Here is a 142,639-nt window from a genome sequence, read left to right as displayed (position 1 = left end):
TTTCTCATTGCTCGAAAAGGAGAAAGAAGAAGCAGAACGAGGGAGGAGAAAGATGGCAAAGACAAGCTTTTCCGATACGCATTTACATGTGCGAGTTCACCTGCCACAATATTCACTATAGATAGTTTGGCCAATGTACTGAAAAGATTGGGAGGCGAAAAATGATCGATTAACGGAAAATATTTTCCGGTCGACAAAAAACACCCTCTAAAACTAAGGAAAATGATTTCCTCATTTTGAAAAGAGGAAATCATTTTCCACAATTTTCATTCATCCTCTCTTTCAACTATTTTTTCTTTTTAATTATTTTTTTGCTTTCTTTTCATTTTTTATTTATTTTTTCAAAATTCGAAAATTTTATTTTTTATTTTTCGGATAAAATTTATTTTTTTCCTTTTTTTGTATTTTTTTGTTTATTTTTTTTAGTATTCCTTCTTCTTCTTCGCCCAATCCCAAAAAATATATTTTCTTGGAATTGTCTATATTGCCGACCTTGTGCGAGGCCAGGTGTTGCCTACGGCCGATCGCCGTTTGTCGTCATGTCCAGTGACCGGCAGAAAATTATAATTGAAAAAAGAGAAAAAACATAAAAAAGAAAAGACGAAGGAGAAAAAAGGAAAAAAAGATAAATAATTAAAAATTAAAAATTTTGATTTTAAAAAATAAAAAATGAAAAAGATGGAAAAACAATAAATTATTAAATAAAATGCATGGAGGAAAATTAAATCCAATTTCCCATATCAAACAACGGAAAATATTTTCCTGGTCTTTTTCATATTTCAACCAAATATCGGAAAATATAGTCATTTTCTTGGAAATTGACTTCCCGAAAAACATTTTCTAGAAACGACTCATTTTCCACGAAAAATATATTTTCTTGGAATTGTCTATCTTAATGTGATATATATATGTATATATATTTACGAAAATCATTTCAAAGTAGAGTGGTTTAGTTCTCATTTGTTTGATGATTTAGTAGAGTGATTTCATTTTTACCAGAAGGAGATGTCATTTTTCCCTATCTAATCTTATTGTTTTTCAATCCTTTGTTTCCGTAAACCAATTAATTTTTTTACGTCCAAATACTGGAAGTTGAAAAACGATTTCCGGGAAACAGTTTTTTTCCCCAAACCGATTGCGAAACATTGGCCGAAAAGAAGAAGAAGAAGAAGAGGAGATTGTGAAACATTCTCGTCGTTTTTGTCTTTAGGGGTGAAAAATTCATGGTCTCTCCCCCCTTTTTTTTTTTTTACATTGAAAAATAGTTGTAGTTGTGGTAAATGTGGAAAAGTTGATTTTATTAAGGTTTCGCCTATGTTCAAAGATACTCGTCCGAAGTTTCCGTTTTGTGCTTTCATTAAAAAAATTTCTGTCGAGACATCAAGAACCTTGTTATGTAACCCTTATCCTATTTTCACCAAGAATATCGATTCCTATTACGAACCATTCAATTTCAAGAAGAAATGAAAGTAAAAAGTAGGCGACGAACAAAACTTGAATAAAAGCATATTCGTGCAATGTACGAGGATTGTACGAGGATAAACACAACACGATCCAACGAAATATCGACTCGGCCAAGCACTGAGGACTGACTTCTCTTCGACTTTATTTGCATTGTCCTAAGTTTCTTCATTCTTGTACAAGTCCCCATTGTAGAAAAAAGGAAGGTGGCAAGCAATCTACCAAAACATCAAACGAACTCCGAGTTGTCTCAAAGATAGAATGCCAAGCTACAATAGAGTGATTCCCATTTTAAGCTCCGAGTTCACCTCCCTGGAACCACCGCCTTTGTGTCTCGGTTCGCTTCCGGAGTCTGCCGGCAAAGCTCCGGCGTTTATTAAATTAAGATAGACAATTCTAATATTATCACAATTATAGTGGGACATGCTTCGCTAGCTTCATGTCAAAATCAACTATGTTGTTCTACCATGTCGGTTGCGGTACACGCATATTAAATAAAAGTTCAAATGAAGTGTGAAAATTAGTATATGCACGGCCAGGATTGAAGTGAATCCAAATATGCTCGATTTAGCGTTATGATTAAAGCTGTATTCTTATATGTAGTAGCCAGCGACATCATCTAAATGTCGTGTCAAAGATCGCTAAGCAGAAAAATACTTTCAGCTATAGATTAGATTATTACATATGGGGAGAGAATGCATGAAGAAGTAAAAAGTAGAAGAAACAAGCTTGAAAATGGGAATAGGTGAATGTGAGAGTGGCATTAAAAGACTGCTCTCCCTTATGTACGAAAAACAAAACGGTCAGCCATCCCCTTTTAATGATACAAATTTGAGTAAATTGACGAGAAAATAACACAAACGATTCCTGCACTTTACCAAACATGCAATGTCGTTAATGAACTTTTAATTTGTTTAATGTGGTCTCTAAATTATAGGCAAATGTTTAATGTAATCCTTTTGTTTTGCTCAAACGTTAAATCAGACGTTATGTAATGGTGTGCATTATCATATGTTGAGTTGGATTTTAAAACGATGAGTTAATTTGTCGTTTCTCTATCTACTTTTAGAAAAGGTAAAAAATAGGGTGTTAGCATGTTCATCGTTTTCTCATGACATGGATTATTCTATTTTGATTTGAGATTGGGCAATCAATGTGTAACTTTTTTTTGTTGTCCATTGTGCAAACTTAACGGATCGAAAGCCACACTAGCATATTCCATTAACTTGAATTATCGAAAGGATGACATTGAGCATTTTCATATAATTTAGAAACTTTGAACATTTACTAATAGTAAAGGGAGCACATTGAACAAATTAAATATCTAAGGAAAACATTGCATATTGTTCAAGAACCATTTGTGTCATTTTCCCTTAATTAATTACTTAGTTAGAGACAAAGCTAAGGGCTCTTTTGGCTGCGAAAATGGCTAAAAATACTTGGAAAAATTTTCAAAAAAGGGCACGAAATGTCCTCATTTTCTCAAATAAGGGTATAAAGTGGATATCGTTTCAAATAAGGGCTTGAAATGCCTTCATTATCTTAAATAAAGGCTTGAAGTCGCCATGACTATTTCAAATAAGGGCCTCACCTCGCCGGCCAACCGGTTAAATCTTCCGACCGGTTAAGGGTATTTCTGTCAATATAATTTCAACTTAATTTTTAATTAAATTAAGTTAAAAACTAAAAAAAGGGTATACGAGGTGGGAGGGCAATGGCAACCCCGCGGGTGAGGGTCGCCTAGCCCGGATCTGGCAAGGGCCACCCTCGCGGCGAGGGCCTAGGGGAGGCAAGGTCATCCCTCGCGGGCCTTGCCTAACCCTATTGCAACAACGGTGGTAGGCCATTATCGGAGGTCGGGCATCGGCCAAAAAGAAAGAAAAAACAAAAACAAAAAAAAAAAAAAAGAAGGAAATTTCTTAAAAAAAGATAAAAGACTAAAATGCCCTTAGGTCGGGTTCTTATTTGAGACTATATGGTCTGTTTCGGTCTTTATTCGAAATAATGTCAACTTGAGGCCCTTATTTGAGACAATGAAGGCACTCCAGGCCTTTGTTTGAAACGGTATCTACTTCATGCCCTAATTTGAAAAAATGAGAGTACTTTGAGTCTTTATTTGGAATTTTCCCAAATACTTGTATCAAAATATAAAACTGGTTTATTATGCGATACAACAACTCTCATCTATGCTTCAATGCAGCTAGATCACCACAATGCTCGACTAACATTTTGTTGCGTTACTTGAGAAAAATAATTTCATGAATCGAACTTAGCATCTCTATTGCTACTCGTTTGTGTCTAGAAATCGACAACACTTCTGTGTTTTAGGGAAGAAGAATGAGGAGAAGGAGAAGATGACAAAGATGTTATACTTCTCTACCCACCATCGCCGTGCTTTCCATCTGCTAAGAACGCAGAACTTGTCTTTCCGACAGAATAAAGAATGATCGAAGAAGCCCATTGTAAATCCACGAGATCCAGTGTCCCACCTGCTTCTCGGCCCAGAAAACCCTTCAATCCCCAGAGCAAATCGTGGATGGGGATAATCACTATAAAGTTAGATAGATAGAACTAAATGGTCAATTGCAATTAAAAGTTATTACTCGCTAACAGTGAAAAAAAAAAAACCAGAAGGGTGAAAATATAAAATTTCAATCCGTTTTTTTCATTCCTTGCCGTCTCGGGCTCGAATCCTTTGCTACAAGAGTATTGGGATCCTCCTGTCTGCAACCCAATAAAAGGCATTTTCCTATATTGGGTGCGCCGCGTGGATAAGAATCTTCAAAATCTAAACGCAAAATAAATTGGGTTGATACAGAAATTACAAATCCAGATTGATCGATTATACAAAGATCGGCACAGAATTGACACATGAAATACGGTACCGTTCTTTGGGGCCAATAGTACATGATCATCAAAGTTGCCGGCTGTATGGATTAAGTGCATGCTTATTTGGCGAAGACCCCAATCGAAGAGGAGGCGTTAATTTCGTGACAGTTCCTCGTTGACCAACGTATACCTAATGAGGGGGCGGGAGATAGAAGGCAGTTAGATCACCTTTCCTTGGACTTAATTAGGTGATGCTTCTTCCACTTCACAACAAAAGTTTTGAGGGGTTGAGGAACCACCCAATCTTAGTATTAAAACAAACGGCCCATCGATTTATTACATTCTTAATTGGTTGGCCGAACATAAAAAATCAGAAAAGAAGCAGAAGAAGAAGAAGAAGAATTGGTCTTGTTAGTTATGGTTGGGAAAGAAATTCCGGTAAACTTGTTGGAGGAACTGTGCCTAACTTCAAACGATCCATATCAAGACAAAGACATAATGAATTTTTGGACCTCGTCCGAGGTTTGGCTCGTGTTTTACTTAGTTTATGAGATTAGTGGAGTATAGCTCTTATGAACATGGGGTTTATATACTTGATGTGATCTCGCTCGGTACAGGGAAAAAAAAAATGTAAGGAAAATTGCGAATTTCAAGGTTTCCCGCGATGGAATAGGACGATCGGATGAGAAGTTAAGACGAACATATACGGCTTAACATCACATTAAAATAAAGTATTTAGAAGAAATTTCATGAGCGCTTCACTAAATTATCATGCCAAGTAGCCTCGATCTGCTGTTACAAGCATGGCAAAATCATATCTTTCCTCCATTCAAATTATCCTTCACCAACAACATCATCCTTCGAGAAAAGGGTTTTGTTAGTAAAGCATCTTTAGAACACCAATCAAGTTAATTTAAAATTACAAATAACGCTTTTCCGGAGATTGTTAAATTGAAAAAGTACCCGTTTTTTTTTTTTTTTGTGGGGGTGGGGGGAGTTAATTTACTTCGACGGAAAATTTCACATTCTAAAAGTACATTTAATAAGACTTAACAAGCGACCTACGGCGCTCCTTAAAATTTTCCTCCAAAAAATGTTTTGACATAGATAGATGTCACATATCACAAAACTCCTCTTTGGAAATTTGTGCTTTTTATATCTTTTTTTCTTTCTAGAAGGTAAGGATGATTGACAACGTCGTCGTCGTTTTACCCTAAACAAGAAGAATTTAATCCTAATAAGCAATGTTATTTGAGAACGTGTATTAGGGTCAATTAAGTAGATGTCTTGCCACTACCAACTTAGCATATTTAGCTAATCTCTGTCTTGTCTCTCTCAAATTATGTTTTCTTCCCTGTCTATAGATAAAAGAGAAAATGACGCGCACGTGTATATTTATATGTATATGTGTATATATAGATATAGATGAGCTTAGGTAATATGGACTATAAGGTCCATGCTAACTAAGTAGGGTGGAGTCATAGCTAACCAAACCAAAAATATTTTGCATATTTCATTCATGATAACCGAAAAAACTAAGATGCAAAATGATAATACCGATGGAATATTACAATGACTTGCTCAGTAACGAATCATTGCTTCGTTCGTATCAAATAAAAGTTTGTGCAGTTCAAGCAAAAGCCAACATGGGCTTTGCCTTTCGTTTCAAATTGCAATATTTAGGCCATATTTGGTTCAGCATTGCAAATGAGCATTGGGGCTCTAAAGTCCCTTGGCCAAATGCAAATGGTGTTTGGTTCATTTTTTGACTCACTTTGGGAAGATGCAATTACATCTCAAATGCTCTCCAAAGTCCCTTAGCCCAAATTACCTTCAGAGGTAATTTGGGCTAAGGGACTTTGGCGAAATGCAACTAATTTTTTTATTATTTTAATTTTTTCACCTTTGCTTGCCGCGGCTGCGGCCGCATGTTGCCGCGGCTAGTCGCCGATTGCCGGTCGCTGCCGGTCGCTGCCTGCCGCCGCCTTTTTTTCAAAAAGAAAAAATATTTTACAAAGTTCATTTTTCACCAAATAATATTTTCGTCAAAGTTGCTTTTTAAATGTGTTTTTAAAATACACTTTAGCAAACACTATTTGCATTTTGAAAAAGGCCTTTAACCCAAAGGTATTTGCATTTTCTCAAAGTCCCTTGGTCAAATGCTGAGCCAAACAGGGCCTTACTGTAGGAGGATCAAATATCTCGACTCGATTTATTTCTATGAATATGAATAAATTTAAATGTAACGTTTAATTGTGTTATATTTTGGAAGATGGAAGTAATCTTTTACTTTTATTGTGAACAAGAGATGTTGTGATTTAAGTGCATAATTTATTGCAGTTAAAATGCGTGATTAGCACTTTATGTTACTATTTGTGTTCAAGACGGGCGATTAATCAATCAATTTTTTTTATTTTCAGGAAAAGCAAAAGGAGAAAAAAAGGAGAAGAAAGGAAGATTGCAATTCGCAAAGTTTGGTCGAGAAGTCAACATCAGAGTTCAAGTCGAGTCCCACAAGCGTATCAACGAGACATTGATTGAGCCTATGCTCGAACGGATCATAAACCTATTTTTTGAACTCGCGTATCGCGGGTTAATTCAATAAATAGATCATAAATATATTTAAACATAATATTTGTGTTAAATAAGTCATAAATGGATTAATAACTTATTTAGACTCAACCTATCTTTATGATTCTCTCTTCATTCTCTTTCGTCCTCACTCGATCTCGTGCTCATTCCGTACTCTCTCTTTAGTTGGGATGTGAGTTTTGCTATACTACTTTAAATATGAAAGTATTTTAGGAATAAGGGTGAATTGGATATGGCCTACCTTAAAATAGATTTATTTGGGTCGAACAATTTTCAATCCAATTAACCCACCCTGTGATAGGTTTACTCTCTCCTCAATTGACCAATGTAATGTGGAGCTATAATAAACGATCACAAAGTTTCTAGCATCTTGCTTTTGTGGTCAGGCCGTTTGTTTTTTCCCACGAGAGACATTTCTACAAATGAATATCTCGGGAATTATGAAAAAGTTCGAAAGCAACTAGGAAGACAATAGTGATAACATATGCTCGTTTACGTTTGTCATGATGACAAGATCGATAGTATTCGGAGAAGGGTATTCATAGCTACATTCTGATTCGGGATGATCGGTCATTTTCATCGATACGAACATGATAAAATCTCCAGAATATCGTACTAATTGAATAATCATAAGCCCTCATGTTAGGTGTTTGGCTCCCCAAGCAAACTCAACTTTCAATACGGCATAACATTTAACCACCCGCCGGATTCGTTGTTGTCACAATTTCGATCTCAAAATATTTCAATTACGTCGGTAGATTAATTACCCATTAATTTCGTAACAACGGTCCGAATCGCCATCTTTTTTTCCAGGGACAGATTCGTCATTTCCCCCTCCAGAATCGCAAACGGAAACGCCAACGACGCTCAAACAACTGAAAACACAGAAAAGAGAGAGAGAGGAGAGAAGGAGAGAAGGGAGTCATTTTCTGACTGCACACAGCGAAGGACTGGCCTCCCCACGTTATATTTTGCTTTTGGGTGACTACTGAGGGGCAATGTTGGCTTTCTCGTCAAGAGTGTGATGCGGTCTCTCTCTTCTCCAACAAAATTCTTACCAGAAAGCAGAGAAAATCAGCAGAGAACAGAGGGAGCTTGTGAAGATGGCGGTGGGTGCTTCTAGTCACACCTAAGTCGCCTAACTCTCTTTCTTTTTCTTTTTGTTGGGTTGTCTCTGCTCATCCCATGTCACGCATTTTTCGCTCTCAATTTATTGCGGTATGATCGACCTGCTGCGACCTCCGCCCCCTACAAAACTCCTCCATTTTCCTTGACGTTACGCCTTCGTATTCTCTCTCTCGACTGAACTAGGGAGGAGACGCACGGTCGCCCGTCGCAGCTGCAGCGGCTCAGAAAGAGGCAGCGCCCCCGAGAATGACGGCTCCGAAAGCCGACGAGCTTCAGCCTCACCCCGTGAAAATCCAGCTTCCGGGCGTTGATTTTTGCCTCAACAGCGCTCCTCGTTGGCGTGAGTTCATACTATCCCCTCTACCTTCGCGGGTTGGTCATGCCATTAGCCTTGTTGTCGCGCGCTTCGTTTTGCGCTTTTGAATCGCTGGATGGACGGACTTTGAGTGCTTTGTTTCTCTCGTTCTCTCTTGCTCTGTTTGATAATTTTAGCAAGATATGTTCTTTGATGTTTCTTTCGTCCTTTGTAGAAGTTTTCTTTTGTCTGTATGATGTTGTTAGTTCAGTAGGATGCCTTCGGTATTTGGGGCTCCAGCGGGCTCTCACGTTTTTCATGGTCTTTCACTGAACTTGTTAATGACACTGTGCCTGCATTTGATTTTTCTCCCATTTTCGCTTGTAGTCTGCTAATGTCAGAGACCCAAACTTTCGTTTTCATTGATGGGGAAGGACTCGGGGTGTTCCCCTTGCCTAGAAAATGCGACAGTTGAAAAAAAGGAAAAAAAAAGAAAAAAAAAAGCAAGGGATGAAGAAAGGACATGGGAGAACAACAAACCCCATCGTGTTTGCTTTTTGATTTCTTGGGTCACAAGACTCTGCTTGAAAAGTATGCTTTCCGGGATAGAAGTTCTCATGAAAATGCTGCCGTATTTCTGATGAGCTTCTGTTTTGTTCTTCGTTATATGTGAACCTATACATGTTTATATTTTGTACCAAATTTCCACTGGAAAGTGCTTATTTTCTTTTCCTTAGCAAGTGGCCATCTCAAGTTTGTCTTATGGTAGCTAAAATTGTTTTCGATTACTGCAGCTGAAGCTGTATTGCTGGGATTTCAACATTATTTAGTAATGCTCGGCACTATTGTCATTATTGCGACAATACTTGTTCCTTTAATGGGTGGAGGGAATGTAAGAATTCAACTCAGTGTCATGCATGTATTCTGTTACTTCTCATTCCCCTTTTTCTCTTTCTAAGATTATTCTTGCCTTCGATGATGACAGTCCGAGAAGGCTCAAATGATAAATACCATGCTCTTTGTTGCTGGTACAAACACCCTCCAACAGATTTGGTTTGGCTCTCGGCTTCCAGTTGTCATAGGGAGCTCATCAGCGTATCTTATCCCGGCTATCTCTATTGCCGTGTCTAACGGAAACTCAAATTACATGGACCCACATGAGGTTGGCTCACCTGTTCCATTATTTCCTTTATGAGTCTTGTAAATTATACCCATGGCTGCAAAGTAGAATAGGTGGTAAAGGTTACCAGGCTAAGAACAAAAGGATGATACATTCTATAAGCAAATGTCACAGATTCTTCTTCCATTATTAACCAAAAATGAAAGTTTCAGTTAATTTAAGTGGGTCAGTATATTCTGTTGTCTTCTCTTTATTCCTTCACATTCTCTCCTTATTTAAGTCAACCAAATTCTACATAAAACCTTGATTTGTGTTATTTGTCCTGTGTTGTTACCATGAACAAAGTAGAGGTTCAAAAAGTCAATGCAGCGTATGCAAGGTGCACTTATTATTGCGTCGTTCTTCCAATTGGTGATTGGTTTTCTCGGCTTCTGGAGAATTTTCACGAGGTATTGCAGTGCTGAAATATTTTCCATTTTTGAGATCTTGGTTAGTTTTTCTACGGCAAAGCTAAGTTGATCTATTTGCAGGTTTCTAAGCCCTCTCTCAGTGGTTCCTTTTGTGACTCTCACTGGTCTAGGCCTTTTTTCTCGTGGCTTCCCAGAGGCAAGAATGTTTGCACCCCTGTTTTGCTCATGTCCAACTTTAACAGCTTGTGTCTCAGATGGGCATAGAATTTAATCTTCTCAAAGTCAGATCTATTGTTAGCTCTCTGCTGGAACCAAACTTAGTGCATTGGTCTTGTCATAGAGCAAGTTTTGATCATAAGCAGAAGCTGAATGGAATTATGGAACTTTTGCTTTGTCCTTAACTCAGTGGGTGGGAGACCTGATCATGATACGTGCTTCTTGTTCAAGTTTCAAATGACTTGTTGCAGACGGCTATGCCTGCAAATTAAATGGACAAACTAATGACAATCTGTCGTGGTGCAGAGAAACTGATCTCTTTCCGGGTTAGCTGTGGAAAAGGATATGTCCGCATATGTCTATTGCACTCGCACTCAGTTTCACTAACAGTTAAACTAGATGTTCCTGCACTGAACATGATGCAGGCAGAAAGAAAAAAAGATAGTACCTTCTCATGATCACTAGGCCATATTACTAGCATTATGGTGTAGGTTGTGAATTATATGGCCGTGGTACTGTACATTTATGTATTTAGTCATCTGAAGAAAGTCCTACTATTTGTTGATGATTGCAGCTGGCAAAATGTGTTGAAATTGGACTCCCAGAGTTGATCTTACTGATTGTTATATCTCAGGTGAGCAATGTGCTGATGATTTCCTTAGTTTGTATCTTTTTTTATTTCTTCTTATAATAATAATAATAATAATAATAATAATAATAATAATAATAATAATTGGAGCTATTCTCCTTTTGGAAACAACGGTTTCAGGAGTAGACTCCTGAGCTACTCTCATCTTTGTATCCTATTTTTACTGTTCATGGCTGAGGGAAAATTTGTTTTGCAGTATGTTCCACACTTGATGTCATCCCGAAGAGCCATTTTTGATCGATGTGCGGTCCTGTTCTCAGTAGCGATTGTGTGGGCATTTGCAGCACTCTTAACCCTATCTGGTGCTTACAATGGGAGATCGATGAATACTCAAGTCAGCTGCCGTACAGATCGTTCTGGGCTTATTGGCGGTGCTGAATGGTGAAGTCATACAGAACTAATCGATTCATTTTGTATATTTTGTTTCACGAGCATGGAAGTGTGAAGTCATTACATATCTCTCTGGGCCAGTTATGTTGTTAGAATCCAATTGCCATGAGAGCTCCTTTCCAGTTTAAATGATACAGTCAATTATTCACACGAATATGGGGTATCATTTAATATTTTATGCACTATTGGGATTCTTGGCTTGCAGGATCAGGGTTCCATATCCATTTCAATGGGGAGGACCATCTTTTGACGCCGGTGATGCTTTTGCCATGATGGCTGCTTCATTGGTTGCTCTTATAGAGGTTCGGAATCTTAAAAGTTAGGAAGATTGTCATCCTTGCAGTTGTCAACTTTCTGATAACCATTCTTGTTGCAGTCAACAGGTACCTTTATTGCTGCATCGAGATATGCAAGTGCAACTCCAGTACCCCCCTCTGTGCTGAGTCGTGGAGTAGGGTGGCTGGTAATCACCTGACAATTGCCGTTCCTTAGTGTATACTTCCTGATATATTGTTGGAGCTCCTAAGAATTGGTAAAATCTTGGAACCCCAGGGCATAAGCACTCTGATGGATGGAGCTTTTGGGACGGCAACTGGACCCGCTGCATCAGTGTACGTGACCCACTATTATCCCTCTCTAAGTTCGTTTTTGTAAAACTGGTTAGATGGTATAGTTCTGATGTCCTGAGCTTCCTTGACCTATTTTCTGAAGTTGTACAAAAGCTCCCTTATGTCCATAGTCGATAAAGGAGAACTGAAAATTCAGTGAAGAAGTGCAAAAAGCTTGTCAAAAGCTTCTCTTAATTCCTTTAATGCGGCGTTACTGATTTCTTAACTCTTTACTCTGTAAAATAAGGTTTGAGAACTAAAATCGCGCCTCAGTTACAAGCAAGAGACCATGCAAGTCAAATCATCTCTTTATTGGTACCTTACAGTCTTTTGTTGTTTTCTCAGTGAAAATGCTGGTCTTCTGGGATTGACGAGAATCGGAAGTCGAAGAGTCATCGAAATATCAGCTGGCTTTATGCTGTTCTTTTCTATGTTAGGTGCAGTATTCCTTATTGCAATTAAAGACATGCCTTATCCTTCATCTTTGTGCCCGTGACGGTGTCTAATTTTGCATTGACAATGATACAGATAATAGCTTAGCATGATAGTTTCCCTTCTTGGTAAAGATCTTCGTGTCCCCTTATGGCAGGAAAATTTGGTGCTGTGCTTGCTTCTATACCATTACCCATCGTGGCGGCTTTGTACTGTGTGCTCTTTGCTTACGTGGGTATGTCTCTTTTCATCTCCCATTAAATTCTTGTAAAGAAGTTCTAGAAGAAATTTTGTTCATTATTGTCGTGTATTTACCTACAGCTCTTTGGGATTTCAGCATCAGAACATTGATAAAAGTATATGACTTCATGTAGCTCGCATCTAGTTTAGGATTTTGCAAGCAAATAAAGTTTCAAAGTTGAACCTGGCAAATAGAGGAGTATCTAATTGTAACTCAATGATGGTGATTTTTTGTAACTACTCGTGCTGCCTGCTGTGATCACAAAACCTCAGATACGCATCAACCAAATATTCATTTGGTTAAAATTAGAGCTTTCAGACACTAAGACACTTGTGCAAAGCTTGTGAGAAATGTATGAGGTCTTCAAAGTATATTCTAAGAAGAGGTCTGTCCGTGGAGTTTTCTAAAAGGAGTTTTTCTGTTATGATAACTGTGCTTTGAGCAGCTGCGGCGGGTCTCGGTTTCCTCCAGTTCTGCAACTTGAACAGCTTTAGGACGAAGTTTATTCTGGGTTTCTCTCTCTTCATGGGTCTGTCGGTGCCGCAATACTTTGACCAGTATCGGTTCACTTCTGGCCGTGGTCCTGTCCACACGGGCTCTACTTCGGTTTGTGCACGCTACTCTTGCTATGTCTTCCACCCCTAGTTCCTTGAATTTCCTTCTGCACTTCGTAATGTAAACAAGTTTCTTATGCCAAACATAACTATACACATCTCCTGTACCTTGCAGTTCAACAACATAATGCAAGTGATTTTCTCATCGGCGCCCACCGTGGCGTTAATTGTGGCTTATATATTGGACTGCACTCATAGTTGCGGACACAGCGCCGTAAGAATGGACTCTGGACGTCACTGGTGGGCAAAATTTACTGTTTTCAGCGCAGACATGAGAAGCGAAGAGTTTTACTCACTTCCCTACAACCTCAATAGGTTCTTCCCTTCCTTCTAATAACGGGGAGTTGGTATAATTTTGCATGTTATTAAGAGATTCAAATAACCTGATCTACTGCATTCGGTTACGGTCCCTATGCTTATTGTTCATTGTATATTCATGGCTTGACCACGGATGATGAAGTTGTAACTATGTTTTCGCATCCCAGAAACCTTGCTGCACGAGAAAAGGGAAAACTGAGAAGCAAATTAGAGGAGCACTTAATGACGCTTCAAAAGATGATTCCTTCTATCTATACTTGAGAGTTATCATTAGGAAAATTAGTCAACGCTGGACAAGAAGTCATCAAAATTCAAAGATCGTTAAATAGGATGGACAATCATTTCCGGTCATTATATATCTTGTCCTGTCCGGTTCTTCACTTATTATGGAGTTCGGTAGAATTGTGGGACTCAGATCCCATGATGTTTTTTCTAACCAGCCTCATTAGTAGTTTCCCAACTTAATCATGGCTGGTTGGGACTAGTATTGACCATCATAAATAGCTGCCATCGGGGAACAAACGCTAGGAAGACGAAGTTGCTTGGCTAACTCCTTCCTTATGCTGGAAATCATAGACTTTTTGACTCCTTAGACTGGAGGTGTCCTGTTTCATATTTGGTGGAACGTAACGATCCAAGATACAATTCGTACTTTGGCGGGTTCAGTGTGAAATGGCAAATCGATAGTTGTAGTGATCCCGTCCGACCCGCCTGGGTTAAACTCTTCTGAAAGAGAACTCAAGACATGTTGCGATTACGTCATGAGAATGATGTTAAAACCATCTTTTGAGAGTCCGAGGATACAATCCTCATCTTCCTTGTAATCTCCAAAGCTGAAAGAAGAAGTTGCGCGCCTAACTACCGACTAGTTATAAGCTAATGTGATTTTGATGAAGGCTACATAAGAGTAAAACGATTGTTGTATTGAAGTGACTTGTGCCTTCTCGCCCGAATCATTGTACGGTCAAGTTAATTGAGACTTGTTACATTTCGACGATCGCAACAATGCAATCCGTCGTACCGCAAGTGGTGAATTTAAATCGGTATTTTGGCGGGCCAAGTGCCCTTTAAGATTAGGAAAGATGTTGGCGCACGCCATGTGAGGCAAAGTCTAGGTCAATGTGGCATTAATTGGGATGTTTGAAGAGTTTTGGGACACTATTACCAGGAAAAGAAAAACAAAAGACAAAGTAATAAAAGCTGCGAGAAAGAGAGGGGGGGCTCGCTCATCCTAAAGCTCCATCTCCCTCCAATTTACATAAAACTCTCTGCGTCTTGAGCTACCAAGCAAGCCCGATTGACATCTTCATCGGTAATACGCTCAATCTCACTTGCTTTATACTGCAAAAGTAGAGAGAGAGAGAGAGAGAGAGAGAGAGTTCTCTGTAAGAAGAAGCAGACAAAAAACAGAGAACCTCTAGAAAGGAAAGAAAAAGCCCAAAAAGAAAAAATAAAGGGAAAGGGAAAACGCAACCTCACCTCAACTAAAGTAAAAGGAAGGGAGCTACAGCTATAGCAGCTCTCTTTGTGCGGTTGTGCCCCCTTCCCCTTCCCCTGCCTCCACCTCACCCAGGAAACCCCACCATGTCCGCCTCCACCACCTCCTCCTCCTCCTCCTCCGCGCCGCCTCCGCCGTGACCGCCAATGCCATCCCCCGCGCCGCCACAATGCCGCCTCCTTCGCCCCACAACCACCACTCCGCCTCCTCCAGCCTCCGCTGCGGCGAGGACGTCTCGGATGCTGACGCGAGGATCTCCGCTCCCTCCCCGGACCCATCCTCCTCCTCACCGCCCTCTCCCTACCATTCTCATCTACCCTCCGACGACGCTGCCGTCGTCGGCCTCATCGACTCGGAGACCCACCACATGCCCCGCCGCGACTACCTCCGGCGCTGCCGCGACCGCTCCATCGACGTCACCGCTCGCCAAGATTCCATCAACTGGATCTTGAGGGTACTCATAGATCATCAACGCATCTATCTCTTTGCGTCGGATTAGACTAATATCGGATGATGATGGTGGTGGTGGTGGATAATGGATGATTGTTATTGTGGTGTAGGTGCATGCACACTATCGCTTCCGACCAATCACCGCCTTCCTCTCCGTCAACTACTTGGACCGTTTCCTCTCCTTCCATTCTCTCCCCGTAAGCAACCACCTACAAGCTGCCCTCGCTCTTGACTTCCCCGAGAGGAAAACAAGTGCGCTGAGATTTTCCCGAGAAAAATGGCCCATGTACAATATAATGAACGAAAAAACTGATTTTGTTTTTTCCCTTTTGTTCTGAAAAAACAAAAAAGCAGAGGGAGGCAAATGGGTGGGCGTTTCAGCTGCTATCGGTGGCGTGCTTGTCGCTGGCGGCGAAAATGGAGGAACCGGACGTGCCGTTGCTGCTGGACCTCCAAGTGTTCGACCCGAAGTTCGTGTTCGAGCCCAGGACGGTGCAGAGGATGGAGCTCTGGGTCATGTCCAATCTCAATTGGAGACTCCGCTCCGTCACTCCTTTCGATTTCCTCCACTCTTTCGTTCCCAAACTACCTTCGCTTTCTTGTCCTCCTTCGTTGCGTCGGGTGTTGTCGGCTTCGTCGGATCTCATCGTCAGCACCACCCGGGGTAACGTTCTCGACCCGATCCGAACCCCTTTCATTGAATAAGCTTTAATCCCCCGATGAGAAATAATAACAACTTTTAGGGTTTTGTTCCCCTGCTTTGTATCGTATCCGGTGTGTCATTGCAGTGATCGACTTCTTGGGTTTCACGCCGTCGACGATAGCGGCGGCCGCCGTGCTCTGCGCCGCCGGCGAGGGCGGCGACGAGCCTCCGGTTTTTCACAGCAGTTTGGACAGGGTACGTGATTTTCTGCATCCCAAAGATGGAGTGTGTGATTTTTCGCAGGATATGTTCCGTTTTCTTCGCGAAGGGTATAATCGTAATTGACCGAGATAGTTTAGGGACATGGAAAAGTAAATCTTGTGCAATAAAATCCTATTTCTCTTTTCCGTGGATTTTTGTCTCTCTGTTTTTCTTTTTATTTATTATTAATTTCTTTTTGCGGGGGGGCGGGGGAGAGGACAGGAGATGGTGAGAAGCTGTCGCCAACTAATGGAGGAGTACCTGGTCGACACGTGTCCCTCTGCCACGGTCAAAGTTGCGGAGCCCGAGCCGCCTGCCGCGCCGCCCAGCCCAGTGGGAGTCCTCGACGCGGCTGCTTGCAAGAGCTGCGACACGCGCTCCGACAACAACCCCAGCGCCACCACCAGCCAAGCCGAGCCGCCGCCGCCGCCGCCTCTTCCGCCGCCGAACAAGCGGCTTCGATTCTCTGCCCCAGAATCATCAGATGTACAGGAACACTAGATATAATGACCACTGCCAGCCAGCACCAGTAGCACCACAACCCCTTCCCCTTCCCACGCTCCCTCCCCCCCTCTCTCTCTCTCTCTCTCTCTCTAATATCAAAATTTTTTCTTTTTGCCAGGGAGAAATCGCGAATTCTTAATAAATTCTTTTTCCTTTTCAGTAATTTGATTTTCTCATCATTAAGGGATTTAAAATAGACAGGTATTCAAGGCCTGGAGGGGGGAGGGGGAATTGTAGGAAGGAACAGAGAATTTTGTCGGCAACATTGACATTTATTGTTTTCCATCATTGTCACTCCTATAAAAATGTCTGAACATATATATTTCCATTTGACTTTAGCCAAATCTCAAAGTTTTTATTTGTATATACTTTGGTGTGTCGGCCAATGACAAAAAAAAAGTAAAAAAAGAAGAAGAAGAAGAAGAAAAAGAGGTGGAGATCGAATCAATGCACCAACAAATCATAATAATAATGTGTCAATTATTCGAAAAGAGCAATTGGATTATGATGGCCTTCTCTTCCGCTGCATGAAAAAGTAGCCCCACCCAAAAGTCAGTCATCATCATCATGAGGAGGACGGAGGAGGGCGACCCGATTGACGGAAATGCCCCCCCTTCGCGAGCGGCCCCTATGTCGTAGAGGCTAGAGTTTTGGAACGTTGACCGAGCCGCGGCAACACGTGTCCGACAGGGAAGGACGGTATTCTTGGCTGCGGTACTGTACGGGGCGTATGTTTGACAATCTCCTAAGTAGTTTGTCTCCGTCCGCTAACATAACGTAACACCACGGGGCGCCGAGCTTTCTTCCTTTTTTGTTTTTCTTCCTTTTCTTCCTCTCTCTCTCTGTTTGTCTCTGTTTGTCTCTGTTTCTTCTTCTTCTTCTTTTTCCCTTTACAAATCCTAATAAAGTTAATTTCCTTAATAAGCTTTGTAGTCAGATTAGCGTGGCGGATTAGTCCTAATGGACGAACACGCCCTTTGGGGAGGGGGCGGGGGATGATGACGTGGGAACGATGGGTCGACGCCACGTAGGAGGGGGAACTTTTGGAGGGAAAGACGGGGATTGGGTGGGGGGGGTGAAGATCAATCAGGACCATACAGCTGTAAAGAGAGGGGGTTGGGTTGTGGGGGAGTACGATCCTACTGGGGGCAAAGATTTGATTTGATGTGGGCACAACACCGGGACGTCAAATCACCTGGGAGATTGTACGGGAACAAATGCAGCCATGTAGCCAATAGCCAAGATTGGCGCCCCACCTTAACTACCAAATTTTATTTCTCCATTTATCAGATGCATTGCGCCCTTTAAGTTTATTTGCCTCTCCTAAATGGACATTCCATTGCTTTTTTTTTTTTTTAACCGTGGGTTGGGTTTTATGTTTATCCACGTTCGTATATTCCCTCTGCATTATATGCCATGGTGTGATGATCTAACGGTGAGGGTAAAGTTCGGTATGAGAACCCGATCCATGCTGTCGATCTCCCCATGTAATCACGGATTTGCCGTCCTATTACTAAAACTATACTTTGTTCTGATACTGATACGGGTATTTGGTTGGTTTTGATAATTAGCAAAAATGTTCACTTTGCGGAGAAGTGCGCCTTTACACTGGCTATGTGGGTCATGTTAGGATTTTGTGATGTTGAAGTGTAGGGTTAGTTTACACCATCTCGAGCCATAAGATCTTTGCCCTCCCCATTGGGCAACTCCATCTAGATTTCTCGATGGATTTACCCATTTGCTATCCACCAGACGCCTCTCTCTCTCTCTCTCTCTCTCTCTCTCTCCTTCCTATTCTTTATCTTTCCGCTTGGTGTAGCTGGATGTGTGGTTACGTCAAAGATCTCTCCTTTTATATAATCCACTTTGATAATGCACCCGAATATTTGGGGCAAGTACACACTTAAAGTTCCTCCACTTACTTAATCTACTCTCTCTCTCTCTCTCTCTCTGTGGCTTCTTCAACTTCAATGGAGGGAGGACCAAAGGAAAAGCTATGGCTGGGAATTCCTGAGAGAGAGAGAGAGAGTTAGAGAGAGTTTTGGTCAATGTGGGCGCCATTGCCAGGCTGTCTGGAAAGCAGAGCTGTGGGCCCTCCATTGCGGAATTTCCCACGCCGCAGGAACACCATACACGCACAACATACAAACACCAAATGAAATTTTGGAGTTAGAAACATCATTGCATCTGCAATCTGCAACTCCATAGTGTGCAGTCCCCCATAACAAATGTTACAGGTAGTAGAGTAGGCATATCCATCTATGGGAATCAGTGGCAAGAAGAGGGAGGGAGGGAGGGGGAAAAAAAGGAAATAGGAGGGGGAGGAGAAAAACAGGGGGGGGAACAATCAGTAAAGTTGGAGAGGGTTTGTGTGTGGTCTGTTACTGTTGTTTTGTTGCTGTGTTGTACCCCGTACGTGTGAGAATTGGACTGGACACACTTTGGGCCCACTGGGTGCAACCCAAATGGGCCCACAACACAGGCCTTTGCAGTGTTCTAGCTAGAGAGAGAGAGAGAGAGAGAGAGAGAGAAAGAGGTGGCCAATGTATGAGACAAGGGCAGCATTTAACAACACCTTTCACGAGCACCCACCCCAACCCCTTTCATATGCAACCAATCTTGCTTCCCTGCATGCTCTCCTGTCACCAACTTTGTCCTCTGATGAATCCCACATGACCCCTCATCAATGCTCTCTCTCTCTCTCCCTAATTTTCTCCCCTCTCAATAAAAAAGACAACTTTTTCGACTGGGTCTTTTTCCCCCTCTCCTTTCCAGTAGAAAAAAAGAAGGAAGAAAAATTGTGGGTCTCTCAGGTAAGTTTTGGTGGTGGTGGTGGTGGTGATTATATAAATATTGATCGCCCATCGCCGATCTCAGGAGTGTGGTGGAGGTTAATTGCTTCTGTCCCTCGTTTTTTACTTCCCTTGAAGTAAAGAAAAGACTTGACGCCAGACAGGCTTTTGGATCTGGGGCCTTTGTTCTGTCTCGCGTCGATCCTGCGTCCCATTCAATTCCAAGCAGCGAACTCGAACTCTCAGATTGCAGAGGACAGGAGGAGGAGAGAGAGCTTTGGCAGCTCAAACTGAGCGTTGGACCCCGAGTTTTGCAAGGCAACAAGAAAAAAGCACGACCCATCATCATTTACTTTGCCTGGTTCTCTTTTGACTAAGATGCCTAAGGAAATCTCACGTGAAGATACGTTTTACAAGAAGAAGAAGACAACAAAAGAATCAGTAAGCATCCCCTGCATTACTATCCCACCGTTAGCCACCTGAACCTGTCATTCATGTGATGCGAGTTGCATTCTTTTTTTTTATAAAAATTTAGCTTCAGAGCAAGTAGAGGCTGATTAGAATCCTTAGTAGCTGCTCGAGAGAATTACCAAAAAAGTCTTAAACCTATTACAAAGTCAGTCCTAAACCTTTTGAATTTGTGCAAATTCAATCTATTCGGTCAATTTTGGACAATCGGTGCCGACGTCGACTTTTTCTTGATAGTGTTTTAATAATTTTTCATAATTTTTTTTCTTTAATTTTTTCCTCAACCCTTAGAGACAGCGACCCTCGCATAGACCAGGCTAGGGCGTTACCGCCCCTAATAGTTGGAAAAAGAATACTAAACATTAAAAAAAAAAGAAAAAAAGTCATAAAAACTAAAAAAGAATTCATGTAAGTGCCATCCGGTTAAAATGGATGCAAAATATTTAGAACTGAAATTGGCAAAAGAAAATGCTTAAAAGTGAATGTATAGGTTTAAGACTTTTTTGATAATTTTTTCGTAGATGGTCTGAAATTCCACGAACCAACACGATCTGTTAATACATTAAGCTTTGGAAACGGTTCCCATGATTTCCAACGGTATGCTTGTGCACATAACCTTGTGATCACAAAGACAGATGGATTTTTTCTAAAGTCTTTTTTTTCCCCCTCGCCTTTTTGGCTTTTAAAGTTACGAGGAAAGGCTGGTTAATTTCTGTAAAAGAAATCCCACGCGAAGGGGGTGGTGAGGAAGCGAATCACTTGGGGGATCTCAAGAAAAGTCAATACGACCGAGAGAGAGAGAGAGAGAGAGAGAGAGAGAGAGATCTCAGATTAAGACCAGAAATTGACAAAGTTAAGAGTCGGTAGAAAAGCCTACAATAATTTGTTCTTTCCCTCCAGACTTGTGGCGGTTGGTCCGGGCTGCGTTCCCCAAAGTCTTGACCTAATTAGAGTCCGAGAAAGTATTGGAGATAGCATAAATTTCGATTCTTTGACATATCATGTGCTGCGCGTGAAGTGAAGATAGATCTTATTAGCTCACGGGGGCTTGACCGCTAGGGCCGGACATGTCGCGTACTCTGGCCAAACTCCACAGGCGGAGGAGACGGTTGGCTTGATCGGCATCTTCCTTCGGTTGCACCTCGATGAGCCTTGGGCTCAAGTGGTCGAGCCCTTGGAGAGCCTATTCTCAAGGTACACTGATTCTACCAGTTTATAAATTATGGAGAAGGGCATGGGACGTTAGGTCAGAAAAAATGATAACTAACAAAACTTCCCAAGTGGGATTTAAACCTACCATCAGTTAGTTAACAATCGACCGCTCTGCCACTGAGCTATTGAGGGACGAGGGATTTAAGTAAGCCGACTCTTGCTCTTTCGACCAATTTCTGGCTGAACAAAAATGGGTTCATTACTCTTTCTTTTTTACCTACATCGGGAGATAAGGTTACGAGAGCAAGTCCCTCGCTCTCCGACTGGAGAGCCTCGAGGATAAGGTGGCGGCGGTCAGCCATCCACTTTTGGGATTCATATTGATCAAGCGTCCTAGAATTCTTCAACTTCATGTTATGAACATTGGCAAGGCTCGCTAAGTTGGACCTCTTTAGCAATGGCCCAAGTTTCAATCTACTTCGGGCCTTCTTGTCCTCTGCTCCCGCGATTACTCTTGAATCGGACATGTCGCGACTCGCGCGTGAGAAAGCGGAGAATTATATATTTTTCGTTTCTGTCGGAGAAAATGGGAAGGCAGCGTGACGTGGCAGGTCCTCATGGTCGGTGCGTGGCTTGCTTTTTCTTCGGTGTCCGTACGACGGTACTTCCCACAACACGACAAAAGGTATCATCGAAGTGGGTCCCGACGGCAAATCCCCGCATGATGGCCGATGGACGGTCGTGATTTCTATTGTCTCTATCCACATGCATGTAATGCAAGTAGGTATCTCGTTCAGATATCACTGAGGAATAATAACTAGTTACTAATACGTCTAAAAATCACCATCCTCTCTTCAATTTTCCCGGCCATATCTAGTTCATAGACTTTTAGGTTGCGTTTGGTAGTCTGCATTTCTAGTTAGGATATGATTGAATAAGATATGATATAAAACTTAGAGATTTTGCGATATCCTATTTATTATTTGATGAATCACAATAATAAAGCCGGTTATGTTTATATCATGTCATATTTATTATTTGGTATTTATACATATCAATGTAAATGAACTCGAAAATACACAAATGAAGACTATAATAATCTATTTATAATTTACTTCCAATTCTAGTAAGAGAGAGAAAATATAATCACTCATATTTGCAACTAGGAAAAGTTTCACCTCTCTCGCTAGTTTCGTTAAATTTTAACATGAATCACGGAACTACGGAGGAGAATGAGTTTTGACTCTCTTTCTTTGTTTATAGACTTTTGATGTGAACCAGAAACTTATGAAGGGAAAAAAGTTTTTACTCTTTTGCCATTTTCATAGTGTTTTTATGTGAACTAAAAAACTACAAAAGGAATGGTGAAACTTTAACATGAGTCAGAGATACATAGGAGAATGAGATGTAGATTTCTTGGTTTCCTTTTTTTTTATTTATGGAAATTTCATTCACCCACATTCTTTGAGAATTAGAAAGATTGTTTTTAAGTTTGAATTTGTTCACTTAAAATATGGGTTCTTTACTTTATTTTTATTTACTTATTTTTTTTAATTTTTATATATCTTTTTCCATTATTTTTATTTCGTTACATCATTTCTTAATAAAAAATTTATTAAATAAAAAAATATACTATCATACCTAAAATATGTAATGATATAGATATGAAGTGTGTGTGTATGTATGCACAAAATATTTATTATAACATAGAAAGAAACTAAAATTTATAAAAACATATAGGAATAAATAAAAAAATTAATTTTCATGGTTCATTTTCTTTTTAACATTAGAACTCAAATATGATTCGTATTTAATTGTTATTTTAGTTTACTATATGAGAAGTTTGTCATTTTAGAAAAAATAGTTTTTACACCATAAACATAAGAAATCCTATTCACTTTTATCCCACCTCCCCATGAAATAATTTTATCCAGGCTATATCTCCCTTATATCCCATTTTATCCTGTCATAGGCGAGAGCCAAATATAGGATATGATATAATTTATCTTATCTTGATTTTTATCGTGGCTACCAAACGCAGCCTTAGAATTTGGGATTCATAATCATATAGCAGCAAAACTATTAAAACATTTACTGTATGATTTTTCGGTGTTTAATAACGCCCGCTCAAACTCTTAAGCAAGAAATTTTTGAATTTGATAATGATTGCTTAAAATATTTGGGACTTACCGTATAAAAAAACATGCTTTGCAAACCTCTTAGTTTTGATTTGATACCCTTGGTTTTCTTATTAACTAGAAAGAATTGAGCCCAATTTGAGGGTTTAAAATATGACTTATTGAAGTAAAGTCAGTCTAACGTTGAGACACTTAAATTACGATTATTCTCTTCAATGGAAGAGCTGTCCCATATTCGTCGTGGTGATAGTTCATCCAAAACCCTAAGACCCCGTAAATCCTAACCTATTCCCAATAGATTTGCGCGGACAAACACTAAGGATGGATTTGGTTGAGCATTCCTAAGTGGTTTCTAGCCCCCAAAGTCTTTTGGAAGAATGTTGAAGCATTTAGTTCAGCATTGGGCTAGCATTTGACAAATACCGATTTTAGAAAACCTGAAAGCCCAATGCTGTGTTGAAAGGGACTAGCATTGGGCTTTTAGCATTTGGCCAAATGTTAGGAGATTTTTTTTTTCCTTCCAAAACTAACATCATCAATTCTCTATATTTACGATCCCTTTTTACCATTAATCTTCTTCAAAGTTGAGAAGGCGAGATTTGGCCGGTGAGGAACCGGTGAAATGACGACGAGGGGCCGGCAAGGGGCCGGTTGACGAGCAAGGGTTGCTGTCCAAGCGAGCGCCGCTTGGGTCGGCACCTGGGCCACGCGACCTTAGGCGACCGTCTCCGGGGGACGCGCGACCGTCTCCCGGGTCGCTTGAATCCGGGCAATGGCGCCCGAGGTTGCGGGAACCAGGTGTTGTTGCCGTGTTCGTGCGAACCCGGGAGTCGCCCGAGGTCGCGCAACGATCTGCGAGGGCAGCCCGAGGTCGGGGGGCCTCAAACGATAGCCATTGGTGAGCCGGATCATATATATTTGTTTCATTTGCCAATCCGACAAACGGTAATTTTTTTAATTAAAAATTAAAGATTACATTCAAAGTCCCTTTATAATGTTGTTTTTATCAAATACCATTTAACCCAAAGCACATTTTCAAATGAGATTTTACCAAACACAATTAACATTTTTCTAAACCCCTTTAAATTGAAGGCATTTGCATTTCACTTGAGTGAATGGATACCATAGCAACAGAGAAAAGCTAGACACAATTAGCCCTAAGGAAAGAACATTCATCCTATCAGCCCAAACGACAACTATGGAACCATATCCGGCATTTTAAAACCATCCCCAAAATCATTTTTTTTTTTTTTCGGGGAGTGTGTGTTGACGCCTAAATTTTGGTCATCCTTTTTAGTCATTAACCTTTGCATAAAAATTAGGATTAACTTTAGTCCTTACAAAAAAATAATTAAATCATCTTGCATATAGTTTGCACTTAGTTCATTTTATTTTATTTTATTCTTATAGCATGCATGTAGTTGCATTCGATCGACGATGAACGAGATAAAACATATTGGACTAAGTGGGCGGAGAAAGGGGAAGCTTCGTTGAAAAAGGGGGACGAATGCGAAAAAGTTGAGGGAGCTTCATGGTATTATAGTGCAGAGAGAGGGAGTCGTCCAGGGAGGTACATGAGAGAAAACTAGAAAGAGAGAGTGCAAAAGTGGGAATCCACATTCAGTTCTGAAAAATAAGAATTTCTAGAGAGCACACACAGATTGAGAGAGTAGGACACACGGGTGAATACCCGAAGATAATGGAAGGAGAGAATTCAACTCTTCTCGCATGTTCATCCGTTGTCGCTACCTCGCGTCCCAAGACTTCCCCCCCTTGTCGGACCTTGATACCGCATCTTTACTATTGATGCCATTGACCTAACTTGGCGTTTCTACTGATCCGTTGCTGAATTAGGGACGCTCGACTGTCCAACAACGACTCTCGACACTACGTTGAGCGTCCCGAGGTCCCTCGCCTCGCAATCTTTCATCGATCTACGACGAAGCGTGAACCGGAGCCACGACGATCTATCTTTGGAGAAAGCCGCGAAGCTGCGGAACCTCGAGAACCACAGCCATCGCTATCGCTGAATTGAACGTGAGTCTCGCCACCGTGCAGCCTTCCACAGGAGATCGTGCCAACGAAGTTCGGCCGTTGTTCGGGGGAGGCTTCAATCCTGCGTAAGTTCCGGTGGCACTTAATAGAGTCATATGTTTGCCCAGTGTTGGTTGACCAACGAATCCCATAAATTGCTAATTTTTTGGTCAAAATTTCATGCTGCATCATAGCCTTTATTATTATTAAAGAATTCAGAAATAGTTGAAGCTGATCCCACCATGCGGAGCTTTTTCTAACGGCAATTTGGTGAGTCTCATCAAAAGAAGATCTGCAAAAAGCATTCAACGTTGCCACACCACCGAAGGTCCGGTCATGTGTTCATCCGAGCCCCGTAGCCGTTGACGAGCTCTAGTCATCCGCAAGCCTCCCATTGGCTCAAATTCGAATTCGAAAAAGAAAGTTTTTGCGGATAAGGTAAGATTTCTTATTCTAAAAGATCATAATATTTGCTTGCCTTTCTTTGAAATCATTGTCTATCACTCGTTATATACCTCAGATTTGATTAGTGATTTCTAATCCGCAACTTGCCACGAGCAAGGATTTGAATTCAACCTTTAACCGTAAGATTACGGATTAAAGATTGGATTCAGATATTTGCGAAATCTTTTCAAAAATTGGTTGAGATATCCACTTTCTTGATTGATTTGATTGGCATAATATCTTTAGAATGAATATGCTCTTGTGTGATATTTAAAATTCTAAAAGATATTGCATTGCATTTTAGATAAAAATTGCATTAAAATTATGTAGATATTTGTACGTTAATTTACTTTTTAGAATAGGTTAATGTAGATTCGCATTCTAGGATAGAACATGCATATTTGCATTGATTTTCATGTCTAAAATAATTTATCTTTAATATGTTAGGGATTAGGCAAACCTGAACCTTAAATATGAAAGATAATTATCTTTAGGCATATTTTTACTTAGGGTCATTCATTAATCCAAAAATACAGAAAAATAAAACAAGCTTGCCATGTCATTTGCATGCTAGGTTTAGATCATATAGAATTTGCATGTTTAGGTCTTCAATTAGTTCGTAAGCCATGTAGTCATTTTAATTAGACCGTAACATCATTTCTGCATTAGTTTCATTTAATTGCATGTCATCTAGGTTAGTCATGTAGTTAAATTAATTTCATATGCATGCTTAGGATTTCTCTGCATTTAATTTAATTCATTTGCATCTTAGATTAAATTCATGCATTGTATATAGGTTAGTCTTTATCCCATCAAAAAGCAAAAATTCAAAAGTGAGAACAATTTGTCTTGGCGTATGCTTCCCGCAATTACCTTGACTTCTGGATGTTCAATTAATTGATTGTGCAATCGCATGATAACCTTTGTTGGTGACTTAGGTTAAAATCAATTAATGTTGCCCGACAAAAATTTTTCATGAAATAAAATGGTACCGAAAGGGCGTTAGAGTAATCTAGCGTAATCAAGTCCCCGGACTTAGAATCTCCGGTTCGTAGAAGTAATTTAGTTCTCCCGCTAATTTACTTAGGTTTCTAATCGACCTACCAAAAATGATTAGTGGCGACTCTAATTCAAATATCTTTGCATGTTAAGTTGCGATTTGGTATGGACTTGGGAGAGTCCGAATTAGGTTAGTTGAATAATTAACCTAATAATCCATTAGCCTAGAAACCTGATTTTTAGGTCGCGACAGCTTGGCGACTCACTTGGGGACTACCTTGATTTTTTTTGGAAATAAAATTGATTGATTAATCACTTTAGTTTTCGGAAGAATTAAAAGGAACCTTAGTGGACTTAGGCCAATAATTTCATGGGAAAAACTGCATTTTTGTTTGGCAATTGGACTCCAGGTAAGTTCTTAACCTTGTGTTAGATGGTTTTGCAGATGGGAGATATAAGGGGTGGAGTGTGTGGCTAACCCCTTTGTTTTGCAGGATTGGAGTTTGGAATTTTTGTGATTATTTTTTGCAATTTTTGAAGCGGTGTTTGCATATTATTTGTTGTGCATGATTAATTGCTTTAGCACTACACCACACAATAACCCGTGGCCGGACCCGAGCCACTAGTTTTAGGATGGTATTGAGATTGGTTCTAGCGTTCACCGTGGGATCATGGTAGAAAGTTAGTCCAAATTCAATCCCGAATCTTTTTCCAAAAATGAGTTTCAAAAATTAGAACTCATGCCCGGTAGGATTACCGAAGCAAGAGTTATGATTTTTAACTCGAGAAGCCGAAGTGAAATGACCCGGCTAATCCTGGTTACATCGTAGGATTACGATTAATCTTGATTATGTGCGCGAGATTGTCGCCTTGCCGCAAGTCTTTTGCTTCAATTTGTCACCCTCTAGGATAGATAGAATAAGGTTAACTCACGAATCATGTGCATGTCCATGTGATTGTTTATCTTCCTATCCTACGGTAATGTATGCTCCCGAACTTTATCTTATCTTATGTTATTTTTTTTGGGTCGGTCCATGATACTTAGGTTTGTGGCACGTGATCTATAGACAATGGGGCATTCGGATCTCCGTTTTGTGTACGTTCCGAAGGCCGAGTTGAAGCAGATGTGGGGCCATTTGAACGCCGATGCACGGAATTACGTCCTTAGCCGTATGGGTAACATGTTACCACTTTTGGACATTGGATTACAGACTGGGGTTATGCAGGCACTTGCATATTTTTGGTGCCCGGATACCGCTACCTTTATTTTAGGTAAGCACGAGCTCACTCCGACTTTGGAAGAATATAGCATTGCCATTGGAAAACCTTTAGACAGTGATTTAATTCATCCTTGTGTGGGAATTGATCCAATTCTCTTTTTAGCTGAATTTTTGAAAGTTAGCGAGAATAAAATGAGAAAAATTTTGAAAGAAAAATGTCAAATGTGTCCTTTCTCATTTCTCATGGAGCGTTTTTATGAAAGCAATTCATATTTGCGAGGTAGGATTTTCATTCTAGCTTTCTTTGGGCTTGTGATTTTTCCACTTCAAAAGAATTTCATCAATCCATCCATGGCTTGGATAGTTAGGCAAGTTTGTAGTGGAATGAATTTCATTAATGCTATCCTAGCTGAAACTTTCATATCCCCGACTCGTTTCATAAAAAAGGAAGATAAGACATTCCATGCTTCACCCGAACTTTTGCAAATGTGGTTTTTCTCTCATTATGCTGAGTTTGGTTCTAAGATGATTATACCTCGAATAAGTGAAAATGAAAATCCAATTGCAAAATTTCAAGAACTGCAAAGAGATTTTAAAGGATTGTCTTATTCTCAATGGATTGATTTACTTAAAGATCCGAGTCCTAAGGTTTTCTTATGGCAAGCTATATGGTTCCGAGTCTCTGAGGCCCGTTTGTATCACGGTGAGCGAAAGCCCATACCCTTGTTGGGTGTTACAGGTGTGACGAGATATCATCCTCTTCGTGTGGTTCGACAATATGGGGTTTTACAGGACATTCCACCACCACTGGGCCCTGATGCTTTTCAAGTCCAATTCGTTGCAGCCGAAAAATATGCAACCGAGCTTAGACATATCGATCAAGTTTGGCTTGAGTCCGAAACTCGCCAACTATTGCTACCCGAAGCGGAGCTCGAGGGAAAGGAAAGGCTTTATCATGCTAGAACCCGGTATATCCAGCATCATTTCATACCGGCCCATATGCTCCCGAAGTTCCCATTGATGCCCGTGAAGCCCACTCGTGAAGCCGAGATCGAGGCCTATGAGAAGAACGCGCAAAAGGCTAAGAAGCAAATGGAGACCTTGGCTAAGGAAAATGCACGACTTCGGAAAGAATTGGAGGCCCGTTCGTCTATAGATCGTGTCCTCACAAAGACGAGAAAAATGACTTGATTGCCATGTTTAGGAGTCATTGTTTTGTTCTTAGTTAGTTTCATCTTAGTTGTAATTATGTTTCATGATTTTATGGGCTTTTCTTATAATAAAGGTTACTTGTTCGATTGATCTTCCGGTCTTCCTCAAATGTTATTGATTTATTTCATCATCATTTCGGCTTTAAGTTTGTAAATGTGACCTTTGTTTCAATCATTTTTTCGAATTGACATGAATTTTCTCGTGAGGATCGACGAAATTGGAAATTTCCCGATTTAGTCCTTTATTTCGTTTTGGGGTCTAGAAGTCGTCATGGATTGACCCACTATCCGTGTTTGGTATACTCATTGTAGTATTTATCTTTTCGGGTAATTTACTACGGATCCTCCACATTCTTATAACACTCGATCGGTGACAAAGAGAAGGATGGCCAATCAAGCCGAGATTGCAGCCTTGATCGATGAAAAGCTGAAAGAACACATGAATGCAATGAATGAACATGTTGTGGCTACCATGTCCAAGATGATGAATGATTTCATGGCCAAGCAGCAACAAGTCAATGTTGGCTCTCGGTCCGAGATTCCACCTCCAGCCCGCCAAGGTCGTCGCGCTGACAAGGCTCATGCAAGGGATACCGACCCAACTTTTCACTTGGATGATGATGTCATTTTGATCGATACTAGTATATCTCCAGCAGCCCATGTTCATCATCCACCCTTAACCGATGAGAATGTCAAGTTGCTGGCAAAGCTCGACCGCAGGTTGCGAGAAGTGGAGGGAACTCAAAGTATTCCACCCGTTGATCTGTCCATTTTTGCCCGAGTTCAAGTGCCTGAAAAATTCAAGATGCCAACTTTTGATAAGTATGATGGCACCTCAAACCCAATTCAACACATCGAGATGTACCAGGGGCACATGAGCGGATATGTGTCTAATGGACCTTTAATGATCCAAACCTTCCAGGCAAGCTTGAAGGATGCTGCAATGAGGTGGTACACTAACCACCGGATCAACCGAAAGGATTCATGGGAAGAGGTGGCGAATCTTTTCGTCAAGCATTTTAAGTTCAATCTCGATGTCACCATTACACGGGAAGATCTAGAGAGAGCTGAGCGTAAGAAAGGCGAAACTCTAAAGGAGTATGCTACTCGTTGGAGGAACATGGCGGGACAGATTATGCCCGAACCTTCGTAGCGAGATTTGATGAAGATATTTGTATCGACTCTTCCGCACGCAATCCGTTCACGCATGCCGATTACGGTAGTCCGAACGTTTAGTGAGCTCATTTCCATGGGAGAGGAAATTGAGTCCGGGCTCAAGAAGGGGTGGTACGGTGAGTCGGGTGCATCTAACAAGAGATTTTCCGGTAAGAAGGAGAAGGAGTCCGTCCCCAAAGTCAACATGACTTATGCACAAAAGGCACCAGCTCGGGCCTCGAAGTTGCAATTCACCACCCAGCAGCCGACCTCTTATGGGCAGCAAAGCCGGCAGAACCCACGCCGAGCCGCAAACCGCGCGCCTTACTCCACTCCCCGGGTCACTTTCCCAAGTCCCGGCTGTTTTACGAAAGAAGGGTCTGTTGTCCTCTGAGCCGCAGCGTCCCAATCCTCCGAAGTATCCTAGGTATGATCCCACGAAAAAGTGTGATTATCATTCCGGCGAAATGGGTCATTCGGTCGATGATTGTCTTGTACTCAAGCATCGCATCCAGGATCTACTTGAAACCGGGGCATTTGCATTTCAATCGGCTGGTAAACCCAATGTGCAGAGCAACCCACTACCAGATCATTCGATCGATATTTGAAGAGTCATCGATGGAGACGACGCCGGCCATTGATAGCAATCATTTTTTTTAGTCTTTTCATTTCCCCTACGTGGAAACCTTTATCGCTTTCTAGGATTTCCCTTTTTCATGTTGCACTTTAGGATTTGCATTTCAATAAGATGTAATTCGTTGATTTGATATCAATATAATTACGTAACTTTTTCATTAAAATTTGAAATCTTGGTGAAGTATCCCAAACCAATCCGATGACGATAACCAACGAATGAAAAATTTATCATCTATGGTAAGTACTGAGGGTTGGGCTTCTCAAGAATTTTCGTCCTAAGGTGTTAAAAAAAAAAAAAAAAAAAAAAAAAAACGTTTTTGAGAGAAAAATGGTCAAGATATGGTTTAACCCTATTTGTTTTACTGATCCATCTACTATATGTTCGGGGGCAAAAGGGAATATTTTAACTCTAACTATGCACAAGCCTGATCATCCCAGGACAGCCTATGAGATGAATGTCGAGCATTAAAGCAAGCTAGAAATCCCGGGCTAGTCCCAGTCCATTGGCCGCTTGCGGCAATCCATGATTTGTCCTCAACCGATCTTTTGATCGTGCTGTATTAGCCGACGGAAGGCGGGGCAAAACCAAGGCCACCGGACCTCAAAGGGAGTATCTCTACAGAGTTCGACAAATTCTGAAAATGACATTTTTTTTTTCTCGCAGGATCGGGAATAGAAGTGAAGCCTCCGTTAAAGGCCAAAAGTTAAACTTTCAATGTGGGCATAACCGGGAGGCAATTCCATATTATGGGTACTTGATAGAGCCTATCCCAACAAAAAATGGGGCAAATTGACGGGGCATATGACCGACCATGATGGTCCTCGCCGTTAAACAAGCCGGGGCATCGCGAAGTCTTCACTTGACTTGTTTCGTGCATGTTTCCGTTTATACTTGGGGCGATTCAGGAGCAAGCCACTTCTCGGCGTACTCACTAACTTGTTTGATTCATTTAGAAGTTTAGGGGCAATCCATGATCTCCCAATCCAAGAGGATTTTCTTACAAATTTGAATGTGCTTGCATAATTTGTTCAAATTAAGAAAATGCACAAGTTCTTCATGAAACATGACAAGCCGATCCAAATTACTACATTTTGCATACTTAAAAGATGCTCATATATTGCAAAATTCCATGCATGGTTTATTGAAAGAAAAGGTTTGATCAAGTGGTCTGTTTCGCTCTTGTGAAATGATCATATTAAATGAGAGACATCAGGACGACGAAAGGCAAGCCATTTCCATACACGTCCGGATTATTAATCCCCAGTGCGAGTTGAGTGAAAATTTCCGTGCTTACAAGGTAAAGGGTTATCTCGAGAAAAGTATGATGACCAAAGTGATGAGAGGCATTCATTTTTGCTATCTAAACACTACAAGTTATCCTTTGCTTAACCCATTTGAGCGGAGATTCATTTCTTATCCCCGTCAGGAACAACCCCACATTGGGGCAATATCTCAGAAATTCAAAAATGGTTAGAATTTTTCTTGCTTTCACTTGCATCAATCTTCAAGCATATTTACTGCATGCAAATTTTGTGTTAGCTTTAGTGCCTTAGATATGACGAAGAGCATTTCTTTCTATCTCCCTACACACTATACCCTTTTGCATACCCCATTTGAGCGGTAGATTCATTTCAACCCGATTGGTGATCATTCCCATGGTGAACAAATGAAATTAGCTCACGTTCAAAATGATTTGGGGCAAGTGAAAGAAGCTCGAAAAAAGTCAAAGAAATGGTGGAAAAGGACTCCATCAAGCAAAGTTCTCTCTCAAATAAAAATGAGAGAAGAGAAATTGAATTCTCTTGAAAAAAAATAAAAAAAAAAAAGAGAAGGAAGGAAAAGAGAGAAAATCCCTCTCGAAAAAAAAAAAATCAATCAAGGAGAGAGAGATCTAAAAAAAAAAAAAAATTTTTGATGTGCGAGATTGCTTCTCGGAAAGAAATCAGTTGAAAGGATCCCAAAAGGAGTTCACAAATTGCCAAAGCAAAAGTCCGTGATGGAGGCCTAATGGATGATCACCGATCTCCAGTTTCTTCCAATGATACCCTCTTGATAAAAATAAGCCATTCATTTCAAGCCTACCCAAACCTACGTTACAACCCCTACCGAAGTCTCTTCAGATTAGGGCACTTATGTTAACGTAGAGTTTTAAATGCTTATAAATGTTGCTCGAAGAAGTGCGAGCAAGATTTTTCTATCTCATTTTGCGGGGTTCTTGACTTGTAAACCCGAAGCAATGTGTGATATCAATTCTTTCAAAGCCGTGACTCCCATGAGTCCCCATTGTTAAAACTTTGACCAAACCCGCATTTCAGTCCTTCAAAAGACCTCTCGGATTGGTCGGGTCATACCGATTTCAAGAATATCCGGACCCTCGTCAAGTGCGATGAAGAGAGGTCGAGTGATTCTTTTACCCGCATCAAGGGTCAGGTCAAAAGCCTTTCATTGAAGTGAGTGGAAAGTCCTTTCTGATTGAAGGTCCCTCATTTAATGTGATCAAATTGTCAAAAGGACGAAACTGTTTTTCTTATTGATAAATTCCCCAGAGAAGCTTGGTAATACGCATGCATTCATAAGTTCTGTTTTCTTTGCATGTGCGTGTGTGTTGTTTTAACCCTGTCTCGGGTAAAAACAAATGCAAGGCAATTAGCTCTGTCATTTTTTACAGCAAATGAAGAATTCGGGTAAGTCTCCTAAATTATTCTTCATTATTTCACTTTTTTGTGTCTACCCGGTGGAACAGGTAGCACAATCAATTTCATGTTCGCCCAGTGGAATAGGCGACATAATCTCTCTCATATGTTCACCCAGTGGAATAGGTGACATATTTCTTGTGTCTACCCGGTGGAACAGGTAGCACAATCCACTTCGTGTTCGCCCAGTGGAATAGGCGACATGATCCCTCTTGTATGTTCACCCAGTGGAAAAGGTGACATATCTCGTTGTGTCCGCCCGATGGAATAGGCAGCACAACCAACCTCATGTTCACCCAGTGGAATAGGTGGCATGGTCTTTTTCGTGATTGCCCAGTGGTATAGGCAACACGTTTCTCATTTCTTCAAATGGTTTTTTAAATCACATCATGCGCCGTTTCGAATCTGGCGGAAATTACAGATAACAGACAGGCAACCATGTACCTTGAGAACCTTACTTCCAGTAGAATAGAAGTTCGAAGATCAAGGGAATTCAAGCATTATGAAGCTTCCCCTCACTTGGGCGCTTTTTGTATGCGATCCGTATGTAAGACTCTTTTACCGCTCCGCATGAAGTAAGAAGCCTTAGCATACGTTCCTTATTGCTTGCATCTTGCATATCATGCATCACTGCATTTGAAAATTGGGATAAAAATCCCGCAAAAAAAAAAAAAAAAAAAAATCACTCATCATTTGCATTGTCAAAATTTAGGCTCAATTTTGTCTTTGAGCGAAACCTCTACGAGCTTCCACTCAAAGAGGGGCAGCTGTTGACGCCTAAATTTTGGTCATCCTTTTTAGTCATTAACCTTTGCATAAAAATTAGGATTAACTTTAGTCCTTACAAAAAAATAATTAAATCATCTTGCATATAGTTTGCACTTAGTTCATTTTATTTTATTTTATTCTTATAGCATGCATGTAGTTGCATTCGATCGACGATGAACGAGATAAAACATATTGGACTAAGTGGGCGGAGAAAGGGGAAGCTTCGTTGAAAAAGGGGGACGAATGCAGAAAAGTTGAGGGAGCTTCATGGTATTATAGTGCAGAGAGAGGGAGTCGTCCAGGGAGGTACATGAGAGAAAACTAGAAAGAGAGAGTGCAAAAGTGGGAATCCACATTCAGTTCCGAAAAATAAGAATTTCTAGAGAGCACACACAGATTGAGAGAGTAGGACACACGGGTGAATACCCGAAGATAATGGAAGGAGAGAATTCAACTCTTCTCGCATGTTCATCCGTTGTCGCTACCTCGCGTCCCAAAGACTTCCCCCCTTGTCGGACCTTGATACCGCATCTTTACTATTGATGCCATTGACCTAACTTGGCGTTTCTACTGATCCGTTGCTGAATTAGGGACGCTCGACTGTCCAACAACGACTCTCGACACTACGTTGAGCGTCCCGAGGTCCCTCGCCTCGCAATCTTTCATCGATCTACGACGAAGCGTGAACTGGAGCCACGACGATCTATCTTTGGAGAAAGCCGCGAAGCTGCGGAACCTCGAGAACCACAGCCATCGCTATCGCTGAATTGAACGTGAGTCTCGCCACCGTGCGCTCTTCCACGGGAGATCGTGCCAACGAAGTTCGGCCGTTGTTCGGGGGAGGCTTCAATCTCGCGTAAGTTCCGGTGGCACTTAATAGAGTCATATGTTTGCCCAGTGTTGGTTGACCAACGAATCCCATAAATTGCTAATTTTTTGGTCAAAATTTCATGCTGCATCATAGCCTTTATTATTATTAAAGAATTCAGAAATAGTTGAAGCTGATCCCACCATGCGGAGCTTTTTCTAACGGCAATTTGGTGAGTCTCATCAAAAGAAGATCTGCAAAAAGCATTCAACGTTGCCACACCACCGAAGGTCCGGTCATGTGTTCATCCGAGCCCTGTAGCCGTTGACGAGCTCTAGTCATCCGCAAGCCTCCCATTGGCTCAAATTCGAATTCGAAAAAGAAAGTTTTTGCGGATAAGGTAAGATTTCTTATTCTAAAAGATCATAATATTTGCTTGCCTTTCTTTGAAATCATTGTCTATCACTCGTTATATACCTCAGATTTGATTAGTGATTTCTAATCCGCAACTTGCCACGAGCAAGGATTTGAATTCAACCTTTAACCGTAAGATTACGGATTAAAGATTGGATTCAGATATTTGCGAAATCTTTTCAAAAATTGGTTGAGATATCCACTTTCTTGATTGATTTGATTGGCATAATATCTTTAGAATGAATATGCTCTTGTGTGATATTTAAAATTCTAAAAGATATTGCATTGCATTTTAGATAAAAATTGCATTAAAATTATGTAGATATTTGTACGTTAATTTACTTTTTAGAATAGGTTAATGTAGATTCGCATTCTAGGATAGAACATGCATATTTGCATTGATTTTCATGTCTAAAATAATTTATCTTTAATATGTTAGGGATTAGGCAAACTCTGAACCTTAAATATGAAAGATAATTATCTTTAGGCATATTTTTACTTAGGGTCATTCATTAATCCAAAAATACAGAAAAATAAAACAAGCTTGCCATGTCATTTGCATGCTAGGTTTAGATCATATAGAATTTGCATGTTTAGGTCTTCAATTAGTTCGTAAGCCATGTAGTCATTTTAATTAGACCGTAACATCATTTCTGCATTAGTTTCATTTAATTGCATGTCATCTAGGTTAGTCATGTAGTTAAATTAATTTCATATGCATGCTTAGGATTTCTCTGCATTTAATTTAATTCATTTGCATCTTAGATTAAATTCATGCATTGTATATAGGTTAGTCTTTATCCCATCAAAAAGCAAAAATTCAAAAGTGAGAACAATTTGTCTTGGCGTATGCTTCCCGCAATTACCTTGACTTCGGATGTTCAATTAATTGATTGTGCAATCGCATGATAACCTTTGTTGGTGACTTAGGTTAAAATCAATTAATGTTGCCCGACAAAAATTTTTCATGAAATAAAATGGTACCGAAAGGGCGTTAGAGTAATCTAGCGTAATCAAGTCCCCGGACTTAGAATCTCCGGTTCGTAGAAGTAATTTAGTTCTCCCGCTAATTTACTTAGGTTTCTAATCGACCTACCAAAAATGATTAGTGGCGACTCTAATTCAAATATCTTTGCATGTTAAGTTGCGATTTGGTATGGACTTGGGAGAGTCCGAATTAGGTTAGTTGAATAATTAACCTAATAATCCATTAGCCTAGAAACCTGATTTTTAGGTCGCGACAGTGTGTCAAAATGCTATACCTTCAATGGATAATCTTTCTAAGAGCAAAGTGGTATCCGAACCCATCTACGTAGCATGTAAGTTGGAACAAAAAACAATTGAACACGTCGTGTTACGCCGCCCTTAGACAGGGAGAATTATAAAAAAAGTCATAAATCGCTTGTAATTGTATCGACTCAGTCCTAGACTTATTTTTTTTTTTTGGCCAATTATCTTTTTTTTTAATTCAATTTCAATATAATTATTATTAAAAATCATTTTTGGATAAAAAAGAAGCCCACAGCAAAAATAGAAAAGGTTTAAAACTGAAAGCAATAAATTTATGAATTGTTTTTTTGATAATTTTCCTCGTGGTTTAGCGTGACGTGAACCTGAACGTCAATGTAAGCAGACATGGGTTAAATAGAATTGATAAATGGTTAGTCAAAATCAAAGAAAATCCAAAAACCTGAGCCCCCTTTGAAAGCGACGACCATGTGGTTCACCTCATATGGAAAGCTCAAAGCCATCTGATCTTCCGAAAGGAAACCTTGCATCCAACGCTCCATGTCGACGCAGCCATAGCAATGCACGAGAATGTGGCGAGATGGACTGGAAATTCAAGGAAGAAAGTAGCTCAAGGCGAAGGCATACCTCGTACAGACCTGGAAAGGACCCTGAAGATCAACATCGATGGTTCTCTATTGCGTGTGTTTACCAAGATTCCTATGGCTGATTGGGGAGATGGGTTTGCAAAATCGATGATCGCAAACTCGGCCGAGCAAGTGGAAGCGATCTCCCTAGTGGAAACCCTAGATTTTTTTTTTCTCCTCGAACTGAGCAACCGTCGAGCGTGTTGAGCCAGATAGTTTGCAAATGACAAGAAGCGTGTTGAAGCACAGATCAGTTAAAACTAGGAAGTCGATGCGCTTATCTCTAGAGCCCGAGAGCTGGTGATGCGTTTCTCAGGCCTTAAACTGGCGCATAGCGGCAGGGAAACAAATCAAGTAGCGGATTGAGTGAAAAAAAGAAGAAGTCTGCCCAGCAACTGGACCTATTATCATCCTCAAGCCCCCTTTGGGACTTGATTTGCTCTTAAATGCTTTAGACATGTATTCACCACCAAACACTTTTTAAGCGTATGTTATATACTTTATGTTTCTGACAAAAAGGAAAAAGAAAAAATACTGACTTATAGCTAGTCTAGGACTGATTGCAACACAAAGGAGTATCGGCCATTTTTATCAAGATAAGAAGGCAGAACCCAGGTGCGTCCTCTCTCCTCGTCCGGACATAACACCTCGATGCCAATGGTGTCGTAACCTGAAACCGGAGACAGAGGGAGAGCGTTGGGGTGGGGTTGGGCTGGGGACGATGGGAAGTATCGTCATTTGCAAATTGAGGGGTGGGGGGGTCGGGCTCGGGCTCGGCCCCATTCCCACTCTTGTCAATTTATGAAAAAAGAAGAAGAAAAAAACCGAGCACGACAAGTTGTTACCCTTTTCGTGCTTCGATCAACTAGGCGACTTTTGAACCATGCAAATGCATTGTATGAACGGATTGATGTAAGATGAGAGACCGACTTGCGCGTATCGGTGCATGTGGGATCGGAGGGTAATCAATGGACGAGTGATCCGAGGAGGAGCGAGCGACCGGGTGACCTGGCGCTCATGTGTAGTCCTACTCTTCCTCGTCATCGCATTACGATACTCCTTTTGGACAAGGGTCCCGTTGCAGTCGAATTCCTTGTTTGAGCGAATTGAATAGCTGCTTATGCAGTTCTTTTCTTTTGTAAAATTGGGGTTGAGAAGGGCTGTTGTTGCATGTTGAGGGAGACCCACTTCCGCAAGGATGCAGTGTGGGGAGGGGTCTGAGTTGAGCTCCACCATGAAAACTAGACTTGGCCTCTCTCTCTCTCTGTCTGGAGCCAATTGCTGCCCCACACTTTCTTGGCTCAATTTCCCCACCTTGTACTCACAATTTGAAATACAGATCATAGTCACATTCCTCACCATACTATGTCCTAAAACACTTTCTTTGTTTCTCCTTTTCTTTTAGATTCTAGAGGAGCTTCCTTAGTTTTTCTCCGGATGTGTTTTTGGATGGTCTGGGTTTCATGGAGTGAAACTGGACAGATCATAACGAGGTTGATACCTGGAGGATGAAAACCTTGGAATGAAACGACTCACCATCATCCCTCGTGCACTAAACATGTACATCTTATCAAGAACTCACATCTTAAACACCTTATATTAAACATAATCTCTGTGCAGGATTCCTTTCTAAAGATCTTAAGGAATTTTCTGACCGGTCGTTGCCCTACTTAAAAAGAGGAGTCTCTCTCCCCCACACAAGTTGCATGTGCTTTTCCTTCTCTACTCCATGCTCTGCCATTCTTCGTGCGCAGGACTGAACTCACCATATGATATGCACATATTCTTTCTTTGAGATGAGGAGGTGGTGGAAACTGGAGAGAAGAAGATAAAAAATACGATAAAAACTCACAACGTTGGAAACAGAACAAGTGACAGTATTAACAGAGCATTTGAGGTTGAAGTTCGTGTGCACGTGCAGACATGTGTTTGAATATGTGGAAGCCCGCATAATGCATATGCACACGTGCCCACATGCCTGCCTTTGTGCTCAAAAGGGGCGAGAGTTAGCACAGATAAACTGGGGGGGGTGGGGGGGTGGGGAATTCTCAAACTTCTAGAGAGAAGATATGGAAAAGACAAGGGTGAAAGTGGGGTGGTGTGAAGGCATGTGAGTTTCATAAAAACTCAGTCAACGTCACTTGTGCACCCCTCCATCCCCCCAAGAAAATTTTCTACAGTCTCCACGCAAATCAGATGCGTTCCTGGATACAGCTTTTATTCATTTTTTTGCATCAGAGACTGTGAGTTTTCGTCGTTATTAATGCACTGTACTTAAGATTTCTCTTTGGTTCTGCATTATCAGAGCAACCCTCATCTAAGCAGTTCCCATAAAAAGCCTAACAAGATTCTCTTGTGGGGAGAAGAATGCCCATATTTGATCTCGAACTGACTAAACACTACACATGGGTTCAATAAAGAAGAGACGTTCTACGTACTGATGTGTGCTGTTGTGCTCAGAATGGTTCACATATTCTTTCCATTTCTTGCTTAGAATGAATCTGTGATCATAATCATCCTCATCGCTATGCCTGCTTAAACCACCTATGCATCAGGACCACAATCACCTTCAATGTATCACTCTCTGTGCTTAATCGAATCTTGTCCTCCGACTCGAAATGCTAAATGAAAGTGCACTTGGAGGAGGGAAATCGCGCTCATCGAGAAGGAAAAGAAAAAAAAAGAGTGACACCCAGAACTAAAAGATCACCATCGAAAGATTTGAGGATACAGATCTTCAACCTAGACTTAACACTGGAAGCAGCGGAATAATGGTTCAAGAGCTTTCGCATGGATGGAAACAGTTGGATCTTTCTCTGTCCAAGGAAAGGGAAAGTACCAATGTCTCAGGTTCGTTTGCATAGCGTTGTCTCCTCGAGCTCGCTATCGCTATCGGATCGACACAGCGCATGCAACAGAGAGACTGTGACGCGGATGTGCAAAGTGTAACTTGGTCAGGTGCTTCAAGTGGAACTCCAGAACTCCACACATAGAGTGAAAACTGGAGGCTCTTGGATCTGAACATGTGGCTAATCGCACGCCCAAAAATTAAGTCAATAGCATGTCACGAGAATAAAAAATCAGATCTTTAATAGACCCAACTTATGAAAATGAGAACTTTATTATTGACACCGAGTCAACAGTATGTCACGAGGATAAAAATAAGATCTTTAATGGACCCAAGTTATCAAGATGCGAACTTTACTATTGAGCCTGCAGAAACGACTCATCCTGGAAATGAGATGGAACGAGTCTAGACGATACATGTGTGCGTGTTAGCTGCGGAAAAGGTATAGGTGTCCACGTACTGAGGAACGGGGAAATTGGACGTGTACCCGGTTTTTGTTAGAGTGGGGTACGCGGTGCCTCGCTGTCTAGCATGTGAAGAGGTTACATGTGTGGCTCTCTCTCTCTCTCTCTTACATGCGATATATTCCACTCTCTATGACACTCCTTTCCCAACTGGCAGATTTGATTCATTCATTGGAGGTGAGAGAGAGAGAGAGAGAGAGAGAGAGAGAGAGAGAGAGAGAGGAGCCAGGACAAAACAAGAAGTCTAGGATTCTTACTGCGATTTTCTTGGTTTTTTCTGTCCCATATAGTCCACCCCTTTTTCCTCCTCCTATATCTCCAAGTAATACAGACACAATAACACAACCCCACAGTCCTCGAGAGAGAGAGAGAGAGAAGTTAATGTTTTGTCAGCCCCATTTCACCTCTTTCTCTCTATCCTTTGCTTCTTGATATAAAGAGACCGAGGGAGATACCCTTTTCTTCACAAACATTCACCGTAGAGAGAGAGAGAGAGAAGCAGAGAAAATGAATGTCCTAGTGTCATCAGAGTGCAGTAGTGGGTGTGAGTCTGGCTGGACTCTCTACTTCGAGCACTCTGTCAACCCCTCTCGCAGAGACCCTACCTCTCCGTTCCTCGATGAGAGAGATGACGACGACGACAATGAGCTATGTGATGAGAAGCGAGGCAAGGGCATTGAAGATGATGAGGAGGAGGGCTTGTCCATGGTGTCTGATGCATCCTCTGGACCCCCAGTCCACTTTCTTGAAGATGTAGGTGACCAACAAGGCCACTTCAACAACGGAAGTGACCATGACCGATGTGTCCGTCCCACCGTAAAAGCTCCCAAAAAGAGTGGGAAGAGACAGAGAACAAGGGAACAACAACGTCCACGGCACTACAAGATGAATCAGGACTCGCCTTCTTTGCTCGACGACACTGCGACCTCTCCCATCATCAACTTCTTCCCCACGGTCTGTTTCCCTTTAGAGAAATCAAATACCACTACGATTTTCATTCCCTCCTCTTTCTGTTTGATCCGAAGTTATCTTTTCTTGATCTTCACCTGACTGATTCTTGTTAAAATGTTTTCCTTCTCTTCTTTCCCCAGAATGACTTGATTCTTAGTGAAAGGCCAGGTTCAATGGAGAGCGTCCTGGAATTTTCTGAGGGAAGACCTGCATTTCACGACCGGTTTGGCTTCATGCAGCCTCCTCACTCTGGGAAACAGAACGACCAGTTGAGTCGATTGTTAAGATTTCTTTCCCTGCTCATTTTTATCCAATTAATCGGACGGATAGCGCTTTATTTACAATACTAACTTGCTTCTTGCTTTTCTTATAGGTGGTTCGGAAGGAATGGCATGCAGTTGAGATAGAGTGACAAGGTTGAACCTGTTGCAGATTCGTTGCTGCCACAATGTTGGGACTCATGGCATGCTCTAGGTCTAGGAGACATGTCTGAAATAGGAGGGGAGAACGAAAGAAAGTAGAAGAAAAGAGGATGTTTGGATCTCAAAGAGATCTGTTTACTCTTTATCATCTCCCTTTTGTTTTTAATCTACGTAGCAGGCACGACCCAAGAGGAAATTTGGAAAATAAGATGTAATTTTCTTGCAATGATCTATCCATGTCTGCATTGCGGGTATTCTCTGTTCATCCATGCCATTCCCTGCTCTATCGTGTAGGCCATTGCTTAATGATTTTTTATGTCTTCATGTTCAGAGCCAACATTATCATTATGAGCCTGCCTAAACATTGCAAAAAGGGACGGATCTTATGCACTCAAAACAAAACCAAAGTAATAGGAAACTGGTTTTGTGGCAGCAACTCACACCACTCTAGGTAGAACTGAAGATTCTCTTCCTGGTCTACAATTTAGACCACTTGGAAGGATTAAAGATTGTTGCTTTTTCTTGATACTAAAACCCCTACAGAGCACTCACCGATCGGTGGCCGAGTTGGTTTGAGTTCAGTTCCTTTCACGAGAGGTCCCGGGTTCAAAACTTCTCGGCGTCGGTGTCTTAAGTGGGGAGTCGTGGTGGTGGGCTCCTGCGCTAGCCCCTCCCGAGGACTAGTCGTGCTCCACCGCTGTGTTGAGCGAAGCTCGCCGGCCGCGCGGAACCTCGGTCATAAAAAAAAAAAAAAAAACCCCTACAGACTGGAGAACTGGACTGATATTGGGCCATTAGATGCTTTAATGTACTGATTCTTGTAACTTAGCTTCTATTGATCAATGCCCAGTCATCTAAAATTGGACAATGGAACAGGTGCATAGACAGGAGATTAGCAAAATGCTTCTGAAGTCCCATAAAGAATTAATGATTTGGCCTTTTCACTGAGATGGGAACACCAGAAGACTGGTAAGAAAGAGAAGGGAAAAGCGCAAACGAATGAAAGGCCAGAGACTGAAGACACCGTGCTTTGTGTGTGTGTGTGTATGTGTGTGTGTGTTAGTATATTGTCCTACGAAGCGAACCAGCAAGATTCTTAATAGAACCCTAATACCACAAAACAGGACAAAAGGTGCATAACCCACCAAACTTTATGAGGTCCTTCTAGTTGTATTATGAGCCAAAACACATGCTAAACCAAGAGATTTCTTTACATGGGAGAGATTCTTGGTGATCTAATATTGAATGGCTTAGCTGTTCAAGGACTGCAAGTACAGCCATCCTTCTGATAAGGACCAGACCTCCATGTCCCTGAGTATCCAGACAAATCCCCATGCTTCCTCATTGTCCTAATTTCTCATTATAGTGCAACAACAAAAAAATAAAATAAACAAGAAAAGAACAGAAGCATTCTAATGGGCGTTCGCATATTAGTGCAGATATGGGCAAGAAATGCCAAACTTGTTCTTGAAGCATTTTCTTTTGACCCCCTTTCTTAATCCCAGGGAGATCCTCCACGGATCTTCCTGATCCAGTGGACCATGCCTCATGTTAATCTTAACCAGTCATCTTCATCTCATTCGGAATCACTACCACTTCCCCTGTTTCTGTATATTCTAGTGAATTCATTGTTTTTTCCTGCCAAGATTTGATCCTCCCAAGTCTGTCTGCTGTGGAGCTGTCATTGAGGTCGATGTCTTTGCACAATTATATGCTCTCTCTCAATTTTTTTTTTAATTGCTCCTCTCTTTTGTCGTCTAGTCCCTAGCGGCACAAAGTGTGGGGGTTTTCGATGAAAAACAATTGAAGGAAAAAACAGATGGAAGGAAAGGTTAACACTCAAGAATTTAGGATGTCAAAATCAGATCTCTTTCATATATTTTATTATTCTGGAGGACCAGGGAGAGGAAGTCTTTCATTTAGTCAAAATAAATGCAAGGCCCCCACACAAAAGGAAAAGAAAAAAAAAAATGGAACAGGACAAAACAGAGAGGGAAGACAATAATGTGCAAACGTGTAGAGTGATGGATAGTCCCTGCCTCAATTACAACTGCCTCATGTGGATATGGGACAAGAATCTAGGAAGGGTATGGGGGAAAACATCTCTTGGCCTTTCAACCACCTCCAAAACCTGTGCAAGCTTTGCTCTTTTTCTCAGCCCTTTCTCGTAACGCGAAGAGGGTAAGCTGCTCTTGTTTCTCGGGCAGCACTTTTGTCCGATTTATTCAATTTCTTCCCACCAGTGTTCCCATTTCCCATGACAACGGTCTCCTTTTCCCTATACCGCTTCTGCCTGCCAGGGATGCATTATGCGCATGCATGAATCAGTGAGGATGAAGACAATCCTGTATTTTCCACAGTTCAAAACCTCATCCTAGAACTTCCTTATGCATAGAACCGACGAGAGGGGGGGTAAAAGAAGGGCTGCAGGTTTAGATGATTAGTTGTCATCCTTTGTAATATTTCTCGTTGTGCTGGCTGAAATTCAATATCGCTTGGGATGCATCAGATGCCATTTGGCTGCTAAGCAAGTATATTGATAATACTGATTAGAAGATCAAGCTACTCGATAAGTCGGGACAAGGAAATTTTTTTTTTTTGGGTCGAATCGGGATAAGGAAGTTGCGATGCTTGCAGAAGCGCAATTTGTTCCGGCCAACAAAAGCTTGGTCCGGTTGGTCAGAGGGTTTTTAGTTTCAGGGGTGAGGCTTCCGGTCGTTTTTGAGGAACAACAAAAGAAAAAGGTACTATTCGTTCCTAAAACTTCTTCCCTTATACTCAGCCGGAAGTTAGTTTTTCTCATTGAAGCACCAATGCAACTTCTTTCCATCACTTCAGAAATCAGAGTTTTTTGAATTTCAGCCGAGCCAGCATGTTACCTTTGGTTAGCTTCGAAGCAGATTTTGGGGCATAACAACCAATAGGAACATGGTTTTTACCTATATTATACTGTCCGAGCAACCCAGCATTTATAGGCACATCACATGAATCACAGTAGCTGAGGAAAGCCGTTTACTGTCATTCCCATCACGATTGAAACAATGACCCTACCAAGCCAAGTAACTAAATAATCTACCCAAACCAAGGATGACTCGAGACTTGAAATAACAGACTGGAATCTGCCGAGCGCAAGTTACATGGATAAAGTCTCCAGAGAAGCTAATTTAAAGTTTAAATACCGGCCCCCGAGAAAAGGCCTAATCGTTAATTAGGAGAGCCATTAATGAAGTATTAACGACAATAAGTTTTGACAAAGTACTCAATGAAGCAGCAACACGCTTGACTGGTAACAGGGTCTATTCGCATAAGCGCAACATTGCTAATACACAACCGGATATTGTCGTCTTGTAGTACCGCACTTAATGACTGTTATTTGGGTGGGGGCAGCAATAGAGGGAGTGTCATTCCAGCAATCGCTTGTGCTTGCACCAAGCAATAGCAATGATATAAAGGAATAGGCTGCCTGTGGCACCACCGCCGACAGTCCAAAGGAATGCTTCCGGACCTGTTTTCTCTTTGTCAAACAGCTCAATAGTGATGTTCATGCCAAAAACTCCCGCCACAACCACAAAAGCACTCACAACTAGGGTTGCAGTTGTCAACACAACCCCCATTTGCAGCAGATGGTTCTGTTTGTCATCCAACATTATGTTGATGTAGTCCTCTGTGTCATCGACATACTCCCTCAGCTTCAACGGGACAACAAAAGCAATAACAAGAAAGTCAAGAAATGGAGAGAGAAGGTAGTACATAAACCGCACCGGAAAAATTCATATTTCTTATAAAAGATGACATGGGAGAATTCAATCATTAAAATCGGATAGGAAGTGAGGAGCAGAAACATTAGATATTTCATTTCTACTTAGGGTGCATTTGGTTCTAGAATGTTCTTAAAAGATTTGAGTTTTCAGTTTTTTTGAAGACATATCTGGGAAAACATCGAGGAAAAATAACAGCGACAATAAGTATGCTTATAGTCCATCAAACTTATGAAAGAGGGTTTTCTTCCGGTTTTTCAAACTCCCTTCTTTTTTCTTCTTGGAATGGAAACATCACAAAGTCATTTCCTTAAATTCAATTAACAGAATAGTCTCGTTTGTTTTCATACAATTAAAAATGCCACCAAACCTACTATTTGGACTGTTTTCATTCTCAAGTAAAAAATGAAACCAGAAAATCTAGAAAACTCTTACGAGCCAAACAGGGCCTTATTACGCAAAAAAAAGGAAGAAGAAGAAAAAAAGGAACTGCTTTGGAGCCTTATTTCTTCTTTTTTGGAATAGGTATGAGTTCAATCTAATCACTAGGTGGGCTAGGGCCTGCCCATTTAGGATAGATTAAAACATTCATAATAGGACTACAAATAAAACATTAAGTCCATTACCGTAGATAATTTGTTTAATGTACCATCAATCTGCACAAAGTAAGCCTCTAACAGCATCTCCAGCTCCTCCACATCAAGATGCTTGCTTATGGCACTATGAATGGTACTGGCACGTGTTCCATGGCCGTCTCTACTAAGCGCATTAGGGGCGCCAAACAAATGATCTCGGGGATTCACAACGTTTGGAATATCACCCTCATAGGTGGAACTTCCATTAGCATCAAAAGAAATCTCAGCAGGAACCCTGAGGCAAAGAAGCAAACAACTTAAAGGCAAGCAATAATCACAAACGACGGTCAAAACAAATACGACAAAATACATTTTCAATACCTATCCTCTATTTCAGATTCAAGAACTTCATCATCCATTCCTTCTTTATCATCAATTCCTTCTTTCTCATTTGTCGAGGAAGCCGAAGAACTTTCAAGCTGTTGTTGAACCAACTTGTCCGTCAAGTACATCTCAGCCATATCGTCATCATCATCAAGAAGGTGTTCCAGTTCATCCCTCACCTGGACGTAAAAAAAACACACACTCCACAATCAGATAACAGCAGTCTTACAAAATAAAATACACATATAAAATGAATTGTCTGCGTTAGGCAGGTCAAAATAAGAGGTAAAATAAGATCAAGAACCAGGAGGTAACGAGACACTTACATAGTATCAAAGAACTTTGTCATGGAAAGAGGATGCACTAGTGAACGCAAACTAAATAACTCCCTTTGTGTTCCCAAAGGGACAAAAGAAAGAAAAGATAAATTCAGCCATCTTATGTCACCTACAGCTCAAAAGGAGCAGTAACAATTCACAAGAGCATGTGTGGTTATCAGCTTTTGTAGTCAGATACCCTTTAACCACTTTTGTACAACTATATGATGAAATGTGCCGCAGGACAAATGTCAACCACAACAAAATACTATTTCAGCCACTCTACATTTCAGAAAATGGTGGTGGTCACCTGGCATGATATTCTTAATATGCCTCAAGTATTTGTGAAGGAGAAGAGTTAGATCATTCACAATGAGTTATACACCTGAAAATTTTCATGTCTGTACATGTGTAAATGTGTCATTGAAATAGGTGGATTATCCACATCCAATAGAAAACAATGTTTTGTTCTGGAACCACGCATTCATAAAGCACAAAAAACTCGATCATGGAGAGCTCTGACTCAGCATGTATCCTGAGTAATCAAGCATCTGCTCATTTGTTTTACTTTAAGATATTATTCTAGGTCTTTCAAAGTTTTTCCCTTTAAAACTTCTTGCAACAGGTGTGCTGAAATAGTGCGGCTTCCAAGTCGTACGCCAAAGTCTTGGGTTTACTCATACAGAAAAATTAGCAAGACCCACACAATGTATATGGTAAAAGATAGATAAGAATACATTGGTGAAACACAGATCACAGGCTCTGAACCAGCTGACCTTTTGAACACGTCCAGTTATGGTGACCAAGCGACTTTTAATTTGACGAACTCGCTCCAAATTGAGAGTACTAATTTTTGAAGTGAGCTTATCTAAAGCTGGATGAGCCTCCAGCTCCAATGTCCTCGCCTACTTTTCACAAAGGAGTAGTTCGATTGTGATAACCAAACAAAAGAGAACTGCGGTTTCTAGGTGAAAAAAAGTTAGCACATCAGATATACGAAGCCGAGAATTTACTTCAATTTCCAAGCAGCTGCAAGCAGCCTCCAAGCATGCCTCCAGTGCAACAAACTCAAATGGAGGAAGTTTCAGCCCCTCTCGATTCTCAAGGGCTTGTTTCACATCCATCTTGGCTTCTTCTTCTTCTTGACCATCTAATTGTGAAAAGCCCACAGGAGAATTTCCAGGGCTGACAGCCCTCGATTGCGGCTCTTCTAAATCATACAAATTAGTCCATCTCGAATCATCAGCATTCCCTTCCTATAAAGAGAGAGCAACATCACTACAAAAGTACAGAGCACAGAATCTACAATTCAAACGATCTCTAGACTTAAGCCCATCTCACTAACTGGGAAACCTGTCAAGGTGTTAAAAGAGTTGTTTGGTGAGTGGCGCAATGAGGCATGTCAGTCAGTGACAAGGAGAAGCTTAAAATTGTGAAAAAGCGAATTGTGAACTGATACAAGCTGCACAACCGAAATCTTAATAGTAATATTGGACCAATCTTCTACGAGAACTAAACATACTAGCATGATCTTTCTAACACAAAGTAAGTTGCTAAGCGTAATAGCAATATTGGACCAATCGTCTTGGCCGCACATTGAATTGATACATAGTCAGAGGCCAGATGGCCACCACAAACCTTGAACGACCACAAAACTGAAAACTTACACACATAAACACTTAAAGATTGACAACACCCGCCATGAAGAGGGGCAGAGAAACCCCAAGAAATCCACAGAAACGGTGAAAGTTACAGAATTCACACCTGAATCAAGAAAATTCAAGAAATAAAGCGGGGCAAAGAAACAGAAGCCCGACCTGGGCTTTGGTGGTAGCGTGGAAATGACGCGCGAGCCGCCTCTGGAGCTCCTCCACAAAAGGCGTCACAGAAGGGTCTCTCGAATTGAGCAGCAAGACCTCCTGCGCAGTGATGATGGCCTTTATATGCTCCAAATTGATGACGATGGCCCTCTCACGACCGAGGATCGTGGACGGGTACGAGAGAAGCGGGTCCAAGATGCGAAGATCGCGGGCGGGGAGGCCCGTCCGGCGCATGATGGCGTGCTTGCCGGCCTCCACGACCTGGGCCTGGCCGGTCGAGTCCAGGAGCAGCCATGCCCGGACGCCGGTCCCCTTCTTGCGGAGAGTGCCGGCGGTGGAGAGAGGGAGGTGCTGGGCCGGTCGAGTGGGGTCGGGTTCGAGGTCGTCGAGCTGGGCGGGCTTGGACGGGTGAGGGGGGTGGGTGCTCCTCATGGGTTCAGCGAGACTCTCAGCGAATCATCATCGCCCCCTTTTCTGCATACAAAGAGAAAGGAGCGAAACTAACCGAAAAGCTAATCCCAGCACCCTCCATCACCAGGTTGATCCGATTCGTATAGACCCATCCGAAAATCGGACCACCGGTCCGATCCGGTCCCCGATGGGTTCCTGAAACCGGCCGTGTCCTGAGTTGTCTTCAAGAATCGGACTGATTCCCTAGAAACCGCCGAGAATCGGCTAGTTCCGGCCCAGTTTGAGCAAACCCCAATTCGATCCTGTTCTTTTGGTCGCCCCAGCGCCATGTAAGTCGAGTTTGGATAAGTGACTATTCGACTTAATAGGCCGGGTCTCATCAAGTCTAATGGAATTTATCTTGTTTTGCCAAAACATTGTATGGTTTACACCCTAGTTTCTTCTACTCTTTTAACATACTCACGTAAATAGAACGAACTTGTCAAGCTTGAACTCAAGTTCTATGATATCGCGATCGTCGAGGAAGTCGACCTCGATCGTTTGCTACGCAGATTTTTGTCGAGATATGATTGCCCCGATTAATGATTAAACTTCAATCGAGGATGATCAATGACTAGTTAATGTCTTGAATTTGTCTTCCCATAAAAAGGTAAATGGATTATAATATGTCTTAACGTCTTAAGGATTTGTTCAAGTTCGAGCTACTTAAGTAATGTGTAGCCGCCAAATTGGCAAGAAAAGGCAAAAATTGCACAAAACTTTGTTGAATTGGAACAAATAGCTCAATTTCTGAGATGCCATGTTTGCTTGACGACTAAAAGTCAACACAATGAGATGACTGGATTTGGAATGCATAGAGAAGCCAAAAAAATAAAATAAAATAAAACACAGGTTTGCAGAACTTTGATAAATTTAAAATGAGTATTGTACGTCACACCCCGATTCCTATAAGAATAGGGCAATGACACAATCATCCTTTCTCACAAAGGGCGTAGCCTCAAAATGTAATAATGCTTAACCCGATATCGCTACATATACATCCACACACACGTGTATGTGTGTATATATTCTCATACTAATGAAGCGCTCACGTCCTACTTTCAAGTTGTTGAAAAACCTGAAAAGCAAGTAAAATAAAAGGAGTAGGCTAACACAACTTAGTGAGTAATACAACTTTTCTAAGTGGATCGAACAATTACCGTGCACATTTAACAAATGATATAATCATTTATCAAGTTCAAAATCCTGTATACGATATAAGTAAGCAAACCTTTTTATGTATAAGATCAACAACAACAATAACTCGCAATCACCAACCAACTATTAATGGTCAATCCATTGATTAATTTCAATTGAGGCAAACATCAATGGTCCACTACCTGTACTACTAAAATACTCAACATCATACTATGGTCACATTAATGCTGTGACGAAGGCGACCAAATTTACCCCCTTGACTAGGTCTACCACCTATATTAGCCGGTGGTTCGGCCAAGAAGGATGTCCTAACAGTATGCATACTACCCTCCTCAATGGGTTATAATCATAGCAACATGAGCATAATTCATCAGCCTCAACCTCCAACAATTCACAACCAAAATCAGAAATCCATTTCATCAACCGATTCCACAAGCCGAATCAAATAACCTTTCACAATATCCTGCATAAAACATTTGACCAAAGCATTCATATATACTAATGCCAAACTACTTCACTAGACTTTCCAGTTCCTTTTTCCAATCGACTAAAAAATAGTAAAAGTTCGATCCAATTTATGCAAACTCATAGTATATATAGTACATTTTATTTTTGAAACATGAGTTTACAAACTTAAAGAAGAAAAGTACTACTTACCCGATAAAGCCGAAATCAACCTACAAGAATTACTCGAGCGGACACATCCGAATTTCCATATAGGGAAAAACGGTTCAAAAGCGAGTAACGCGCTACTCTAACGCATGACTAGACTAAACTACACTCATTTAATGATAGAATGAGGACTATGTGTCAATGGAAGCTCGCCCATGGCAAAAGCCCATCGTTGTTCGCTATTGACAATTTGTGCACTAAACTCATTAAGGCCAACCCAATTGACAACAAAAAAATAAAAGATATCAGCCTTCGATGTGTACTGTACGCAACAATATAATAGCGCACCAGGTTTGAAAAGCTCGTTCTTCACAAACCGTGGCATCAAATCAAGATTCGTTAAATCCCATGGCTCCATGACACCTTAAAGTTCCATTCTTATATATAAATGCGGTCAAATGACTCTTCAATCAAACCAACAAACTCAGAATCAACCAAATTTCAAATTCTGCCCTTATTTTTGAACACTGCTTCCAAAAGATGGAACAAGATGTTGGGTGGTTACCCGCCGTTGCAAAACGATGTTGCATCGGCTGCTGATTGAGAGCATAAAAAAGGATCTCTCTCTCTCTCTCTCTCCTTTCTTTCTCTGGAACGAGCGACATGACCCTTAACCACGATGGATTGACTGGAATCATGCATAAAAGTTAAAAAACTGAATCAAGGAGGATTCGTCGACTGGATATAACTGTGACTAAGGAATGAAGGGCAGTTATAAATCATCTCTAGAGGAGCAAGCAAATCAAGGCTGTTTGAGCTCATGCGGAGGACAATAAGAATGCATAGTGGAATGACCCATCTAAAACTTACGAGCATCAATCCTCATAAAACACATTCACAAGCAATCAAGACACTAAAAATCATGGACTACATATCAGCTTTTGAAGAGGAGAAGATGATTCATAATCAATCGATTTAGAGTAGATTTTGTTTGAGTTTGAATTTAGAATTCAAATTACATTAAATTCCCTAATGACAATGTAATATTTTGGCCCAACAAGCCCATGTCTTCTATAGTCAAACTCAGCCCTTTGAAAACTTATGATCGATGAGCTCACCAAGCATTTCATCGATTCGGCCTATTGAGCTTGTGAGCTATTTCATCGACCGGGTATGATGGGTCAGGTGTATTGTCGCGATCTGATTTGGGCTATCAATTTCTTTGTTTTTTGAGATTAGATTTTGGACCTGATGTCAACAGTGTCTTAATATTCACTTGAGTCGAGGAGAGTCGAGCAAACAAGAATAGCGAATTTGTTTGCAATGGCGAAACGAATGCGCCGTTCATGAGATAAATCAATAAAATCAATCGGGCCCGAAACAAAAAAAACAAAAACAAAAATGGAATATATTGATGTTCTCTCTTGACTTCAGCAGCCAAGGCCCACCAAATCATATGTTCTATTTGATTCCAACATGAAGGCACGACACCGAAACCACGTCACAAGGGGTAATGAGACAACCATCTGTCCGCCATTTCGATGCACTGCTTGGGCTTGTATTCTGGAGCTGTGTGACCTGCCCCCTGTGTCAATTCAAATGCAAATTCATTCACTCGTCTAATGTTCTTTTCTTCATTCAATTTCTTGATTCCTTACCTTTACAGTTGCATAGGTCATGCCATCTCCAAGATTTATGGTGGACTTGAACGTGTACCTGTCGAATGAACCCGAGATAATCAAACGCTGAGTTCAAATCCACAAAAAAAAAGCAGACGGTTCGCGTATGATCGAGAGAGACTGACCCCGCAACTTGGCCATCGACGAACCAGGGTCTCCAGTAGTCCAGGACCGTCATGTTAAGCGAATGGATCCATTTCTCCGTGGCCACGTATGGGATCAACATGTCGTGATCTCCGCTGCGAAGGGTGTCGTTGTAGGAATTTCAATCAGAATAGTTGCCTCCCAAGATCGAAAGAGTTGTATCCAGGGATGGAGATGAAAATACCTGTAAACCAGAGCTCTGTAGCCAGCTTCGATGAGTTCGTAGTGATAAGGGACCGTGGAGTCGAGATCGTCTTTGTAAGCCAAGCTCTTGTTGCATCTCGTCCACTCTGGAATCGTCCCCTGAACCCATCACGTCGAATTCGCTTCCTCGTGTTCACTTCCAGTAACAAAAAGAAACGCATGCTTCGAATTCGAATTTGCGATTTTTGGAACAACTTACATTGCGGATTTGAAGGGCATTCTGGACGGATTGATCGTTGGCCCACATGTAGGAAAGCACATAGTTCTCATTCTGCAAGGAAGCACATAAGTTATGTTACGACGAGCACTGAGCTCTAGCGACATCACGTGAATGGTGAGGATGCTGCGGCATTACTCGACACCAGTTTTCTGGCCGTCTAGTAGACGGCGATCGGAGCAAGTCCGAAGGCATGTGGTCGTCGAAGAATCTGCTTCCCCAGTTGAGTCCTGTCTCTCGTGATCTCGGTTCCGCGTAGCTGCACTTGGGTTCCAATATTGCTGCATCACATATCTTCAACGTGCACTGCAACGACAAGAGAATATTCAATAACAACTCATGCACAAAATTTTAAAAACAGGGAAGGAAAATCCATAGTGCAGAGGACCTCTGCGATTTCTCGGACATCTTCCACGCATGCAGAGTTCTCTGGGTCTGGGTCCATGTAGTTCCCCTTGCAATTCTCTAGGGCTGACTGATGAGAAAGAAGGAAAACCATATGATCCAAGAAGCATGCTCATAATTTAAGCAAGATCGCATGATCAGCCGGGTCATTGGAAATTCAGAACATGACCAGCAGTAAGCAATAGGAGGTGATGAAGTCATACATACTTGGTAAAGCTCGGTCGATATGAGCGATATCCGGTATTGATATTCGACCCTTGAGTTCTGATCCGAGTCCAAATCCGTCACCGGATTGCCCAGCAAGTACCCCTGATTTCATTTTAACGAGAAAACAGAGGGTGTCAATTTCATTTGTTACGGGGTTAAACTTGATGACCAAGCGATATGAGTCGTGGTGAGGCGTACTTGGAGATACAGGGTTGGCTTAACTCCAGCAATAATCCCTGAACCATCGTGGAAACGGGCAAGAACAAACAGAGCCAAGCAAAATTTAGCAAGACTTTTTACTTCAAAGAACAAAAGGAAATGGAAAGTCTCAGGTTGTAGCACGTTCTTAAGGCCAAGCACAAGACTCGATCATAATCACCTTCTGATGCTAGAAGAGTGACTTGCGGTACGATCTTGCCGGAATACGAGTCGCCGGCTATGTAAAGCGGGTTCTTGCTGAACTTGGGATGGCCCAGAATCCACTGCATTTGCACCACTTCTTCCTTTCAGGATTTTCATTGATTTCGTGATAATGGGTTTCCTTTACGCAAATGGAGACAATATCCCAGAAACTGACCTTCCGGAGGAACTTGTATATGTCCTTAGCTGATCTAGTGTCCGAGGTGTAGTAACCGTCTTGGGTGGTCGAGTAAGCGAAGCCGGTGCCGACCGGCGCGTCTAGGAATATAATGTTGGCTATCTGCAAATTTATCCGAGCATTACCGAAATTAAGGAAAAAGAAGAACAGAGTCCCCAAGTAAATTCAGACTTTTCCAAGTGATTGGAAATAGGCACCTGTGTCCACGAGTGGGGGTTCGAAAGCAATGTAGGCAGGCTCCCGTTGAACGATACATAGTCGAATGTTAAAGGTCCTGCAAAATGAAAATCGATCCACACAATGCATATAAGGTGTTTGAAGTATTGTTCTCCAATGTGGACCGCAAAACGTTCAACCGTGTCGATTTTACGTAAAGACCCTGGTCGGAAATTGAGATTAGTATGAACTATTCTAATCGAACACTATCGAATGCTTCACCTTTGTGTGGGAGCTTCGGATGAGTAGTGTGAACTTAATCAAGCACACTTGGACAGTCCGTCAGGCTTTGACAAGCACCATTCTCGTAGACCGGCCTCCGGCATGGTTTTAGGATAGCCTGGAGGCACGATGCTCACAAACTCGTTTACCTCTGAGACCAACTCGGTCCCCACCCCAACTTTTGGATAATTACCCCATCGGTGCTAAACATGTTACGCGAATGCCAATTTGGTTCCAAACTTACCAATTTTGTCAATGTAGTAGTCCATGTGTAGAATTCTAATGCAATTCTTTCAGCCAATTGCCGATGTGGCGTCCAGTCATTGCCGTTCGTTTTACGTAGCATGCTAACGTTGACAATTTGTGGATTGTCGCATCAGCAATTTTCAGCACCAAGTTGGCCGAAATGACTAAAATTGAAATTTCACACTATGATTTAAGACCACGTTGGCAAGATTGAAAAGTTTTAAGACCGAATTGACATTCATACAATGGGTCTAAGACTTTGTGCCTATTGGATATTAATGACCTCCGATCAACGTGGTGGTCCAGGTGAAAGTCATTGATCGAAGGTTTACTAGGCCTAATCACATACTCATGTAAGTTTTGGTCTTAGTCTCTTGTAGGAAGAAGTGTCAAAAAAGTCATAAACCTATTGCATTAGTACCAATTAAGTCCTAAACTTTTTTTAGTGTCAATTCAGTCCTAAACCTTTTGCATTGATGCTAATTAAATCGCAAACCTTTTATTGGTGCCAATTCAGCCTAAACCTTTTGCATTGGGGCCAATTTAGTCCTAAATCTTTTGTATTTATGCCGATTGAATTAATTCGACTAATTTTAACCAAAAATCGCCGACGTAGATATCGGTTGTCTTAAATGGCATGGCTGACGTTGACTTGGACATTTTTTTTCCTATTATTCTAATATTTTAAATAATTTTTAAGCATTTTTTGGTTATTGCAGAAAATATTTTTAAAAATTATTTAAAATATTTAAAATATTAAAAAAAATCTCCACGTCAGCACCAGTGGTGCCACGTAGGAAAATCGACGTCCACGTCAGCGAATTTAGATCAAAATTGATCGAATTGACTCAATTGACATAAATACAAAAGATTTAGGATTAAATTGACACTAATAAAAGTTTTAGAGCTGAATTAACACAAATGCAAAAGGTTTAGGACTGAATTGACACCAAAAAAAGGTTTAGGACTTAATTGACACTAATGCAATAAATTTAGGACTTTTTTGACACTTTTTCCTTGTCTCTAGTACCCTCTTGTCTTTTATGATGATGTAAGGATCATTCCTAAATTTCATGCTCCTTCATTAATTGGAAACGGCGATGATCAGTCATCGTCATTAATTACATGCCTCAACAAATTCGTCGATTTTGGTAACAAAGTGGCATCTATTGCTACACGTCAGCTACTACTAGTTCCGACTTGTGCATGCACCAAAACAATCAGTAAAAATAAACTTGGTCGCAGATTATAATACTAAACTTTTGGCCAGTGGGGGAGAGAGAGAGAGATCGCACCGATTTCGAAAACCAGACCGGAGAAACCAGAGCAACCAGGGCCGCCGGTGAGCCAAAGCAGAAGAGGGTCTCTGACCGGGTTCCTCTCCGATTCGATGAAGTAGTAGAACAGCTCGACGTCATCGTTATCCCCAACGCTCAGGTACCTATTTCAGCAACAATGTATGTACCGCAACACGAACTCAGTTTCAACAAGAAAATTTACCAAGCAGGAGAGCAACCGGCTACTAGCTCGCTAGTGAAATCAAATCATAAGCAGTCCATGCGTTATAACTCACCCGGTTTCAAGCTTAAACGGGAGCTTCCCTGAATAACCAGGTAGGTATTCAACGACGGCGTCGGCGACTGCGAACGTGTTGATCCTAAGGACAAGCAACAGCGCCACCCCGAGAAAGATCTTCCTGGCCGCTGTCCTCGTTGTTCTCCGACTCGGACATTCGTCCACCGCCATTTCTCGTGGCGGCCGAGCGGAGAGAGAGAGAGAGTGAGAGAGCTCGTTGGAGCTCAAGTATTATTTACGGGGAGAACTGAAAAAGCAATTAGATATGATGGTCCCTGGAGAGAGACGCGAGGGACACCACAGTGGGAGAAGTTGATACAAGTGCTGTGCTAATAACGTACGAGAGTATCGAAGGACTGGAACGGGTTTTGCAGCATTAGGGTTTTTTGAACGTGATGTGTGTGGATATAATATAATACTACTGCTACATAGTCTCGGTCAACGATCGAATTAGCAGCAGGTCCAAAGATGTGTACAAAGGTGGAGCTGTCGGTCTAACTTGCTGGGGAGGATAGTTTGGTGGGTCTTTCCAAAATTTTAAAATGCAAAACACAGATATAAAAATACCATTCGAAGTCAATTACCTGTAAAAGAAAAAGTCCATCTAACTTTCAGTTTGGCAATCTTCTTTTCTCAATGAACGAATGTTCGTGAGAAGATGACAAGGGATGCTATAAATTTAGGGGCAATAGTAAGATTATGGACATCGTGTCTAACTTTCCAAGAAGTGCCGGTGCTACACATGAAAGTAGATTTGGAATGGGAGTTCGAATTCGAGCTCGAGAGAAATTGATGTGAAACCACGTGGTTTATAATTTATATCGTGAATTGGAGAGGCGGAAGAGCTAACGTGGGTTTCACCCTACTTTGAATTTAATCAGGATTAGAAGCAACTCTAGAACTAACTACGTTAGTTAGCATGACCCAAAAAATATATAAAAAATGGAACTAGGACAATCTCAAGGGATTCGACATAGTACATACAACCGGTCCTATGAGTGGAGATTCGGCTTCGCACGCACAAGTTGCGTGTGCAAACGGTGTCGTGCATGGGTATCTGCTCGCGTTTCAGCTTATGTATTTTTGAGGCGTGATTTTTCACGAGATGCCCACGAAAGTTATGTTATTGGAATAGCAGAAGGCGGTGAATCTTTTCAGTTGAGTTCTCGCTTGATCTAACGGATTTGTCTGTTGTATTCAGCTTAATCTCCTTTTGGATCCCGTATAGGATGGCCTAGAGTAGAGGTGGCCGGTTCCACGGAACCGCCGGTTCCTAGGCCCAATAATTCTTTTTCCGAGGCCTTCTCCTTTTTTTTTTTTTTTAAACCGGGTCGGAACCGTGGGCCCGGTCAACGGGCCGGTTCCAGGCCTGTCAACGGGCCGGTTCCGGACCCCGGTTCAATATTGGCCATGTCTAGCCTAGAGATTACAAGATATACACACGAGTTGCCCGTTAAGAATCATCAGAACGTCGGTAGTCGATCCACTTGCGTGCACATCGTGACAGATGCGAGTGGTTTGAAAGATTGGTGGCTGTCTCAACTTGCGAAATTTAGGTCTAAAAAACGCATGAATTACGCTAGCTTAAATCAATGCGTTCCCTAATCAGCAAAAATGACTTAAAAAAGAAAAAGTTGATCTGGACGAGTGGCCAGAAATGGGGCTTTTTTCCAAATCAAGTTTAAAAAAAAAAAAATTACCAAATCAAGTGTAAAAAATTTTTATTTACCAAATCAGGTGCTACTCGCCAGCCTTGATGCCGAGCAGTCCCTCGATCGGCAGCCACATCGCCGAGCGGGCCAAAAAAGCAAAAAAATTGCCCGCTCGGCGGTCTAATTGCCGAGCCGACGAGCGTATATATTTTTTTTAATTTTTTTATTCCCGCTCGGCAATCTGATTGCCGAGCGGGAGAAGCGCATACTTTTTTAAAAAAATTATGCTTGCTCGGCAATATGACTGCTGAGCAAGCACTCAACCTTTTCTTTATTTTAAAATTTTTTATTGTTTTCTTTTTTAATCATTTTTAAATTTAATTTTTTTTATTTTCTTTTAATCATTTTTTATCATTCAATTTGTTCTCTGGAATGGACAAAATATTAATGAAATTCCTATATAATATAATGGTTTGCGTAAACAAGCAAGCGAATGAACGATCAAGGTCGCGGAGCGAATGCTCGCTCATTCGTTCGCTCGATCCGCGGGGTCGAGGGTCACTGCCTCGTTCACTCCGTGGCCTCGATCATTCGTTCGCTTGCTCCGCGAGGTCGAGGCTCGCTCGCTCTTTTGCTCGCTCGTTTGTTCGCTCCGCGGCCTCGATCATTCACTTGCTCATCCTCAATTTTCAATTCGTGGCGAACTTTCTCCATCAAAGACCTTTCGGATTCAGTTGGAAGGAAAGATCCCACGAAAAATCCATTTGCAACTCATCCTCATCGTCCGACATGATCGCGCCAGGTCCTTCGCCCAAACTCATTCCCGCAAATAATTCCAATTTACGGAAAGATGCATTCCCGAGTGAGTCCACTCCATTGAGCACTAGGCATGGCAAGGAAACCACGACACACAACGTAAACATGTGCGTTAAATTCATAAACATGGTGCATACGCTCGATTCCGATAGTCCCTTTCCTCACCCTATAATGAGACCAGGATGGCTTGGTTTACTCCAACATGGAATGTAAACATGAACGAGTGAACGAATGATCGAGGCCGCGGAGCGAATGAACGAGCAAGCGAAAGAACGATCGAGGCCTCGGAGCGAATGAGCGAGCGAGGGAGCGAACGAGCAAGCGAGTGAACGAACGAACGAACGAGTGAGCCTCGACCTTGTGAATTGAGCGAGCGAACAAGCGAACGTTTGCTCCACGGCCTCGATTGTTCGTTTGTTTGTTCACTCGTTAACACGGAACATTGTATTATATAGGAATGTGATTAATATTTTGTCCATTCCAAAGAACAAATTGAATAATAAAAAAATGATTAAAAGAAAATAAGAAAAAGAAATTAAAAAATGATTAAAAAAGAAAATAATAAAAGAAATTTTAAAAAAAGAAAAGGTTGGGTCTTGCTCGGCAGTATGACTGCCAAGCAAGCATAAATTTTTTTTTAAAAAAGTGATGCGTTCCTCCCGCTCGGCAATTAGAATGCCGAGCGGGAATAAAAAAAAAAATATTTGCACTCCGTCGGCTCGGCAATCAGATCGCCAAGCGGGTAATTTTTTTTTATTTTTTAGCCCGCTCGGCATCAAAACCGCCGAGCGACACCTGATTTGGTAAATAAAATTTTTTTACACTTGATTTGGTAATTATTATTTTTTTTTTAACTTGATTTGGAAAAAAGCCCCCAGAAATGTCATGGACAGGCCATGCATTTGATAGAAACATCTCAACATTCTCGTGGATAAGTTGTATAATACGTGAGCCGAAGCCCGAGCGGATGGGTCAAAGGTGAAACAGCGCGAGAAATCGAATGCGTTTTTTATTTTCTCCTGCAATGTTTCAGTCACATGGTTCATCTGAAGTACGAATGTGAGTTGAGCGACATCCAGCAGAACAACTCCTCACATGAATTGCAGCTTTTTACTAGTCTAGTCTCACTATGGGAGCTTTGAGCATGAGTGGGAATGATAACTAGAGAGGGTAGTGAGCGAGCCATCTGTAAATCATGGCTAGAGTCTCTTTGGGCTTATATTCTGGAGCTGTATGACCGGCTCCCTGTACCAAAAAAACCACGTCGAACATGAGAAAGCTTTCTGCAACGTGATTGATATAGCCCGCCACATCCATATCGATCGGTGAATTAAAGTCTGTATAATGTCTTTGCCAAGTATCACTTGGGAATGATCATGTACCTTGACAGTTGCATATGTCAACTCATAGTTGTCTTGCTTGCTCATATTGCAGGGTGTACCTGCAAATCCAAAAGCAGCAATGCAAAATTTTGGGTGAGGCTTGGTTAAGATTAGCAGAAAACATGCAGATACATTTGTTTGCAGACATACTAACCCAGCAACTTGGCCGTCCACGAACCAGGCCTCCCAATCAGTGGAGAGAGCGAGATTTAAAGCCTCGATCCATGCCATTGTGCCGATGTATGGAATAACCATGTCGTGGTCTCCACTGTAACGTGTCACACGATAATTAATTCAACTTGCATTACATTATTTCGATAAAATGTTGAGTTTTCCTTGCTCCTAGTACCTGTAGATGAGGGCTCAGAGTTTTTACTTGGTGAGATTCCGATGATAATCCGTGGATTTCAGGACATCATGAGCGTAAGATGAGCTCTCATTGCATCTTATCCACTCTGTTTTAGTCCCCTGGCAGTGCGAGCAGGAGTGAGCAAGATGACCAAGAAACAATTGGATCGGCAGCATATATTACTTCCGACAATCGACAGTGCGATACCTCTCGTATGTGGAGAGCCTTTTGAACAGTCTTGTCATTAGCCCATACGTAGCAATAGAGGTAATCGTAATTCTGCACAGCGAAAATTGCTTCACTTGAAGCAGTGCGCAATGCATATAAATGAATGCAATCTAGAAGAGCGAGTATTATTTACTCAGCACCACGGTCCAGGAGATTTGAGCAATGATAAGGGGTTGATCTCTGAGTAGCCATCCATCCCTGAGAATTCGTCGATCGCATTTCAGGAAATTCGGTCTTGGAGCCAATGTACTACACTTTGGTTCCAACACATGGGCATTGCATATCTTTCCAACACACTGTCAAATAGGAGAATGAACTAACATATCGATAGTGATCGGTGTAGATGGTATACTCTTACATAGATGCATCAGTGTAATCATATTTACTTCGACAACAGATTGAAGATCAACTCCACAGTCCACGTTTTCGGGATCGACATGCATGTATTCGCCCTTACAGTTGTTCTTGGCCGACTTGAATTTCATTTGGTAACAAATGCTTCTTCATTAGCCATTGCAAGTCAAGGGGAACCAACAAAGACATTGGATGGGAAAATCAAATAAAAACTCAGCTGAATTCAGAGTTCGTCCGATATAAGCGCTTTTCGATGGGCGAACACGACCCTCGAATTCAAGTCGTAAAGTACATCCGTCAAGGGATTGCCGAGCACATATCCCAGGATCCATGAAGCAAAAACGTCATCTGAGAATCATGAAACTTTTTCAGTCTTAACATGTTTTATACTGGTAAAAGCATGCATACCTTGATATTCAATGGTGGAAGATGTCCAACTTCATTACCTGGGGAATTTTGAGACATCACCTCATTAGGGAGACAAAGGGTAAGAAGATTCTGGTGAAACCAGTACTCATTTTCACTGTTTGATCGAAACCTGTCAGCTAAACTGGAAAGACAATGTTTCGAGAGCTTGGGTTACCGTTAAAAACTTCTGTGACGATGATAGGAACTGTCATGCCAGAGTACGAGTCACCGGTGATGTAAAGCGGGTTGGACAGAAACTTGGAATGACCCGCAAGCCACTGTGTCCATCATTGGAAAATGATGTTAAAGAGAAAATGATAGCGCGACTCATATGTGCTTGGCTGAAACACAGTCAATTGATGGAACGAAATTACATGACCAATAATTCACCAAGAGTTAGGTAAGGCCCCATCTGGTAAGTCAGTTGAAGTAACAAGCCCAAAGAAGAGCATCATGAATTTTTTTTTTGGGTTCAGCTCGACGGAGTCGAAAAGCTCAATCCAAAGGTAAACAAATCTGTCAACTTGGGAAAGGAAGATTAGTATCTCATCTAACCTTTCGCAGCAACTGATATGTTTCGGGGGCTGATATCAAGTCGCCAGTGTAATAACCTTCTTGAGCAGTTGAGTAGGAGAATCCAGTGCCAACAGGTTGGTCCAGAAATATCATGTTCGTAACCTGGAAATTTTAGGTGATCGATGAAGCTCTGTGCACGAACAGACCGTCAAGTGAAGCATGATGCGCAGACATTGCTCAATTGCTCGTACCTTGGTCCATGAATATGGATTCAGCAGGAAGGTTGGCCTGCTTCCACTTGAGTATCGTAGTTGAAATTCAATGGACCTTAGAACAAAAGACACTCTTCATGGTAATGACTATGGAAATCGGTCAAGAGCATTGCTAAGCTAAAAGACACCGTCACTCCAGCTAATGACGGTGCTCTACTGGCCTCTAACAAGGAAATTGGCTACTTGAAAAAACTAAAAAGCTGAGTTATGATTTTCATGATCATTATCAAAAGAGTCCCGAACCTACAGCACATGTGCGATTCAATCCTAAACATTTCGATTTGGCCAATTTAGTTGTAGACATTTTGACGATTAGCTAATTTGGTCCTTCCAGCCAATTTTTGTTGGAAATCGCTGACGTGGTGCTGGCTATCTGACGGCGACAAAGATGTTTAAACTTATGATCATATTATCCAAAGTTCAATAAACCATAAGAAAATTCTGTCCAAAATCGAAGTATTTCGGGCGTAATCTTTTTTGTTATCTTATAAACTTATGATCATATGTTGTCCAAAGTTCTGATCCAACATGCTTATCTTATCTTGAAGCTATTGCTGCTATATTTAAGCTTAGAAAAGCATTTTGTCCCAAGACAAAATCGCAAAGAGCGGACGAGCTCTATCCAACTTCTTATCCACTTTGTACCTTACTAAAGGGAAAGGGAAAGCTAACATTCAACCTCAGTGTCCTACCGAATTTTCAACTTGCAACTTCCCAATCAAACTGAACTTCACCATCATCACTACTACTTTCCCTTTCTTCTGCAACGCAAGAAGAGCTGGGCTAGACTAGAGATCATGAAGGGCTCGGCGTACCGGTTTTGTAGATGAGGCCAGAGAGGCTAGAGCAACCGGGGGCCTCCAGTGAGCCAAAGCATCAGCGGGTCGTCCTTTGGACTCCTTTCCGACTCAATGAAGTAGTAAAATAGTTGCACGTCGTCGTACTCTCCGACCCCCACGTACCTTCATATTAATTACTCGTAGTTACATACTAATCACTCTACGACTGTAACATAAGCTGGCATTTGCAAGACTTATCTGTCAGGATGGGCATATTACTTACCCAGTTTCGACCTTGAAAGGGAGATCGCCGGGAAACCTGGGCAGGCTTTTGATGATCGACTGAGATCGGACCATGCCAAAGAAAACGAGCAGCGACAACAAGAGTTGTGATAGGATGGATGTTGACACCTAAATTTTGACTATTCATTTTTAGTCGTTTATTTTGCATTAAAAATTAGGACTAATTCTAGTTCTAAACAAAAATAATCAAATCAATTTTTTATTTTTTATTAGCACGCATGCATCACATCTGCATTAATTCTGAATAACGGTGGATGGACTTAAATGAGCGATTTCTAAGTTTAATAGTATTCATTAGACTTAGTAAATTGAAAATTGGTCTAAGCCGAGAATCGCATTGAGTTTTGCTCGGATCAACCGAAGTCCACATTTTATTATCATAAAAGGCAAGGAAAAGACATGGCTAGGTCATACGTGGCCAAGCATGCGATGCAAGTGAGGAAAGATATATTTTTATGGTCAAAAGAGGAAAGAATTCAAGCAAATTGGGTAAGGATTTGATTCTTCAAGCCCAATCTTCTTCTGCATCAGACTGGAAAAAAATAAAAAGAATTGTGGAAAAATCACGTGAAGGAATAAAGAATAGATATTGATGAGATATTTCACATATTCACAATAAGAAAGAAAATATGCTCTTTTTCCTTGAAGATTCTGGACTACTTCACCTATAAAAGGACATGGATGTTCACTCAAAAGAGGCTTCACGTCCAGAATATTGAGAATTTTTCGAGAGCTACACACGAGAGGGCGAGAGAGTTGTGTTTCCTTTTCCTGCATGCGTCCACCAGAATTTGAGAAGACTAAGGAATTGAATATACACGGCCACAAGTCTGAAAAGGAAGAGGAACTTCATCCAGAGAAAGGATACGCCAATTTGAAGGGAGGAAAAAGAGCATATGAGTGGACAAAAATTTCTTGGCTCTTGAAGACCACACTGGACGCCACTTGCCCCACATCGATATAGCTCTGATCTCGGCTCTCGTTTGTTCACAGTTTGTGCATATCCGACGCCACCTTGCTCTAACGCCACTTCAAACTCCGTGATCAACTCCTGTCCAATGCAAACTTGGATCAAAGGAGGCCTTTTACAGTGAATTGCAAGTGCTCGAATTTTTGCTTAAAAAAGGTAAATTCTTTCAATTTTTGATTATAATACTTGTGATGACTTGTTGACTTTGCTTCGATGTCTGGTTGACCTTTTTACATCTCGTCTGGTAACTCGTAGTCTTTGCATTTTATAATCATATCCTTATGCATATTTATTTATTCATGTGATTGATTGTTTGTTAAAATTTGCACTTAAATAAACAATATTGCCCATAACACATGCTCCCTATTTGTGCCTTGTCCCTTGGAAAACGTACATTAAAGGCAATATATGACTTCGATCTCGAAGTACGTGCCCGTACGTGTGAATTAGATATCAAATCCTCAATCTCGAGGAGCGGATCGCTAATTCCTAAATAGAATTTCAAGGTTTGCCCTATTTATATAGGGATGACAGTAATTCTATAATATATTCACTTGCTAACCCTAATCTCGGGGGATGTTGTGAATAAAAATCGGAATTTCGGATTTAAAGGTGTTTTATGGGCAATATTGTTTATTTCTGTTTAAATTTCACTGTTTTCGTGGTTTAAATAATTTCCTAAAAAATCCCAAAAAAAAGATGTCACGTTTTCTTAAGCTAAATCACATTTCTCTTCACTTTTTGCATGAAAATAACTCTAATAAAAATTAGGACTTTGAGAAATCAATTTCTTAAATTAAATTGGATGTTATTTCACTTTAGGTAGTCTTTCAACTTAATTTTTTTTTCATAAATCCGAAAATACAAAAAAATATACCAAAAAATACCATTCACGTTGCATAGCATTATAGTTTAGTTTGTATTATTATATTTTACTTTTCATGCATATTTGCACGTCATTATGCCATGTCACGCATTTTTGCCATGTCATTACATCTCACATGTCATACAAGTTGATTGCATTAGCATTGCATTTAATAAAAGAAAACCCCAAAAAAATTAATTCAAATCATCAAACTAAGGATTTTTCATGAAAATCGGGTATCGAAAGGGCATTAATTGAAAAGTTAATGTAACAAAGTCTCCGAATCCATTTAATCTCCGGCTCGTATGAAATAAAGTATTTTCTCCTGAATACTTTATTTAGGTTTCTAATCTACCAACCAGAAAAGATTAGTGGCGGCTCCAATTTAAAATCTTGGCATGTAATTGAACCTAAGTTGCGATTCGGTAGGACTTGGGAGAGTCCGAATTAGGTTAGTTAATCTAATTAACCTAATAATCCGTTAACCTGAAAAAAAAAATCAATTTTTAAGTCGCGACAATGGATGCCATTGTGAAATTGTTGGACGACCAGCTTGGAGCAGAAAGCAGAGGATTCACAGTTCTGCAGTTCCACTCATCAAGTTAGTTGTGAACTGCGTGTGTAGATATATCATATATGAAGTTGTTTGGACTTCTCTTTCTGCCTTTCTGGCCAGTTTGGTTCAAGCTGATGCCCGATAACATTATGGAATGATTAACGTGGGATGTCCACTGAAAACGGCTAATCAGTGGCTAGACTCCCAAGTGCTTGGTTCCTTCGTTCACGGGTAACTATTTAGCTATGTAGCACGGACACTCTCCAAGAACCTGCGTATCGTATCGTGTCGGACACTCTCTGATACTCCGATACTCTCTAACATGCGACCGACACGTGGTCGGCTCTCCGGATACACCAGCGACACGCAAGTCTAGCATCCCGACTTGTTATTTCGACACGCACGAGGCCAATTTTAAGCATTTTCAATAAATTAGGGGTCAAAATATAAATATATGAAAAAATATATACATAAGTTATATACCCAGCCACCCCAAAATTAATGCACCCAGCCAGTTCCAAAAAAACCTAATTGTGAATCTTTCACAGAAGAAGAAGAAACTCATCACTAATAGCTTCTTATATACATCATGTATAAAATATACATTTAATATACAACGTGTCGAAATTCTCTATTTTTTTTTAAATGATGTGTCGATGTATAGTGTCATGTCGGTGCTACATAGCTATTTAGTGAATTGGAGTCCATCATCAACTTTCAGTAAACTAAACCATTTCTTTTCAAAATTTTTTTAAGTCTTATGCGACCAAAACAGGGACAGACAATTATCAAATAAGTTCTAAATCTATTATAATTGTACCAATTCAGTTTTAAATCTTTTACATTTGTGCCAATTGAGTTCATTTGGCTAGTCGGAACTGATGTGGCGTTGTCGGCACCGACGTGGCCAATTCCATTGACAGCTGCCTCGGCCTTTGGCCCGTCCGGCCGAAGGAAGAAGGAAGAAAAAGAAAGAAAAAATAAAATAAAAATAATTATAAAACAAAAAACTCTAAAAAACTATTGAAATATAATTACGTCAGCCAAATTTTTTTCGAAAAGAAATGATTTAGTTTATTGAAAGTTAATGGATGAACTCCAATTCACTGACATAGTTACATGTGCAAACCTTCACATTGGATACAATGTAGGGGTTTAGGTGCAAATTTAATTGCTCTTGACTTTTAGTTCATCTTATCTTTATGGTATGAATCACGTGGGCAGTTTTGCTAGGTAAAAAACCTAAGAAATTATGCATGCCTAATGTGAGGAGCCTTGTTACTTAATCAAGAACCGAAACAAAATAAACATGCAAACGCGTTACTTAATTTGTCAATAATGAATGCGCGACACTGTCGAAATTAAGAATACAACTCTTGAAGTACTTCTTCTGGGGAATTTAGCCTATGTTAATTTAGTCTCAACATTTCCAATGTGCAAACCAGCGTTAGAGGGAGAAAACATACGCACAAAATCAATTTAGTTAGGGTAGAGGTTTAGCTAACGTTAAAGATATTGTCGGCTGGGTCCACCTTTTATGTGGGGCCCCGTGGGCATTTCAAATGAAAATAAGAAAACAAAAAAAAGAGTCAAAAAGGCCAGAAAAAGACAAAAAGACAAAAAAGAAAGAAAGAAGAAAGTGAAGCTGGCTTCGTGCGTGCATGTGCCCAGAAGAGAGAGAATAGAGAGTAAAATAGGGGAGGAGAGAGAGTTAGTTCGGTGAGGTGAGCCACCGAGAGAAAAGAAGAGGAGAAAAATGGGAGCAACTTTGCGATTCCGTTTCGAAGGTCACGTGTTGATGGAATTGGCTCAAATTTCGATATGTTGTTGTTGTTTGTGAGGCCAAGGTCTTTGAGTTGATCGATTTCATTCATTGAGATTCGTCTCAGAATTCTCCAATCACGATTAGGATTTTTCGTGCTCCTTTTATATTGTTCCACTTTTGTAGTGAGGAAATGCTATTGTAATATTGATGTTGAGCCTCTAGTGTGTGAATAGAGAGAAACCTCCTTGTATACCTATTGTTCTTGGTGATAAGTGGAAGTTTTTGGTATAAAACTCACGAGCGCTGATCAACAACACCCCACCAAGACTCCACAATCATTATATATCAACATGTCAACGTGGTCGACTTTTATCAAGGAAAAATATTCGTGAGACTATAATATATTCATCCGCTGCTTGAAGAAACCCAGATTGGGTTGGTCAAACAAGGAAGTCGACTTCCGTGTATATCTGCCATATCAATTCGATATCAAGGCGAAATAGTAATCCTCCGATAGCATGTACTCTTATCACTGAACAGGAAATCCTGATTTTTGTATCACACAAACGAACGTCCACAGAGACTCAACTTTAGAGCTTTCTTATAATTCATCTTGGATCCGGTTTAGTTCACGGGATCAAGTTCGAGGACATACTCTAACTTTAATTTCCTGGAAGGAGAACTTGATATTTCAATGGAAGAGGTCACTTTGAATGTTCCTCCGGTAGCAGAAGGATCAAGTTTTGAATTCGCCCCGCTAAATCTATCTAAAAGAAACTAGCACTTTATATCTGAACGGCTACCCCTACCTTCATTTGTATTGTTGTTTTTGCACAATGTTACTTAAGTCAATTATGGACAAGATCCGTTCCAAAAAATTATGGACAAGATAAAATGGGTGACAAGGTTTTCGTTTTTTTTTTTTGCAATTGATTTGTTAACACTTTCCGCAATCGATTTTCGATCACGTGGGATAAATCAAAGGGAAGGAGTGGGAGTTTTGAAAATTTTATTAAGTAATCAATTTCTCAATCCTCGGGAAATTCTCCCTCTTGGACTTCCTTTCCACATGCTCAGAGGATAAAGGTGATGGCCCGTGGCCATGCCTTTATTTATATGTTGAGCTCCTTTTCCTTTCTGACCACCGAATGCCCCATGCTCCTCCAACAGCCTTTTTCTTCTCTTTTGCTCTTCAACATTACGACGTTGACTTGACGGTGTGGCCGGGCTCGAAGGTCTGCAGCTCATCCATCCTTCACGCTTTTGGTCATCCATCGCAATTTCCTTGGTCCATGACAAGAGACCCTCATTAATCATCCGATCAAAAAGCACGACCTCACCTCCAATCTCGAGCGGGCGACCATCGCATGACGAGCACAGACAGTTAAGTTGTTCACGAGGTGACGGAGTGAGCTTAGGCTTCGAATGGATGTTAGGGCCGTGTCAAGAAAATTTTTGTTTTAAAGTTCACGAAAACCCGCGATCTCCTCATAAGCCGATGGTGCGGGCACGCCAATCCAGAAAATACGCTTGATCTCTAAATGCCGGAGAATGTAGTAAGGAATGCAAATGCAGACCGCATAATGTGGGTGTTTTTTGTTAGGGTCGGGTTGATCCCTCAATTTCGTATGCGACGAATAACTCAACGGAATTACAAAAATTTTATCTTTGGGGAAAATTAAAGTGTACTTCTGGTTCTTGATTATTTTCCTTTCTAGCACCCAAGAGTCAATGTGATTCCTGCCCTTCCTTCGATTACCGTCCCAACGAGATCTACAACCACGAATGAATATTGGGTGAACAGACGCATGTGATCCACGGAATTTTGACCAAACCCACCCCCCCCATTAAAGATGGAATCCGATTCTCTCCCTCTCTAAGAAGCCCTAAACTATTCAAAAAAATCTTCACGTCTTCTCAGTAGAAAAATGTTACTCTCCTGCGCCACGATCAGATCAGAATTGTAGAGTCCTTTCAATATATTCATGATGCAGAAGCTTCTCTCTTCTTAACTAGGAATTGGAAATTTTGGCCGACCATTGCCTGGAGCGGTGTGTAGCCAGTAAGGAAGTATTCTCTTTTGGCCACGCAGGAAATGAGATTCCAAAAGAGTTTAAAAAAGTGTTTTTGGACCACCTCTTTAATACGAGGCACATTGTTTTTTTTGTCGATTTATGGTAGCTTTTAATGATCAACGTCCAATTGGTGATAATCAATTGCATATTGCAAATATTTCGAGAGATTCTATAAGATTGTTTTCTTACGCATTTGAACATACTTCCGGAATGGCCCATAAAATATCAAACTAACCGTTTTATCAATCCTTTTGTAAATCAACATTTTTTTTATGCCTCGTTTGAATATATGGACTACAAATTTGAGCAACCAACTTCGATTCATGGCATTAATTTGTCGATCAATTCGGTTGACAAAGTAGTTGTGCTTCCGCGTCCCTAACATGTTATTGCTCCAATAGGTCTACGTGCACATGTTTTTTGACCAGCGGATGGACAGTTTATGGAGCCGCGAAGCCTATATTAACCCTAGAAATCCACACGGAGGAAGGAGTAATCTAACACAATTTGACTAGTTCTCTTTTCTTTACCATTTTTCTTGGTTGTGCGAGCCGAGGATGTTGCATCTCCTACTTCCATTGCTGCTCCTGATCTCCAACGTTGGACCATCACATTCAGCCACCGTCGAGAGCCTCCCGGGTTTCCCGGGAGATCTTCCCTTCAAACTGGAATCTGGGTCAGCTCGCATCATATGCTTATGAGCAATTACAACTTAGCAAATGACTTGAGTAGTTATTTTGTCCTTCTTTATCTTCAAGACTTATACGTATATATATGCGTGTTTTCTTCTTAACGCGCGTTTTAATGGCGGTGAAACAAAAAAACGGTGTAGATATGTAGGGGTAGGAGAGTTGGAGGAGGTGCAGCTGTTCTACTACTTCATCGAGTCCGAGAGGAGCCCCAAGGAGGACCCTCTGTTGATTTGGCTCACCGGCGGTCCTGGTTGCTCCTCCTTGTCAAGCCTTCTCTACGAAATAGGTCACATTCTCTCTCATTAATTTCTTAACTCATCGCCACTGTCAACGTCGTCGTCTTCTTCTGCTTTTCTCATTCATCGCGTTACTATATATATATTTTCGTGGTCTTGACGTCTGCATTGTTTTCGCACAGGTCCAATACAGTTTGATTTTTCAAGTTCCAGCGGAACTAAACCAGTATTAAAGTCAAATCCTTATTCCTGGACAAAGGTGAAGTAGGTATATTTTCGGCTAGCGTTGATACCGTTCAACTCATTAGGATTAAAAGTGGTGACCTTTTCTTACGACAGATAGCCAATATTATATTTTTGGATGCACCGGTGGGTTCTGGATTTTCATATGCAACGACATGGACTGCATCCAACAGCAGCGACACTGCCTCGGCAGCACAAACGTACGAGTTCGTAAGAAAGGTAACCGTCTTCATTAATACCGTCATTAATGTCACCTCAAAATAATCAGATGCCCCTACGGCAATTATCGTAGCTTAAAGCTAATTACCTGGGCCACTTCCTTACTTTAGTTATTGTTATTATTTTTTCCTTTTGCTGATGCAGTGGCTTATGTCTCACCCTAAATTCCTCACAAATCCGCTTTACATCACTGGTGATTCTTACTCCGGTGTTGTTATCCCTATCATCGTTAAAGAAATATACGATGGTGCGTATTTGAAGTTTACCCACATATTTTACGTTCTCTTTGGCTCTCAAGAAGCTATTTTCTCTTCAATTAAAAAAAAAATAAATTCCGTTTGTTTTATTTTTGTATAGGAAATGAAGCTGGACGCGAGCCCCAAATGAATCTCGTAGTATGTAACAATCTTGTAATTTTTTAATTAGTATAATAACCGTTTGCAACATTCGATAAAGTTATGCATATCAATTAATACTAAGCGCCATAAATGTTATACATGAACAGGGTTATGTGCTAGGCAATCCGGTGACTTGTGATGAGAAGGACCAGAGTTTTAGAATTCCGTACGCCAACAAAATGGCTCTCATATCAGATGAGCTTTATGAGGTGAACTTACGACACATGTCAATTCTTATAAGATTTTTATATCACCAACGAACATGATATATTATTAACAATAATTACATATGAATCGACTTTTTGTGATTTTATTCTTTTGCGTTCATGTTTTCAAGATAACGAAAACGGACTGCAATGGAGATTACCAGAACGTAGATCCCACCAACGGAGCCTGTCTAGTTGACCTTGAGATGGTGTCGTTAGTAAGTGCTGTCATGATACCATCCACCTCTTTCGCATTCTTTTATGCAATATATATGTACGCGATAAATGATTTGAGACATGTTTCCTTATGATATCTTCTAGTGCCTTGAGAAGATATTTTTGGCCCAAATATTGGAACCATCATGTAATCTCATATCTCCTAACCACACAAGGCTAAAATGGAGCAGAACTATACTCGAAGAAGAGAATATGGTCGACGTCATTTCGGTGCCTCAATCATCCAGGCCATGGTGTCGGGTACATCCTAGATTAACACCTTTAAAGTTCCATGAATACAATATCCAAAAGTACATTAATTATCTATCTATATGTGTAAGACAATATAAGATTGGACATATTGATTTTAATAATGAGCTAATGCGCTGTTTCACTTACTTAAATTTCTCTGTCAACAGCCCTATAACTATATTTTCTCTTACATTTGGGCCAATGATAAGAAAGTCCGAGAAGCCTTTCACGTACGAGAGGTATGAAGAACCATTCTCTCTTTATGGGCATCACCGACTTTCATATAGTCATATTGACTCCTTGACAACGACATCCAGGGCACGAAGCAAGAGTGGGAAAGATGCAACCATAGTCTATCTTACACGAAGGACGTTCTTGACAGTACAGTTTATCATAAATACCTCTCTGGCAAATCCCTCCGCGCCCTTGTTTACAGGTATTACAATGGCTAAATGAATAAGTTTCTCTTCTGGGTTATTATTATTATTTTTTACCGTATATTTGCTTTTTACATAAATCAGCGCTTCCTACATTTTTGTTTACGAAACTCACTCTTGTTGTAGCGGTGATCATGACATGGCTATCCCCTACGTGTCCACACTAGATTGGATAAGATCACTCAATTTAACTTTAAAGGGCCCGTGGTCGCCTTGGTTTGTTGAAGGTCAAGTAGCCGGGTAATAATTTTATCCTAATCTCTTGAATGTTTAGCTTTTTACTTCGCTTAATGACAAACATATTTATACCATTGCGATGTAACTATATACCAAAAATATTACTTATTATGAACTTTGCTCTTTGAATTCCATCTCTTGTCTGTGCTGAGAACCATACTCAAGTAGATTACCTCATATCGTGGTCACACATTATTAATGGAGAACGCATAATTATAAGTGGCTCACTGAGTTTATTAGTGATATCTTGATCAATACACTAGAATAAAACTCATTTTGTCCCCCTTCCGTACTCTCCGTCTTGCTTTTCTTCCGGATCAGACTGAGCGATAGATCTAGGAACCGACCTTTCCCAGTTCATGGCTATAAGAAATATGTTAGGCTCTTTGGCACCATTGTTGAATTTGCAAGGTTTCAATTCCGCTAACTTTTTGCATTTTCTTCCTTCATATTGAATATCTCGCAACCAGTTTCCGGTTTTGCATCCATGTACTGGCATTGCGTGTGCTTGAGGAGTTGTGAAAATATTATACCTATTAACTTTTTTTAATTTGTATGGACAGATACTCCATACTGTATTCGGAAAACGAGTACGATCTGACGTTCTCGACAATTAAGGTAAGACCAGCTTCTCCCCCACTATTTGTCCTTTCATTCTCATTTGCATCTCGAAAATGATTATCTAAAATCGCCTCCCCATTCTTGGGTGGTTGCAGGGAGGGGGACACACAGCTCCGGAGTACAAACCCCAACAATGTCTTGCAATGGTTGATAGATGGTTCTCTTATTACCCTCTCTAGCCAATTTCCAATTGTCGTTTGGTTGGGTTAAATACTCAAACCAATCCAAATTTTTCACCCGACGATGATGTGATTCTGAATGTACCTTTCCTGTGAGACTATGCAATCATTCTTGTATGAGGAGCTTTGGCTCTAGTAAGGGGTCCAAGATCTAGTCAGATTCGTGACTTTTCAGAACGATTTTAGACCTCGTAAGCCGAGGATTGTTTCCCGGTCATATTTACTTTATTAGAGAGAATAAACCCAAGGAAAATCAACCATTGTACAAGGACGAGAAATCCTCAATGACTTTTTTCCATTAAATGTTACGAGCATGGTTACTATTTCTCTTCATGACTCCCTCAACTAACAGTCAAAAACTCCTGTAGAAGAATGTCTGGTAACAGAGACATTTGGTTGCGACAAAGTTACGAATTTAGTCCGGTGCTTAATTTTTTGTTTTTTTTTTTTTTGGTACTAATGTACTTAGAGTCTTAAAATTTATCGAAGAGTACAATTGAGTTCCAAAACTTTTAAAAATGTAATCAAATTTTAAAATTTGTCAAATTGATGCAATGAACTCTTTCTGTTTGCCCCGTTCAATTTGGCTAACGAAAAAGTTGACACATGTTTTTTTCTTTCTTTTTTTCAAAAGAAAGGGTGCACTGATGTGATCGGTCAATTTAAAAGAAAAATCAAAATAAATTAAAGCAGCCCAAGCAGTCGTCCCCTTTGCCGCTACCTTCGGCTTCTCCGCCAGTTGCCATCAGTGGTTTGGCACAGTGTGTCGGAGGGTTGGCTCCAACGAAGCAAAACAGCCTATGGCTTGCCTTTTTCTTTTTACATTTTTAACTTTTCTCTTATTATTTTATTCTTTATCTTTAACAAAAAATTCAAGATATTTTTTATATGGCGCTTAGTGGGTGTCATATATGTATCACTTGTCTTAAGAAGGTAATAAAAAAAAATGACGGCAGAATTTTTCGTTAGCTAAATTAAACGGAGTTAGCGAGGGAATTTGATTACATCAATTTGATTGTACTTTTAAGTATTTTAAGATTTAATTGCATCTTTGCGTATTTTTAATACAATCATTCCGATTTTTTTTTCTTTTTATGAATCAGGTTATGTGCTCCACAATCCAGTGACATGTGAGCAAAAGGACATTAGTTAAAGAGTCCCATATGTTTACAAGACTCATACCATAACAACTATATGAGGTGAAAACACGATAGAGTAGTTAACTCTATTTTCTCTATTTTACCAAACTTCATTCTCACCGTCATCCAGAATGCTCCATGTCATAGCTTGTTTAGATTTGGACCATTAACTTCTTTATATTTATACCCAGATTTCGGGCATGATGTCGACAAAGGGAGAGAAAACTCGTCCGAGGTGATCCTTGATTCAGTTAAGTTTATTTTGATTCACTGATTTGCATTACTTTATGTTCTCATACCAGAAGAAAGTGCTTTTCACATAAGTGGCATAAGGACATTAGAAGTGCCAAAAATTTCGTGTATCGCTTACTTTAGTGCCAAATCTTTTTTCAAATCACTTAAGTGCCGCTTTTTTTTTTAAAATCCAATTGCTTAAGTGCTGTTGACACCCAAAATTGACACAACGATGGGCAGTTGACAGAAAAGAAAAGTGTTCTCTTTGGATTATGTGAAAAAATATAAATGGGAGATGCCGAACACGGTGTCCTTGGTTAATTTGGATGAAAGCCACACGAACAGGCGTCAGTGAGCATTGGCGTCGGCAAAAAAACTGCCTATGGATATTCAATGAGCATTGACGTCGGCAACAAAACTGCTTAGAGATAAGAGTGGTTACTTGAATGTGAAGAATGCCTAGAAAATAGGGGGCCATAAGTGACAATAACCACCATTAAGAAGTTGTCTTTTATTTAAATTTTAAAGTTGTAACCGCCCGTTGGGGATTATAAATACCCTAAGTTTGTTTTTTGTAAAGCTCTCTCGAATCAACGATAGAACTTAATATTTTTTTTATCGATCACGTTGTTGAGTCAAACTCCGATATGAATCTTTATCCTTGGTGCTTCATCGTCGAGTCAAACTCCGGCGTAGTACCGTCGCGTTTTCAAGCTTCGTCGTCGAGTCAAACATCGAAAAGTTTGTTTCTAAACTTTTCCGTGGAGTTAAACTCCGGTTCAGTTTATGTTTGTACAATTCTATATTGATTTCTATACTCGCTTGGATATTCCTATCCAGAATCACCACAGAATCCCTTATAATAAAAATTGAAGAGTAAATTTTGGTGAAAGATTTCCTCGTCACAAAACGAGCGAACAAGTGTCAACTCCGATTTGAATTGCCGAAAATCCGATGCAACTATATTTTATTAGTTTTTTGGACGACATGGCTCGCCGGTGTGCCAAGCTAAACATTTACTAAAAGGTAATTTATTAAAAAAAAAAAGAATATACTAAGTCACAAAACAGTCAATCTCCAATAAGAAGACAAAATCATCGCGACCCCTCTCTCTCAAATCTCTTTTCTTCTTGTCCGACCTCGCGACGGCCGAGCGAACTCCCACCTCAATCTGCCGGTCCATCCCAACCTCCGCCGTGGCGAGGGCCACGTCCCGCCCCTTCTGGAGACTGAGTCTTGGAAAGGGGAAGAGGAACGCGAGGAAAGGGGAGGCCAAATCTGCACGAGTGGCATTTGGAGACAAGAGTCTTGGAAACGACGAGCTCTAGTGAGATTTTTGGCTATGAAGACGAACGTCGCCACGACTTGAACTCGAGCCGGAGGTGTCCTCTGTAGAAAGCATCAAGTCGGCTGGCAATTTGACTCGACCCGCCTCACGGGTCTGCTCCTCCAGCTCATGACGGGGGTTTGCTGCTTCAAATCACAGCTTGGCGTCGTGAAACAGGGGTTGTGTACTTCAAATTTTGCTTAATGGCAGATGGAATTTTCGAATTCAAATAGGTTTTCAATTGGAATGATTTTTGTTGGCCTCATTTTTGTCTTAATTGTTAGAGTTGGCGAATACTTCGGGTACGCCCACGTAAGCTTAGGGAAACCGAAGTATAATTCGATGACATGTGACCCTTGCGCACGGGATGCGGGGGTTCGGGGTAGCGCCCCCGACACGAGTGTCCCATTGCCCGGTCGGCGGGCGGGAGTTCCGCTCCTCGGTGAACGAACGGCTGCCCCGCTTATCGGTGAGTGGGCGAGGGTTCGGGGGCAGCGCCCCCCAAACCTCAACGGGTTTGGGCTTTTGCTTAAGTTAGCCCATTTGTTGAGAGATTAAAGGGGTTTCAGATATATCAAGTTTTGGACCCGATTAGGGTATATATATATATATATATATTTGCTCGTTTTTTGACTAATTATTGTCACAAGTTGTGCGGCAGTAAATCAAAATTATAGTGAAATCTCTTTGCGGGACGTAGCCCTATTCTAGGGTGAACCTAGATAAACCGTGCGTCGTCTATTTTTCTTCTATTATCTGTGCGATCATTATGAATCGATTTACGACAAATATCTTCATTGATGACTCACTCACAACCAAAGTTCCTCACGTAAAAAGGGATAATATGAAAGGACTCGACCACATTATTATTGAGTGACAAATCTGGATTTGGTTCGAGAATCAACCCAAAGGCCAATGAAAATTAGCTAGAGCGGGTAATAAGAGAACCATCTATCCACCATTGCAAGACATTCTTTGGGTTTAAACTCCGGAGCTGTGTGCCCCCCTCCCTGTACCACGGCAAGATGAAAAAAAAAAAAACAAAAACGAAAACAATCATCACAATTTCAAATGACCATTTTTAGAGATATATACGATTGTAAATGGATAACAAAAAATATTTTAAAAAAAGATATTTATCCTACCTTGATTGTTGTAAATGTCAATTCGTACTTTCTATTCTCCGAATATGATATAGAGTATCTGTCCAAATAAATTAAGAAGTTAATAGATATTCACACCAAATTTAAAACAAAATAGATTACTTGAGGATGAGAACTCTAATAATGAATGAGATAATTTGTAAGAGTCATTTTTTTCTAACTCATTTCGACCAAATTAGCCACTTGAGGCATTTTACAGCAACAAAATCCACATGACTTCTTAATACGCTATTTTGGACTTGACAAGTAAGTTAAGTGATAACATAGATTGTACAAAAGCCAATAAGATTAAGAAATAAGCCCCGCGTGGTTTCTTTAAAAACGTCAACTGGGGAATCCCAATTTCTAAGTCAAAGTGTTAGTCCGATCCGGAAGAAGAGCCAGCGGAGAATCCGCAAGGGGGACTAAAGAGAAGTCCGGTCCCATCCGGTGGAATAATTATCTAAAAAGTCTTAAATTTCTTATAATTGCATCTATTTAGTTTTAAATTTTTTTTTGGCCAATTCAATCTTAAAACCTTTTATGTTTGTGTCAATTCGATCCATTTGGCTGGTTGGCACCGATATTGTATTGCCGGTACTGATGTGGACTTTTTAAAAATAATATTCTAAAATTTTTTAAAATTTTTAACTTTCTTTCTTTAGTTTTTTTCTCAAGGCCGGGAAGGGTCAGCCGGGCATCGTGACCATTGCCTCGTGCGGGCAACAACCGCGGTAGCCTCGTTCGCCTAGGCCAGGCGAGTCCACCGCGATCCTCACCTAGGTTGGCGAGGGAGTCTTGGCCCTCGCTTGTCACCGGTCCTAATAGTTAGGGGAAAAAACTAAAAAAGAAAAAGAAAAATCAAAATATTATTTAAAAAAGTCCATGTCTACGCCAGCTAGCCAAATGGACTAAATTGACACAAATGCAAAAAAAGTTCATGATTGAATTGGCAAAAAAATAAATAAATTTAGGATTGAATTGACACAAGTATAATAGATTTATGACTTTATTGATAATTTTCCCTTTTGGATTCTAATAGCCACATGTCTGTAGAGGGGGCGAAACGGAGGTGGCAAACCAACCGCGACACCCACATTCTAGAGAGGGAATATCACAATTTCACATCTTCGAAAATTGGAAAGCCCCATCTATCAAAGCAGCAGGTATCAAGAGTCTTACAATCGACCATTCGAGGTAAGAACAATTTGAGATACATGAACTTTGATTCTATTAATTTCACTTCTCTTAAGCTCAAACCGACTTGAATGTCATAAAGGTCCCAAAACATCCACCCTCTAGGGACTTTTATGTTTGTGATGTGCAGAGTGCGTAGAGTCGAGAGCTAGTCGAATGAGATATATGTGAGGAAGGTTGAGTTGCAGGTTAATCCTAATTTGACTGTTATGGTTAACTAAACTCTGTTGCTTGAGCAGCATAGATAGATCACAAGCTGATTATGATTGTCCTAGTGTATCACTAAAGGAAAAGACTTCTATTTCTACTAGTGCAACTGATACCATTTATTTTACTACAGTGGAAGACAGTTTGAGTGAGTTAGTTTGTGTTTAGAAATCTAATTGCGATTTGGCACAATCTTTTCCAGCTTAAGTATGGTTCTCAACATACACAAGTAATGGAACTTTATGAGCAAATATTGTGGTACGTAGTTAGATCGAGATGCACGCTATTCACATGGAACAAATATATTCATGATCGAGATGGAGATGATGATCAGGTAAAATGAATTCAGTAAAATAGAAAGTAATTGGCGATCTTAATGGATTAGGAGGAAATCATTACCCTGCTACTTGACCTTCGACAAACCAAGGTGACCACTGACCAAGTAAAGTCAAATTAAGTGATCTTATCCAATCCAGTGTACCCACATACGGAATAGCCAAGTCATGATCACCGCTGCAACAATAGTTATTTTCGTCAACAAAAGAAACGTCTCTGATTTATGTGAAATGACAAATAAACTGTAAAAAAAAAAAAAAATTGAACCAGGATGAGAAACCCATCCATTTAGCTGATGTAATACCTGTAAATTAGGGCACGAAGGGATGCCCTAGAGAGGTATCTATGATAGACTACACTATTAAGAACGTCCTTTGTGTAAGATAGAGAGAAGTTGCATCTAATCCACTCTGGTTTTGTGCCCTGAACGTCATTATAATCACATAACCAATATAAGTATATATGTGTGTAAAGGTGATGCCCACGAAGAGAATGCTTTTTCATACCTCTCGTACGTGAAGGGTTTCTCGGACGTTCCTATCATTGGCCCAAATGTAGGAGTATAAGTAGTTATAACTCTGTCGATGGGGAAATTTAAGTAAGTGAAACCATCGCATTAGCTATTTATCAAAATTCATATGTTCGTCCTATAGATGCTATACTTTTAGGTAATGAATTCATGGATTTCGAAGGTGTTAATTTAGGAGGTACCCGACACCATGGCTTGGATTGTTGAGGCACCGAAACAACGTCAATGATATTCTCTTCGAGTATACTTCTGTTCCATTTTACCCTTGTGTGGTTTGGAGATAGGAAATCACAAATCGGTTCCAATATGTGAGCGAAATATATCTTCTCAAGGCACTGGAAGGTTTCACAAGGAGACATATCTTGGTGAGTTTTTGCATACATACATCTCGCATAAAAAAAAAAGTTATGAAGAGGTTGATGTCATAACAATAGCACTTACTATTGACACCATTTGAAGGTCAGTTAGACATGCTCCATTGGTAGGATCTACATTCACGTAATCGCCATTGCAATTCGTTTTTGTTGACTTGAGAACATGAATGCAAAAAATAAAATCAGAAAAATGTCGACTCATATGCAATTATTATTAATAACATATTATGGGCCGCGATACTTCTACCTCTATTTTGGCTAAGACACTCATTTTTTTCAGTTAAATGGCTGAAATACCCTCCTTTCTCTCGTCAATTAATTGTGTCTTTTTTCATCAAGCCAACCAAAACAAAAACTTTTATTTCTATCATCTTTCTCGTTAGTTGCACCATGTAAATGCTCCATTATATTCAATTAGACATCATCTTCTCATGCATCATACTATCACTTTGCCTAGTGAAAGTTGTTAAATTTGATTCATGGTTTCACATTTTTTATTATCATAAAAGCAACATAGAATATTAGAATTTTCTATATATGACGGCTTATAAGTACACAATTATTTGCTTTGAGACTATATTTCAAAGTCGAAGATTAAAATTAAACCTAATTATCTAGCCGATCTTAATCAACAATGGAAAAAAAATTTGGTTAAAAATATTGAAAAAGGTTAATTTGTTAGAAGCATAATCAAATGTTTAATATGTTTATGTTTAAATCTCATCTAAGTACAAAGCATAACCACAAAATGGAAAACAAAAGGGAACTTTTTGCTGTTCTACTCCTACCATGAAGAAAGTAAGTAGTATCGATTGTAGATTCAACCTCATAATAAGTGGATCAAAACTTTAAAATATGCTTAAAAATTTCATCTGAAATAATTTTATGTTAGCTTGAAAGTGAAGAATGTGTAAGAAGATTCTCAACCCCCATCTTGCAATTCGGACTAAAATGTGAAAAGTTCAAAAGAAAGCACAAAATAAACAATATTTAAATTCACAAATTCACAAATATATTCCGAAAAAACACCTAAAGGTCAAGATTGTCTAGATAAATAGATTGAATTCAAATTTTTAACTTTGAATATAGTTTCGCTCAAATTATTTGATAAAAAAAATAGGCAATTAATTGTGTGGCGTTAAGCCTTGTAGCCATTGTAAATAGAAATTCATAATAATCTATGTAGCTTTTCTAATTGAAAACATAGATCCTATAATAAAGTTAACAACCTTCTATAGGCAAAGTCATAACAACAAGCAAGATAAGATGATATCTTTGATGGAGTATGTGTATTGTGAAATTGACAAGGGAAATGAATGAAAATAAAGGCAGTTTTGTTGGTTAGTCTAACCGAAAAAGAAACAATCAATTGAAGAGAGAGAGAAAGAGAGGAGGGTTTTTTGGTCGTTTAACTTAAAAATGGAGCGTCTTAGCCAAAAGAGGGGTGGAAATAGAGCATGCCCATTATTATACTCTTTGATAACAAAGAGATCTTATCATAGTTAAGATAGGCTGTAAATTCACCTCATAAAGTTCATCTAATATGAGAGCCGTCTTGTGACCGTATGGAATTCTTTGACTGAGGTCCTTTACATCACAAGTCACCGGATTGCCTAGCACATAACCCTGGTCGCATAACCAGAATAATAATGCTTTACTTATTATATATGGATTAGTATCAACAGATATGAAACAGAAATGGTGAGGAAATAACTTATTGAGATTATTAATATTACATACTTTGAGATTCATTGGCGGCTCGCGTCCAGCTTCATTGCCTATAAAGAAATGCAAGCAGAGTCTTTTTTATGAAGAGAAAATAACTTCTTGAGAGCCAGAGTGAGACAAATATCAAGTAATCAATTTGAAAATAAAGCTGTTTATGCGGGTGATCTTCAATTACTTACCGTCGTATATTTCTTTAACAATGATGGGGACAACAACACCAGAATAAGAATCGCCGGTGATGTAAAGCTGATTAGCGAGGAACTTGGGATGAGCCATAAGCCACCGCGTCAAATGTAAGGTAAAATAAAAAAAAGGAACTGTGCTGGTCCAGATAATTAGCTATAGTAATTGCCTTAGAACTCGTATGTTTTTTATAAACACAGATGGCTACCTTCCTTAAGAACTCATATGTTTGTGCCGCCGATAAAGTGTCACTACTATTGTATGATGTCCATGTCCTTGCGTATGAAAATCCCGTACCCACAGGTGCATCCAAAAATATTATGTTTGCGATCTGTTAGAAGAAAAAAGTGAATACTTTTGAATCTTGATAAGTATAACACTATTAACCCTTGTTAAAAAGAAAGGTATTTCACCTTTGTCCAGGTATAGGGATTTAGCTTCAACACTGGCCTACTTCCGCTGGAATTTGAATAATCAAACTGCAAAGGACCTGTGCAAAAACATACAAACATCAAGCTCACGGGGTGATCCAAGCCATTCTAAGGGTTTTGCTCTCCACCAATATGTTGTTGATAGGGAGTATTCATTCATAATAAACCCAGCATGCCCCAAACTAAAGTATCTATAAAATCGTGACACTCGGTCTAGATTGAAAAGTAACTTTCTTGGAGTTAGTTCGAAGAACAAACTTGGATTAGGAGTCTATTTCAAATGACAAGCGTTGAAAGTATGAAAGTTCACATCTAGTGCAAGTAATATAGAGGCGTTAGATGAGGCAACCATTTTAAATTCATCATAATCCATGTTCCAGTAGCAAAAAGTGGAAACACAACCGTAATGAGTATGCCAAATTGTCATCTATGCGAATTTGTTATCTACACCCATAGCATATGGGCCCAGCTACCAGGGACCGCTCGATTATACGGGCTTACATGAGGCCCGCTTCATCTAATGGTAAATATAGGCCGGCTCACACGAACCGCTAGATCATCTTGGTCTGATGAGGGCCCATTTCATTCAACAGTGCATGTGAGCTAAGCTCACACGATTTGGATTCACGTGACCTTTTGTCACGAGTCATGTCCTATTATGAAGAAATTAATGAAGAAATACACTTTAACTTGGGAGCCCACTCGAGTTAGGTCAAAGTATTTATTGACTGGTAAAAGGACGACTTCATTAAAGACTAAAGCAAGGGCAAGGATCGTGAAATTATTGTACGAGTGGGATAAATTTGGATCACGGAAAGTAGCAGGCCCTCGCCCAAATCTGAGGTGGACATTTTTTAGCAATACTTTTTTAAAAAATTTAATTTTTTTCATTTTTCCTTTTTCCCCCTTTTTTTTTTTTTTTTTCTTCTGAAACTTAAGGTTTGGCCAGCGAGGGCCGCCAGCAACCCTCGTGGTCCCCTGGGTGAGGGACACCTAGCTAGCCGCGACCCTCGCCTAGGGCCAATGGGGGCCAACTAGCCCTCCCTAGCCGCCAATGAGGGCTAGCCACTCTTGCCAGAGGCCACTAAGGGCTGGTTGGCCCTCGTCTAGGGGACGATGAGGGTTGCTGGCGACCCTCATCGGCCAAACTCTAAAGTTTCAGAACAAAAGGACGAAGAAAGAAAAAAACAATCAAAAAATTAATTTTTAAAAAAAATATTATTAAACGATGTCCACGTCGGTGTCGGCTGTCCTACGTGGCATCGCCGGTGTTCATGTCGGCGATTTCTAGTTAAAATTAGTCTAATAGACTAAATTAGTATCAATACAAAAAGGTTTAGGACTAAATGGTCCAACGTAGGACTGAGTTGATATCAATGCAAATAGGTGTATGACTTTTTTGGTACTTTATCCTAATTTATTGCTACGAGCTCATTAAGGTCTTGTCAGAACTTCATTGGCGGTTCGGTTCAATCAGCACGCGCATGAAACTGACTCAACCGAATGGAAAAAAGATCTTAAAAAAAGAAACAGAACAGTGCTTGTGTCGATCTTTTGCAGGTTGGAGTTTGGAGGGAGCTCAGTGAGTAACCATCTTAATCATTTTCATCCAGTATAATATAGCATTATCTATTAATCTTCCAAAAATAGTAATATCGCGAGGAAGAAGTAAAATGACGACTATGATGAGCGAAGGAATTAAAAAGAGAGAATGCACCTATTTCGAAGAAGAGGGCCGACAAAGAGGAGCAACCCGGACCGCCGGCGAGCCAAAGCAACAAAGGGTCGTCCTTGGGGCTCCTTTCAGACTCAATGAAGTAGTAAAATAGCTGCACTTCCTCCAACTCTCCTACGCCTACGTATCTGCACCATTTTTGTTTCACCAACATTCAAACAGACATTACAAAGAAGACACTCGTATATATAACTCTCGAAGATGAATCAAGTCATATGCTATTCTGCAGTTGCTCATAAACATAGCTGACCCAGTTTCGAGTTTGAAGGGAAGATCTCCGGGGAAACCCGGTAGGTTCTCAATGATGGATGATTGTGATCGTCCAACGTTAGAGATCAAGAGCAACAACGGAAGTAGGAGATGCAACATCCTTGGCTCGTCCAACCAAGAAAAATGAGTAGATTCTGTTGCAAAGGGCAAGTGGCTTTCTCTTCAGACATTAACGATAACAACATAAAACGAAAAAAGAAAAAAAAGAAGGCGGCCAAAGTCAAACCACACCAAGAACTCGATAAAGGAAGAGATCAAGATCACCCATTTGCAATAAAGCTCGGCCATTGCAGACCATCACCAAGTAAAACCACAAAAAATGTAAAAGTTTTTGCACATTAGAGCGTAACCTGGCTTGGGGAAATCTAGAATGACGCGAATCATAGAGGTGATTTTGGCGAGATGTGGATCTTGACCGCCTTCAGATTCCATGCATTGATCTCACACCGGTTGATGCAGAAACCAAAGCATCGGAAGAAATTAGGCCATCGGGCGACGGGCCAGGGTGTCAGGCGTTGAGCGAAAGGGGGCTCGATTAGGGAAGGTGACTGACAATTTGTGAGAAGATGAAGCAAGGGTTTGGAGACAATCGATTTGAGGAAAATGCAGCCGAGGGATCCATTGTGAGGGAGCTTTGGAGCGATTGAGAGAAAGGCATCAAAGGACGTTACTTTGGAAATTTTCGTTCAAGCAATTCTTTTTGGTTTTAAAGGCAAACGGCGTCGTTTCCATCACCGACATCCATGTTAGCACCAGCAACACCGACTGGTGCTGACTTGGAATCCACATAAGACTTTTCCAGTCAATTTTGGTCGAATGGACTGAATTGGTGCAAATATAAAATATTTAGAACTAAATTGTTATAATTGAAAAGTTCAGGACTGAACCTGTATCAATATAATAGATTTAGGATTTTTTTAGTACTTTTCTCTTCTTTTGCGGACATTCTCTTTCAGATAGAACGTTAGGAATTCAAATAACTTTTCAACAGCAAGAATATTTATTGATGTCATGTTTGTCGTGATGACTCACTCACTAGAGCCAAAGCCCCTAAAAAAAGAAGGATAGTCTGAGAGGACATAATCACATTATTATTGTGCGACAAATCTGGATAGGTTCGAATATCCGCCTAACGACCAATGGAAATTGGCTAGAGAGGGTAATAAGAGAACCATCTGTCGACCATTGCAAAACATTCTCTAGGTTTATACTCCGGAGCTGTGTGCCCCCCTCCCTGCACACGACAAAATGGAAAAGAAAGAAAAAGAAAATCAGTACTACCTTGATAAAATAATCATTTTTTCGAGACACATATGAGTGTAAAATGATAATATATATATATATATATATATATATATATAAAAATTGAGGGGAGTTGGTCCTACCTTGATTGTAGTAAATGTCAAATCATACTTACTATTCTCCGAATATAGTATAGAGTATCTGTCCAGACAGATTAAGAAGAAGTTAACACGTATAACATTTTACAACTCCTTGAGCACAAGCAATCTGTGGATGTACATGCGAAAAGGAAATGAGATGCAAGAAATTTGATGTGAAAGGGATAAGTGCACTATAAATTCTAAAATTTATTACAAAAATTTAATTGAGTCCTAAAATTTTCAAAAAAGTTGCAATTAAGTCGTAAAACTTGTTAGAGAGTGCAACGGAGTCCTAAAATTTTACAAAAAACAAAAAGCAATCAACGGAATGACTTAAAATTTCACAAATTTGACAAGTTTTAAGACTTGATTGCATTTTTTTGAAAGTTTAGGACTCCATTGCCCTCTCTAACAAGTTTTATGACTTAATTGTAAATTTTTTGAAATTTTTAGGACTCAATTGGACTTTCTTGACAAGTTTTAGGACTTCCAATGTACTTATCCTAAGAAAGCAAAATGTCGGAGGAATTGAAGCCTTGCAAGTCCCAAAATTGGCCCAAGGAGCTAAAATGAGTTTTCACTTAAAAGTACTCAAAATGAGGACCCTACTAAATGAGGTAATTTGTGATAAATTCTTTATTTTGTTAGAACTTTCTAGTATCTTGGACATTCTATGGTGACCGGTAGATTAATTGATAAAATCAATTTTGCACAAAAACCAACAACAGTAAGAAATTAACCGATTCGATCCGGAAGAAGAGCAAGTGGAGAATATGGAAGTGGGACAAAAGAGGAGGGGGCGAAACGTGGGCAGCAACCCTACAGCTGCACCGGCATTGTCACATCTCCGAAAGCTGACGAAACCGAGCTTCAATGGCGACATCCTCAGGGAACATTTTTGTTTGTGGTGTGCAACGTGTGCAGAGTCAAGAGCTAATTATATGAACAATTTACATGAGAATGATTGAGTTGCTGCCCAATCCAAATTCAACTCTTATTGTTAACCAACTAATTTATGTTTAGAAGTCTAATTAGGTTTTGGTACAAACTTTTTCAGCCGACTTCGGCTTAAATACACACCAAGTGCCATAAGTTGTGTGCGGCGCTCACTTTAGTACCAAAACTTTCAAATCGATCACTTTAGTGCTAAGATTTTGTAACTTCGATCACTTCGGTGCCAACTTCTTTAAAAAACGATCACTTTAGTGCCAGAGCTAACGTGGCTTGCCGAAAATTTGGCACATGGTATTTTTTATTAATATTTGAGATGACGTGGCTCGGTAAATTTGACACTAAAGTGATCGTTTTTTAAAAACATTGGCACTTAAATGATCGTTTTTAAAAAAAGTTGGCACTTAAGTGATCGTTTTGAAAGTTTTGGCACCGAAGTGATTGAAGTTACAAAAACTTAGCACTAAAGTGATCGATTTGAAAGTTGTGGCACTAAAGTGAGCGTCGTACACAACTTATGGCACTTGGGGTGTACTTAAGCCGCCGAATTCTTTTGGTCCATAGTCAGATCCAGATGTGAGCTGTTCACAATGTAATAAAACCGTTCTTCGTCGAGCGAAGTATGAAGCTAAACATTCATGATAAGATGATGATTAAGTAAATTGAATCCAATGAAAGGAGAAGTATAGCGATTTTAATGGATTAGGATGAAATTATTACCCGGACACTTGACCTTCGACGAACCAAGGCGACCATGCACCAACTAAAGTTAAGTTGAGTGATCGTATCCAATCCAGTGTACCAATGTACGGGATAGCCAAGTCATGATCACCACTACAACAAGAGCAGTTTTTGTCAACAAAAGAGAGAAAAATCGCCAATTCATGTGAAAATCAAGTCAACCGTGAAAAGGTTGAATCAGGATGAGAAACTTATTCATTTAGCTAATGTGATACCTGTAAATTAGAGCACGGAGGGATGTTTTAGAGAGGTATCTATGATAGACTGCACTATTAAGAACGTCCTTTGTGTAAGATATACTGTAGTTGCATCTGATCCACTCTGGCTTTGTGCCCTGAACATCATTATCGCAAAATCAATATAAGCATGTATCTGTACGCACAAACAAATGTCGGTGATGCCTGCGAAGATAATGTTTCTTCGTACCTCTCTTATATGAAGGGCTTCTTGGACAGTCCTATCATTGGCCCAAATGTAGGCGTACAAATAGTTATAGCTCTGTCCATGGAAAAATGTCCATGGAAAAATATAAGTGAGCGAGCTGTTTATCAAAATCCATATGTTCATCCTATATTGTCTACACATGTAGATAGATGCTATACTTTTGGATACTGAACTTATGGATTTTGAGGGCGTTAAATTAGGATTTACCCGACACCATGGCCTGGATTGTTGAGGCTCCGAGATGCCGTCGATGATATTCTTTTCTAGCATACTTCTGCTCCATTTTAGCCTCGTATGGTTGGGAGATAGGGTGCTACATATGGGTTCCAATATTTGAGCCAAAAATATCTTCTCAAGGCACTAGAAAATTTGACAAGGAAACATATCTCGGTGATCTGTCGCATGCACACATCTTGCATAAAAAGTTATGAAAGAGGTCGATGTCATAACAATAGCACTTACTCTGGACACCATTTCGAGATCGGTCAGACATGCCCCGTTGGTAGGATCTACATTCACATAATCTCCATTGCAGTCCGATTTCGTAGACTTGAATGGAAAAATAAAATCAAAACACGTCAATTCATATGTAATTATCATTATTAGTATATTATATTCTTTGATGATATAGAGATCTTATTAGAGTTAAATATATGTTTTAAACTCACCTCATAAAGTTCATCAGATATGAGAGCCGTCTTGTGTCCGAATGGAATTCTTTGATTGATGTCCTTCGCTTCACAAGTCACTGGATTGCCTAGAACATAACCCTGTTCATATAACCAGAATAGTAATGCTTTACTTAACGTATATGGCTTAGTATTAGCAGATATGAAGCGAAACTGTCGTGAAAATAGTAGCATGGAAGATTACTACAAGACATGAACAGCACACCAAGCCTAAGTTTATTTAATGTAGTAAAACAAAATTACAAGATTTTTACATACCACGAGATTCATTTGCGGCTCGCGTCCAGCTTCATTTCCTATACAAAAAAGAAAACGGAGTTTTTTTCTTTAGTGAAGAGAAAAATAGCTTATTGAGAGCCAGAGTGGCACGAAATGTGTGGGTAGAATTCAATTACGCACCATCGTATACTTCTTTAACGATGATGGGGACAACAACACCGGAATAAGAATCACCAGTGATGTACAGTGGATTTGTGAGGAATTTGGGGTGAGACATAAGCCACTGCGTCCAAAGTAAAATTAAATAAAATAGGGCGACTGTGCTGGTCCAGATAATTAGCTATGAACACAAACGGCTACCTTCCTTAAGAACTCATAAATTTGTGCCGCTGAGGAAGTGTCGTTGCTATGGTATGCTGTCCATGTTGTTGCGTATGAAAATCCCGTACCCACAGGTGCATCCACAAATATTATGTTTGCTATCTATTATAAGATAAAAGTAACAACTCTTGATCCTGATGAGTTTAACGTTATTAACCCTCATTGAAAATTAGGGTAATTCACCTTTGTCCAGGAATATGGATTGGACTTGAACACTGGTCTTGTTCCGCTGGAATTTGAATAATCAAACTCCAAAGGACCTATGCAAAAACATACAACCATCAGGGTCACGGGTCATCCAAACCATTCCGTGGATTTTGTGTTAGAATTTTCCAAATATGGCCTACATTAATTGATATTAATGTTTGGATTTTTATTTTGGCCGGAAATGTTTGGGTTGGTCTACTAAGGTATATTATACATATTCACAGTATTAATATGGGCTAGCTAGTACGGGTAGAGTTAGGCCCGGCTCGTGATGAGAGCATCCGTGGCTGAAACTCTATAAATAGGCTCAAATCCCTCCTCTAGTCCTCCGATGCAAAAACAAAACGTACCTTTTTGTTCCGTTAGTTGTTTCTCATTTGGCTAGCGTACGGAGAGGGAATAGAGGAGAAGAATTTGGGTTTACGAATCGTTGCCGTTTCCTCATCAAGTTTGATCGATCCAAACCAGGGGCGCCAATCTCTTTTCGGCTATCATGCAGTATTTCTGATTCCGGTTATGGTGATATTAGGTATGCCACATTCATGGCTTACATTTTGCTCTTGACTGTTATGCCGCTTTTCAGTTGATAAGGAGTATTCATCCATAATAGATCTGGTAGGGCCCCAAACTAAAGCATTTTCCAGTTTAACTTAAAAATGTCCCAATAAAAGATAAGGGGGACACTAGCATAAATATAGCAAAGTATAAGTTGTGGCGACATTAGGTCTAATTTTTTTAATTTTTGGCCAGAACATTCGGTCTATATTGACAAAGTAGCTATCTTACGGTTAGAGACTATAGTTCGAAGAACAAACTTAGATGAGGAGTCTATTTCAAATGAAAAGCGACAAAAATATGAAAAATTCACATCTAGTGTAAGTAATGATGCGTTTGTTTCGCGAAAAATATGACATTCTTGGAAAATATTTTCCAGAAAGTCACTTTTCAGGAAAATTACATTATTGTCCTATGATTAGTTAAAATATGAAAATGAGCTGAAAAATATTTTCTGTCGTTTGGTATGGAAAATATCATATGATTTTTTTTAAATATATGCAGTACTCGGGGAATTAGGTATGGGCACCACCGAGTTCGGCCGCAATGGACCCCGACCTGAGCGCGGGCATTGGATCCTACGCACGACCTTTGTTGACTCTAGCACGGCTTTTGTGGACCTAGGGATGGGTGTTGGGGATCCGAGATCTGATACCGGGATCCCGCGTTCGACCTTTGTGAACTTGAGCACTAGTGTTTAGTCATTGGACACGGGCATCGGGGCTTTAGGCCCATCCTCGATGGACCCGAGGGTGAGCCAGAGGGCCTAGGCTCGAGCACCAAGGCCAAGGCTATACCTCTTTGGACAATGGCGAGGGTGCTGGAGTTTGAGCATTGGGGTCCCAAGCCTGAGCGCCGAAGAGCTGGTACTGGATGTAGGGGACTTGGGAACTAGCATTGGGGTTTATATGCCCAAACGTAGAATTTCGGGCCCAAATGATAAGATCTAATCATATTTTGGAAGATGGTTTTTGATTTGTTAAAGAGGAAGTCATTTTCTTCAATTTAAGCATAGGTTTTTAATTGACTAGGAAAATATTATTCATTGACTCATTTTGCTAAGGGAACCCAACGCCGAAAGATGAAGAAAATGTTTTCCCCAAAATTTATTTTTCACGAAACAAATAGAACCTAAATATACAAGTGAATAACACATTTTCACTCTAAAGCTCTGTTCATTTTGTAGGAAATAACTTTCGAGAAAATATTTTTTGGATTTTTTGGTGTTCGTTTTATGAAGAATAACTTTTAGGAAAATGTATTTTGGAAAATAAATGATTCAAGGAAAACTTTTTCCACTCATGGAAGAAACACATTCAAAAGTAAGGAAAATATTTTTCTCTTTTTTAAAAGAGGAAAACATTTCCTTTCATTTTTCCATTCTCCACTCTTTCACATTTCTTTTTTTTTTTTTAATTATTTTTTATTTTATTTTTACATTTTTTCTTTTCCTCTCTTCTTCGGCCCATTGTTAGCCTTGGCCACAGGTGAGCAAACCGAGCCTCGTTATAGGTCGGTGAGGTCGCGCCTCGCCGGCTTCGCTAGCCTCAAGTGAGGCAGAGGATCACCATATTTGGAGTGGTGAGGTCAGGTGACGCCTCGCCTGTGGCCGATCATCGGCCGAAGAAGAAGGGCAAATAAAATAAATTAATAAAATAAACAAATAAAAAATAAAAGAAAAAAGAGAAAAAAATAATTTTGAATTTTTTAAAAAGAAAAGAATAAAAATTATCAGAAAGAATGAAAGGAGTTAAATAAAATCCGATGTTCCATAGAAATGGCAACAAATACTTTTTTGTTCATTTTCATGTTTCAACCGAACCCTTGAAAATATCGTATTTTCATGAAAAATGACTTTCTGGAAACCATTTTTCAAAAAACATCTCATTTACCATGAAATAAAAAGAGCCTGCGTTTATTTGAGGAAAATTAATTTTCGTCAATTAGTTTTCAGGACTTTCATCCATTTGGTTAGTCGAAAATGGCAGGTCAATCGAAAACACTTACCAGTCAATGGAATATTCATTCATAAGATTAAGAAAGTGAATTCCTAGATCTATAGAGACAAAATCACTTTTTCAGAATTGCACCTCTTGAATTTTCTATATATATATATTTATTAAATTTTATTTTCGATTATTTTATTTTTTATTTTTGCTTCTTCCTCAGCCTTTGGTTGGCCTCGCCTGTGGATCAGCTAAAGACCAGAGCAGGCGTAAGGATGGAGAAATTTTTAGATGAGTGAGATAATTTGGTTCCCTGAATATATAGCAGGTCCTACTAAATCCAACGGTACATATTTACTTACTCGAATTGGCTAAAAATGTTAGGAATAGTAGATTTGTCCAAGAAAGATGGGATTTTGGTTTGTCCATCTGCAAGAGAAAGCGAGAAGCGACAAAATAACGTCCACCCAACTTTCCCAACCACCAACGTCGCCAATATCCTCCACAAATTAGAAAAATCTTCCTACCAGTATATTATGTCCTTGTTGAAACCAAATTTCAAGTTTCTCTTTTCATTTTGAGAGGACCTTTTTACTAAGTGCTGGATTGAAATACGACATTAATATTGGCGCAACTATTTCTAGCACAAATAATCAATAGAATGATGCCTAATGCTATCGATAAAGAAGGACTCGTATGCTTAACTGCATTAATGTTCTGCCATAGTCCATAATGAATTTAATTTCTGGCCTTTGAGAAAGTTTGAGATTATCAATGTTTATAAATGGAATGCCCCATCACAAAAACACCATTCCTTACTTTATTGCGATTCAATCGCATATGAACCTATATACTTTCCACACAGGGGTTTTGGGAGAAAATCCTGGCAAAGGAAGAACAAGATTACTCTTTAACATTCGATTGCTGCTGTGCAAAGCATGCTTACTCGGACGCCATCAGATAAACATCTTGTGTTCTTTCCCTTAAGATAGATATTCATCTATGAAAACGTCATGTCATCAAAAGTTGCTACGAGCTCATTAAGGTCCTGTTTGAACTTCGCGATCTTTTGGCAGATTGAAGTTTGGGAGGAGCACAATGAGGGATCATGTTAATCATTTTTATAATAATCTAATAATCTTCCAAAAAAGAAAGAGAAAACAAGAAGGCTACCGGATGCTCCGCCTCACCAAATCATAATAATATCGCAACGAAGAAAGAAAAAATGACAATGATATCGACGACAGGCGAATGAATTGAATAAGAGAGAATGCACCTATCTCAAAGAGGAGGCCGGACAGAGCAGAGCAACCGGGACCGCCGGTGAGCCAAAGCAACAAAGGGTCATCCTTGGGGCTCCTCTCGGACTCGATGAAGTAGTAAAATAGCTGCACTTCCTCCAACTCTCCTACCCCTACATATCTGCAGCCATTTTTGTTGCACCGCCATTCAAACAAACATTAAGAAGAAAACACACGCAAAAACACACACACACACATATCTTGAAGATGAAGAAAATAAATAGCGAATCAAGTCATTTGCGACATTGTAGTTGCTCGTAAACATGTAATGCAAGCTGACCCTGTCTCGAGTTTGAAGGGAAGATCTCCGGGGAAACCTGGGAGGCTCTCGACGATGGCTGATTGTGATCGTCCAATGTTGGAGATCAAGAGCAGCAATGGAAGTAGGAGATGCAACATCCTTGGCTCGTCCAACCAAGAAAAATGGAAGAGAAAAGAGAATAGGCAAATTTCCGTAAAGTTCCTCCTTCCTCAGTGTGGATGTTTAGGGTTTTATAACTTCACATAGGCTTTGCGGCTCTGTAAACCGTCCATCTTGGTCAGTAGAGTGCTTCTCGCCATGTTCTGTCGACACGTGCATTCAGACCTGGCAATAACATCTTAGGGATGTGGAAGCACAACCACTCGCCAATCTTCAAAGAAGCGAATATGGTAGGTATAAAAGGATTGATTTACAATATTGATTTACATGTGACAAATTCTAATTTGACGTTTTATGGGCCATTTGAAACATAAGCTCACTATTTTCACTTTTTTATTGGCTCCTGACACCTCCCCAATAACACTAAATTAACCATATTATCCCCTTGTGAATCCCACACTTAATATAAGATTATTTTTACCTTTTTTTTTCTTTTTTCAATTTTACTAAAAGAAAAACTTGCACATGTCTCTTTCAAACAGCTTTTTTTTTTTTTTACCCAGCCACTTCTTCCACACACATGTTACATTTTAACTTTTCCTTCATGTTTATATTCTTTTGAACTTATTCTCCACTACTATAATCTAAGCAAGCACTAATCATATGCTAGAGCAAAAAAATGTTAGTTTTATTCGTAAATTGTTTACTTTATTTACTTAGATTATTCTCATGAACGCGAATGTTTTTCACCATTGCTTAGATTTTTTTTATACTAGGAAACAATTATTGAAAAAATAACTTAAGCACAAGTAAGAGGATAATCTATGAGTACATTGTGTAAAATGCATACATCATCTATAATATTTCATTTTTTAATATGAAATAATCTTAAATTCAAAAATGGGGCCCACAAGGAATAACTTAGTCAATTCAATACAAAAGAGGGTGTTGGAGCCAATAACGGGGTGGAAATAGCTCGGGCTGGAGAATATATACCTCAATTTGTCCAAAAAGTTAGTAGAAGAATTTTGGAAGCTAATCTTCATATATTTGGCACCATGCTTTTTTTTTTTTTCGAACCGTGCCATTGAAGCTCTCGATATATCCGACCAAAAAAAAGCTCTCGGTATAGTGAAAAAAGTTTGTCATGGTTACTTACTTTTGCACATTGTTCATACAATTATATGAAGCTAAAAGGGCATTCCACTAGTAAGGGACAACATGCCTTTTTTTTCTTAAAAATGTCATTTATTACTTATTTTACCAATATTGAATTATTGGACAAATGGATAAGTTGATAAATGGAAGCTGCTAGCCTGACAATATAATAATACTCACAATTATTTCTGATCACACGATTTCTCCTATCAATTACTATTTTATGCAAAACACGCAATGATGGCGTGTCTACGGTTAAGATTGTACCGTCCCTGATAATACTCTCAAGGAAGCATTTCCGTCAATAAATCTATATAGCTCTTCACATATTTCCATATTTAGAACTTGAATGTTATCTATCCCACAACGGCATCCTTGAAAAAAAATTTCACATCTTTAAATATGTCGATTGTCATAGATCATCATATATTTCAAATATATCAATTTGTATTTTTATCAGTAATTTCACATGTACCAATAAACTTTGTTTAATTTTTTAAATGTGATTTTTTTTATACATTTGGCGCATGTGCACATTTGCTAGTATTTTTTTCGGTAAACAATACTTCTTGTATCGTGATGTCAACACCCACTCATTTTATTGCCTTGGCCGTTGAGATATCCACGTCTCATAGGAATGCTACAATACATAAACCTACTTTATTCGAACAATCGATTTTGACGGCAATATTACCTAAGTTGAGAGACAATTGGCCTGCCAATGAACTAAGTCAGGACTGAAGTGGGAAGATGGGTCTAGGCTTAGTTTATCTCGCGAAAACTGAAAATGATCGTTTATAAATTAGTCAGTGGAAGATGTTTTTTTTTTTATCTAGAATAATTTATGTCTAGACATTTTTGTGAGCGATTAAAATGTTTTTCATTTATTATTTAGGTAAGCTATACAAGCCAATATTTTTAGGAAAATATTTTCCAAATCATTCATTTTTAATGAGTCAAATGGAACATAAGGTCCCCATCAATAGGAGATTTTATGGACGAACCATTAGTTCTTCACAAAATTTGATAAAAGATCATGCCAAGGCTTTCTTCCTAGTTCGCTTGAATTCTGTTGCTATTAGTTAGCCGTTACCATTTTACTTTACAACACCGGTCAATAAACCTTAAAGTTCGCCTTCACTTGTTCTTTAACCCTTCTGATTGCATGGAATAACCCAAAATATGCAGCTATTTTTTTCCTCGCTTGACCCTCAAACGGATAGATTGGGTCGAGTTCGGGTCAAGTCATAAATGGTCCGACCTAAATAAACTCATTTAACCCGATCAAGACCGATTTATTACAATGCAAATCTAGTCACTCATACCCTACTGATACTCACCCGACCTATATTCCTAAAATACTTCAATATTTAATCAAATTCAAGAATACTCATCCCCAAACCGAGGTGAAAGTGCCAAGTGAGTGAGTGCGAGAGAGGTGAGTTGAGTCCGAGTAAATTATAAGCTCATCAATAACCAATTTATGATTCATTTGTGATCTATTTAACACTTATATTACGTTAAACCCATTTATGACCCATTTATATACTATAACTAACTCATATAATAACTCACTTCATCATATATGGGTTAAGAAAGGGGTTTATGACCTATTTTAATAGTTCTACTTTCTAGGTATATTCCTTGTTCATCTTCTTTGTTTCATTCATCAAGATTCATGTTCAATCTTAATTCATATGATAAAACTACATGTCCAGAATAAATCATTTTTGTATATGTGCATGTGGCATCCCTTTGTCCAAATCGACCCTCATCGGAGATCCACTCCCTACTTCTCAACAAATGTGACGGGGATAATTACACAAATAGCCTTTGAATTTTGATCTAATGTGCGATTTCATCCCTGCACTTTTAATTTGTTCAAGGAGGTTGTTGAACTTTTGACAAATATAGACATCATGCCTTTTTCTTTCTTTTCAAAATGTCCTTAATTACTTATTTTACAAATATTGAATATTCATAAGTTAATATGTCTACGTAGTCTTTCACATACTTCAATATTTAGAACTGGAATGCTTTCTATCCCACAACAACATCCTTAAGAAGATTTCTCATCTTAAAATATTTTTTAAATGTGAAAATTTTTGGATGCATCTAGCGCTTTTTTGGGTAAACACTACTACTTGTATCTGTGATCTCAATACCTACTCAATTTGTTGCCTTCGCGGTCGAGATAACGACGTCTCATGGGCATGCTACATTACATAAGCCTCCCTTATTGGAACAATCTATTTTAACGGCTATATTAGCTAAGTTGAGAGACAATTGGCCTACTTAGTCGGGAGATGGATCTAGGATTCTCTTGTTTCGCAAAAACTGAAAATAATCGTCCATATCGTTTGAAATGACTAGTCAATGGAAGATCCTTTCCCTATCTACAAAAAAATTATGTCTAAACATTTTCATAAACAATGAAAATATTTTTCGTTGATTCCTATTTCTAAGCAGTACAAGTCATCATCTTTAGAAAAATATTTTCCACATCATTCATTTTTCACGAATCAAACGGGCGTAAGTGCATGAATAAGATGCCCCATCAATAGGAGATTTTATGGATGAACCGTTAGTTCTCAAAATTTGGCGAAAAGTTCATGCCCAGGCTTTCTTACCACCATTTCTTTTTTTTTTAAGACTTTATCAACTACAAATCAAACTGCTATCAGTCAGTCAACGACCGCCAACGCACGATGTCGGAGAGAAGAAAATTAAAGGAAGCATGGAGCCATTGTCTCTTTTGCTTCCGTTGCAGGGAACCGGGCCCTCATGTTGGATGATATGAAATCTATGAGAGATTCACCTGATCTAATCATTAATTGTGGTTCACTCTGCCCATCACGGCTCATGTTCGAGAAGAGCTACTAAGGTTACGTTTAATCGTCAGAATTTCTAGATAGGATATAACTGGATATAATAGAATATAAAATCCAGGGCTTTTGCTATATCGTATCTATTATTTAGTAATCGGCAATAATAAAGCCAAATATTTTCACATCCTATTTTATCTATTGTTTGGTATGAATGACATATTAGTATAAATGAACCTAAAAGTTACACAAACGAAAATGATAAGAATCCTTTGTGACACTCTTGCCTACTTCATTTTTATTGCTAATTTTTTTATTATTATTGTTCTTTTTCTTTTTTTAATTCTTTTATTTTTAATTTATTTTTCCCTTCCATCATTCTCTAATAATATTTTACTAAATAATAAACTATACTAATATTTCTAAATTACTAAAATACCTAAATATGTAATTAATATAAAAATTTATATATATATATATATACAGAATTTATATTATAAGATAGAAATAAATTTGAAAACATAAATAAAAATGGGAATAAATAATAATGGATTTTTTTTTATTTTTTCAGTATTGTGAATTTTTTATCATAGAAAAAAAATATTATTTATATTCTAATACTATTTTAATTTTCTTAGTTTGAGAAAATTGTTATTAAAAAAAATAACTTATGCATTAGGGTTATTAGAAATCCTATCCACCTTTATCCTACCTCCCCATGAGATAATTTTATCTAGGCTATATTCCTTTTATATCCCACTATATCCTGTCCTAGGCAAGCACAAAACATAGGATATGATAAATTTTATCATATCCTGAATTTTATCCCGACTATCAAACACAACCTAATTCGCTGGAATTCTATTGTTATTCGTTAGCTCTTGCTCTTTTAGTGTACAACATCGTTCGATTAATTGTAAATTTCACCTTCACTTGTTCTTTAATCCTTATGATTGCATGAAATAACCCAAAATAAGGCTATTGGTCCAAGAATAAATCATTGCTCATATGTGCATGTGACATTCTTCTATGACATTCTTCTGTCCAAATCAACCCTCGTTGGAGAGCCGTTCTCCACTTCTCAACAAATGTGATAGGGAAAATTACACAAATAACCTCTGAATTTTGTCGTAGTATGCAATATTGTCTCTAAACTTTTAATATGTTCAAAGAGTTTTCCGAACTTTTAGGAAATGTAGACATTGCCTATTAGAGTAAAGTTCGGAGATCACGTTAAACAAATTACAAGTTCAATATTAACATTGCACATTACGTAGATGTGTCAAATGGGTGGGTCAAGTCGGATTTGGGTCGGGTCGAATATGGTCCGACTCATATTGACCCGTCTAACCCGTTTTGACCCATATATTAATGACTCATACCCGACCCGACCTGCAATCGACCCATGCCCAACCCAACCCGTTTTGACCCATATTATCAAATCACACTAATATTCTAAGAAAACTTATATAAATCATTTGACCCATATTATCAAATGGGTCATTTCCATTCAGCCCTTTAAAAACTTAGAACTCATATACAACTAATTTGGACAAAATATTGGTCAAAAACGGGTCATTGACCCATTTTGATGGCTCTACTCATTGGGTCAAAGTTGATAGACCATTTATGTCATTTTCCCAATGTGATATAATTCCCTCATGAAACAAGCGTTCTATTATTTAGCATTTTTCTTGTCTACTTAAGTAATTCTTATCTTGCCCTTGATCAAATTAGAGGTATCATCATATATTTTAACAACTTTTTAATAACCTCGAGGGATCGCATCACTGACAATTAGATCACTCGGCTACTCGTCTCTATGAGGTTCCCGTTAGATAAATGCATGATTTAATTTTTTTTTTATTGTTTTATCACTCCCCCTCAAGCGTAGGCATGACTTTAGCATAAGCCTAAAGTGTGGAAATATGGAATAAGGAGGCAAATAGGAGGTCTGAAAAATTTGAATTCATAATCTCTTGCTTTGATATCATGCGAAATTTAGTGTGACCACCGACAACTGTTCTAAAAGTTTAAACTATTAGATGAATGAATAATTTAATATTTAATTAATATATTACTCTAGATGAGCTACAATGGTCACCATAACTGGATAAACTATCAATAAAGTCATATTTCTTGAGGCTCTCATTGAATATTTAAACCTGGCCCATTAAAAAAAAGTCTATAAACATTGTCATGGCCGATAGGTGAAAAAACTATTGTTCACTCTTTCTCAAGTAATTTATCGATAACTTACCAACTTTTATTTAAGTTATTTACTGATGTTTAATTTGTTTAAATAATTTGCCTACTATTCTATTGAGTTATCTTTTTTTATTTGCCACGGTAGCAATCCCTTAAATTTACTAGGGAAAAGTACACTAGAAGTGCCATAACTTTTGTACGACGTTCATTTGAGTGCCATAACTTTCAAAACGTTCACTTAAGTGCCATAACTTTTAAAAATCGTTCACTTGAGTGTCATATTGACGTGGCAGCCGAAAAAGTTACTGTAGACGCCGGAAAGATAACGTGGCACGCCGGAAAAGTTACTATAGCACTCAAGTGAACGATTTTGCTCCGATGTAGTACTCAAGTGAACGATTTTTGAAAGTTATGGCACTTAAGTGAATGTTTTGAAAGTTATGACACTCAAGTGAACGCCATACACAAATTATGGCACTTCTAATGTACTTTTCTCAATTTACTAACTCCTTTTAGAGATTACCAATTTAAAATAGTGTGATTCAACGAGTTTGTCTAGTCTATGGCTTTGGTAAATTGTTTGCTGCATTAGATGTATTTTTCATGTCAGACTCACGTCTAAGTCTAGTTCTCCTCCTTAGCCCCAATTAAACCCAGCCGCTTGAAAGGAACAAAAATCAAGTTTCAAATGAAATAAGGATATTAATAAGGGAGTTTGAATAAATAGCTCGTCGACACCACAAGCTCAATGAGTAGTTTCTCTTCAAGACAAGAAAGGAAAAAGAAAAGGACGTAAGGGAAGGAAGAGAAAAAGGGAAAAAAATGGATGTCTGATGAGTTGAGGGATAATTATCCAAAAATTCCTAAATCGACTATACAACGGTCAATTCAGTCTTAAATATTTCAATTGTGCCAATTTAGTCCTAAACCTTTGAATTATGTCAATTTAGTTCTAAACCTTTTGAAATTTTGCCAATTTAGTCCTAAACTTATTATTTGTGTAATTGGCTAAAAGGATTATATAGACAAATTGTCGGATGGTTCTAGGCTAAATTGACATAATTAAATGACTTAGAAATAAATTGGCACCATTAAAAAATAAAAATGAAAAGAAAGAAAGAAAAAATAAAAAGAAAATAAAAAACAAAAATTTCTAATTTTTTATAAGAAATACAAAAAATTATCAATGTCAGCTCCGACCGTCCTACGCGGCACTACCAGTGCCCACATCAATGATTTCAAGCTAAAATTTGACGGATAGACTCATTAACAAAATGTGAGAAGATTTAGGACTCAATTGACAAAATTCAAATGTTTAAGACTGAATTGGTCAAATTATAATAAGTTTACAACTTTTTGGACAATTTTCCCCACTACAAGCCATAGCTGATTAGGATCAATAAATCATCTAGGATTAATGTTTGGATGCAATCGCTCATGTCCCACGCCCGATTTCTCATGAAGCCACTTTTCATCTCTGGTGATTCCCACTGCTGGCGTAATTTTTCCCATTCATCGTTCAAGAAATATCCAATTATGGTACTAAAATTTAAACAACGACTTCAAATTGATGTTCAAACCATGGCGATGGACATTGCCCCAAGGTTACTTTGGGTACTGTATAGGATTTGTCATCTATATCTAGACCAAACAATTGACCACTCTAGCAATTTTTACTAGTTCATGTTCATTCTTTTATTCTATCCATGGTTGTATATATAAGAAAAGGCTCAAATGTTTGTGAATAATTTTTATTACTATCATTTACGGATTGTACAAGTTTATAAAGAGAAGAGAAATACAATTTTTGGTAGAGCAAAAATAAAGCAATGCCAACTCATCTATAATTGTAAAAATCAAGGAATGACAAAAATCATGGAATACCAACTCATCTACAGTTGGTAAGCTAATTTGAAATTCAAAAAGATATCAAAAGGATTTTATATCTTAACATGCCCCCGCAAGATGGACGTTCCATCGGAAACGCCCATCTTGTCTTGTAATTGTATTGTCCGTAGCCTTAATAAGGTTTTGTGAGAATGTCGGCAGGTTGATCATGGGTGGAAATATGGGAGAATTGCATCTTGCCGGCTTTAACAAGTTCCCAAACGAAATGGTAATCAATCTCAATGTGTTTCATTCGGGAATGGAAAAACGGGATTTGCATAAACATAAGTGTCGCCTATGTCATTGCAATACAAGCTTGGTGTCGTGTCCATGTGAATGGCAAGTTCTTGGAGCAAAGATTTTACCCAAATGAGTTCCGCTGAGGCCATGGCAATGGCTCGGTATTCTGCTTTAGTAGATGACCGTGCAACCGATCATTGCTTCCGAGAACTCCAGGAGATAGGATTAGCCCCAATATAAATGGCAAAACCCGAAGTAAATGCACGATCATCAATATTTCCTACCCAATCTACGTCGGTTTAGGCACGAAGCACGGGTTTTGTGTCGCGTCTCAAGTGCAACCCATGGACTAATGTTCACTTAAGATAGCATAAGAGCCATTTTGAGGCTATCCAGTGGGTTGTGGTCGGCTTACGCATGAATTGAGATAGCTTGTTTACTGCAAAACCGAGGCCCATGCGAGTAATGTTGAGGTATTGAAGTGCACCAATGCGGCTTCGAAATTCTGTAGCATTAGCTGGTAGCTCTTAGTCATGGATGGAAAGAGACCGACCCATGGCTAATGATGTCCCTACCTCTTTTGCATCTCATATCTTGAAGCATTCAAATAGCTTTCGTATGTATTTATGTTAAGAAAGAAATAAGCTAGTCTTTGTAGAGATGACTTCAATTCCCAAAAAGAAAGTCAGTGGCCCCAAGTCTTTAATTGAGAACTAATTAGAGAGAGCGGTGATGAAGTCCGAAATAAAATTTTGGTCACTTCCTATGATAATGAGGTCATCTATGTACACTAGAAAATAGGCTCGAATGCCACCATGAGAGTAAATGAATAGTGAACTGTCATTCTTTAAATTGACAAATGAATTTGCGAGAATAATGAACTTAGCTCATTGTACCAAGCCCGCGGAGCCTGCTTTAACTTGTATATGGCTTTGCAAAGTTTACAAATGTGTGTTGCTTTTTCTGGATTTTTAAAACCTGGCGGTTGCAACATATCAACCTCATCCTGGAGAGTTCCTTGGAGGAATGCATTGTTGATGTCCATTTGTCTCAATGTCCATCCACGCATTAGAGCAAAAGATAAGACCACCCGAATGGTATTTGGTTTGATGACCGGGCTGAATGTATTGGTATAATCAAGGCCCAGTCGTTGGTGAAAACCTTTGGCCACAAGACTTGCTTTGTACCCCTCAATACTACCGTTCGCACGTCTTTTTATCCGATAAACCCATTTGCAACCTACAACATTCAAAGTTGGAACAAAAGGTATTAGTTCCCAAGCCCCGTTACCAATTAGGGCATTGATCTCGGACGACATTGCTTGACGCCATTAAGGATCACACATAACTTGTGTAATTCCCATTGATTCTATAGTCGGTGGAAGTGGATGTTTGGTGGTGATGTGATTGATTTGTTTGGGCTTGAAAATATTGTTTTGAGATCTAGTGGTCATTTTGTGAGTTCATGTAGGTGGATTTACGAGTTCTGATGGTTGGTCAATGATGATAGTGGCAAGTGGGGTTTCGGGTGAGTTGGAAGTAGGAAAATTTTGAGTGTTTGTTTCATGTTGATTTGGGGCAAGAGATGCGGATGCTTGGGGTAGGTTTCCAAGACGTGGCATTTGTTGGGATTGATTTGAAGTTTGGGAAGCCGATGAGGATGTAGCACAGGCTGAAATGCTGCTTTGAGGGGGCACTTGTGCGGGTGGTCCGGTGGTTGGCAGTAATATTGAGAGAGAAACAGTAGATGGAAAAGGTGAACCTTGAGAGGATGACACGACACTCTTAGAGTTGATAAATGTTTTGTACGGGAATATGTTTTCTTCAAACACAACATGGCGTGAGATATAGGGACGATTATTTTGTGGATCAAAATATTTGTACACACTTTGTGACAAAGAATATCCTAAGAATATACATTGTTGAGAATGGGGCACAAGTTTATTTGTGTTATATGGGCGTAACCACGGATAGCATAGACAACCAAATGTGCGAAGTTTTTTTATAATTGGGAACAATTCGGAATAGTGTTTGAAATGGTGAGCGCATGTCTAAAATGGGTGTTGGCAAACGATTAATTAAGTATGCAATAGTTTGAAAAGAATATGACCAAAAAGAGGGTGGTAAGTTTGCTTTGTGTAATAAGGCAAGTCCGGTTTTAACTATGTGTCATTGTTTTCTTTCTGTGGTTCCATTATGTTCCGGTGTGTGTGGCGATGTGGTTAGATGGGAAATACCGTATTTTGCAAGAAAGTGTTTCAGGTTTTGAAATTCTCCGTTACCATCCGAATATAAGGTTCGAATGGAGACAAAAAATTATTTTTCAACCAAGCTTTTGAACTGTTCAAAAATTGGGATAACATCTGATTTTTTTTCTTATAGGATAATGCTAAGTGTATTTCGTATAGTGGTAACCAAATATAACATAATAACAAAAACTATCAATTGAAGCAATTGACATGAGACCCTAAACAACGAAATAAATAATATCAAGCGGAAAATGACTCATGAGAGTTGATACTTCAAATTGAAGTTTGTGACTCTTATTGCATTGACACGCATCACATGATAACTTAGAACTTGCGATTGACTCGGAAGACGAACGAGTTGGAAAATTATTAAGAACATGACTTAGAATGTGAAATGAAGGGTGACCTAGTCTATTGTGCCAAACCATTGGTTTTGTCTGCTCACTAACAAAAACCGTGAATTTTGGATGTGTATTTGTCATCCGATATACACCATTGCTAAGCCCTCCTCGAAGCGGCGTCTCCCCCGTTCGAAGATCCTTAACCAAAAAAATAATTGGCAAAAAATTCGATAGATGAGTGGTTATTGAGACAAAATTGTGAGATAGAAATTAGGTCTTTTGCGCTATGAGATGCATATAAAACATTGGACAATTTAAAAGTATGGTTCGGGTAGGATAAACTAGTAGAACCAACGTAACTTATATGCAAACCCGTGCCATCACCAATGACGATCTCGTCGAGACCTTCGTACTCTGAGTAAGTGGTGAGATTGTTAAGGTTGCTTGTGACGTGGTGTGATGCTCCCGATTCTAGTAACCAGTTGTTTTCTTGGCGTGGAGCTATTGCAACATGAGCAGTAGGCTCAGAGAGACTGTTTCGGATTCAAAAATAAGATTTGGCCGAGTGTCCATATTGGTCGCAAAATTTGACATGTCGGACGAGGCTCTCTGTTGTCCCGATCAGAATACCTTATGTGAGAGGATCCATGATGCTAGTTAGATTGGGAATAATTTTGATGATGGTTGCTGCGATTGTTAGACCAGCGGGAGTTGCTTCCTATACTGCGGGTTCTATTGCTGTAGTGGGCCATGATTGGTGCTGCTTCAAGTCTGATTTCTTCTAGAATCAATTGAGTTTCATAGGCCACTAACTTGTCATGCATTTCTTCAAAGCTGATTGTGTTTTCACGAGCTTTAATCGCTGCTACGATTTCTTTGTATTCGATTCCAAGTCCCCGAAGTGCATGAATGCCTAAATCATCATTGGAAATAGGAGTGTCAATGATTTCTAATTCATCCGTAAGGGCTTTAAGTTCTTGCAAAAAATCTGAAATAGAACGTGAGTTTCGGCAAGCGGTAGAGAGTTGATTCTTAAGAAGCATAGCCCTTGATCGGGATTTGTTTGCATATAAATTCATGAGCTTTGTCCAGGCAGCATGTGACAAATTGCAAGAGGCAATGAGAGGAATCACGGCTTCAAATACGGATGCAAAAATTGCGTGAAGCAAGAGTTGATCTTGGCGAATCGAGGTCGTTGAGACTGGATTTGGCACCGTGTGATTTTCAGTTGAAATGGTGAGAGGCTAACGGATTGAAGTCCCGTCAACGAATACCATTAAATCATAACCAATGATCAACGCCTAAAATTGAGCGTGCCAAGAGGGATAATTGGCAGCGGAGAGCTTGAATGGCAATCATACGACTGTCGAGATTGAAATCAAACCATTAGGTGCAGCTGTCCTACTGGAATTGGACCAAAATTTGAGTTGGTTGCCATGGCTGGAGGATGCAAAAGATTACTGAAAAAAAAATTCAAAATGGCTGGATCAAAAGGCTCTTAGGAGCAAAATGCTCAGATACCATATAAGAAAAGGCTCAAACGTTTGTGAATGATTTTCATTACTATCATTTACAGATTGTACAAGTTTATAAAGAGAAGAGAAATTTAATTTTTGGCAGAGCAAAAATCAAGCAATGCCAACTCATCTATAATTGCAAAAATCAAGGAATGCAACTCATCTACAATTTGTAAGCTAATTTGAAATTCAAAAAGATATCAAAAGGATTTCATATCATTTCATATCTTAACAATATAATAAGTTATTTACATATGTATATGTTGAAAAAAACCTGTAATTAATTTTGAAGTCGATAAAATAATTCATATTATCTAATATCTAAGTTAATGTAGTGAAATACTATTTTGTAGATTGTCTTAATGTAAATTCGAATGTTAAAGAACAGTTACACAGGATTGAATTTGGTAGAAATGACTTAGACGCTATTTGGAGAGCTCGGATGTTGTGCGAGAAGCTCGGACATTATCACGTAGCTCAAACTTTTTGGGAGTATTTCACTGCGACGACTAGATTATTATAAGATATATTCGAGAGATATAATTGAGCTATTATATTATTAAAATGGCTAGCAAGTCAAGTTGAATTTGTTCTTGGAGATCATCAATCATAAAGATCAATCAATGACGTGGAAGGGAGACGATGATGACTTACCTAATGAAGAATTATGTCTTTGGAAACCAAAATCATAATTGTATGGACGATTTGATCTAATGGAAGTTTCTTTCTTTGGTTTACCTCAATAACTACGAAATCGTTTGTATACAATTGTCGTCCAAACGAGAAGTTTGGAGAGTAAACCTTTGGATATCTTGTAACGAGCAGTTGGAGATGGATGAGTATAAAAGGAGACATCAAAGTTGAAGAGCGTACACATGAGAGAGTAAAATCTTAAATTCCAAGCACTGTAATGTTTAGAGAGCTTCACATCCTTCATATATTATTGATCCAAATACCGTAATACTTTGAAAAGTTCATTCAAGTATGTGTGTGTTAGGCAAGAAGTCTTTCGACTCAAGAATCGCCACCGTGTTGTAACTTATGAGCTATTCATCGGTGGAATCTAGCCGATTGGTTGCCAGCGTGAAGAAGTGGACATACGCTTGAACAAAGCCGAACCACTATAAACTCTTTGTACAAATTTTATCCCTTAAACTCCTTGTTATTATATTCTAACATTTGAATTGTGCACTCTGTTGAATTTGAGGACACCTTAGATCTTGTTAGTGATTATGTTCTGAACTAAGCTCTGAGCTTATCCACTTAAATTTTGTATTAATTTCTAAAGTTCATTGATATCACATATTTACCCCCTCTAGGCGATAATGCTAGCACACAACAATATATAGTGTTGAAAATGGAAAATCCAACTATCTATCGAATACACGTAAAGCAATATTAAGAAACGCACACATTTTATGTTTAAAACATCATATGTGTCTGGATTGGCTTTACTTTTTATTTTTTATTTAATCAAAATCTTGTGAGGCGTTCGCTTTAACTTTTGTTAACCCAAAGTACCTTAAACTTCAGGAAGACACAAATATCGACATGCAAATTTATTATTGAATTTTTTCATAACTTCTAAAATTTTAGATAGTATTTTAATTTTTGCTGAATACACCACAATCCATGAAGTACGGACACGCCAAGAAGCTCGCCGCGTGGGTGTCGGACATGTGTCGAACACCAACACGCGTCTGACACGCGATCAACTCGTGTCGAGCATCCGACTCGTGGTCAATGCTGGCGGCACGCGAGTCGGTGAGGTCACGACGCTGCTATGGTCAGATCTTGCTGGGGAAAGGGCGGATGAGGGGGAGAAGGGCGTCTGGTTCGCTAGCCATGAGAGATGAGGGAGAGAGACCGAGAGAGATGAAAAGGAAGAAGCAGAAGGGGAAAGCAGATCCAGAAGAATTAACAGACGCGAGGCAAATCCATGGGCAGCGACGGCGACTTCCTGCTCCTCGATTGCACCTCCTTCCTCAACAGCTTCCACTTGTCGTCGAAATAAACTGCCGGCGCGAAATCGCTAGCCATGCGAAGATCTTGTTTTCTCCGAAAATAAAGTTTGCTTTTTTATGGGTTGGTTTTGGTTGAACGAAGTTGTCTCTTTCCTCTTTCCCCTGCCGCGGTGGGTAGATTACGGCTGAGGGAAGAAGACAGTGTGATTGAGAGAGAGAGAGAGAGAGAGAGAGAGAATTTATGAGGTAAAGTGATGGAGGAGGAAGAAGACGAAATAGAGAAGGCGGTGTACCAGGGAGTGGTAAATATTTCGTGAGATCATCACCGGGGATTTCGTTGGGCTTATTTGTCTTTTTAAGAGGCTGGCTTTTGGAGTCAAATTACGGGAGTGCCCATAGCAGGAAAATTCATAAATTCTTTATCTATTTATTATGCATATAAATATATAAATTTAATATATAATGTGTCCTAACGTGTCGAAATTCTTTATTTTTCAGAAATTATGTGTCGGCATGTCGTGTCGTGTCGTGCCGCATGTTGGTATCGATGCTGCTTAGATCACAACAACAAGCTAATAAGTTCTTACCTTAAAAAATGGATGAAACAAAAACTCTGTTGATGTAATAGCTTTACTGTCAAACTTTTTCAGATGGAATATTGGAAATTCAAATAGCTATTCCAAGGATTATTATGGCCCTCATTTTTATTCTGATGACTCACTCAGTAGAGCCAAATGTGGATTGGTTCTACCAACCCAACCCACAATTGAAATTAGCTAGAGCGGGTAATAATCAAACCATCTGTCAATCATTGCAAAACATTCTTTGGGTTTATACTCCGGAGCTGTGTGACCCCCTCCCTGCACCACGGCAAAGGGAAAAATGAAAAAGAGGAGCAAGCATTATAATTTCAAATAATCATTTTTCTCGAAAAGAATACGAGTGTCAAAGTGTAAAAGGGAACCATAACGGCTTGGCCTTACCTTGATTGTTGTAAATGTCAAATCGTACTTACTATTCTCCGAATATAGTATGGAGTATCTGTCCAAAGAGATTAAGAGCAAGTTAATACATATAAATATATAACATTCCACAACTCCTCGAGCGTACGCGATACATGCACGTGCATGAGAAGGGAAATAAGATAAAAAGAAATTTCATGTGACAGAAGAAATGTTGCCATACAAATTCACAAATCGCTCAAATACCTATAATAGTCTAGAACCAACCATTCGAGGTAAGAGACGTTTTAAGATACGTAAGACATTATTCTGTAAATTTCACTTCCTTTAAGCAGAACTCACTCGGGTATCGTAGGGTCCCAAAAAAATCCTCCCTCTGTGGTCTTTCTTGTTTTTGGTGTACAGAGTGCATAGAGCCAAGAGCCAATCGAATGAGAAATTTGCGTGAAAAATGTTTTCACTATAGAAAATAATTTATATTTAAATATTTTCATGGACAATGAAAAGAAAATATTTTTCGTTCATTTAATATCACAAACGATATAAGCAATTACTTTTCTGAAAATATTTTTTAAATCATTCATTTTTCTCAAAACAGACGGACCCTAGTATTATTCTCAATACAAACAAATGATCAAATTTTGGGCAGCTACTAATTAGATCCAGATGTGCACTGCTCACAATGGAATAAATAATTTCATGATATAGAGAAATAGAAAGCTACACATTCAATGAAGATGACATCTAACTAACGAGAAATTAATGGGTCATAGTAATGGATTAGGAGGAAATTACTACCCGGCCACTTGACCATCGACAAACCAAGGCGACCACGGACCAAGTAAAGTCAAATTAAGTGATCTTATCCATTCCAGCGTACCCACGTACGGAAGAGCCAAGTCATGATCACCACTACAATAAGAACACTTTTCGTCAATGAAAGAAAACGTCTCTGCTTTATGTGACATGACAAATAAACTGTAAAAAATAAATTTAAACCAGGATGAGAAACTTATCCATTTAGCTGACGCAATACCTGTAAATTAGGGCACGAAGGGATGTCTTAGAGAGGTATTTATGATAAACTACACTATTAAGAACGTCCTTTGTGTAAGCTAGACTGTAGTTGCATCTATCCCACTCTGGCTTCGTGCCCTGAATGTCATTATCAGGTAATTCAATATAACTGCATAAATGTCGGTGACGCCCACAAGAAAGAATGTTTCTTCATACCTCTCGGACGTTCAGGGCTTCTCGGACGTTCCTATCATTGGCCCAAATATAAGAATAGAGATAGTTGTAGCTCTGTTGAGACAGAGAAATTTAAGCAAGTGAAACCATTGCATTGGCTATTTATCAAAATTCACAGGTTCCTCATATATCGCCTTACACATATAGATAGATGCTATACTTTTAGGCACTGAATTCATGGATTTTGAGGGAATCAATTTAGGATGTACCCGACACCATGGCCTTGATTGTTGAGGCATCGAAACGACGTCAATGATATTCTCTTCCAGTATGCTTCTGCTCCATTCTAACCTCGTGTGGTTAGGAGTTATGATACTACACTTGGGTTCCAATATTTGACCCAAATATATCTTCTCAAGGCACTGGAAAATTTTACAAGGAAACATATTCGAGTGATTTATCGCATACATACATCTTGGTAAGAAAATATAAGAGTGATGGGGCAATAGCACTTACTATGGATACCATTTCAAGGTCAGCTAGACAAGCTCCGTTGGTGGGATCTACATTCACGTAATCTCCATTGCAATCCGTTTTCGTTGACTTGACGACATGAATGCAAAAGAAAAATCACGTAAACGTCGATTCATATGTAATGATTATTACTTATATATGTATATTATATTCTTAGATGTTACGTAGATCTTAGTAGAGTTAAGATATGTTGTAAATTCACCTCGTAAAGTTCATCTGATATGAGAGCCGTCTTGTGACCGTATGGAATTCTTTGACTGATGTCCTTTACTTCACAAGTAACCGGATTGCCTAGCACATAGCCCTATGCAGATAACCAGAACAATAACACTTTACTTAACATTTTTGGCTTTAGTATTTCAAAGATATGAAGTTCAAATGTTGAGGAAATAGTAGCATACATATAGCCTTAGTGTGAAATACGAGAAGAGGACATGAAGCATAACGTTATTAAATGTCGCAAAACGTGATTATATTTCAAAGGGAAAAGAAAAAAAAAACATACAAGAGTATTACATACTTTGAGATTCATTGGCGGCTCACGTCCAGCTTCATTTCCTATACAGAAAAGCAAACATAGTGTCTTTTTTGTTTTTCTTTTATGAAGAGAAAATAGCTTCTGGAGAACAAGAGCAAAACAAAAATCAAGTAATTAATTTGAAAGGAAAATTGTTTATGGGGTTACATTCTCTCCGGACAATATGTAGGGGAACTTCAAATACGAACCATCGTATACTTCTTTAACGATGATGGGAACGATCACACCAGAATAAGAATCACCAGAGATGTAAAGCGGATTTATGAGGAATTTGGGGTGAGACATAAGCCACTGCATCAGAAAAATCAAACGAAAATAAGGAACTGTATTGGTCCAGGCATTAGCTCCAATAATTGTCATGGGGCATCTAATTACTATGAGGCAACATAATGTCGGTATCAATGAAGATGGTTACCTTTCTTAAGAACTCGTACGTTTGTGCTGCCGAGGAAGTGTCGGTCTTGTTGGATGCCGTCCATGTCGTTGCATATGAAAACCCCGTCCCTACTGGTGCGTCCAAAAATATTATGTTGGCTATCTGTCATAAGAAAAGGTGACGAACTTTTAGTCCCGAAGGTTAGACGATACGAACCCTAGCCGAGAATTAAAGGTAATTTACCTTCGTCCAAGAATAGGGATTTAACCGCAATACCGGTCTATTTCCGCTGGAATTTGAATAATCAAACCGCAACGGACCTGTGAAAGCATACAAACATCAAGATCATGGGTGATCAAAATCATTTAAAATGGCTTGGCTTTCAACAGCTGTATGGGAATCTAGCTGATAGACAATTTTCATCAATAATAAATCTAGTACGCAAAACTCTTTCCCAAACTATAAAGTCCCAAGAAATCGTTCTCTAATTTGGGGCCACATCCTTCAGAGAGCAACTAAAATCATGCTGTACGATAGCAAAGTTAGGAAATAGCTTTTTTTCGTCGAGGAAAAAGTTTGTGGTGGGTTTATTCCAAATGAAAGGTGTTGAGAAAGTATGAAAGTTCACATCTAGTGTAGGTAATAATACATAGAGGCGTGCAACTAAAATGACGAAGAGTCAAAGGGGTTTTTTTCTTGGTGGAGATTGACTTTGCAGCATGATCGCACGTAAGACAAAGCCTATGTGTGATAAGACGCCGATAAATCTTTGTCCGAATTGATCATGCTAGATATGCTACAGTAGAAAAGCAGAGAGGCAAATGACAACGAATTTGGAGAAACCGTTGCCTCACTTGAACCATGCGTGCCCAGCCGGAACCGGATCCCCTGCCATAATGGCAGGAAAAACATTGCATCCCCACCCTCCATCCTTTTTTATGGGGGAGGGGGGGGAGCCTTTGTGGCAGGGAATCCAGAGGCTGCCCAGCTACCGTGGACCACTGCATTGGTAAGGGTCTCACGTGGCGCCCCCGTTCATCCAAAAGAGCACATGAGCTCGGCTCACACGAACCGGTCAGATCAGGTGGGTCTCGTGTGGAGCCCATCTGATCCAGCCGCATTGCTTTATAAAGACGCGGCACATTGGAGAAAGTGTGCTTGGGATCAACTCGAATTGGGACCAACTCTTTATTGACATGCACATGTGCAGCACCACACCAAGAAATTATTAGATGAATGTGGCGTACATAATAAACCGAATATGGTCGACCGAAAATGACAGGCCGCACAAAAATCTGACGATTCGGATTCAATTCAATAGACGGACTAGGTTCATGGAATGCGTGCTTGGAACGACCACCTCATGAAAAGATTTATAACTTTGAATGAGGCTAAACAATGAAAAGAGTAGAGCAGTTTTGGTTAGCTTGAGTCTTCATCTATGTCCTGCCGAGGCGAAAATAAGAAGCGAGAAAATAACATCCATCTAACGTTCTCAACTACTCTTTTTTCTAGTTTCCAAGCCAGCCAGCCACGCACCCACCCAAACTGCCATCCCCAACACCACCCGCCCCCACGCCCCCCCGGGCCAAACCACAACAATGATATTAAATGCTTCTCAAGCCAAGTTTTCCCTTTTAATCAAAGGGAGAGAGAGACTAGCCCACACACATACAAAAATGTTTCTCTCTCTCTCTCTCTCTCTCTCTTCTTTTCGGGGGGCTAGAAGCACACACAAAAATGTTATTTTGATCAAGATAGGACACTTTTGTGTGGGAATCCTTCTCCTTTTTTTGGAGCGCAGCTATTCTTTTGGTGCAACTATTGCTAGCACGATATGTAAGTATAAGGAAAAATTGTCCAAAAAAATTCCTAAATCTATCGTACTTTTGCCAATTCAATCATAAATATTTTAATTTTGCCAACCGAGTCCTACACATTTTTACATTTTAAGAATTAAGTCTGTCGAGCCCAATTGACAAATGTATCGATGAAGAAGGAGTTGTATGGTTAGTTGTTCTACTACGGTCTATAAGGAATTTTGTTGCAGGCCTTTGAGCAGGTTTGACATTTTATTCTCTTATAAAAGGGATCCCCATCACTTGAACGTCATTGCTTAATAGTCGTGTCAAGAACGATCAGTCGGACGTATTTTTTCATAGGTAGAACCTTTGCCTTTGGAGATTTTCCCTCGATGGATATCAATTAAATATTTCTGTGTTCTTTTCCTCATATAGATAGATATACATAGATGTGTACATCATATGACGAGAAGTTGCTACGAGGTCATGAAGATCTTTTCAGAACTTCGTCGCCGTGCTTGTGTCCGTGCTCGTTCGCATATTTAGGGGAGCTCAATAAGTCACCACCTTAATCATGTTTATGTTAAAAGATAAAAATAAAAATAAAATCATTTTTATGTAATATAATATAGCACAGTCTAATAATCTTCCAAAAGAGATAGGCTACCGAAAGCTCCGCATCACCAAACAACAATGCTAACGCAGGGAAGAAGAAAAAAGAGGAAGAAGATGACAATGAGGATGCCTGTGATTAGTAAAGGAATTAAAGTGAGAGAATGGACCTATTTCGAAGAGGAGGCCCGATAAAGCAGAGCAACCGGGACCGCCGGTGAGCCAAAGCAACAAAGGGTCATCCTTGGGGCTCCTCTCGGACTCGATGAAGTAGTAAAATAGCTGCACTTCCTCCAACTCTCCTACCCCTACGTATCTGGAACCATTTTTGTTGCACCACCGTTGAAGTAAACATTAAGAAGAAGACACTCGTAACTATAACTCTTGAACATAAAGAAAAGAGAGATAGCGAATCAAGTCGCTTTCTGAATTGCAGCTGCTCATAATTCATATAATTCGAACTGACCCTGTTTCGAGTTTGAAGGGAAGATCCCCGGGGAAGCCGGGAAGGCTCTCGACAATGTCCGATTGTGATGGGACAACATTGGAGATTAAAAGCAGCAATGGAAGTAGGAGATGCAACATCCTTGGCTCGTCCAACCAAGAGAAATGGAGGAGGAAAGAGAATAGGCAAATATCTGTAAGATTTCTCCTTCCTCTGTGCGGATTTCTAGGGTTTATGTAGGCTTCGAATCTTCACTGACTGCCCATCCACTGGTCAAATAACATGTGCACCCATACCTATTGAACAAATAACGTGTTAGGGACATGGAAGCACTACCACTCGTATATAAAATTGATTCACATAATAATGCCACGGATTGGAACTAGGTGTTCAAATATGTAGGTATATATTCAAATATATTGGATTTAAAGATTCTGTATAATCTCTCACAGCTTTAATATCGGAATGTAAACATTTTCCTTCCAACAATAACCCTTTCTTAAAAAGATTTCGAATCTTGAAAATAAAATGATCGCTGATTGGAAATTGACTCGGTAAGGCCCTCCCTCTCTATCTTTCCAAGGAATGGAAGGACAGAGGCCGTGCAGATGGATATATGCCTTTATCTGTCACATACACGTGGGTTGCGCTCGTTGCGGGACTTAACCCAACACCTTCTTTCCTTGTACATTCATGTATTTCCGTTGTCAATTTGTACTTTCACCAATAACTTCTCGATTACTTAATATTCCAAACACAAGGGTGTTGTACTTAATCATTCCAAAGTCAATTTTTTGAACGAATACTTATGTGAGTACTTGATCATTCAAATGTCAAATTTTGGTTACCCACGCAAAAGGGCGTCAACATTTGTTAGTCTTTGGTAGGTAAGGGATTATCATTTGCGTAAATGATGTCAATACCCTACTCCAACATTGCCTTTTGAAAATATTGTCCAAGTGGCTGAAAGTGTGGCCCATCAGTGATCTCTTAAAGTTAAACTCTAGAGGCGATTTGGAAGGAATTGAATGAGGGAGGACTTCCTTAATATGTTTGGCACAAAGAGAAACAAACTACTATTGGAAAATGTTCAACTTATCTGGCGCCAAAGGGCCAATCAGCTTGAGGATGATGTGAATGAAACCAAAAGGGGAATAACCTAGTGGAGAGAACAAGAGAAGAAAACAACAAGGACCTCCAATGAGCCAATGCAACGATGATTGTTTAACCCTGGAGAGAAGAGAAGCAAAGGAAGCACGAGATCCAAGACAACGTTATCTTCTCTTGCCAGCGTTGCATGGACCAATCCATCGTGCATAACGTTCACAAGAGATTTCCGGGGTCCATCAAGTCCGAGCCAAAATCACTGCACCCCAAATAATGTGCTGACGCAGCTGAGCAACTTGACACGACAAGAAAAGAAGACGACCCCCCAGTTCGCTTGAATCCAATTGCCACGCATTACCCGTTCTCTTTCACAGTACGAAATCGCGTTATTTGTATGCACGAAACTTATAGCGTTTGTTTCACCATACTGGTTGGCTTTCATGGCTTTCTTTATTCCTCATGATTGTATGGAATGGAATTGACCCACTGCCAAGCTAATCACTTGTTTGCTTCTGCATACATTTTCCTCGTCTACCTTCTTTTCATTCATCATGATTCATGCCCACTCTTGACTCGGGAGATAAGTCCAAGAATAGATCACTGGTTTATCAAACCCACATTAGAGAGTCACTCTCGAGTTCTCAACAAATGGGATTAATTCCCTCTAGGGTAAGCGCTCTTTTATTCAGCATATTTCTTGTCTACTTAATTAATTATTCTATGTTACGTCCTTACGGAAGGGAGTCCTGTTGGGTGATCTTAAGCCTCTCTCATTTCAAAATATAGCTCAAATGATGAGACTTTCTCTCACACGTATAAACTAACCACCAGCCCCTTCCATAATCGATGTAGAATAACCGTGAAGACCGAACAAAAAGAGAGAAGAAGAGAGAAGAAGAGAAGCAGAGTTTGGAGTTACTCTCTGTATTCAAGGAAAATCTTCATCCGAGAGCGCTTTCTCTCATTTTCTCTGTTTCTTATTTATAGTACATGGCTCAACTTGAAGAACCACCAAAGGTAGTTTTACAGCTCATCTAACAAACTAACGTAACAACAATATTCAGTTAAATGTACAAAACAGAGTAACGGTTCTGCAGAGGAAGAGCTCCTTCATCTCTTTCTTTCCTGGTTGAATCAGCAACACCATGTATGCGCGCGGCTACCATAGCCGACGACTCGCTTACTTTACTTCGTCTGGTCTTTGTTGAAACAGAGTGTGCAGCACTCACAATATGATTCTTAACATCCCCCCGCAAATTGGGGAGGGGTCGATAGCCCATACCCAATTTGGTTACGATAGTAAAGTGAGCCAAGCGCGACAATGATTTGGTAAAAATATCGGCAAGTTGATGAGTGCTAGGAACATAACGCACATTGAGAGAACACGAGGAAACTTTCTCACGGACAAAATGGAAGTCAACTTCGATGTGTTTGGTGCGAGCATGTAGAATAGGATTGGCGGTAAGAGAAATGGCGGGCTGATTATCACAAAACAGAAGTGTTAGTGAGGACAGACATAAACCAATGTCACGTAGAACAAAGGCGATCCATGTAAGATCAGCAGTAGTAGATGCAAGTGCTCTGTATTCAGCTTCAGTGGAGGAACGTGACACAATAGGTTGCTTCTTAGCGGCCCATGAAATGAGATTAGAACCAAGATAGGTGCAGAAACCGGTAGTGGAGCGTGCGGTGTCCACACAACCAACCAAATCAGCATCGGAGAATCCATATAAGGTCATTGAACTGTGAGAATGAAGAAAAATGCCAAGATGAACGGTTCCTTTAACATAGCGAAGAACCCTTTTCAATTTATGAAAATCGCCAACTGTTGGCTGCTGCATCTTCTGACATAAAAGGTTTGTTGCATAAGCAAGATCGGGACGAGTTATTGTTAGATATTGAAGACCACCAACTAGACTTCTGTATTCAAGTGGATTGGCGAGTAGAAGTGCATCATTTTTCATGATGACCGGTCTTAGTGACAGAGGAGTTGAGACAGGTTTACATGCTGTCATGTTGGCTTTAGTCAGAAGATCAAGAGCATACTTGGTTTGACAGAGAAAAAGATCATTAGTGGTGCGTTTAGCTTCAATCCCTAAGAAGTAATGGAGACACCCAAGATCTTTCATGTGAAAGTGAAGACCGAGTGAGTGAATCGGTTGAGTTAATAGGCGATCGGAGCTGCCGATCAATATAATATCATCTACATAGAGCAACAGCGGGACTGTTTCTGATCCGACATGAAGCACAAAGAGTGAGGGATCAATTGTGCTACAAAAGAAACCAACTTCAAGAAGAAAGTTGCTAAACTTGTCAAACCAAGCCCGCGGCGCTTGACGAAGACCATATAAGGACTTCTTGAGAAGACAGACAAATTGAGACTTACGAGGATGTGTAAAACTAGGTGGTTGCTCCATATAGATCGTCTCATTTAATGTTCCATGTAAGAAAGCATTTTTAACATCAAGTTGATGTATTGGCCATTGCTTCATCATTGCCACGAGAGGCACTATACGGATGGTGGCATGTTTGACAACGGGACTAAATGTTTCTGTAAAATCAACTCCCTCTTCTTAGTGAAACCCCTTAGCCACTAACCGAGCCTTCAATCTATCAAGGCTTCCATCGGGTGCTAGCTTAGTTTTAAACACCCACTTACATCCTATGACATTCATTTGGTTAGTTCGAGGAACTAATATCCATGTCCGATTTTCATGTAGAGCATCCATTTCATCCTGCATTGCTTTATGCCAACCTTCATCTGCTAAGGCTGATTTAACTGATCGTGGTTCAAGAGGAACTGTGTATTCAGCCAAACATGCATATCCGGGATTGGGTTTTACAACACCAGATTTTAGGCGAGTTTGCATAGAGTGAGTAGAAAGTGTACCTTGTGAATTAGCTGGAGGATTTTGCTGTGTTTGGTCGATAACGATTTCATCCGGTGTCTCATTTGTGTGAGTAAGAACTTCTTGGTCAGCAGAGACCGAGTCAGACCGCAATTGGAAGTGAGACGAATTTGATGGCGATAAACAGGGATGAGTCGTATTGAAGGAACCAACTTCCAAGATTCTACTATCTTGTAAATGTCCTATATAATCATTTGAGGGATATTTCACATGTTCTGCACTTGTAGAATCCAAAAGATTAACTTCTTACGCCCATTGTCGATACATAGTAGTATACTGATTGTACTCTGTTGTTAGTTTCTTAGTGAAAGGAAAGAAACTTTCGTCAAAAAGCACATGTCGACTAATGTATATACGACCCTCAAGGGTACAAGACATCGATATCCTTTATGGCGTTCACTATATCCCGAAAATACACATGTGAGTGATCGTGGATCAAATTTATCTTTGTGCATATGGTCCGAGGCGGGGGTAACATGCACATCCAAAGACTCTTAGATGCTCATAGGTGGGCTCTTGTTGATAAAGTTTGCTGTAGGGTGAGTGCATTTGTAACTTTGATGTAGGAAGTATATTGACAATGTAGTTAGCTGTCATGAAAGCATCAACCCAGTATTTTAATGGAATTCTAGCATGATATAGCATAGCTAGGCCCGGTTCAACCACATGGCGATGTTTTCTTTCAGAAATTCCATTACGTTACGGTGTATAAGGACAAGAAACACATTGTTTGATGCCACGATTACGTAAATGCATCCGAAATTTGTTGCTAGTGAATTCTCCTCCACCATCACATTGAAAAATTTTGATTCTACGATCAAATTGATTCTCTACTTGTTTCTGAAACATGACAAAGATGTCATAGAAGTCCGACTTCAATTTCATTGGATAAATCCAATTGTAACGGGAAAAGTTGTCCACAAAGATGACATAGTATTTGAAATTCGGAAAGGAACTAACTGGTGATGGACCCCATATATCACAATGAATCTTCTCTAAAGGAATAGTAGATGCAGATTCCGATAAAGGAAATGGTAATGCGGTACTCTTGGCAACTTGACAGCTTCTACACATAGTTTGAGTTCTTGTAGTGCGGTAAATCAATTTCCGAGTCTCGAGATACTTCAATGTTTTTAAGTTGGTGTGAGCTAACCGCTGGTGCTACACATCTTCTCCTACAGCTTTATGTCTTTGAGTGAAGTAGGCCTCTGTGGTTTGTGGATCCACTCGGTAAAGTCCTCTAACTTTCCTTCCGAGCATCACCGTTGTGTTGGTACGATTGTCCTTTATATAGACCCCATTTTTATCAAAAACAAATGAGCGGGGATAATCATCTGTTAGTCTTGATACTGAAAGAAGATTTTTCTTGATTTCAGGAACAATCAACACATCATTTAGAGGTAACGAATTGATTTCAGTAGGTAACACAGCATTACCAATATAAGCTATAGATAGACACGAGCCATTCCCTATCATAACCGTATCGGTCCCATTGTACTTAGAGGAGTTATGAAGAATACCCGAATCTGCAGTGATGTGAGCGGTTGCACCAGTGTCTAGATACCACTCACTGCCTTTAGAATCTTCAAGATGCATTGCTGCTAAGGCTGTTGGAATCTCCTCTGCTTGATATGAGTTGTCGAATCGATACCAGCAATGAAGTGCATCATGTCCTGGACGCTAACAGATTTGACACTCCAACCGAATCGTATCATTTATTTTCTCATCCTGCAAACGTTTGTTAAACGTTAAATTTGGGGAGGGATATGATTTGGTATCTTGATACCTTTGTGAAGAATCTGCATATGGGCGAAATCCTTGACCAGAGCTAGGAAAGTTATTGAACTGTTTATAGCGTTGATCCTCCCGATTCCGATTCAAGCTATTTGACTCGTAGCTTTGATTTCTTCTAGGATATCCATAACCACGATTTCTACTATTAAATGGACGTCCTCTGCCATAACTATATCCTCCACGGTTACTACCTCTTTGACCTCCAAAACCAAAGTTTTGCTGAACAAGTTCTCTGTCGGATTCCACCTTCTGCCGAACTTCAGATTTCCTTTGTCCATAGTAGGCTAGATGAGGATTGTATCGGCTTGAGGAATAGCTTTGTAATCTTGTTTCGAACCTCTCTAACCGTGATATTACTTCATCATATTCTGGTTGAGGCTTCAAGCAATACATGGTAGTTCCGAAATTCTCATATTCGGATCCTAATCCCTCCAGAACGCCAAACATCTTAGTTATTTCATCAACGGGCTTCCCAATTGCATTCAATTGATCACATATTGATTTGTATTCTCCGAGATAAACAGACAATGCTCGATCTCGTTTCTGACAGGCTTGTAGCCTCCCTCTTAGTTCAAATTCTCTAGTTACAGACTTACGTGTGAATCGATTAAGTAAAGTTTGCCATACCTCATATGAAGTTTCCAAACCAATGATCGGATCGAGAATATTCTCGAATACGGCTCCACCGATCCATGATGATACAAGTTGATCGGTTCTTACCCAATCTGAATAATCGGAGTTCACAACTTCAGCTTCATGACCTTCAACTTCAACCCGTAATGTTTGAGTAGGTGATGGAATTTCACCGCTGATGAATCCAAATAGTTCTTGGCTTCGCAAGAATACGTGGAACCGTGCTTGCCAAAGGAGAAAGTTATCTTCAGCTAGCTTGATCGTGACAAAGTTGGAGATATTAACATGGATTGGAAAAGGATATTTTTGCGTTCTTGCTGCCATTCTCGTGCTCTCGGAGATGGCTCTGATACCATGTGAAGACCGAACAAAAAGTGAGAAGAAGAGAGAAGAAGAGAAGCAGAGTTTGGAGTTACTCTCCGTATTCAAGGAAAATCTTCATCTGGGAGCGCTTTCTCTCATTTTCTCTGTTTCTTATTTATAGTACACGGCTCAACTTGAAGAACCACCAAAGGTAGTTTTACAGCTCATCTAACAAACTAACAGAACAACAATATTCAGTTAAATGTACAAAACAGAGTAACGGTTCTGCAGAGGAAGAGCTCCTTCATCTCTTTCTTTCCTGGTTGAATCAGCAGCACCATGTATGCACGCAGCTACCATAGCCGACGACTCACTTACTTTACTTCGTCCGGTCTTTGTTGAAACAGAGTGTGCAGCACTCACAATATGATTCTTAACAATAACCCCAACCGTTAGTATGCACATGTGAGCCATATTGGAGAATTGATGTGGTGTTGAGAAGTTAATATATCCAATTTGGTTCATAACTTATTAACTTAAGCTTTTGAGTGAATGTGAGTCCAACTAGATATATTAATGAGCTCGGACTTGGGCTCCCCTCTTGGTGATATCCCCGAGGGAAAGTATTGAGCTTTTACTATGCTCTACTAATAAATGGTATCAAAACCAATGGTTGATTGGTGGCCCACTCCTAATATGTATCGATGTTTGGTAAATATGTCAATGAAGGAATCTCATGATCGATGATTGGTTCGGATGGAAATTCATATCACAATTGGTCCGGTGAGAAGTGACCATGAGCGGTTGGTATGCAAGATGGAGACCACGAGTGATGCAATCCCAAGTTAGCGATTAATACCAGTTGATTGAGGAGTATAGTTGCGGTCTCTTCTATCTTGCGTGTTGGGCCAAGTTGCTTGCAAGGCTTTGCTTAGCTTACTAAGCGTCGGGCGGTGCATTACAATTACTAGAAGATTCAACTTGAGATAAGTTAATGCAAAAGGATACTTGGATTAAGGGAGAGCAAAACCTAACAATGGACCTCACACGTGAGGGGGAGATTATTAGGATGCACGTGTGAGCCTCATCGGAGAATTAATATGGTGATGAGCGGTTAATATATTCAATTTAGTCCATAATTCATTGACTTAAGCTTTTGAGTGAAGGTGGGTCCAACTAGATATATTGACGAGCTTGGACTTGGGCTATCCTATTGATGATCTCCTTGAGTGAAGGTATCGGACTTCTGCTATGCTCTACCAATACCAACAATCTCTCCCTCACATATTGAGCCATGGTTTGGAGCCGCAACAACCCATATCTCTCCCGTGTGACCGTTGAATCCAAACTTGTTGATAACCTGGGCTTTGATATCGGTGTTGGGTGGTCTTGGACCTCTCTCATCTCAAAAACTAGCTTAAATAATGAGACTTTTCCTCACACTTATAAACCGACCACTAGCCATTTCTACAATCGATATAGGATAACCCCAACAAGTCCTACATCGCCCAATTGCTACCATTCTCTTTTGCTTAAAAGCCTCTACAGTTACCCTCCACTATCAACTTAAACGTTTAGTGTGGCCCCCTACAATCGCCATTAGAGCTAGATGGACCTATTAAAATAAGTCTAAAATCCATATAACAACCCACAAACATTTATATGAGCATAACAAAATTAGCGAGCCAGCATAGAATACAGCTCATTATTTTTTTGGTCAAAAAAGACAATTCAGTTAATAGGCCAAAATAAGTGAATTATAAAATGCAGAATAAGTGGATTATGAATGGGTCTAGTATGAACCCATTTACAACCCCCCTTAAAGGCCTTTACCCTTTTTTTGCTTTTCTTTTTATTTTTTTTATTTTAATTTCTTTCTTCTTTGTTTTTTTTTCCCTACGAAGCCAACGAAGGTGTCGACGGACCCTCTTCGACCACCGGGCGAGGGCGAGTGATCCTCACTAGCCACCGGGTGAGGACCAACGGCCCTCGCCAGCCTCGGGATGGGCCGCTAAGCCAAGTTCCGTTGCTAGGGTGTTAAGCCTCTGCTGAAGGAAGTCCCACATCGCTCGCCTCTGCGGTTGCCCTCTACTAACAACTTAAGATTTTAGTGCCGGACCTTGTGATTTTACCAGCTACTTTCAACAATTTTTGCTAACAACCTTGAGCAACATTCTCCGGGACGTCGACCTCGTGAGCATGGCAACTACGAATAGACACAAATTCTCGGAGTCCTTCCATCACCGAAGAAAGCGACGGTGCCATCCCGGAGGAGCTAAGGGAGGCAACATTGGGGAAGGGGTGCGTTGGGGGTGGGCCCGCAAGAGGAGTTTCTGCACTACGGCGCCATTGCAGCGTCCCTAACACACGGTAGATGAAACTCGACACTCGGAGCGTCGTCGCCGGGAAACCGATGGTGTGCTGGTCGTTCTTTGTGGACCAATAGGTGAACAACCAACTCGTGAGTCATGCATGAAAGGTCGGGCTCGACGTGAATGACGTACGCGATAGGGAGGTCGTGGAAAAGGATGATCTATATAAATCTCACACAACAATCGTCTTGAGACTCCTTTTCACTCCCACTCATCTAAACACGACCGCCAGCTAACGATGGCGACCGGCGTGGTCGGAGACAACGATGATCGTGTAGTGATCGGAAGTGATGAATTTTTTTCTTATTTGGTGCATGGATACCTAAGGCAATAGTTTTTTTTTTTTTACAATAATATTTGTCGTTTTTGAAAGCCAAATTTAACAAAATAAGGTTGTCTTGCTCAAGGCAACAAAACTCTTTGTTTACCTCCATAAACTAGTCAAAGGCCACAAAAATTGTTGCATTTGTCGAATCTATGGTGACAAATTTTGTGGCCTTCAATTAACCTTCTAGGAAAAATTTCAAATAAGGGCATAAATTAAACCTTGTTTCAAATAAGAATCTAAAATGGTCATATCAATCTTAGAGAAGTGCCCAACCTCACTAACTGAAGGGTATTTTCATCATTTTGCTTTTTTGATTTCTTTTCCTTTTCCTTTTTTTTTTTTTCTCTTTCCCTCTTCCCTCCAATGGCCCTCGCTGGACCCCGATATGGGCGAGGGGGAACGTTGCCCTCGTCGGATCGGGCGAGGGTCACCCGATGCCAACAAGGACGGCCTTGCTGGAGGCATCGATGGCCAACTATGGCTAGGGAGGGAAGAAGAAGAAAAAAAAAAGTAAAGTAAAGTAAAAAAATAAAAAATTTAAAAAATGATGTACTTAGATTTTTTTTTTTTTTTGCTTTACTAAAATGTCCCTTCTCTAACGGTCAAAATAGTGGCCTCCAATAAACATTTCGGGAAAAATTCTAAATAAGGACTCGTAGTAAACATTGTTTCAAATAAGGACCTCAAGTGAACAAATCATCCGGAACAAGTGTCCGAAGTGACCGTGTTAGTTAGTCTCCAAAAGTTAATACCACGAAAAGCCTCAAACTGATATATTTGTGATATATTTTTCCCAAACTAATTTTCTTATTAACAAAAATCCTAAACTGGTATACCTTTGACGAATTTGCTTCCAAATTGATACATTTATTACAAATTTACCCTTCATTAGTTTTTGTTAGATTTTATCATCAAATTGCTAAGTTGGATGACACGTGACAATCACCATGTGTACATGTTTAAGGGTTTTTACCCTCTGTTTGTGACAGGTGTATCGATTTGGAGTTTTTCGTGCTATTAACTCAATTTAACGGAAACTAACATAGGGTAATTTGTGATTTATGCTAGTTCGGGGTTTTTAGTGGTAAAAAAAATTAATATTGGGATAAATTTATCACAAATGTACCAATTTGGGGTCTTTGTGATCGAAAAAATAGTTTGGGGTAAATTTGTCACAAATGTACTAGTTTGGGATTTTCTATGGTAAAAAAATAATTTTGGGTAAATTTGTCACATGTACATCTGTTTGAGGTTTTTCGTGTCATTAACCCTAAAAGAAAATAAAAAAAAGTAGAGAACTAAAATGCCCGTTCTCCGTTAGTCGGAATAGTCACATGCTTACCGGCTATCCAAAAGTCCTTATTTGAGACTATTTGATAACTTTAGACCCTTATATGAGAAAATGAGGACACTACATGCCTTTATTTGGATTTTTTTTTCCAACTTTTTGTCATGTTGGATAGATTTTTTGTGCTAGGCCAGGTGATGAAATTTTTTTTTTACTACATCTTACACTTCGCTAATTTGTTTTTATTGAAATTCGACTATAACCATCCTACCAAAGAATTTATCCATTATGCCATAAATTTAGTTTACGGATTTTAATTTAATCATAAACTTTTTAATTTTATAATTTTACTACTTTAGTTTTAGATCTTTGCATACAATTTCAATGTAATTCTTGCTGCAAATTTTAACCTGAAAACATTGACGAGAAAGTCCAGTCAACATTCTAATGTGGATATTGGATAACTTCTTCACTCGTAAAAACATTGATTTTTTTGAGCTTTTGAGTTCTTTCATTTTTATCTTTTTCTTGTCTTTTTAATGTTCAGATTCTTCGATCATCTTCATCTTTCAACCTCTGTTCTTCTACCGAGAACATTCTAATGTGGATATTGGATAACTTCTTCACTCGTAAGAACATTGATTTTTTTGAGCTTTTGAGTTCTTTCATTTTTATCTTTTTCTTGTCTTTTTAATGTTCAGATTCTTCGATCATCTTCATCGATTGTACAACGGTCAATTCAATCTTAAATTTTTCAATTGTACCAATTTAGTTCTAAACCTTTAAATTATGTCAATTTAGTGCTAAACCTTTTGAAATCTTGCCAATTTAGTCCTAAACTTATTATTTGTGTAATTGGCTAAAAGGATTATATAGACAAATAGTCAAATGGTTCTCGACTAAATTGACATAATTAAATGACTTAGAACTAAATTGGCACCATCAAAAATAAAAATGAAAAGAAAGAAAGAAAAAAAATACAAAAAACAAAAAATTTTAACTTTTTATAAGAAATACAAAAAAATTATCAATGTCAACTCCGACCATCCTACGTGGCACTACCAATGTCCACATCAACGATTTCAAGCTAAAATTTGACGGATGGACTCATTAACAAAATGTGAGAAGATTTAGGACTCAATTGGAAAAATTCAAATGTTTAAGACTGAATTGGCCAAATTACAATAAGTTTATGATTTTTTGGACAATTTTTCCCACTACAAGCCATAGTTGATTAGGATCAATAAATCATCTAGGATTAACGTTTGGATGCAGTGGCTCATGTCCCACCCTCGATTTCTCACGAACCCACTTTTCATCTCTGGTGATTCCCACTGTTGGCGTAATTTTTCCCATTCATCGTTCAAGAAATATCCGATTATGGTACTAAAATTTAAACAACAATTTCAAATTCATGTTCAAACCACGGCGATGGACATGGCCCCAAGGTTGCTTTGGGTATTGTATAGGATTTATCGTCTATATCTAGACAAACAATTGAGCACTCAAGCAATTTTTACAAGTTCATGTTCATTCTTTTATTCTATACATGGTTGTATATATAAGAAAAGGCTCAAACGTTTGTAAATGATTTTCATTATTATCATTTACAAATTGTACAAGTTTATAAAGAGAAGAGAAATACAATTTTTGGCAGAGCAAAAATCAAGCAATGCCAACTCATCTATAATTGTAAAAATCAAGGAATACCAACTCATCTACGGTTGGTAAGCTAATTTGAAATTTAAAAAGATATCAAAAGGATTTTATATCTTAATACGCCCCCGCAAGATGGACATTCCATCGGAAACGCCCATCTTGTCTCGTAATTGTATTGTCCGTAGCCTTGATAAGGTTTTGTGAGAATGTCGGCAAGTTGATCATGGGTGGAAATATGGGAGACTCACATCTTGCCGGCTTTAATAAGTTCTCGAACGAAATGGTAATCAATCTCAATGTGTGTCATTTGGGAATGGAAAACGGGATTTGCATAAACATAAGTGGGGCCTATGTCGTTGCAATACAAGCTTGGTGCATGTCCATGTGAATGGCAAGTTATTGAAGCAAAGATTTTACCCAAATGAGTTCCGCTGAGGCCATGGCAATGGCTCGGTATTCTGCTTTAGTAGATAACCGTGCAACCGATCGTTGCTTCCGAGAACTCCAGGAGACAGGATTAGCCCCACTATAAATGGCAAAACCCGAAGTAGATGCACGATCATCAATGGTTCTTGCCCAATCAGCGTCGGTTTGGGCATGAAGCATAGGTTTTGTGTCGCGTCTCAAGTGCAACCCATGGAATAATGTTCACTGAAGATAGCGTAAGAGCCGTTTTGAGGTTGTCTAGTGGATTGTGGTCGGCTTATGCATGAATTGAGATAGCTTATTTATCGCAAAACTAAGGCCCGAGCGAGTAATGTTAAGGTATTCAAGTGCGCCAATGAGGCTTCGAAATCCTGTAGCATTAGTTGGTAGCTCTTTATTATGGACCGAAAGAGACCGACCCGTGGCTAATGATGGCCCTACCTCTTTTGCATCTTCTATCTTGAAGTATTCAAGTAGCTTTCGTATGTATTTATGTTGAGAAAGAAATAAGCCAGTCTTTGTAGAGATGACTTCAATTCCCAAAAAGAAAGTCAGTGGCCCCAAGTCTTTAATTGAGAACTAATTAGAGAGAGCAGTGATGAAGTCCGAAATAAATTCTGGTCACTTCCTATGATAATGAGGTCATCTACGTATACTAGAAAATAAGCTTGAATGCCATCATGAGAGTAAATGAATAGTAAACTATCATTCTTTGAATTGACAAATGAATTTGCAAGAAGAAATGAACTTAGCTCATTGTACCAAGCCCGCGGAGCCTGCTTTAACCAGCATATGGCTTTATGAAGTTTGCAAATGTGTGTTACTTTTTCTGGATTTTTAAAATCGGGCGGTTGCAACATATAGACATCATCCTGGAGAGTTCCTTGGAGGAAGGCATTGTTGACGTCCATTTGTCTCAATATCCATCCACGCATTAGAGCAAAAGATAAGACCACCCGAATGGTATTTGGTTTGATGACCGGGCTGAATGTATTGGTATAATCAAGGCCCGATCGTTGGTGAAAACCTTTGGCCACAAGACGTGCTTTGTAACCCTCAATACTACCATTCGCACCTCTTTTTATCCGATAAACCCATTTGCAACCTACAACATTCAAGGATGGATCAAAAGATATTAGTTCCCAAGTCCCATTACCAATTAGGGCATTGATCTCAGCCGACATTGCTTCATGCCATTAAGGATCGTACATAAATTGTGTAATTCCCATTGATTCTACATTCGGTGGAAGTGGATGTTTGGTGGTGATGTGATTGATTTGTTTGGGCTTGAAAATATTATTTTGAGATCTAGTGGTCATTTTGTGAGTTCATGTAAGTGGATTTATGGGTTTTTGATGGTTGGTCAATGTTGATAGTGGCAAGTTGGGTTTCGGGTGAATTGGAAGTAGGAAAATTTTGATTGTTTGTTGCATGTTGATTTGGGGCAATAGATGCGGATGCTTGGGGTAAGTTTCCAAGAGGTGACATTTGTTGGGATTGATTTGAAGTTTGGGAAGCCGATGAGAATGTAGCACGGGCTGAAATACTGGTTTGCGAGGGCACTTGTGCGGGTGGTCTAGTGGTTGATAGTAAGATTGGGAGAGAAACATTAGATGGAAGAGGTGAACCTTAAGAGGATGACACGACACTCTTAGAGCTAAGAAGTGTTTTGTACGGGAATATATTTTCTTCGAACACAACATGATGTGAGATATAGAGACGATTATTTTGTGGATCAAAATATTTGTACGCACCTTATGACAAAGAATACTCTAAAAACATACATTGTCGAGAACGGGGCACAAGTTTGTTTGTGTTATATGGGCGTAACCACGGATAACATAGACAACCAAATGTGCAAAGGTTTTTTATAATTGGGAGCAATTTAGAATAGTGTTTGAAATGGGGAGTGCATGTCTAAAACGAGTATTGGCAAACGATTAATTAAGTATGCAGCAGTTTGAAAAGAATATGACCAAAAAGAAGGTGGTAAGTTTACTTTGTGTAATAGAGCAAGTCCGGTTTTAACTATATATCGTTGTTTTCTTTCTGCGGTTCCATTATGTTCTGATGTGTGTGACAATGTGATTAGATGGGAAATACTGTGTTTTGCAAGAAAATGTTTCGGGTTTTGAAATTCTCCGCTACCATCCGAATATAAGGTTCGAATGGAGACAGAAAATTATTTTTCAACCAAGCTTTTGAACTATTCAAAAATTGGGGTAACATCCGATTTTTTTATAGGATAAAACTAAGTGTATTTCGTATAGTGGTCAGCAAATATAACATAATAACAAAAACTATTAGTTGAAGCAGTTGACATGGGACCCTAAACTACGAAATGAATAATATTAAGCGGAAAATGACTCACGAGAGTCGATACTTCAAATGGAAGTTTGTGATTCTTATTGCATTGACATGCATCACAGGATAACTTAGAACCTACGATTGACTCAAAAGACGAACGAGTTAGAAAATTATTAAGAACATGACTTAGAATGCGAAATGAAGGGTGACCTAGTCTATTGTGCCAAACCATTGGTTTTGTCTGCTCACTAACAAAAGTTGTGAATTTTGGATGTTTATTTGTGAGAGGCATCTGATACACATCATTGGTAAGCCCTCCTCGAAGCGTTGTCCCCCCCGTGCAAACATCCTTCACCAAAAAAATAATTGGCAAAAAATTCAATAGATGAGTGGTTATTGAGACAAAATTGTAAGATGGAAATCAGATCTTTTGGGTTAAGAGATGCATATAAAACATTGGACAATTTAAAAGTATAGTTCGGGTAGGATAAACTAGTAGAACCAATGTGACTTATATGCAAACTTGTACCATCACCAATGACGATCTCGTCGGGGCCTTCGTACTACGAGTGAGTGGTGAGATTGTTAAGGTTGCTTGTGACGTGGTGTGATGCTCCCGGGTCCAGTAACCGGTTGTTTTCTTGGCACGGAGCTGTTGCAACATGAGCAGTAGGCTCACGAAGATTTTTTCAGATTCGAAAATAAGATTTAGCTAAGTGTCCATATTGATCGCAAAACTGAAATGTTGGATGAGGCTCTTTGTTGTACCGATCAGAATACCTTATGTGAGAGGATCCATGATGCTAGTTAGATCGGGAATAATTTTGATGATGGTTGCTTGCGATTGTTGGACCGGTGGAGTTGCTTCCTATGCCGCAGGTTCTATTGTTGTAGTGGGCCTTGACCGGTTCTGCTTCAAGTCCGATTTCGTCTAGTTTCAATTGAGTTTCATAGGCCACTAACTTGTCATGCATTTCTTCAAAGCTAATTGTATTTTTGTGACCTTTAATCGCTACTGCGATTTCTTTGTATTCGGCTCCAAGTCCCCGAAGTATGAATGACTAAATCATCATCGGAAATAAGAGTGTCAATGATTTCTAATTCATCCGCAAGGGCTTTAAATTCCTGCAAAAAAATCTAAAACAAAATGTGAGTTTTGGCGAGCGGTAGAGAGCCGATCCTTAAGAAGCATAACTCTTGATTGGGATTTGTTTGCATATAAATTCATGAGCTTTGTCCAGGTAGCGTGTGACAAATTGCAAGAGGCAATGAGAGGAATCACGGCTTGAGATACGGATGCAAAAATTTTGTGAAGTAAGAGCTGGTCTTGGCGAATCCAGGTTGTTGCGACTGGATTTGGCACCGTGTGATTTTCAGCTGAAATGGTGAGAGGCAAAGAGACCGAAGTCCCGTCAACGAATCCCATTAAATCATAACCAATGAGCAACGCCTGAAATTGAGCGCGCCAAGAGGGATAATTGGCAGCGGAGAGCTTTAACGGCAATTAGACGACTATCGAGATTGAAATCAAACCATTAGGTGCGGCTGTCCCGATGGAATTGGAATCAGAATTTGAGTTGATTGCCATGGTTGGAGGATACTGAAGATTGCTGCAAAAAAATTGAGAATGGCTAGATCAAAAGGCTCTCGGGAGCAAAATGCTCTGATTCATATAAGAAAAGGCTCAAATATTTATGAATGATTTTCATTACTATCATTTACAGATGGTACAAGTTTATAAAGAGAAGAGGAATATAATTTTTGGCAGAGCAAAAATCAAGCAATGCCGACTCATTTATAATTGTAAAAATCAAGGAATGCCAAAAATCAAGGAATACCAACTCATCTACAATTGGTAAGCTAATTTGAAATTCAAAAAGATATCAAAATGATTTTATATCATTTCATATCTTAACAGTACAATAAGTTATTTACATATGTATATGTTGAGAAAAACCTCTAATTAATTTTGAAGTTGATAAAATAATCCATATTATCTAATATCTAAGTTAATACGGTGAAATACTATTTTGCAGATTGTGCTAATATATATTCAAATGTTAAAGAACAGTTACACAAGATTGAATCTGGAAGAAATGACTCGGGCGCTATTTGGAGAGTTCGGATGTTGTGCGAGAAGCTCAAACATTATTATGTAGCTCAAACTTTTTGGGAGTATTTCATTGCGACGACCAGATTATTATAAGACATATTCGAGAGATATAATTGGGCTATTATATTATTAAAATGGCTAGCAAGTCAAGTTGAATTTGTTACGGGAGATCATCAATCATAAAAATCAATCAAGGACGTGGAAGGGAGACGATGATGACTTACCTAATGAAGAATTCTGTCTTTGGAAACCTAAATCATAATTGTATGGGCGATTTGATCTAATGGGAGATTCTTTCTTTAGTTAACCTTAATAGCTACGAAATCGTTTGTATACAATTATCGTCCAAACGGGAAGTTTGGAGAGTAAACCTCTGGATATCTTGCAACGGACAGTTGGAGATGGATGAGTATAAAAGGAGACATCAAAGTTGAAGAGTGTACACACGAGAGAATAAAATCTTAAATTCCAAGTACTATAACGCTTAGAGAGCTTCACATCCTTTATATATTATTGATCCAAACACCGTAATACTTTGAGAAGTTCATTCAAGTATGTGAGTGTTAGGTAAAAAGTCTTTCGACTCAAGAATCGCCACTGTGTTGTAACCTATGAGTTATTCACCGGTGGAATCCAGCCGATTAGGTGCTAGCGTGAATAGGTGGATATAGGCTCGAACAAGGTTGAACCACTATAAACTCTTTGTGCAAATTCTATCCCTTGAACTCCTTGTTATTATATTCTGACATTTGAATTGTGCACTCCGTCGAATTTGAGGACACCTTAGATGTTGTTAGCTATTATATTCTGAGCTAAGCTCTGGGCTTATTCACTTAAATTTTGTATTAATTTCTAAAGTTCACTAATATCACTTATTCACCCCTTCTAGGCGATAACGCTAGCACACAATAATATATATTGTTGAAAATGGAAAATCCAACTATCTATCGAATACACGTAATGCAATATTAAGAAATGCGCACATTTTATGTTTAAATCATCATATGTGTCTGGATTGGCTTTACTTTTTATTTTTTATTTAATCAAAATCTTGTGATGCGTTCGCTTTAACTTTTGTTAACCCAAAGTTCCTTAAACTTCGGGAAGACACAAATATCGACATGCAAATTTATTATTGAATTTTTTCGTAACTTCTTAAATTTTAGGTAGCGTTTTAATTTTTGCTGAATATACCACAATCCATGAAGCACGGACACGCCAAGAAGCTCGCCGCGTGGGTGTCGGACATGTGTCGAACACCAACACGCGTCTGACACGCGATCAACTGGTGTCGAGCATCCGACTCGTGGTCAATGCCGGCGGCACGCGAGTCGGTGAGGTCACGACGCTGCCATGGTCAGATCTTGCTGGGGAAAGCGCGGATGAGGGGGAGAAGGGCGTCCGGTTCGCTAGCCATGAGAGATGAGGAAGAGAGAGCGAGAGAGATGAAAAGGAAGAAGCAGAAGGGGAAAGCAGATCCAGAAGAATTAACAGACACGAGGCAAATCCATGGGCAGCGACGGCGACTTCCTGCTCCTCGATGGCACCTCCTTCCTCAACAGCTTCCACTTGTCGTCGAAACAAACTGCCGGCGCGAAATCGCTAGCCATGCGAAGATCTTGTTTTCTCCGAGAGGGAAAATAAAGTTTGCTTTTTTATGGGTTGGTTTTGGTTGAACGAAGTTGTCTCTTTCCTCTTTCCCCTGCCGTGGTGGGTAGATTACGGCTGAGGGAAGAAGACAGTGTGATTGAGAGAGAGAGAGAGAGAGAGAGAATTTATGAGGTAAAGTGATGGAGGAGGAAGAAGACGAAATAGAGAAGGCGGTGTACCAGGGAGTGGTAAATATTTCGTGAGATCATCACCGGGGATTTCGTTGGGCTTATTTGTCTTTTTAAGAGGCTGGCTTTTGGAGTCAAATTACGGGAGTGCCCATAGCAGGAAAATTCATAAATTCTTTATCTATTTATTATGCATATAAATATATAAATTTAATATATAATGTGTCCTAACGTGTCGAAATTCTTTATTTTTCAGAAATTATGTGTCGGCATGTCGTGTCGTGTCGTGCCGCATGTTGGTATCGATGCTGCTTAGATCACAACAACAAGCTAATAAGTTCTTACCTTAAAAAATGGATGAAACAAAAACTCTGTTGATGTAATAGCTTTACTGTCAAACTTTTTCAGATGGAATATTGGAAATTCAAATAGCTATTCCAAGGATTATTATGGCCCTCATTTTTATTCTGATGACTCACTCAGTAGAGCCAAATGTGGATTGGTTCTACCAACCCAACCCACAATTGAAATTAGCTAGAGCGGGTAATAATCAAACCATCTGTCAATCATTGCAAAACATTCTTTGGGTTTATACTCCGGAGCTGTGTGACCCCCTCCCTGCACCACGGCAAAGGGAAAAATGAAAAAGAAGAGCAAGCATTATAATTTCAGATAATCATTTTTTTTGCAAAGAATACGAGTGTAAAAGTGTAAAAAGGGAACCATAACGGCTTGGCCTTACCTTGATTGTTGTAAATGTCAAATCGTACTTACTATTCTCCGAATATAGTATAGAGTATCTGTACAAAGAGATTAAGAGGAAGTTAATACATATAACTATATAACATTCCACAACTCCTCGAGCGAACGCGATACATGTACATGCATGAAAAGGGAAATAAGATAAAAAGAAATTTCATCTGACAGAAGAAATGTTGCCATACAAATTCACAAATCACTCAAATACCTATAATAGTCTAGAACCAACCATTCGGGGTAAGAGACGTTTTAAGATATGTAAGACATTATTCTGTCAATTTCACTTCCTTTAGACTGAACTCACTCGGGTATCGTAGGGTCCCAAAAAAATCCTCCTTTTGTGGTCTTTCTTGTTTTTGGTGTCCAGAGTGCATAGAGCCAAGAGCTAATCGAATGAGAAATTTGCGTGAAAAATGTTTTCACTATCGAAAATAATTTATAATTAAATATTTTTGTAGACAATGAAAGGAAAATATTTTTCGTTCATTTAATATCACAAACGATACAACCAATCATTTTTCTAAAAATATTTTCTAAATCATTTATTTTTTTCAAAACAGACGGACCCTAGTGTTATTCTCAACACAAACAAATGATCATATTTTGAGCAACTACTAGTTAGATCCAGATGTGCACTGCCCACAATGGAATAAATAATTTCATGATATAGAGAAATAGAAGCTACATATTCAATGAAGATGACGACCTAACTAACGAGAAATTAATGGGTCATAGTAATGGATTAGGAGGAAATTATTACCCGGCTACTTGACCATCCACAAACCAAGGCGACCACGGACCAAGTAAAGTCAAATTAAGTGATCTTATCCAATCCAGCGTACCCACATACGGAATGGCCATGTCATGATCACCACTACAATAAGAACACTTTTCGTCAACAAAAGAAAACGTCTCTGCTTTATGTGAAATGACAAATAAACTGTAAAAAATAAATTTAAACCAGGATGAGAAACTTATCCATTTAGCTGACGCAATACCTGTAAATTAGGGCACGAAGGGATGTCTTAGAGAGGTATTTATGATAGACTACACTATTAAGAACGTCCTTTGTGTACGCTAGACTGAAGTTGCATCTATCCCACTCTGGCTTCGTGCCCTGAATGTCATTATCAGGTAATTCAATATAATTGCATAAATGTCGGTGACGCCCACAAAAGAGAATGTTTCTTCATACCTCTCGTATGTGAAGGGCTTCTCGGACGCTCCTATCATTGGCCCAAATATAAGAATAGAGATAGTTGTAGCTCTGTCGAGACAGAGAAATTTAAGTGAAACCATTGCATTGGCTATTTATCAAAATTCACAGATTCCTCATATATCGCCTTACACATATAGATAGATGCTATAATTTTAGGCACTGAATTCATGGATTTTGAGGGAATCAATTTAGGATGTACCCGACACCATGGCCTTGATTGTTGAGGCATCGAAACGACATCAATGATATTCTCTTCTAGTATACTTCTGCTCCATTCTAACCTTGTGTGGTTAGGAGTTATGATACTACAAATGGGTTCCAATATTTGACCCAAAAATATCTTCTCAAGGCACTAGAAAATTTCACAAGGAAACATATTCGAGTGATTTATCGCATACATACATCTTGGTAAGAAAATATAAGAGTGATGGGGCAATAGCACTTACTATGGATACCATTTCAAGGTCAACTAGACAAGCTCCGTTGGTGGGATCTACATTCACATAATCTCCATTGCAATCCGTTTTCGTTGACTTGACAACATGAATGCAAAAGAAAAATCACGTAAACGTCGATTCATATGTAATGATTATTACTTATATATGTATTTTATATTCTTAGATGATACAGAGATCTTATTGGAGTTAAGATATGTTGTAAATTCACCTCGTAAAGTTCATCTGATATTAGAGCCGTCTTGTGACCGTATGGAATTCTTTGACTGATGTCCTTTACTTCACAAGTAACCGGATTGCCTAGCACATAGCCCTATGCAGATAACCAGAACAATAACAATTTACTTAACATATTTGGCTTTAGTATTTCAAAGATATGAAGTTCAAATGTTGAGGAAATAGTAGCATACATATAGCCTTAGTGTGAAATTCGAGAAGAGGACATGAAGCATAAAGTTATTAAATGTCGCAAAACGTGATTATATTTCAAAAGGAAAAGAAAAAAAAACATACAAGAGTATTACATACTTTGAGATTCATTGGCGGCTCACGTCCAGCTTCATTTCCTATACAGAAAAGCAAACATAGTTTCTTTTTTGTTTTTCTTTTATGAAGAGAAAATAGCTTCTGGAGAACAAGAGTAAAACAAAAATCAAGTAATTAATTTGAAAGGAAAAGTGTTTATGGGGTTACACTCTCTCCAGACAATATGTAGGGGAACTTCAAATACGAACCATCGTATACTTCTTTAACGATGATGGGAACGATAACACCAGAATAAGAATCACCAGTGATGTAAAGCGGATTTATGAGGAATTTGGGGTGAGACATAAGCCACTGCATCAGAAAAATCAAACGAAAATAAGGAACCGTATTGGTCCAGGCATTAACTCCAATAATTGCTATTGGGGGGGGGGCATCTAATTACTATGAGGCGACCTAATGTCGGTATTAATGAAGGTGGTTACCTTTCTTAAGAACTCGTACGTCTATGCTGCCGAGGAAATGTCAGTGCTGTTGGATGCCGTCCATGTCGTTGCATATGAAAACCCCGTCCCCACTGGTGCGTCCAAAAATATTATGTTGGCTATCTGTCATGAGAAAAGGCGACGAACTTTTAATCCCGAAGGTTAGACGATATGAACCCTAGCCGAAAATTAAAGGTAATTTACCTTCGTCCAGGAATAGGGATTTAACTGCAATACCGGTCTATTTCCGCTGGAATTTGAATAATCAAACTGCAACGGACCTGTGAAAGCATACAAACATCAAGATCATGGGTGATCAAAATCATTTAAAATGGCTTTGCTTTCAACCGTTGTATGGGAATCTAGCTGATAGACAGTTTTCATCTACAATAAATCTAGTACGCAAAACTCTTTTCCAAACTATAAAGTTCCAAGAAATCGTTCTCTAATTTGAGGGCCACATCCTTCAGAGGGCAACTAAAATCTTGCTGTACGATAGCAACGTTAGGAAATAGCTTTTTTCGTCGAGGAAAAAGTTTGTGGTGGGTTTATTCCAAATGAAAGCTGTTGAGAAAGTATGAAAGTTCACATCTAGTGTAGGTAATAATACATAGAGGCGTGCAACTAAAATGAAGAAGAGTCAAAGGGGTTTTTTTCTAGGTGGAGATTGACTTTGCAACATGATCGCACGTAAGACAAAGCCTATGTGTGATAAGACGCCGATAAATCTTTGTCCAAATTGAGCATGCTATATATGCTACAGTAGAAAAGCAGAAAGGCAAATAACAACGAATTTGGAGAAACCGTTGCCTTCACTTGGACCATGCGTGCCCAGCTACCGTGGACCACTGCATTGGTAATGGTAAGAGTCTCACGTGGGGCCCACGTTCATCAGAAAGAGGACGTGAGCTCGGCTCACACGAACCGGTCAGATCAGATGGGTCTCGTGTGGAGCCCATCTGATCCAACTGCGTTGCTTTGTAAAGACACGGCACATGGGAAAAGTGTGTTTGGGATCAACTCGAACTAGGGCCCACTCTTTATTGACATGCGCAGGTGTAGCACTACACCAAGAAATTATTAGATGAATGTAGTGTACATAATAAATCGAATGGGGTCGATCGAAAATGACAGGCCGCACGAAAATCTGACAGCTCGGATTCAATTCAATAGACGGACTAGGTTCTTGGAATACGTGCTCGGAACGGCCACCTCATGAAAAGATTTGTAACTTTGAATGAGGCTAAACGATGGAAAGAATAGAGCAGTTTTGGTTAGCTTGAGTCTTTATCTATGTCCTGCCGAGGCGAAAATAAGAAGGGAGAAAATAACATCCATCTAACGTTCTCAACTACTCTTTTATCTATTTTCCAAGCCACCCACGCACGCACCCCCCCAAACCACCACCCCCAACACCACCCACGCCCACGCCCCCCCGGGCCAAATCACAACAATAATATTAAATACTTCTCAAGCCAAGTTTTCCCTTTTAATCAAAGGGAGGGAGAGACTAGCCCACACACATACAAAAATGTTTCTCTCTCTATCTCTCTGTTCTTTTGGGGGGGGCTAGAAGCACATACAAAAATGTTATTTTGATCAAGATAGGACACTTTTGTGTGGGAATCCTTCTCCTTTTTTTTTGGAGCGCAGCTATTCTTTTGGTGCAACTATTGCTAGCACGATATGTAAGTATAAGGAAAAATTATCCAAAAAAGTCTTAAATCTATTGTACTTTTGCCAATTCAATCATAAATATTTTAATTTTGCCAACTGAGTCTTACACCTTTTTAAAATTAGAATGTTTAGGATTGAATTGACAAATGTGTCGATGAAGAAGGAGTTGTATGGTTAGTTGTTCTACTATGGTCTATAAGGAGTTTTGTTGCAGGCTTTTGAGCAGGTTTGACATTTTATTCTCTTATAAAAGGGATCCCCATCACTTGAACGTCATTGCTTAATAGTCGTGTAAAGAACGATCAGTCGGACCTATTTTTTCATAGGTAGAACCTTTGACTTTGGAGATTTTCCCTCGATGGATATCAATTAAATATTTCCGTGTTCTTTTCCTCATATAGATAGATATGCATAGATGTGTACATCCTATGACGAGAAGTTGCTACGAGGTCATGAATATCTTTTCAGAACTTCGTCGCCGTGCTTGTGTCCGTGCTCGTTCGCATATTTAGGGGAGCTCAATAAGTCACCACCTTAATCATTTTTATGTTAAAAGATAAAAATAAAAATAAAAATAAAATCATTGTTATGTAATATAATATAGCACAGTCTAATAATCTTCCAAAAGAGATAGGCTACCGAAAGCTCCGCATCACCAAACGACAATGCTAAAGCAGGGAAGAAGAAAAAAGAGGAAGAAGATGACAATGAGGATGCCTTTGATTAGTAAAGGAATTAAAGAGAGAGAATGGACCTATTTCGAAGAGGAGGCCGGATAAAGCAGAGCAACCAGGACCGCCGGTGAGCCAAAGCAACAAAGGGTCATCCTTGGGGCTCCTCTCGGACTCGATGAAGTAGTAAAATAGCTGCACTTCCTCCAACTCTCCTACCCCTACGTATCTGCAACCATTTTTGTTGCACCACCGTTGAAGTAAACATTAAGAAGAAGACACTCGTAACTATAACCATTGAACATAAAGAAAAGAGAGATAGCGAATGAAGTCGCTTCCTGAATTGCAGCTGCTCATAATTCATATAATTCGAACTGACCCTGTTTCGAGTTTGAAGGGAAGATCCCCGGGGAAACCGGGAAGGCTCTCAACAATGTCCGATTGTGATGGGACAACATTGGAGATTAAGAGCAGCAATGGAAGTAGGAGATGCAACATCCTTGGCTCGTCCAACCAAGAGAAATGGAGGAGGAAAGAGAATAAGCAAATATCTGTAAGATTTCTCCTTCCTCTGTGTGGATTTCTAGGGTTTATGTAGGCTTCGAATCTTCATTGACTGCCCATCCACTGGTCAAACAACGTGTGCACCAAGACCTATTTGAACAAATAACGTGTTAGGGACATGGAAGTACTACCACACGTCTATAAAATTGATTCACATAATAATGCCGCAAATTGGAGCTAGGTATTCAAATATGTAGGCATATATTCAAATATATTGGATTTAAAGATTCTGTATAATCTCTCATAGCTTTAATATCGGAATGCAAACATTTTCCATCCAACAATAACCCTTTCTTAAAAAGATTTTGAATCTTGAAAATAAAATGATCGCTAATGGGAAATTGGCCAGGTAAGGCCCTCCCTCTCTATCTATCCAAGGGATGGAAGGGCAGAGGCCATGCAGATGGATATATCCCTTTATCTGTCACATACACGAGGGTTGCGCTCGTTGCGGGACTTAACCCAACACCTTCTTTCCTTGTACATTCATGTATTTCCGTTGTCAATTTGTACTTTCACCAATTTCTCGATTACTTAATATTCCAAACACAAGGGTGTTGTACTTAATCATTCCAATGTCAATTTTTTGAACAAATACTTATGTGAGTACTTGATCATTCAAATGTCAAAGTTTTGGTACCCACGGAAAAGGGCGTCAACATTTGTTAGTCTTTGGTAGGTAAGGGATTATCATTTGCGTAAATGATGTCAAATATTGTCCAAGTGGCTGAAAGTGTGGCCCATCAGTGATCTCTTAAAGTTAAACTCTCGAGGTGATTTGGAAGGAATTGAATGAGGGAGGACTTCCTTAAGATGTATGGCACAAAGAGAAACAAACTACTATTGGAAAATGTTCAACTTATCTGGCGAAAAAGGGCCAATCAGCTTGAGGATGATGTGAATGAAACCAAAAGGGGAATAACCTAGTGGAGAGAACAAGAGAAGAAAACAACAAGGACCTCCAATGAGCCAATGCAACGATGATTGTTTAACCCTGGAGAGAAGAGAAGCAAAGGAAGCACGAGAGCTGAGACAACGTTATCTTCTCTTGCCAGCGTTGCATGGACCAATCCATCGTGCATAACGTTCACGGGAGATCTCCGGGGTCCATCAAGTCCGAGCCAAAATCATTGCACCAGAAATAATGTGCTGACGCAGCTGAGCAACTTGACACGACAAGAAAAGAAGATGACCCCCCAGTTCGCTTGAATCCAATTGCCACGCATTACCCGTTCTCTTTCACTGTACGAAATCGCGTTATTTGTATGCACGAAACTTATAGCGTTTGTTTCAGCATACTGGTTGGCTTTCATGGCTTTCTTTATTCCTCATGATTGTAGGGAGTGGAATTGACCCACAGCCTAGCTAATCACTTGTTTGCTTCTGCATACATTTTCCTCGTCTACCTTCTTTTCGTTCATCATGATTCATGCCCACTCTTGACTCGGGAGATAAGTCCAAGAATAGATCACTGGTTTATCAAACCCACGTTGGAGAGTCACTCTCGAGTTCTCAACAAATGGGATTAATTCCCTATGGGGAAAGCGCTCTTTTATTCAGCATATTTCTTGTCTACTTAATTAATTATTCTATGTTACGTTCTTACGGAAGGGAGTCCTGTTGGGTGATTTTAAGCCTCTCTCGTTCCAAAATATAGTTCAAAGGACGAGGCTTTCCCTCACGCGTATAAACCGACCCCTTCCATAATCGACATGGAATAACCCCAACTGTTAAGATGCACATGTGAGCCACATTGGAGAATTGATGTGGTGTTGAGCGGTTAATATATTCAAGTTGGTCTATAACTCATTGGTTTAAGCTTTTAAGTGAATGTGGGTCTAACTAGATATATTAGCGAGCTCAAACTTGGGCTCCCCTTTTGGTAATATTCCCGAGTGAAGGTATTAGACTTTTACTATGCTCTACTAATAAATGGTATCAGAGCCAATGGTTGATTTGTGGTTCACTCCCAATATGTATCAATGTTTGGTGAATATGTCAATGAAGGAATCTTGTGATCAACGCTTGATTCGGATGGAAATTTCTATCACGGTTGGTGCGGTGAGAAGTGACCATGGGCAGTTGGTATGCAAGATGGAGACCATGAGTGATGCAACCACAAGTTAGCAGTTGATGTCGGTTGATTGAGGAGTATAGTTGCAAGTGCATTACAACTATTAGGAGATTCAACTTAAGATAAGTTAATGCAAAAGGATACTTGGATTAAGGGAGAGCAAAACCTAACATTGGACCTCGCACGTGAGGGGGAGATTATTAGGATGCACGTG

The 142,639-nt window shown here is 39.6% G+C and overlaps 9 protein-coding genes and 2 pseudogenes across 14 annotated transcripts in view; 4 read left to right on the top strand and 7 right to left on the bottom strand.

Annotated features, from left to right (window-relative positions):
- Positions 1–20,753, bottom strand: part of LOC115735602 (cysteine-rich and transmembrane domain-containing protein WIH2-like) — a 23,978-nt gene extending 3,225 nt beyond the window's left edge. Inside the window, exon 1 of one of the 2 annotated variants that reach the window (XM_030666931.2) lies at positions 20,709–20,753. The gene's annotated coding sequence lies outside the window, so the exon portion shown is untranslated. The remainder of the gene's footprint in view (positions 1–20,708) is intronic. The other variant, XM_030666928.1, reaches the window with a different exon arrangement.
- LOC115735597 (nucleobase-ascorbate transporter 4) lies at positions 7,784–13,580 on the top strand. 2 transcript variants are annotated; one of them, XM_030666919.2, is made up of 15 exons: positions 7,784–7,991; positions 8,194–8,350; positions 9,100–9,197; positions 9,291–9,467; positions 9,774–9,874; positions 9,956–10,031; positions 10,626–10,685; positions 10,897–11,081; positions 11,296–11,392; positions 11,467–11,553; positions 11,643–11,701; positions 12,044–12,135; positions 12,288–12,365; positions 12,817–12,977; positions 13,101–13,580. In XM_030666919.2, exons 1-15 carry the CDS (start codon positions 7,986–7,988, stop codon positions 13,317–13,319), a joined length of 1,653 nt encoding a protein of 550 aa, XP_030522779.1. In that variant the 5' UTR covers positions 7,784–7,985; the 3' UTR covers positions 13,320–13,580. The 2 variants fall into 2 exon arrangements, with proteins under 2 accessions (XP_030522779.1, XP_030522778.1); XM_030666918.2 differs by having other exon boundaries at positions 7,784–8,100.
- LOC115735598 (cyclin-D4-1-like) lies at positions 14,693–16,955 on the top strand. Of its 2 annotated transcripts, none has more exons than XM_048272416.1 (6): positions 14,693–15,255; positions 15,362–15,448; positions 15,606–15,915; positions 15,995–16,149; positions 16,378–16,706; positions 16,737–16,955. In XM_048272416.1, the coding sequence occupies exons 1-5, from the start codon at positions 14,971–14,973 to the stop codon at positions 16,654–16,656; spliced, it is 1,116 nt and encodes a 371-aa protein (XP_048128373.1). In that variant the 5' UTR covers positions 14,693–14,970; the 3' UTR covers positions 16,657–16,706; positions 16,737–16,955. The 2 variants fall into 2 exon arrangements, with proteins under 2 accessions (XP_048128373.1, XP_030522780.1); XM_030666920.2 differs by having other exon boundaries at positions 14,699–15,255; positions 16,040–16,149.
- Positions 20,754–41,169: 20,416 nt separating the features above from the next.
- On the top strand, positions 41,170–42,528 carry LOC115735600 (protein SOB FIVE-LIKE 5-like). The gene is made up of 3 exons (XM_030666924.2): positions 41,170–41,732; positions 41,870–41,997; positions 42,103–42,528. Exons 1-3 carry the CDS (start codon positions 41,286–41,288, stop codon positions 42,134–42,136), a joined length of 609 nt encoding a protein of 202 aa, XP_030522784.1. The 5' UTR covers positions 41,170–41,285; the 3' UTR covers positions 42,137–42,528.
- Positions 42,529–45,363: 2,835 nt separating this feature from the next.
- Positions 45,364–49,551, bottom strand: LOC115735856 (magnesium transporter MRS2-3). Its single transcript, XM_030667283.2, has 6 exons — positions 49,003–49,551; positions 48,199–48,441; positions 47,962–48,090; positions 46,866–47,047; positions 46,536–46,779; positions 45,364–45,840 (listed from the first exon to the last, which is right to left on the bottom strand). The coding sequence occupies exons 1-6, from the start codon at positions 49,435–49,437 to the stop codon at positions 45,553–45,555; spliced, it is 1,521 nt and encodes a 506-aa protein (XP_030523143.1). The 5' UTR covers positions 49,438–49,551; the 3' UTR covers positions 45,364–45,552.
- Positions 49,552–52,617: 3,066 nt separating this feature from the next.
- LOC115736003 (serine carboxypeptidase-like 18) lies at positions 52,618–57,304 on the bottom strand. Its single transcript, XM_030667507.2, has 15 exons — positions 57,221–57,304; positions 56,937–57,124; positions 56,659–56,804; positions 54,877–54,953; positions 54,659–54,781; positions 54,461–54,563; positions 54,280–54,317; positions 54,082–54,183; positions 53,858–53,944; positions 53,608–53,775; positions 53,452–53,523; positions 53,233–53,351; positions 53,030–53,143; positions 52,884–52,941; positions 52,618–52,810 (listed from the first exon to the last, which is right to left on the bottom strand). Exons 2-15 carry the CDS (start codon positions 57,107–57,109, stop codon positions 52,727–52,729), a joined length of 1,464 nt encoding a protein of 487 aa, XP_030523367.1. The 5' UTR covers positions 57,110–57,124; positions 57,221–57,304; the 3' UTR covers positions 52,618–52,726.
- A 3,115-nt stretch (positions 57,305–60,419) lies between these two features.
- Positions 60,420–66,506, bottom strand: LOC115736018 (annotated as a pseudogene).
- Positions 66,507–70,704: 4,198 nt separating this feature from the next.
- Positions 70,705–74,338, top strand: LOC115735649 (serine carboxypeptidase-like 18). The gene is made up of 14 exons (XM_030667006.2): positions 70,705–70,904; positions 71,061–71,206; positions 71,339–71,415; positions 71,496–71,618; positions 71,763–71,865; positions 71,976–72,013; positions 72,124–72,225; positions 72,354–72,440; positions 72,544–72,699; positions 72,858–72,929; positions 73,008–73,126; positions 73,254–73,367; positions 73,928–73,982; positions 74,081–74,338. Exons 1-14 carry the CDS (start codon positions 70,786–70,788, stop codon positions 74,162–74,164), a joined length of 1,395 nt encoding a protein of 464 aa, XP_030522866.1. The 5' UTR covers positions 70,705–70,785; the 3' UTR covers positions 74,165–74,338.
- Positions 74,339–77,708: 3,370 nt separating this feature from the next.
- LOC125312888 (serine carboxypeptidase-like 18) lies at positions 77,709–85,095 on the bottom strand. The gene is made up of 14 exons (XM_048272791.1): positions 84,977–85,095; positions 84,709–84,854; positions 82,974–83,050; positions 82,770–82,891; positions 82,557–82,660; positions 82,390–82,427; positions 82,174–82,275; positions 80,717–80,803; positions 80,458–80,610; positions 80,253–80,324; positions 80,051–80,169; positions 79,810–79,923; positions 78,010–78,067; positions 77,709–77,874 (listed from the first exon to the last, which is right to left on the bottom strand). Exons 1-14 carry the CDS (start codon positions 85,093–85,095, stop codon positions 77,791–77,793), a joined length of 1,395 nt encoding a protein of 464 aa, XP_048128748.1. The 3' UTR covers positions 77,709–77,790.
- Positions 85,096–85,965: 870 nt separating this feature from the next.
- LOC115735651 (serine carboxypeptidase-like 1) lies at positions 85,966–115,249 on the bottom strand. 3 transcript variants are annotated; one of them, XM_048272789.1, is made up of 14 exons: positions 115,043–115,249; positions 93,788–93,933; positions 89,987–90,063; positions 89,783–89,905; positions 89,603–89,705; positions 89,462–89,499; positions 89,183–89,284; positions 88,977–89,063; positions 88,722–88,874; positions 88,497–88,568; positions 88,286–88,404; positions 88,050–88,163; positions 86,382–86,439; positions 85,966–86,230 (listed from the first exon to the last, which is right to left on the bottom strand). In XM_048272789.1, exons 1-14 carry the CDS (start codon positions 115,159–115,161, stop codon positions 86,147–86,149), a joined length of 1,395 nt encoding a protein of 464 aa, XP_048128746.1. In that variant the 5' UTR covers positions 115,162–115,249; the 3' UTR covers positions 85,966–86,146. The 3 variants fall into 3 exon arrangements, with proteins under 3 accessions (XP_048128746.1, XP_030522867.1, XP_048128745.1); XM_030667007.2 differs by lacking the exon at positions 115,043–115,249 and adding an exon at positions 94,093–94,305; XM_048272788.1 differs by lacking the exons at positions 85,966–86,230; positions 86,382–86,439; positions 88,050–88,163; ... (8 more) ...; positions 89,987–90,063; positions 93,788–93,933 and adding exons at positions 109,145–109,421; positions 109,545–109,602; positions 110,322–110,435; ... (8 more) ...; positions 112,406–112,482; positions 114,747–114,892 and having other exon boundaries at positions 115,043–115,243.
- A 19,130-nt stretch (positions 115,250–134,379) lies between these two features.
- On the bottom strand, positions 134,380–140,408 carry LOC115733373 (annotated as a pseudogene).
- Positions 140,409–142,639: the final 2,231 nt, after the last annotated feature.

This window comes from Rhodamnia argentea, chromosome 11, assembly GCF_020921035.1.
Source record: "Rhodamnia argentea isolate NSW1041297 chromosome 11, ASM2092103v1, whole genome shotgun sequence".
NCBI lineage: Eukaryota > Viridiplantae > Streptophyta > Magnoliopsida > Myrtales > Myrtaceae > Rhodamnia > Rhodamnia argentea.
This window is presented reverse-complemented; position numbering and strand designations above follow the sequence as displayed.

Bases quoted from the DNA above. Each gene is read 5' to 3' on its own strand.
- LOC115735600 (XM_030666924.2), top strand. From the start codon at position 41,286: ATGAATGTCCTAGTGTCATCAGAGTGCAGTAGTGGGTGTGAGTCTGGC. The intron at 41,733-41,869 runs GTCTGTTTCCCT...TTCTTTCCCCAG, and splicing joins TCATCAACTTCTTCCCCACG to AATGACTTGATTCTTAGTGA. The intron at 41,998-42,102 runs GTTGAGTCGATT...CTTTTCTTATAG, and splicing joins TCTGGGAAACAGAACGACCA to GTGGTTCGGAAGGAATGGCA.
- LOC115736003 (XM_030667507.2), bottom strand. From the start codon at position 57,109: ATGGCGGTGGACGAATGTCCGAGTCGGAGAACAACGAGGACAGCGGCC. The intron at 54,564-54,658 runs GTCAGTTTCTGG...GTGCAAATGCAG, and splicing joins TATACAAGTTCCTCCGGAAG to TGGATTCTGGGCCATCCCAA. The intron at 54,318-54,460 runs GTGATTATGATC...ACGATGGTTCAG, and splicing joins CACTCTTCTAGCATCAGAAG to GGATTATTGCTGGAGTTAAG.
- LOC115735597 (XM_030666918.2), top strand. From the start codon at position 8,068: ATGTCACGCATTTTTCGCTCTCAATTTATTGCG. The intron at 11,393-11,466 runs GTTCGGAATCTT...TTCTTGTTGCAG, and splicing joins CATTGGTTGCTCTTATAGAG to TCAACAGGTACCTTTATTGC. The intron at 12,978-13,100 runs GTTTGTGCACGC...TGTACCTTGCAG, and splicing joins TCCACACGGGCTCTACTTCG to TTCAACAACATAATGCAAGT.
- LOC115735649 (XM_030667006.2), top strand. From the start codon at position 70,786: ATGTTGCATCTCCTACTTCCATTGCTGCTCCTGATCTCCAACGTTGGA. The intron at 71,207-71,338 runs GTCACATTCTCT...GTTTTCGCACAG, and splicing joins AAGCCTTCTCTACGAAATAG to GTCCAATACAGTTTGATTTT. The intron at 72,014-72,123 runs GTATGTAACAAT...ATACATGAACAG, and splicing joins AGCCCCAAATGAATCTCGTA to GGTTATGTGCTAGGCAATCC.
- LOC115735856 (XM_030667283.2), bottom strand. From the start codon at position 49,437: ATGAGGAGCACCCACCCCCCTCACCCGTCCAAGCCCGCCCAGCTCGAC. The intron at 47,048-47,961 runs GTCAGCTGGTTC...TTTTACGTCCAG, and splicing joins TAACTGGACGTGTTCAAAAG to GTGAGGGATGAACTGGAACA. The intron at 45,841-46,535 runs GTAATGGACTTA...GTCCCGTTGAAG, and splicing joins CATTAAACAAATTATCTACG to CTGAGGGAGTATGTCGATGA.
- LOC115735651 (XM_048272789.1), bottom strand. From the start codon at position 115,161: ATGTTGCATCTCCTACTTCCATTGCTGCTTTTAATCTCCAATGTTGTC. The intron at 89,906-89,986 runs GTGAATTACCCT...ATCTTATAATAG, and splicing joins ATCCATATTCCTGGACAAAG to ATAGCAAACATAATATTTGT. The intron at 88,405-88,496 runs GTACGAAGAAAC...AATGATGTTCAG, and splicing joins AAGCCCTTCATATAAGAGAG to GGCACAAAGCCAGAGTGGAT.
- LOC125312888 (XM_048272791.1), bottom strand. From the start codon at position 85,095: ATGTTGCATCTCCTACTTCCGTTGTTGCTCTTGATCTCTAACGTTGGA. The intron at 82,428-82,556 runs GTAAGTAATTGA...ATTTCTTTATAG, and splicing joins TGTTAAAGAAATATACGACG to GCAATGAAGCTGGACGCGAG. The intron at 82,276-82,389 runs GTATGTAATATT...TTATGCGACCAG, and splicing joins AGCCGCCAATGAATCTCAAA to GGTTATGTGCTAGGCAATCC.
- LOC115735598 (XM_048272416.1), top strand. From the start codon at position 14,971: ATGCCGCCTCCTTCGCCCCACAACCACCACTCCGCCTCCTCCAGCCTC. The intron at 15,449-15,605 runs GTAAGCAACCAC...ACAAAAAAGCAG, and splicing joins TCTCCTTCCATTCTCTCCCC to AGGGAGGCAAATGGGTGGGC. The intron at 15,916-15,994 runs GTAACGTTCTCG...AACAACTTTTAG, and splicing joins CATCGTCAGCACCACCCGGG to GGTTTTGTTCCCCTGCTTTG.